Here is a 144,179-nt window from a genome sequence, read left to right on the forward strand (position 1 = left end):
TGTAAAGTTTCTTACATCTTTAATATGTGGATATTAAAAAAATTGTATTGGATGAATGACGTTTAATTCCTTATGAACAGAAACAGAAACATACCACATGTCATCTAGCCACATTGCAATGGTACTGTAACTGTAATTAATAATAGATCTAAAATATCAAATTTACATTGACAGAATTACTTTTTAGCACACAAAATACATTACATTGAAAACAGCTTTGCAAATTCTTCCGAAAACAGTATTGTTTAGAAATTAACATTGACACAAAAAAATTGGCCACTAAAATCAGCTCTTCATTTGATACCCAAATTTCAGACAAGGTATTCTGCACCCAATTCTGTATTCACGTTTTCTTTAATTTTTTCTTTAAAATGTTTGGATACTTCACCTTTCAAACCCACAGGGCAACTGCAGAAACACTCTGCTGGGCAGGTTCTATAGAAAAGTGACGAGTCTTGTTCGGATGGCACATTATACACATATATTTCTGATGATTCTCTTGTAATGTGGTCAATCCAGCCTTTTTCTATCATTCTAGTTGCTTTAAATGTTTCCTCCAACTCCATGGCAACACAGTTTGCCATTCTTCCTGCTGATTGCAAGTGTTTTATCACCTGAAAGTATGTCTCTGTCTTGCAAAGAAGGACGTCAAGCAAGTCATCCAAACGCCGATTTCTTATCCCAGATAAGAATTGGTATTTCAGTCGATGGAAGAACCTGAATAAAGGAAAAACAATTTATAGTGCCAAAACAAGTTCATTATATGTGGAAAAGTTGCAACGACAGTCAATTATTTCTGCTTTACAGCCTTTAATACCAATTTAAATTCACTAGGGTCTTATTTTACTTTTCTATCAAATTGTTGGTCTCTGAATTCCCATGGTTATAACAACGTCCATAATCCGCCCATCTATGACTTATTGGTTCCCAGTACCTCTGGAAGTAATTGCAAAGCTCTTCGTAGTGAGAAAATTCCTTTAGGAATTTTTTAGACACTCTGTCAAAGTCAGCCTTCTGCAATTAACAAAAATAGGTATTGTGAGTCTGCAAGCAAAAAAAGGTAACAACATAAAAGCTTAGTAATATCCATGATTAAATATTGTATAATACCTATAGTATTTTGTAATTTGGAAAGTGAATGGAAAAGTACACAATATATATAATGAAAAAAGCCTCATGGTCAAAAATGTTAAGGTGCAAATGGTAATACAATTCAAACATTTCTGACTTAAAGGGATAATTCACCGAAAAATGAAAATGATGACATCATTTACTCACCCTCATGTTGTTCCAAACCTGTATGAGTTTCTTTCTTCTGTTGAACACAAAATAAAATATTTTGAAGAATGTTGGTAACCAGACAGTTGACGGCACCCATTGACTTTGGCATTTTCTTTTTTTCTACTATGGAAGTCAATATGGTCCATCAATTGTTTAATTACCAACATTCTTCAAGATATCTTTTTTTGTGTTCAACAGAAGAAAGAAACTCAAACAGGTTTGGAACAACATGAGGATTGATCATGAGAAGAAGAATGTCAGTTCTCGCGCATGCGTCCTGGAAATCTCTGGAACTCTCGTCTCAGGCCCAAAAGGAAGCAATGGAATAGTCGAATAAAGTCGTTATTTTTGTTTGTTTTTTCCGCACAAAAAGTATTCTCGTCGCTTGATAAACTTATAGTGGAGCCACTGTAGGCACATGAAATATTTAAACATTTTCTTTAATGACTTTCTGGGCCGTCAAGTGTCATTCCCTTAGGCAGCCTATGTAGCAGTGATCCACCTCTCAGATTTAATAAAAAATATCTTCATTTGTGTTCCGAAGATGAACGAAGGTCTTACGGGGTTGGTACAGCGTGGGGGTGAGTAATTAATCACTTAATTTTCATTTTTGGGTGAACTAACCCTTTAAAACATACTGCCTTACGGGTTAAATACTGAATAAGTCACCTACTGACTTTATGTAAGGGGGGGATGTTGTGTTCTGTGTAATTGCACTAGAGGGCACTAGTGAGTTCAAGTGAACAAGAAGAAAAAGAAAGAAGGAGGAGAATTGCAAATAGTCATGGTTGATATGAGTTCGTGAAATAAAGAAGTTAAATCATTCTACTTACCTCCTCACTAGGTAAGTAGATGTCCTAGAGTTAACTGCTTACTTACATATTACTACCAAAATACAACAACACTGATCTTAAAACCAGGACCAATGAATTTGAAATCCAAACAATGATGTCAAGTCAAGTCATCTTCATTTATATAGCGCTTTTAACAATGTAGATTGTTCCAAAGCGGCTTTACAGTGATAATAGGTAAATAATAAATTAAAGTAACAGATTGTTTTGGCTTTATGGCAGCTCTAAAATAAAGTTATTTTCCAGCCAAAGTCAGTTTTGATTGATTCTCTTCCATCGCAACGATCATTAGTTATTAACTTAGGGGCCGCTAACACGACACCGTTTTAACAGAAAACTCTTAAGTTCTCTCTATGCAAACTTTAAAAACGCGAACCTGTTGCACCCCTTAGAAAAAAGTTAATTGTACAATTATGGTATAACAAGGTACTGTACTGAATATACTATACTGAACTATATTCTAATATGGGGTTTACGTTTGAATTACTTGCATATGCCTAACTGAGTGATAGCTCTAAATATGAAGTCCTTATGTTAGTAATAAACTGAATTAAGTAATCATAGGAAAAATTTGGCCAACATTTACTAGATGTAGCCTAATATCTAGGTAACACCCAAGATGTATTCATTTTAAATGCCTCTTTGTCTATTAATGCTCTTGAGTGCATTACTCTAACCGTACCAGTGTCATTTGTGATAGAGGGTCACTCACCGAGCAGCAGCAGCAGCAGCCCCATATCTTTTATCATGATCCCACCTAAATTAAAACTGTATATGGTAATCAAATTGCACTTGCAAAAGTCATACATTTGTAAAAAATAAAATAAAAAAATATACACATTTCTTTTAAGTATAATAAATAAAACATAAAAAGCAAAGATCAGAACATTTAATGAACAAAACCGGCTTCTGTACATGGCTGACAGGGGAGCGTCGAAAGCCCGTTGATAAAGGTCAGTAACCGGAATGAGTCCAGGAAACATCAACAAATCCAGAGGAGCAAAGAAACGAATGAGACTAAACGGAGACAAATCAAATGAAAAACTAAACAGTGCGAGCGAGGCTACATTAGTCAAATTAGAAAATTAAGTTTTAGGTTGTGTTTAAATATTTACGTATCTTATTTAGCTGAGGTAAATAAAACACAATACTCACGTACCCTTGCTTGCTGAAGAATAAGACAACACAATGAGCCCAACGGGCGGTTGAAATTTAAAAGGCTGATTTTCGTGCTTTAGGGCAGTGACGAGTAGGCTACATGTCGTCCAGTGGTTGTCCAGACACCCCACGTACAACCTTAAGCAATGGCCCTGAACGGTGGTTTAATGTCAACATTGTGTCAACGCTGTAACAACCTTCACCACACAACGTAGTTATAGCAACCTTTTGGCCATGTTGTTTAAACGTTGTTAGAAGGTTGGGTACTTTGTGCCAACGTTCTGTGTTTGCTGGGAACTGACGCAAACCAAGAAGAGGAGAGACAGAGCTTGCTCGCAAAAAAAAAAGAAGAAGATGTTTAACAGAAAGCATTAGACATTTAGAAGGGCATTGATAGATGTCGGGACGGCATCTTATCCTGTAGGGTAGAGTGTAATAGTGAGTACAAGCCGTTTATGTTTGTACAATTTCTTCAATTCCATTATAATATTAGCCTGACGTCGTCATACTCAGATTCTAGTCAACTTCCCATCCTCAAATGTTGTGGGCGGGCTAAGGGTTCGGCTGGCATCCAGGCTATTGTAATATAGTATTTTTCTAATACTTTTAAATACTGTTCAATTTGTTATTTCTGCTTTATGTAAAAAAAAAAGTGTTATGTCCATTTAGTTTCGCGATTAGCACGATAGCCCGCTATTTATTATAAATGGTCATTATGCCGATGTTATTTGAGTGTATAAGAGTAGGCCTACATGATGTTGTTTCAGAGTTCACTGCTTGTTTTTATTTCTATTTTAATCATCTTTTTCCATACTTCTTTTCAGGATTACTACACATGCACTGTTAACTGTGGGACCTTATATAGACAGGTGTGTGCCTTTCCAAATCATGTCCAATCAACTGAATTTATCACAGGTGGACTCCAATCAAGTTGTAGAAACATCTCAAGGATGATCAGTGGAAAATAAATTTGCAAATATTTCAAACAAACTTCTTTCACCTTGTCATTATGGGGTATTGTTTGTAGAATTTTGAGGACAATAATGAATTTAATCCATTTTGGAATACGGCTGTAACATAACGAAATGTGGAAAAAGTGAAGCGCTGTGAATACTTTCTGGATGCATATATATTTTAAAGCCACAAATAGATAGGCCTACAATAGAATATTATGAAATAAATTTTATGTTAAATAAAATAAAAATAAAAGTATTTATCGCGAAAACACTTGAACGAGTTGTTTTCAACCAGATCTCTTCCTTTCTTACACAAAACAACCTCTTGGACAACAATCAGTCTGGTTTCAAAAGCGGACACTCAACTGAGACTGCCCTGCTCTCAGTAATTGAAGCTCTGAGACTGGCAAGAGCAGCTTCCAAATCCTCAGTTCTCATCCTGCTGGATCTGTCTGCTGCCTTTGACACAGTTAACCACCAGATCCTCCTGTCAATCCTAAAGATGAAGGGCATCTCGGGATCTGCACTCCAATGGTTCAAGTCTTACCTCTCAGATAGGTCCTTTAGGGTGTCGTGGAGGGGTGTGGTGTCTAAGACCCAACATCTAGCTACTGGGGTGCCTCAGGGACACACAACTCTACCTCTCATTCCAGCTCCACGGTAGCTGGTCGTATCTCAGCCTGTCTGACAGACATCTCTGGCAGGATGAAGGACCACCACCTTCAACTAAACCTTGCGAAGACAGAGCTACTTGTGGTCCCGCCCAACCCAACACTTCATCACAACTTCTCCATTCAGCTAGGCTCAACATCCGTAACTCCATCAAGGTCAGCCAGGAATCTTGGGGTTGTAATTGATGATCATTTGAACTTCACAGACCACATTGCTAGAACTGCCCGGTCATGTAGATTTGCCTTGTACAACATCAGGAAGATCAGGCCCTTCCTAACAGAGCATGCTACACAACTCCTTGTTCAAGCGCTTGTTCTATCCTGGACTACTGTAATGCTCTCCTGGCTGGTCTTCCAGCTTGCTCTGTCAAACATCTGCAACTGATCCAGAATGCTGCTGCCAGAGTGGTCTTTAATGAGCCAAAGAGAGCACACGTCACTCCTCTCCTCACAAAACTGCACTGGTTGCCAGTTGCCGCTCGCATTAAATTCAAGTCACTGACGTTGGCCTACAGAACAACCACTGGCACTGCTCCCTTTTACCTAAACTCATTACTTCAGACTTATGTGCCATCCAGAAACTTGCGCTCTGCAAGCGAATGTCGTCTTGTGGTACCATCTCAAAGAGGCACAAAATCTCTTTCTCGGACCTTTACCATGTCTGTTCCCTGCTGGTGGAATGATCTGCCCAACTCAACCAGAGCTGCGGAGTCAGTAGCCACTTTCAAGAAACAGCTGAAGACGCTTCTTTTTCGACAGCACTTGATCCTGTAACACTAACACTTTCTCTTCTATTCTATAAAAAAAAATATATATATAAAAAAAAAAAACTCATGGACTGTGTTGGATGAAATTGAGAGGGGTCATAGCACTTGCATATTGTTGTCCTACTGTTAGTTTAACTGCTTCTATTGTTCTCATTTGTAAGTCGCTTTGGATAAAAGTGTCTGCTAAATGAATAAATGTAAATGTAAATATAATAAAATAATAAAATGTTAAATAACGTTTAATAAAAGAAAATCAAAGGATATTCCTTTTCAGGAAATTTACTTTCTTTGGCATTTGCATTCTGTATTTAAATTTTTATATTTCTTTTTCATTTTATATTTTTTCCTTCATTTATGACCATGGGTCAAAAGTACAAGTTCAACATGACTTGACAGACCAGCTCATAGCTCTGAATGACTTATCACTGGATGCATTTAACCAATAAAATCTTCACAACACCACAGAAGATCACCTCAACAAAGAGTCTAATCAATAATGTGCAATAACTGTGGGTAACAAAAACTGATAGGTGAAGATTGTGGCTTAACTTTATTTAAAGGGTCCACTGATAAGAAAATGTCTGCTCAGTGAGTTTTACATGCTGTTGTGTAACGTCAAGTGAATGCACCTGTTCCAACATCAAGGCAGACATAAAGGTTAATATTCTTTGATCAAACTTCCACCAGAGTATGTTAGCTGAGTGGAGCGGCAACAATTTCCCCTCGGCGCAGTATTCAATAATCACGTACTCCTCTCCGGGTTCACCATTTCCCGCTCCTCGCTCAGAAACACCGCTCCGTCTTCGCTACCTGAGGAAATTTGCAGCTAAAGTATTTAACTATACTTTGAAATATCACAAAAGTTCTGTTCATAACATACATTAAATGAAAAAAAAAAAAATAATTCGCTCCATTCAAAATCACGCCGCTGCACTCTGCTCACATACTATGACTGACTGACACAGAGTTATGGCTTTTTTTTTAGTTGCAGCACCCCTTGTTGGCAGAATTAGACTAAAATTTGTGTGAATTTTATCTTGTCTATGGCTATAAAGTTTTACTAAATTTGGACTGGATTTGGACGGCAGATAAATTATCGAACAGCAATCAATTAATCGTAATAGACAACGCCTCAAAGTACATCGCTTTGACGAACAAAAATTCTTGACAACCTTTTGACAACCTCAGCAATCCCCGTGCAAACAACTAAGAACAATTATTTAAAAATAATTTCACAAAATTTCTAGAAACTGAAAAATAAAGACAGGTAGAGATGTGCCTGCCAACAACCCCCATCCCCATCCCCATCCCTATCCCCATCTCTATCCCTATCCCTATCCCTATCCCCATCCCCATCCCCATCCCCATCCCCATCCCTTACCGACAGAGATTACAGAGAAACAAAACTTGACCCGGACACATGACAAACATAAGGGCTTAAATACACAGACAAATACACAAGACATGGGACACCTGTGAACAATGAACAGACGATTCCCTGTTTGTCATGAGATCCTGCCTTGTGTCTTGTCATTGGTGGTGGTATTTCAAGCATTGAGTGTGGTTTGCCACTTATAACCGCTTACACCTCACTGGGTGGGTGTGTGTGTGCGTGTGCGTGTGGCGTTTGGATTAGATGCCTAGCTAGCCTACCCCGCTACGGGTAAGCCTCAGCCATCTTAATTAAAGTTATGTTATTGTGTGTGTTGATGGACAGTGCTTAGTCATTTGAGTGACATTCTGCCTTGCAGTAATCGGAAAGTTTTATCTATTGATGTGAACTTAATAAACAAACTTTTGTACTGATATCCACGTCTCTTTGCCCTCCATGGTAACGAACCTGTGTGCCCCACTTCCAGTTATTTCCCCATTTCTTTGAAAAAGGGGTGGCGTAGTCAGCTTGTCATATTTAATTACCACCATACGATTTGGTATTTGTCAACCGTTTACCTCCACCGCAACGCTACATTATGTATTGTTGTTTTGTATTGTTTCAATAAACCTGTTTTTGAAGCATATTGCACGTTGTGTTCGCTGTTTTGCTTCTTTTGTCTAATTGTTACAACTTAACCCAGCATTTGTTACATCCTATCCCGGTTTTGAGGTAGATTATAACAAAGGCACACTATGTATTTTACATTAACTCATAAGGTCTGTGATATTCTTACAGAGGTATGAATTGGTGCCTTTTGTTGTAAACAAATGTGGGTAGTTCGTATAAAAGTTTGAGAACTAGCTAAAAAATTCTGTGAGTTACAGATGCTGAAGCAAAAAGTGTTACAACCAGGACTTACATCCACTTCTCCCAAAATACATAAATGTAAGTGGCTGGTGAACTGGGAGAAGATTAGAATAATATTATAGTTACACAATGTGTATATGATATGAATAAAACGTGAATGTTGAACGTTGTCAAATAATTGAAAGTACCGGTATATTGAAAGATAGTAGATTTTTATTGCTGCTTCCATAGACATCGGTGTGTATTTTAACCCTTTACGTACAAAGATTGCCGACGGCCCCAGATTATTGTTGTTCTACTTTCACTTCCTGTTAAAACATCACACTCTTACTCTTAATTTTTTATATTTTGTATAGAATACGACACGAATATGAATTCTATCAAGTCTGCTGCGGTTTGTTATGTTCACATACATTCACAGAACAGTGTCCGTTAGGGAGAAATATTTGGAGAAATATTGATTTATTATCACATGTTTGCAAAATATTTCGTCATACAGACTACCTTTTCGATTTATTATTCGATCTGAAGAGCTAAATATATTCATATTAATATGAATAAAGAATGTTTACATTATACATACTAAGCAGGTGTCAGAAATAAATATAACATATTTCAACCTTATTATATGACTAAAATCCACATTAGATCGCGATCGGAAGTTAACAAGTTAAAGGGATAGTTCTCTTTGAAATTAATTTTTGGTATGTTTTAGCTTACCTCAAGGGCATCCAAGATGTAGGTGTCTTTGTTTCCGCAGTAGTTTCAATTTTGATATTTTTAGGTCAAACCGTTCTTGTCTGTCAGTCATATAATGCAGGTCTATGGTCACCACCTCAAAGAGCATGCACAGAGAAGTCCAAATTAAACATGATTTAATGACTCGTAAATGTAAGTACACATTGATGGCCTAAGACACAAAACGAGTGGTTTGTGTGAGAAACCGAACAGTATTTATATCGTTTTTACCTCTTGTAACCACGGCCACGTCCAAGTGATCTGAGGGCGCGGGCGCTTCGGTCTGCGCAAGCGCCGGAAGTGATCTCTCGCGCGTGTACGTCACTCATTGTTTACACAGAGATTTTGGAAGTGTTACGTTTCACTGTGAAGATCTAAACATATTTAGATATACAGGAAATCACAATGGAAGACGATTTCGATATATCAACAGACAGCGTTGAATTATTATTTTTTTTTTTTGGAGGAGATCACTTCCGGCACTTTCCGGCGCTTGCGCAGACCGAAGCGCCCGCGCCCTCAGATCACCCTAGATGCCCTGGATGCCCTTGAGGTAAGCTAAAACATACCAAAAAATTATTTCAAATTGAACTATCCCTTTAATAAACATTCGATGGTGGTTTAAAGTGAGTTTTGAGTAAAAGTGTAACATTAATCTTTTAAATTGTGTTATATAGCTTGATGCTAATTGTAGCTCTAATGCACCTGTGGCGCCAGGAACTATTCTATTCCATAATCTAATTTGTTTTTAAAAATCCACATACGGTTCACAGAATACTTTTTTTGCTTGTTTTCTAGAAAGACTTCAGATAATAGGTGGATTCATGTATAGTGGGATGAAAGTGATGTTGATGGGCAAGCCATATAATTCCAGAATAAAGGTTAATAATGGCTGAATACAAACAAAAGAACATGTCACATGTCTGTCCTGTCTTTGTGATGCACATGAGTGTTTTGTTATGTTGGGCCATGTGCTCTTGTCATTGTCTAGTCCCTCCCCCTTGTTATCTGATTATTGGTTTATTTGTCCCACCTGTTATCCTCGTTACCCTCCTTATTTGCCTTCCTATTTAATCTACCTGTGTTTGCTGTCCTGTGCTCGTACGTTGTTTATTGTTTCGGTGTTAGTCGGGTGGAGTTCTGTACCGGTCCTGTTTTGCCATGTCTGTGTTGGATTTAGTTCTGAAATCATTGGATTCTTTTGTTGGTTTGTTTATTTTATGTTTTCTTTATTAAACTTCATCAATTCACTCCGCACTTGAATCCTTTCTTCCATTCTCCACAACCCACCGTGACAGAACATCGATAAAAGAATAATGAAGATTAAGTCTCATACCTGGCAGAGGTGCGGAAGGTTCATTGAGTGAGAACAATAGAACATTAATTAAGCAGTTCTCCTTGCCAGAAATTAGACAATAGACTACAAATGGGTGTTTAAAGGGAAATAAAATATTGTATTAGCATCTTATCAGCCTTCTCTAAAAACTTACATGAACATGGTCTTAGGAAATGCTTCATAAAATGCATAATTGTAGAGATATCATCCTCAGATTTGAAATTAAGCATGACCACACTTGTGGCATCAGTTTAAGTATGGTAATAAGTTGCTATACCACATACACATTTTTATACATTTGAAAATATATTCTTAATATTTTTTATTTTTGTTTTTATGTTTGAGCTTATATATCTCCATATTAATAACAGTCTGAGTAATTCTGAGTCTTGAACTGTAAACTCTCAAGTGTTGGCTTTCTAAATATATGTTGGTTATGTGACTATTCAGAATAACTTATAAGCAACCTTTTAATTTGGGTATGCCATTTATGCCACACTTACCTAAATGGGAGTGTCTAGTAAGGGGTTAACAAACTATAATTGTTTTTTGTTTTTGCTAGTACTTATTGTCAGTGTCACGATTATGTTCTGTTTGGTTCCTGTCATGTCTGTTATATGAGTTATTGTTAGTTTTCATGGCTATAGATTAGTTAATCTTCGTCCAGCTGTTCCTGTTTAGTTACATCATTTGCTATGTGTATTTATACTCCCCACTCTGTTCAGTCCTTTGTCGGTTGTTTCGTGTAATATGTTATACTGAATGTCCAGTAAAGTCTATTTTGAAGTGTTACCCATTATTTCGACAATACGTTACAGACAGGAGAGACACAAAATTCAGTTGCAGTTTTTTTTTTGCTCTCAATGAGCACAGAAGAAAATGGCAGGAACACAAAATGAAGAGAGAGAGAGTCCAAATCAACATACACTGGGCCAGGAGAGCACAACACAGCAAAGACGGTACAATGAGTCCAAGCGTCTCCAGTGACACAACGCAACATGCAATAATGAAAGTAGGTCACAAGCGATAGCGCTGCACATACATATATCAACGGTCTGACAAAAGACTGAACATGAGAGGATCTAAAATAGGGGAGACAATGGGGAACTAACTAGCAACAGGTGTGACTGTGAATACAATTGGGAATAAAGGATAACAAGTGGGAGGGGAAACACCACAAAGACAGCAGAGCACATGGCGAGCTGTCAAAACAAAGACCATGTGCTCAAAGACAATAAAGCATTGCAGACACGGAGACAAGGACAACAAAACACGGCAGATGAGACTGAAGTTATGACACTTATGTGTATTTAAATGTCTGAAAACACTGAATAGTTGTGATATGAAAAGCTCTAAGCGTGTCCGTTTCTGGCTCAGCGCCAGAATTTAGCAGTTGTTCAATTGACCGTCACTAACGCATACACTTATTGACACACCGAATGTTCTAATCACACCGGGGTGGAGAGGGCAGGTTACGAATTGAAACCAAGGGGGTACAAATCACATCTGAGGGGGCAATGCCCCTTGCCCCCTCGTGACGCTGGGCCTGGTGACTTAAGCCCAATTGGCTTTATGCCACAGCTTCACTACTTCCTGAACTTCAGCCAGCCCTTTGTTTCCTGTCTGTCATTATTGGACAAACTGATTAATCCAGGTGTGCCTGGCCTCAGTAACAATAATCAGGCACACCTGGATTAATCAGTTTGTCCAATAATGACAGACAGGAAACAAAGGGCTGGCTGAAGTTCAGGAAGTAGTGAAGCTGTGCATAAAGCCTATTTATACTTCTGAGTCGAATTTACGCCGTAGGCTGTGTGTAGCATGCGTAGCCTACGGCGTTCCCTGACGTGCACCTCTCCAAAAATGTAACAACGTGTCAATTCTACGTGGACCACAAGCATTGTGATTGGTCTTCTAGAACCCCTCCCTTGGGTTACACATGCTCCCTCTGCATGTGTAATTGGCGGACAACGACGCAGACAGCCCATTCTCATCCCAAGGCGTCATCTAACTGACGCTTTTGACCATGCGTCAACATGCCGACGCACATGGTACCCCTTAAGCGTCAATATGAGACGCGCCTCCTAGTGGTCTAACCCTAACCCTACCCCAGACCTAAACCTACCCATAACGGAAGCGTCATCTAACTGACGCTAAAGGGTGCCATGTGCGTCGGATTTAGACGCATGGTCAAAAGCGTCAGTTAGATGACGCCGAGGATGAGCGTCTCATATTGACGCTTAAGGGGTACCATGTGCGTCGGCATGTTGACGCATGGTCAAAAGTGTCAGTTAGATGACGCCTTGGGATGAGAATGTGTTGACGCAGAAGTATAAATGAAAACCGACGTGTAGCCCAGAGAGGCTTAGACGTAGGTCCCATGCAGAAGTATAAATGAGAAGTATTTCTTCTCCAGCCTTTTGGAGATGAAATACTTAATGGAATTTATAATGGAAAAATGGAAAAATTGTAGACTGAAATGCTAAACAGGGCTTGATCTAAGATTCAGAAGCAAAGGAATTTTGATTCTAGCTCAAATGGCTGTGAAGATGTGATTAAAAGCGTAAATGATTTTATTAGTGTCACCTAGTGTTAGATCATAAATCATTTAAGTTTTTCATCACATCATCACAGCCATATGGGCTAGAATCAAAATTATTTTTCTACTGAATCCTAGATCAATCCCCATTTATAATTTCTGTCTGTCTATGTGCGCCAGAGTAGTGGTGCACTTTTGGGACCAACCTGTCAAGTTTTAGGGTATCTACTACAGTTTTCTTTAGGCCCATACACTTTTATGGATACAAAATAAAGAATAATATGAAGAAAATAACAAATGCAATAGGGTTCCAGCATCTAATAAAGTAGTATATTTATGCTATGTAATACTGTAGGTTTTATGCGCCTTAGTTAAAAGATATATAGACGAGCAGGCTTCTCAATACTCAAATTGATGCTTCCCTGTTTCCTCGCTCCTCCGTCCTTCAGCCTGTTACCCAGAAACTGATCAAAGTTAGGCATCTTGAAGGACATCTCAATTCTCTAATTGCACCGCGAGGAACGTGGAGTGAGTAAGCTTCCAGAGGAGCTAAGAGCGAGGATGCAAGGAGTGTTTCTCGTTTCTTATTTGTGCATCCCCGTTTCCTTTCCTTGTGCCTCAGCCCCATTGGTATATTCTTGATCAATCAAGCGTCACTTCAAAGCATTATCAGCATGCGCTCAAGGGATCTGCTCTTATGTTGTTAAGGTTTGGTTAAGAATTTCATAATAAATAATAATAAAGCAAGATTCCCTGTTGAAATATGTGAGATATATGGTTTATTTATACTGCAAAGGTAAAACATAAATTTAAATGATTGTGAGAATTTATACGTACGTCAGGTTTTTCGACAAGCATCCTTCCCTCGCATCTATGAAGGTGCTGATGAAGGAAATGAGGATGCACAATTAAGAAATGAAAAGCACCCACTGACATCCAATACTCCTGACATCACCTATCTGTATCGTTGTAACCTCCTATGTACACTAGATGGCAGCAGTTCAATCAAATGAGTATTAAAGGGAGGGGCACAAAAAAGGGAACAAAATGAGGGAGAGTAGCCTATTATGATGACAGAATTTCAATTTTTGGGTGGACTATCCTTTAAAAGAAAGTGAAGAAATAATCAAGGATGTGAAACCGTTTTTTTTATGTTAACATAAACTGGTATATCTAGGTCTAACATTTATTGATAAAGTGTGTAGGCCTATATTTACTTGTTAAAGATTTATTCTCAGTGCCTAAAAGTTTTTTTCTTCATAAAACACACCAACAAATAGGCCTACATTAATCATGACTTATTACAAATAGCAATGGCTGGTGAAAGACTTTTGCCTTTGTGTGCTGCATCCACTCCACTAGGTGTAGGCTGATGTTCTGCAGAAATTGTTTTAAAATCTAATTCATTGAATTACGCCAAATTTCCAGAGGCATGCACGTCACTGTCAAACACTGGCCTTTGGAAGGCTGACTTTCTATTTGTGTTTCAGACTATACAAACATGAATTGCCCTATTCTCAGTACTTGGGGCACTGCAGGGGTATTTAACTGTGTAGATCTGAACCGCATCTGCGAGAATTTACTTGGTTTTACATATGCAAAAGTAAGTATTTATAAGTATGTATCCCACTATCACACAGTTGGGTTTCATAGGAATAGTTGAAATTGTTTTATTTCATTAAATGTATCACATTACAGCGTTAACTAAAGCTTGGAAATTCTTTGGCAGGTGACTGGGTTCTTTTCTGAACCCCATGTGGGCCCTCGCAGGGTTGCCTTGGTTCAGACTGTGAACCCGTCGTCTGATAGTCCATGCTATCGTAACAGCCAAGACGTGAGCCCCTATTGGTCATCCTCACTTCCGTTACTCTTTTGGCATCACCGCGCCACTTCGCGTCACTATCCAGCGCTTTCGGTATCGGACGCGCATTCGTTCGTTTTTAATTCATTCATTCATTCCACAGCAGAGGAGCAGGCGACCCCGATCGGTCTACACTTTCCAGCTGTCCCGTATTGTTTAACGGAACTAGTAGATATGGTAAGGACCACCATGTTCACTTGTAGTACATGTTTTTGCCAGTTTTCTCATTGATGAGAACATTAATCCCGGTGGATGCTGAATGATGAATATATTTTCTACTAGTAGTTACTTTAGTAATACTTTATCTCTCTACGTTTATTATGCACGGTTTTATACATTTATCTTTTACAACTTTTGCAACTAAATAGAAACTATCTATTTAAGACTAAACTTTATTCAAATGATGAATAAAGTTCAACTGTAAAAACACTCTGTAAAAAGTTTTGTCAGGTTAACTAACAAATGTACTTCATGTTAATTTATTCTACCATTAACATCTAAATTGATTGGTTTTATTCAAGTTTAAGAAAAAACACCAATACAAGAATACAACATTTTTCAGTGCAGTGTTATTTTTAATGCACTTTCTAGAAACTCTTTCTATATCAGAAACTCCTTAGTACTCTTACCATTGCTCATGCTGTGGCATTTCAGTTTAATTCTTAAACACTGTAACCACTCACTCTCTGCCGAGGAAGCCATGCTACAAAGGTTTGATGTCAGGGTAACCTGGGACCAATCCAAATGACCTGAAAAACTTCACATGCTATCCATATATTACTGTGACAGAGCCTGATAACTCTAATTAGCTGTATGTGAAGTGCTTCTTGACCATTCATTTAAGGCCATAAATGTAATATATTCTAAATACGTACATAGTGTCACTTCATGAAAATAGTACTGTGTATAACCACGTAATAATTAAATGTATTAAAACATAATTTACATAGCAATCATATTGCATACAACATGGTGCAGACTGCTTGACATTTCCACAGTATCAGTGCAGTTAAAAAATATATACTAAATGTTATAATAATTGCATCATGTTGGAAAACATTTTTTTATATTTTTAAAGATAGCTTAATAAACTTTCACAAGTCAAACTAAATTTGACTGTTAATATTTTAGTGTGTGTGTTTGTGTGTGTACTGCATGGTTTGACTATATCATGAGGACTCATAATATAGTATGTATACAGGTTTCAGGTCTCTGCCTCTACATTATGAGGACATCCAGCTGTGCCTGTAATACAAATGGCTAAATAATGTTTTATTAAAAATGTAAAAATGCTGAAAGAAAAATTGTTTTATTAGGGTGTGAAGCTAATCTCTGCAGGAAAGTGGATCTCGTGGGCCAGATTTGCCCACCCCTGGGTTAGAGAATAGAAAATATGTTTAGCTCAGTATAAAAATCAGTACGTCTATGGAAAGCACATACTTTTGGTTATGTAGCAGAAGAGTTGACAAGTTTTGGGACATATTAACACATCATAAAATGTGCATTCTGTCACCATAAACTGGTCTGCCAATCATCTTGTCACAGTTAACATCCTCATAGGGGTGAGTGGGGCACAGTTGTAACACACATAGTTTAAACATTTCCACACATACTAGCATAACGAAACTCAGTGTATTTATTAGTTGCCATATCAATATATATATAGAGAAAAAATGCACCAAAATTAAAAAAAAATCTTTGTAAGATATTGCCAAATATGTAACCATAACAAAAACAAATTTCTTACTGAAGTTAATTTTTCATCTCAGTTTATATTGTTTATTTAAAACAAGACAAATCTGCTATTATTTTATTCTTTAATCTGTTATTTAGCAGTTTAGATATTTCTTTAATGCTTACTAACAAGACACTAGCCAGATTTAAATCCCAGTTGCACAGGTGGGGCACATTGTACTGAAGTGTGCCTCGCTGAACTACAGTAGGAACTATGGCGTTAGCAATGTAATTCACATTAATTACTTTTATGAATTTTATTGAGAAACCACGAGAAACAGGTGAATAAAAACTGTGATTCAATGTTCAACATTAAAGGGATAGTTTAAAATTAGCCCATGATTTACTCACCCTGAAGCCGTATATGACATTCTTTTTTCAGACGAATACAATTGGAGTTATATTAAAACTGTCCTGGCTCTTCCAAGCCTTATAATGGGAGTCAATGGGTATTTGATTTTGGAAGTCCATCAGAGCCTATCCATCCGTGATAAAAGTGCTCGAAACGGTAAAAGTGCCTTCCTAATAAAGGCCTTCTGAAGCGAAGCGTTCGTGTAAGAAAAATATCCATATTTAAAACTTTATCGACTAAAATATCTTGCTTCCAGCAGACGGCCGTACGCGTCGACTTACGCTAAAAGAGTCACCCTTGAACTTGACCCACAACGTAATGACAAACGCGGTTGCCCAGCCCTGTTTGAACCGCGAGAGGCGTCAAAGCTTACGCTACTTCTACGTCATACATTGTCAAGTGTTACTCTTTTGGCGTAGGTCGACTTGGGTATGGCCATCTGCCTGGAAGCTAGTTATTTTAGTCTATAAAGTTTTAAATATATTTTTCTTACACTAACGCATTGCTTCGCTTCAGAAGGCTGTTAGGTTGTGCTCTCCCCTCCCCTCCCCTCCCCTCCCCTCGAGTCCCGCGGATATAAAGGAATAAGGACATTTCTATCGAACTACCCTCAAGTGCTGAATTACTACTCACACAGGTCAGTTTATTTGACGAATCAAACTTGTGAGGTAACACAGCGCTGTTTCATTTGGTCTAACGTTAGTCTAACGTTGGAGTGAGTTGAAAGTTACGTTATTCTGTGTGTTAGTTTGTCCACACTACAGAGTGTTGGAGTAACACTGAAGCAGTGTTTAAAGCTGCAGTCCGGCGTTTTTCCTCTTTGTCGCCTTCTCTGTTCGAAATCTGCAATTGCAGTCATTCGCGGAATTATCATCTTAACGTGAGTTGTAGTTCAACACCCTCGATACCTCACAGCGCGGAGGAACACAATGTTTGAGGAGACTGTGAGGCTGTCAGTCACCGCGCCGGTGTGGATCATAAACTGTGTGGATACTGTCATTCAGAATCACAGATTATTCTTTTTGGAAGTATGACCAACATAAAAATTTTCACCGGAAAATGTCATCTGAACTAGTAAGAAACATCCACCTTTGTTCTGGTTCTGACATTGCAGTAAATCGCGCTGATTAAATCTAACAATCGCTTATAAGTTATCATATCACGCAAAACCGTGCAAATTATACTTTGTTCTCAAATTTTTAATGTTAACAACGTCAGCATTGCGTGACTACATGTAATGTCCTTCCGATATGTATCCTTGTTTTCGCATGGGGCCGGTTGCAGTCTCTTTTCTTCTGTAAGTTAGCCACACCCATTCAAGTCCGAACGAAATCTTTTGCATTTTACAGCGGGTGAATCTGTTGTCACTGGTGATTGTCGTTTGAACCTTTCTGGATCCGCCATCAAATTGATAAGTTTAATTATATCAAGTGCTGTGAGAAAAGGCTATAAATCTCCACCTCCAGCATCCTCACACGCAATATAGCCTACTAGCCGAGACTCCTTCTTTATGTGTACAGATGTGACGTAATGACGCAAAGACATGCTCGAATCTCCCGCGGAAATCCACCAGTACCACTGGAATTAAAAACATTATTACAAGCTTACCGCTTTGAATCGAGCTAAGGCAAGCATGAGTTGGCTGAGAGGACGCTGGCGCTGGCTGTTCGCCGCTTCTCTGCAAACTCTCTGCAAACTCGTGCAAATTTCGCCCTACTGTACTATTCTTACTGTAGTACTGAAATCGCTACAGAAATAGAAAGCTGAAACCGGCAAAGTCTGAGTGTATTCTCCACTCTTTGACTTCAAATTCCTGAGCCCTGGAACCAACTTTGGGTTCTGTATTGCCTCTGCCTTCAAGCGGATGTCTGCACATGGAATACTATCCCTGTGGAAGCTGTGGATTACCTTGGCTTGTGTCGCTGTCTTTCACCGGTACTCGCCTGGATATCGGCTAGCCGCTAACACCTCACGCATCATGTTGTGGCCCGACGCCTCGATGCAACATCTCCGAGCTCTCAATGGCAGGGGCCGAGCTCCCCTGCAGCAACTGGATCTTCCGTACCGACCTCGATATATCCATAGGGGATCGAGGCGCCGGGTTGTTCTGTCTAAATCCGATGACCATAGCTCCATTCCATCCCTCTGGTCGGCATCGCGTCCCGCTTCGAAATTGACACGTCACCGTTTGCGTCATCAGAGTACCGCCACTCCTAGCATAGATAGTGCTGGGTGTAAACGGTGCACTGTAAAACCAGGAGTGGATCACAGGGTTCTCCGCCCTATCAATAAACTGGATTTTAGAGCTCAAATGACATTTGAACTGCTGAATGTGCAGTCCCTGTCAAACAAATCAGGACTTATATACGACCACATTCTGGATAAGGGGATAGACATTCTCTGTCTTACAGAGACATGGCAGCAGCCTGGAATATACTCATCCCTAAATGAGGCCTGCCCACCCGGGTACAAATATCTCGATAAGGCTCGTACAACTGGCCGTGGTGGGGGCCTAGCTGTTTTACATCGCAGCAACATTGAAGTATCCCTCGTGTCTGTGCCCAGCACTGGCTCATTTGAAAGTCTGGTTTTCAGCTGCAAAAAAGCTTTATCAGCAACAATAGCCCTCGTCTATCGCCCTCCCAAATCACAACCAACTTTCATCTCTGACATTCATGATTTTCTAATCTCCCTCTGCACAGCGCACTCAAATATTCTGGTTATTGGTGATTTCAACATACACATGGACTCCCATAACTGTAAACTGGCCTCAGATTTCAAGCAAACCCTGGATTGTCTTAACCTTCAACAGTTTGTGGATGCCCCCACACACAATAGGGGGCATACACTCGACCTTGTCATTACAGACTCCCTCTCAGTTTCAGGCCTTCAAGTGTATGACGTGGGTGTCTCTGATCACCTTGCGGTTACATTTGAAGTCCCAATATTAGTTCCTCTCACCAAACCAAAACGCCATATGACCTTCAGGAACATCAAGAACTTAGACGCCACCTCCCTCAGTCAACATCTCCAGCATCTCTTCCCCCCTCCTAACTCATCAGTTGATGGCTTAATGGACTACTACAACACCAGCCTCACCTCTATTCTGGATTGTATTGCTCCATTGAAAACCCGGACAGTCATGTTTACCCGCTCTGCCCCCTGGTTTACAAACGAGCTGAGAGGGATGAAGAGGTCTGGCCGTGTCCTGGAGCGTGCCTGTAAAACATCTGACCTGACGGTGCATAAGTTGGCCTACCGGGAGCATCGTAGGGCTTATGCCAAAGCACTCTCCAAGGCTAGGTCAGAACACTATTCAACACTTATAAACAACGACCCAGGTAACTCCAAAAAACTGTTCTCCACTATAAATCACATCATCAAACCACAGATCTCCTCATTCTATAGTCCAACCGATATAAATTGCAACCGGTGCACTGGTTACCCATTCAGTCTCGCATAAAATATAAGGTCCTCCTTCACACCCATCACTGTCTGCACGGTGTGGCCCCCACTTATCTCACTGAGTTGCTCACACCAAATTCATCTACCAGAACCCGGTCAGGCCAACAGCACCGTTTGGTCATGCCCAGGACACGGCTCAAAACAATGGGCGACAGGGCCTTTCAAGTCGCCGCTCCTTGCCTGTGGAATGCGCTCCCAGACCACCTTAGGGCCCCACAAACAGTTGACAATTTTAAAAAAGGACTAAAAACTCATCTTTTTACACAGGCTTATTTTAATAACTAACGTTTGTTTTTAGTCCCGCCGTTTGACATGTTGTGTTTTTAGTCTTTATTGTATTGTTTACTTTAATTTTTTTATTATGTTTTATTGTAGCACTTTGAGATTTGGGTCAAATGTAAAGTGCTTTACAAATAAAATTTATTATTATTATTATTATAAGCAGAGAGTTTTGAACACTGGCTGGTTATGTATTTTCTCAAATATGTATTTTGGATCATTTTTAACCCCAAAAAAGCTACGGACTGCAGCTTTAAGTTAATGATGTAATTCAGTGATTAATTAACTGATGATTGAGCATTAGTGATGAACACCTGATATTAAGAAGCAGAATCACCGAAGGACAACAAGAACAGAAAAAAATCGAACCACAAAAACTACATCTGACTTCAGCCACAGAAGACATTACATCTCTGAAGATATCAGCAGAGGAGGATTAAGCAACTCCAAAAAAATAGCATTACCAGCCTCACTTATTACTAACCAGATTGACTTTTTTTTTTCATACGTGTACAGAAATTCCTATTGAGAATTAACAGAGGTTTAGATGTTGTTTTGCTTCATTTGACGTTACCATTATGGAGATCAGTGTTTGCTTTAGTTGGGCTCTTGACCCTTGAATTGAACAATAGTTTTTCTTTGGCTGCTGTAACTGTGTGTTTTTAAGACATTTGTTGTGGCGGAAACAAAGCCAACAAAAATGAGATCAGCTGTTGCTGATTATGATATCATCACATAATGTTTGCATCACCGATCTCATTCCGTGTCTGAGCCCTTATCAAAAATGTGTTGTTTTAATACAGCTTATATTTCATATTACTACACTGCAAAACTACAGCAAAAGATCAAGCAGTGATACGCAATCAGGTATTAAAGTTTTTTTTTTTAATTATCATTCACTAAATTTTTTTGAACTATAGCTTCAGTTAGACACAGAGACATCAAGAATCAGCCAATGCATCTCAACAATGGTGACAATCAATAAAAAAGATAACATCAAATCCGAACATCACAAAACAAGCTACTATAAGTCAACAAAAAACCAACAGCAAAAATAAAAGCAAAAAGTTAAAATTAAAGATAACAACCAGACAATTCAGCTGCATAATTTATACCCAGCATGCATTGCAGCATGAAACTTTTGATTGTCACCATTGTTGAGATTCATACGGCGATTCTTGATGTCTGTGTGTGTCTGGCTGATCTAGAAGTCCAAAATGTTCTGAGTTTAAACTTTTTAAAATCCTTCATATTTTCTGGTTGTCAAAACTACAATAGATCTCGATCTGTAAAATCACAGTGATACCATAATCAAAAATACAAAACATCCGCCATATAAATACATTAGACAATAAAAGAGATCAGTAAATTGGGCCACTAGATGATGATTGTGACCATTAAAAACAGCCATTGTCATCTGATTGTGTTTTCTTTCAGCTTTTTTTGCCAAAGCAAATGTATTTTAAAGACACAGCTGCAGCAGCCAAAGAAAAACTAATGTTCAAAAGTCAAGGGTCAATAGCCCAACTAAAACAAACACTGATCACCATCATGGTAACATCAAAATAAAATAAAATGACATCTAAACCTCTGTCACTTTTTTTATAAGAACTTCTGTAGACGTCTGACAGAAATAAAGTCGATCTGGTTAATAGTAAGTGAGGCTGGTAAATGCTGTTTGTGGAGTTGTTTAATCCTCCTCTGCTAGGATCTTCAGAGATTTTATGTATTTTATCTTCAGTTGATTTCATCTTTTTTTCTGTTATTCTTGTTCCTCTTTCCTTCAGTGATTCAGGCTTGTTAACAGCAGGTGTTCATCAGTGTCTGAATTAACTTTGAAACTGAACTGAATTAACTATGAAATTATTCACTCAGTCAAGTTGACTATATTAGTGAACTAATGTAGGGAATATTGAATGAGGGTACAGGGTGTGATTTGGAACACAGCCACTGAGTGTCGACTGAGCGCTGTTAATTCACAGTATTTTCCTGTAGGCTACTTTCTCGAAAACGGCAAATATCACCCAGAATGCAATTTTTTTTCTACGGTATATTGCTGTTTTAATGGAAAACAACATGTTACTGTCAAAATGTGGCCGTTTTTTTACAGCAATTTTTTTTTACAGTGTGTTAAGTATATATAATTCTCAGATAGAAGTTGTTACGGCTTTAATGAGGTTTGTGCAGGAAACTGGTCTTAGTAGAAAAATTTAAGAAAGGATCAATGAAGCCATGATTTTGCACACTCCAATATAGTAGGTGGCAGTATGCACCTTTTACGCTAGTCTGTAATCCGCCATAAAACTAAAAGAAGAGTAAGAGAGAGGACACCATGGTGTGCTTTGTGTTCCTACTCTACCCTGAGAGACCATCCTTATTGAGAAACTTTGGTTTGCTGCTCAATTGTAAGTAATGTTTTTTTGTAACCACTAATAGTCTACTCTAACAACTTTGACTGTTGGTTGTATATGTAAAGTATATGAGGCTATGGTTATTATATAGTGGTGGCGAGATGAAGCCTCATGAAGCATTGAAGCTTTTCAGCCGAGTGGTTCACAAAAGGGTTAATTTCTGGAGGCTTAATTTGCTCACAATACCACCTGGTGGTCAAATAGTGTAAAACAAGCAGATACATTACAAATGACCTAGGGCCTCATTTATCACCATTGCGTACGCACAAAACAGGCCCTGAAAGAGGAGGCGTACACCACTTCTGACGCATAAGTTGTGATTTATAAAAACAAACTTGACGGGAAAATTTGCGCAGCTGCACGCAAACTCTGATCCATGCGTATGAAGGTTTTGGAGATGGGGCAGTTTAGCGACACCGATGGTGAGCTGAAGTTACAGTTTTTTTCAATTGCTTAAGCACAATTTTGAAGACAGGGCCCGGTTTGTCAAAACACTACACAATTAGCACAACCCTACATCAAAATAGCACAACACTTCAGATCATTTGCTAAATGGAACACTTTTGTCAAAACTATACACGACTTCATAAAAACAATATTTTGTTACCATACGAAACACACACATTTCATATGACAGTCATATTTTGACTTCAATCTTTTTGAACCAGTTACACACTGCTGTTGCTAACCTAAAACACTTTTAGCAAGTCTAATTCTCAGTGATTAGAGTATTGTAAATGAAGTACACAGAGAAAGTGCAACTATATAGTTCACCAAACACTACACAAGACCAATGCTGCAGACTGAGGAAAATATCATTGATTTCTCTCCATATACCCAAATCAGTCAACATGTCAACATGGAGAATCACAACAAAACATGTCCCAGTTGTCATGCTACTAAAGTAGTGGGCATTAGAGGTCTTCTCGGGTCCTAAAAACTGTACCCGACCCGAATCGACCCGAATCACTACTTACCCGAACCCGACGTGCATAAATTTTTTTTTTTAAAGAAAAACCCGACCCGAGACAGACCCAAAAAAATTAGACCCGAGTCCGACCCGACCTGACGCCATTTCCTTTAGAACCCGACTGGACCCGAACGTAAACGGCATTTACATTGTGCACAGCCTGCAGCCCTGCGTTTCTCAAAAATGCACTTAACATAGACGCGCAATTAAGTGTAAGCGTGCTGAAGTGCTAAAATGTCAATCACATCACTGTAACCCATTACGTCCTATAAAATTTGGCATAATGTTATTTACCGGACCATACGATGATTAGAACCACCATTCATTTTCCCTGACATTTTTCGCAATTTCTGTTATCGCCTCCATGCTTTTCTGACAGTGTCGCGTATTTTTAAAATTGATTGACAGGCCTGGCTAAACGACAATTCAAATACTTGCATTTAGTCAAACATCCATCCACATGATGGCGCACTAGTTCTTCTTGGCAAAGGGAGGGGTTGGTTTGTGTGGAGCGAGCAACAGAGTAAATAAATGCGGAGGCAACCGTGCTTTATGCTTATAGCCCATTTGCACGTAGAAGCGCGGATTCGCTCTCTCACTTAGAAAAAGTGAGAGAACGGTGTCATAGAGTTGTTTTAAATACTGCAATTTTCTTAAATGCCCAACATAGTTTAAAAGAATTCGGGTCTTCTCGGGTCCATTTGGAAAAGGCATATTTATTTTAAATTACCCGAGACCCGAGGCCACTAATACCGAACCCGACCCGTGTCTGAGACACTCGTCGGAGTTTTGGACCCGAACCCGCTCGGGTCTCGGGTCGGACCTCGGGTTTTCGGATCCAAGTGGACCCGTGAAGACCTCTAGTGGGCATAACATTGTTAGCTCAGCAAACAACAGACAGACGTAAAATACTGTATCCAGTACAGGTTACAATTACAGTAAATAACAACAAACATAAAAACTAATCTGAAAAAGGGCAGGTGAACCTACCTGCTACATTTTTATAGTGCTTAAACCTGATTGGTGTGACTAAAATTTAGCAATCATGTGTTTGTGCACCTGATGGCTGTGTTTAACAGATTGGCTCATAGGTGTGGTAATTTGACAGTCAGTGCTTTGGAATTGCAAGGAAGTGACATCATGATATACTTCTGTGTCTGAAGTGTGTTTAGTGTTTTACAAATCACTGTGTGTAATGTTTTGCAAATAGTATGAAGGTGACAATGTGCTTACAGTTGTGCAAATCTAGCCTTGTGTTTTGCTCCTTGAGTGTAAGGTTTTGCTAATTGTGGGAAAAGTTTAATTTTAGTGTGTAAGCAATCGTAAAAAACTGTAAATGTCTTTTTGGTCACTTTTAGACAGAAAATGTAAAGAAAATTATACATATACAGAAAGATAATACAAATATAATTTCACTCACCAAGCCTATCACTCAGTCACGAGTCGCGCCACGAGCGCGTTGGGCCGTTTAGTGAAACTGATGCATATGTAGCCTATCTAACGGCAGATGAAGTAAAACCGTAAATCTTCATTATGAGTCCTTATCATAAATACAGTGCATGTTCACAATAACAGTTTAAATTAAAAAAAAGAATGATTTAAACAATTTTTTACTTCTGATATAAACATTTAGATTAAATATGCCATTCTCATTAATGGAGCTCTCATTAAACACTTAAAGTCCCCATGAATTCAAAATTGACCATACTTACTTTGTTTGCCTAAATTGATCGTTTTGTGGTGACATCCATGTAAGTCAATCCACACAAAAAAATTTTTTTGGCTTCGTAATCTTTAATCAAAATCTGAAATTTCCCCTCCCCTCTGCATTGGAGGACCTTCCCTGATGACGTAGGTTTGACGGTTTGGGTGTCTGCTTAACATCCGTAACCACGCCCCTCCAACTGACAGTAGACAGGCTGAATGAAAACACCTACTTTTCTAGATCCAATCAGGTGCTAGTTGGGAAAAAAAAGCCACGGCCACTATTTTGCCTCATTTAGTATTCCGTTTCTCTCGGAAATACGTCACAACACTGGAGAAAAGTCGTTTGCAACTTCCGGTTCACGGGGACTTTAAGCTACATGAAATCATTACTGAGAAGTTACAACATTTTTTATATTCAATAAAAAGAAATATTTGTTGTGAATGCAATACTGTTGAACACTTTTCCTCTGGCATGCTGTGTTTTAATGTTTTAACTACAGAGATAATTGCTTATGATAATAGCAGATTGTCTGAGAAAATAGTTTTGTGCAAATAATGCACAACAAGGTCTATCTGTTTACATTAAAAATATAAATCAATTAAAATTACTATTTGGGCAGTGGAAAAGATTGAGAAAAAATTTCTCTGAAATGTATTTTACACTATTTTATTTATTTATTCAAAAACAAGGCAAGGATAGGCAACTAAATGATTTTTATTAATGTAATGTGACGGCACATCCGTATTTCATATTTTCCTAATGTCTTGTACCGTTTAACATGTTATCACGAGGATGAATAATCACATGTAAATGATATGCAGATGACATGAGGATATGCATAGTAAAACTAGGCGTTGTAAGCTCCATATATGGTTATTTCGGGGAAGAGACGCACGCATGTGCGCACAATCTTCTGCTGACTGGGATTTCTAAAGTGAATTCTGCGCAGGTTCTGGCGTACGCACAGTTTTTATAAATGAGACCCCTGATGTGATCTGTGATACACTGTATTTTGCACCAGTTAAGGCTTAGAAATAAATAAGGTGAAGAAAAAAATAATAATTTCCACATAGACTAATCTATTTATATGAATATAATGTTTATTTTCTGGTGGTATATACTGATTTTTTAACATACCTGTGTAATAAACGTATTGGCTTGAAATAAATGGGGCTATCAAATGTTTATAAATCAATTATTTGGTCATAATAGGCAGGAGGGGCAATATTATTATTCTAAAACTGGAAAGTGGCTGGGTTTAAACCATGGGTTTATATATCTGTCAAAATGTCGCGCCAAGATTCGAAGCGCTTCCTGAATCAGTCAGGTGGAAGCGAGGCTTCGGACATCATCAATAACGTCATTGGTCTAAAGCGATACAAGCCTCGATACACGTTTCACTGAAAGCTCCGGGAATTTCTTGACACATGCTCCGAAGCCTCAGCACACAACGTAACATCACTACTATTATACTTTAAGGTTGTCATTCACATAATTACTTATGAGGTTTTTTTTTTTTCTGAATGTATTGTATTTTCTTTTGTAGAAGGATTTGCCTTATCCATCTGCTCATGCAATGGGAATATTGTGTATGTGCTAAGAAGAGACCGATGTGCCAGGGCATATGGGACATTTCCTACATTGTGTGTCCTGACTATACCACACGTACAAACATTATTTCTCTTGAGAAGACTTTCTCTGATTGATTTCATTTATAGTTGATCCCTCCTTCATATATTCGTATAACTGTTTTTTTTTTTTTGAGAGACAGAAAATCAGTTATAGATGGTGCCAGAACAGGGACATATCTGTATTTATTCTTAACTACTTTTATGTGCAAAATAAGAAATGGAAGACTTAAAGCTACACTGTGTGATTTTTACCCCCATCTAGCGGTGAAAAGGTATATGACCATCCAGTGAATATTAGTTTCTGTTCCTCTCAATTCCGATTTCGTTTTAACTCCTACAGTGGCCAATGTAGTCCAAGATTAACATGGCTTCCAGTTCGACCTCGTCCATGAGTGTTTCTTAACGGGTATGTCCCTCTTTGGCTAATGTACTTTCAAGATGGAGGGGCAACATGGCGACCGACATTAGAACCCCTTACCCGTATGTATTTTCAATGGCATATTATACACTCACGAGAAGTGAGCACGCCACAATTGACATGAGCTTATATAAAGCTGTAGCGTTTACTTGAACGAAGTAAATATACATTAACCCTCTGGGGTCTGAGGTGTTTTCGGGGTCCTTGAGATGTTTTGGCATGCTCTGACATTTGTGCTTTTTTCAGTTGCTTATAAACATATTAATGGCACAGGTGAAATTACACTCTATATAGCACACACAGGGCTACCATAATATGTGAGCAACATGTATGTACATGTTTGTATTTTTGAGAGAATATTGTTTATGCGTGGTTATTGAAAAAACTAAAAAATAAAGTTTCTAATATAAGGCCACAAATAACATACTAAATATCTGTCCACAAGACTTTTGACTAGTGGATGTTGTCGCCTAGAGTATTTGCTTCAAATTGATCTGAAAATCATTCTGCCTAATCATTCACATAAAACAATAGATTGTTTTAAATTGTGAAAAACATTTTTTTGTTTGCAAAGGCAATATGCGGATGGGCGGAACGGCCCAACCCCCTCATGAATAATTAGGCAGTTCTCACCTGAGCAGACTGCATACTAATGAGCCTTTCATTCAGGGGTGTCACACAAGAAAGAATGCAAGGACAATATATATATAAATAAATAAATATTTATACACACACACACACACACACACACACACATATATATATATATATATATATATATATACAAACAATCAAAATATAAATGAAAGCCAAAAGCACATTTTTTTGTCACACCTTTTAGCCATCCACATACCATTTTTAGCCATCCACCGCGGAAAAATAAACCAGTCGCATTTCAAAGTCGTACGCGAAATGACCGCCAGGTGGCGCAAAGGGATATTTAGCAAAACGTAAGTGGGGCTAATGTCTATTAACAGTAGCCTAAGGATGAAATACTACAAGTTATGGTAATTTCCAAATAAGCCTACAACAAATTGTTGGTCATACAGATAAGATATAATCTTTTAAAACTGTAAAAGGCTAAAGTAGGCCTACACTCACAGGCTAAAGACAAAACGTTTTCTCGCTCATGTGAGCACCAAACGTTTGGGTATTTCTCAGTAAGAAAATTCATAGCCGAGCGGTAGAACTTACAGTTCATCATCAAGATGACACGGGTTCAAATCCCGCACAAACATGGTCTGCTGTAAATTTTATATTTATTATTGCAGAGAGATTTGTCTAGCTCTAAAACTCTGTTACACCATACAGTTTTTTTTTTTTTGCTTATATTTATAAAATACAATTATCATGCATTTCCATTTTACACTAAGGAACAAAATAGTATCCAACAGAACGACTTTGCATCTGTATAATAATAGGCTACCAATCGTAATTTCAAAAGCAGTTCTGTAAAAAAATAAATTATATATAGCCTATATATATATATAGGCTATATATATATATTTTTTATTTATTCCAGGCTCTCACGCCACACCCCCGATTTCTCACGCTGAAGTGTCAACCCGGTCGGTCACATTCCTGAAAGATATAGTTTATCTATAGATCTACCTGTTGAGCCACTCGTGATCGACTAGTTATACCGCAAATTAGTTAAAATATTCCGTAATCTATCTAGAGCGAGCGTGCATGCGAGACAGATATTGTGCTCCAAACCGTGCGCGCGCATGGCAGAGAGGTCTGTTCCCTACAACCTAGAGTTTTTAAAAACATGGTTTTAAGTAAAGTGTGATTTGCCAGGGGGGACTGGGATTTCCTTCTGGTCTAAACATCCCTGCTTCTGCTGAATTATTTTAATCCCCACACCCCTCCCTCCACAGCTAATCAATGCTATAGGCTGCTTCACCAATATCAAATATATAAAATAGAGATATGCAACAGGCACGTTTAAACAACAAACAATAAAATCAAAACCAGCGTTTCAGTTGTTCATTAGTTCCAGTGGCCTTAATGCATGCACGGCTTTTCAAAATTTCACAAAACGAAAGATTATTTTGAATGAAATATTGAAGTTTATAATTAAGTGTTTTGGCACACCACGCCGAGTGGCCTTATGCATTTTTCTAAAGTCGGGTTTTATTCTGGCATGGTGAGATAGTGTTCGACAAACGCGGCGGCGCGTTCATTTAGATTAATTTATTTATCTCATTATTACAGCTAAAATAACTTATTAGGCGACTCCGTAATTTTTTGGTCATACAGATAAGAGTAGAGTAGCTTACGTCGTTCAAAACTGTAAACTTGTATTCATATTAGGCTAACGACAAAAACAGCATATCTGTCGTCTCTGTCTCCGGGAACTGCGCGTCACAAAAATGAACCGAAAGCCACTTCAGCTCAGTCACGATAAGAAATCGGCTATGTCTAAAGCCTTTAAATGTCTAAATATTTAGGCTAATAAATGTTATCTGATTATGTAGGCTAATCCATATGAAAACGAGAGGTACAGAGGATCTACTCAAACATGTAATGTAAGCGCTTCCCAATGAGAAAATGACAAGACAAGGGTGAAAATCTCGCTCTAATTAAATGTAGGCTAAATCGCCCTGAATTAAAATGTAAAAACAGATCAAATAATGTATTTGTCGAAATGTTGCGATATTGTTTCATTTAAGTTCATAATTATTCTATAAATGTTATTTAATTTAGCAGCATTACCACGAAGCACCGTGTTTCGATATTTATTTGAATAATACAAAATAAAATAAAAACTTAATTCACAAATTGCATGCCTGGTTGTAAGGATCCAAAGATCCCTGTAGACTTTAATATTGAGTTGAACATTTTGTTCATGACAACAAATTAACAAGCGTTTTTTTCAGATTATATTTAGTTTTGCTTGGAAAAAGCTGCCCCAAACCAGTTTTATTTCATCAATTATTGAAATAATGAAATATTTAGTAATAAACTTTTATGACAGAAATATCACTAGGCTACATGTAACTTAAATCATTTAATTCCTTCATTATCAACACTGTCTAGAATAGCGATTTAAGTGTGAATTGCGACTTCTCTTTGTGTTAAGTCAGCCTCAGACTCCGATAGCCCGTGGGGGGTTGGAGGGACAGTTGCTGGACAAAGGTGTTAATGTTCCTCTTTCATATGGAGAGTGTCGGATAGCCAGCCATATCTTATTAAATTATAAATATTGTAGTTTATTTATTGTAGCCTATTTAAAAAAAAATTTTCACACAAAATTTCAATTGAAGTTATTGTAAGGTAAATTCAACAAGGCATGCTGTGTCTTTGAAGCAACAATTAAAGGCTAAATAATTTGTTCGTGATTTGTATGGCTGACACGCAGCGACATATACAGTATTATCAGCTGTATGATGTGTTTTTACCCTGAAATGTTTAATTTCGAGAGAGACCCGGCGCGCGCAGCGAGGGAGACTAAATAAACTTGTTAAAAAGAGATCCAGCTCGAGAGAGGCAAAGAAAAACGCATGTTTTTAATTTAATTATGTTTCTTTGGACAATTTTCGTTTTGTACGGTTTTAATTGTTTAATTTAGCTGTAATTTCTTTGGCAATACAAATTTAAAATTTCGCAAGAATAAGATTAGCCTAGTGTTTCTTATTTTGCATCGCAAAAGATCATGCAACCCATGTTTTAAATTTAAAAAAACTGTCCCGACACTTTATTTAAACCTTGAAATGTCCGAAATTGGTTTCAAACTTAAGTCATTTTAGTGTTCTTTTACATTACACAATAATTTAGCAGACTAAAGACAAGCTTCTTCATTTTCATTTTCTGATGCAATCGGCTGACAATCTTCCTTCATCAGTTTTTGTCGTTTGTGCAGCGGCTGCGGTTCTATAGGAATGTAGCAAATTTATGTTGTAATGATAATCAAACAAAACTCTTGACTTTAAATAAGTAAACAGTTATAAACAGTTACCTATTTAAGCATCAAGGTGGGAAAATATAAACGCTGTAGGACAACATCGGTTAACAACATGTAGGCCTATGCGAGATTCGATCTCGGGTCGATTGAAGCTCCTCGAAGCTCGTGTTGTTGAGTTGATCACTGAGCTACCGTCTGTACACTGTTAAAGTTGTAAAGCCTCTTTGATGTAGCCTAAATGTTTTTATTGGAATGTTTTATGTTGAAATGCTTTCATTATTTATTCAATTACATTTCAGTAGCCTAATTTCAGTATTGTGATTATGAATTATTTTAACTACATTTCACTTGTTGAATTCATCTGCTACCAGCTTTCAATCGCTCTGAATCAGCCAGCAGATCTGCGGCAGCAGATTACGCATTAGAGAGAATAAACCGGAATAAACGAACACTTTTCAGAGTCTATGATTGTAGCGCCTCTTAGCGGTAAAAGGCAGCAAATACACCACACATTTTACCACCGCGGTGGAACGGCTGATGTGGGCATTGTCATGGCTTGCCTGGACATTTGCGTTTGAATAGCGCGCGTCCTCCGTGGGCGTGTCAGATTAACGCGTAATGAAGTGTAATGAGCTGGGAAAAAAAATACAGACAGCACTCTCTTTTCATACAGATTGCATAAGCTGAGAATATTTGTTTTTTATATAAATTACTTCATTTAAAAGAAGAGAATTCAAGCTTCATAAAGAAAAATCTCTCGTGCCTGTGTGACAAGTAATCGCGGAGTTACAGTTAATCTTAGGACGCGTTTCAGAATGGACTTCACTGACAGAGAAAACACAGAACTCGCATCATGTTTGTTTTTCTTTATTTGGTGAAAAGCACAACACTTTGTTTTTATTGTGAGTATCCACAAAAAAAATAGAAACTTAACAGGATCTAATGATGTATAACACTTAAATGTAAGATCAAAATCAACCGAGTATTTTGAGTCTCTTTTGCACTGATAAGAAAAAAAGCGAGCAGATCACGCCGGCGTGATTGCCGACCCCAGAGGGTTAATGAGCACATATATTTTTGAAAGAACTAAGTGTTTTTAGCTAAGAATAAACTAAAAAAGTTACACAGTGTAGCTTTAAGTCCGGATGAGAGCATGCCTAATCCTGATTTTACAGCTGGTCCGTTTGTGACTCGTAGAAAACCTGTTAGAGAGCTCATACATACATTGAGTGAACTGTATGTTAATTCTGAAGAGGATGATTCCATTGCAGATGCAGACCAACAACCTCGCTCTTATAATAAGTTTAGGCAGCAATAGAGGAATTAAAAGGATGAGTTGTCATCCTTGAGAAATGCAGCACAGACTTTATTCAGAAGGTTAGCCAGTGCTGTTTGCAAGCAGATCTTGATGTTCAGTGTGGATCCCTGGTGAAGCTGGCTTATCACATCGAGAGGGAGTGTGACCGAGTTAAAATAATCTTAGAACTGAGTATACAAGATTTAGGGAAGTATGTGGTTGACTGTTTTAAAAGAAGAGATATACAGATTATTAACAAGATAAGTACCTGGGTACCAGTAACCTCAACTCCAGTATCTACACCCGCTCCTGAACAGTTCACAACCACGACACAACAAAGTGTGAGGAAGACACATGTCATTCCATCATCTCAGCATTTTTTACTCGGCACTGAAACTGTACCTACACCCATGTATCTGTCCCCTGTAAAAGTAGAGTTTCCCCATTTTGGAAGTGAAGGAGAGAGTGATCCTGTGTCTTTTATTGAACGATGTGAAGAATACTTGGCCATTTGACCCCTGAGTGACTCTGAAATTCTCGCTTCTCTTACTTGAGTATTGAAGGGCACAGCAAAAGATGGTGGTTAGCAGAAAGGAGAATGGTACTGACGTGGAAACCGTTTTAAAGAAATCTTTCTCCGTTCATTTTTAAATGACGGTTATGAAGCTGAAGCTAATAGAGAAGGCTGCTGGAGAGGAAACTAGGTGCTACGGAAAGTATACGTGACTTTGCATTCCATTATAGAGCATTGTGCCCAAGACGGAAGCAGGATATGCCTGAGAGAGAGAGATGGTGCAAGCCATATTAAGAAACTCTAATCCTCGTCTTGCAAGCCTGTTACGGGGGACAGTGAGAGACGTCAGTGAATTGGTAAGTTTTGGGACCCATGTCGAGAGAGATTTTGAAGAATCCAAGCGATTTTGGAGCCATGCCAATTCTGAGATGCAGAAGAAAAGATCTCCTAATGACAGAGACACCATAAATAAACTCATGCTAACACTTGAGCAGTTCAATCCATTTCAAGTCCCAGCCAGTCTGAATTGAAAATGGTGACGTTAACCTTATTAGTATTAGGAGGTCAGTACTTTCAGGCTATGGTGGACACGGGGAGCACCTTGTCTCTAATTCAAGAGTCCTGCTGCAATCAGTTGAAAGGACAAGAGCAGTGGATCCCAAGCCAAGGGCAGACATTCATGTTAGCCAATGGTCAAATTCATTCTTCCATAGGCATGTCTGACTGGGATCCTGAGCTGCAAGGACGGAAACTCAAATCAACATTGTATGTGTTGTATTTAGACTTCCTTGGACTGAACACATAAACTTACTTGGATGCTTATCCCTTGCCCCAAAACCAAGATTTTTTTGGGAGCTTTACATGGACCAAGAATGTTCAGTACTTTAGGTCTCAAAAGTGGATACTGGCAGGTGGAGTTGGAGCAAGAAAGCCTACCTAAAACTGGTTTTGTGACATCTTCAGGGTTATTTGAGTTTTTACATCTACTTTTCGGCCTCAAAAATGCTGGAGCCTCATTTCAACGTGTAATGGAAAGTGTACTGATAGAAGTTAAGGGAAAGTGCTGTTTTGAGTATGATATCGTGGTATACTTAAAGGATGAGACTGAACACCTGCTGCACCTCAGTCAAGTTTTCCGCTGTCTATATCAAGCTGGGCTGACCTTGAACCTTAAAAAGTGCAACATAATTCTTTTCTGGGCCATGTGATCACGATGGAAGGCATTAAAACGGATCCCGCTAGCATTTGCTAGGATCAAGAAGCATTTGAAACGATCAAGAATGACCTAACTAAAACCCCTGTCTTGATTTCACCAGACTTTACCAAAACGTTTAAGGTGCAAACCGATGCCAGTGGGAAAGGACTGGGGGCCGTTTTGACTCAATACATAGGAGAAGAGCATGTTATAGCTTATGCTTCATGCTTTCTTCTGGGAGCTAAAAAAGCCTACTCAAAGCCTACTCTGTGTCTGAGAAAGAGTGCTGTGCTGTTCTGTGGGCTGTGGAGAAGTGGTGGCCCTACTTAGAGGGTAGACCCTGTGAAGTTATAACTGAACATGCAGCATTGACTTGGGTTTTTAATCACCCCAAACCCTCATCAAGATTGACATGGTGGGCTATAAGGCTGCAGGAGTTTGATTTTACGGTTAAATATAGAAATGGGTAATGCAATGTCGTCCTGGATACATTGTCCCGAAGTCTGGAAAACACTATGACTGTGAACATGGTGAGGCAAGTGAAGTCTGCAAGTTCCTTAATTACACCCTCAAGCCTACCAGTGGATTGGGATGAAATTGCCAAAGCTCAGCAAGAGGATGCTGAAAAATAAAGGAGCTGGTCAGTAAGGCCCTTGCTCAAACAGATATTGATCCCTCAAGAATCCATTATGTTGTAAAGAATGGCTTTTTATTTCGCAGTGTGCCAGATGGACAGAAGGGGCAGAAATTTCAGTTGATGGTACCTGAATACTTGTGCAGAGAATTCTTGAAATATGTCCATGACAATCCTTTGAGTGGTCACTTTGGTCGGCTTAAAACATTTCTGTTCTGAGATTGGTGGATATGGTTTACTGGCCCAGTTTACACCAGACATTTGGAAGCACTGTAAAGAGTGTCAAGTGTGCCAGGTGTACAAACCCTCTATCCAAGTTGGCTGGTTACTTGCAGAATATCCCAGTGGTGGAACCAGGATATGTGTTAGGAGTGGACCTGATGGGACCTCTTCCTAAAAGTCCAAGGCAAAATGAGTATCTTTTGGTGATAATAGATTACTGCTGAAAATGGGTTGAGTTCTTCCCTCTACATTTAGCCAAAACGCAACAAATAGCTCATATTCTGGTAGATGAAATTTTCACTCGATGGGATACTCCAATCTACCTGGTATATGAAAGAGGAGCACATTTTATCTCGCACCTCTTGAATTTAGTGTGCAACCAATGGGGGGGGGGGGGGGGGTAACCTAATAACGTTCCACAGCCAGTCATCCTCAAACAAATCTCATACCATATTAACCATATGCTCAAAACTATGATAGCCTCCTACGTGAACAAACATCATCGGCATTGGGATCGCTGGCTTGCAGAATTCAGGCTTGCCATTAATACAGCCTGGCAGGAAAGCACTAGATTCACGCCTGCCAAAATCGCTTTAGGAAAAGGGCCAGTCGAGCTAGCCCTGTCAAGCCCACCTGAACCCAGTAATCCTGCTTATGCTGTGCTGGAACGATACGAGAACCTACTGCAGGCGGTGAGCAAGAATGTGGAGCAAGCTCAAAGTAAGCAAATGTGCTACTATAACCTTTGAAGAAAACATACTCCGTATCAGATTGAGGATTTGGTATGGTTGTGCTCTCATCCTTTGTCACGGGCCAGTGAAGGTTTCATGTCTAAACTAGCTGCCAAGTGGAAAAGTCCAGCCAAAATTCTAAAGTGTTTGGGTCCAGTTTATTGTTCTGTTGCATTCTTAAGTCAAGTCAAGTCATCTTCATTTAGGGCTTTTAACAATGTAGATTGTTCCAAAGCGGCTTTACAGTGATAATAGGAAATTACAGTAACAGAGATTGTTTTGGCTTTATGGCAGCTCTAGAATAAAGTTATTTTCCAGCTAAAGTTAGTTTTGATTGATTCACTTCTGTCTCAGCGATCATTAGTTAATAACTTAGGGGCCACAAACACCACCGTTTTAACAGAAAACTCTTAAGTTCTCTCTACGCAAACTTTAAAAACGCGAACCTGTGAGAATGCTGATGGCGTGCACATGCGTATTAAGAGTTCATTCTATAGGTATGTGCGTTTGAATATATTAATATTATGCGCAGGCATGTAGTCCTTCCCTAAAAAACCAACCCTCAACAAACCACCTGTCTGGCCTTAAAATTTATAATACAGAATTTTATCGCTTCGGCGTAGCCATGTGAACCGAAATTATCCCAACAACGATTATCTGTAAAGGTAAAGGGAAGGAGGCCTTCACAGGGAGGGACTAGTTTACACTTCAGGACTGCGTTGTCGTCGCGTGCAGACGCAGGTCCTTCATCAGATCTGGATACGGCCTGGATCCGGCGGACTGCGGTAAACCTCGGGATAAACAGAGAGACTAATATTAACGTAGATGCCATTCTTCTTATGATGTAACGAGTACATCAGGATTTATGGGAAGTGTTCCCAGTTCCAGCTGACCTAATCTATGCACCCTAACATTGAATTATAGTGTTTATTTTGAATAAACTGCACTTGGGTTCTCTTGCTGCAACTTGCCTCCAGTGGATCCTTACAGATCTGTAACACATAACAAGATCAAAACATAAAACAAAGCATGACGTGGCATGAAACAAAAACCGTTGACATAGACTTACTCAACAGTGGTCACAGGAAACAATACTTGACAAAGACACATGTCAAACATGAGGGCTTAAATACACAGACTAATGACAGGACAAGGGACACCTGTGAACAATGAACAGACGATTAACCAAAGACAAGACACATGGCAGGATCACATGACAAACAGGGAATCACATGACAGACATGGAACATGACATGAACAAACCAAAACGTGACAGAGACAAGACCAAATCGTGACACTCTTGTTGTGCTCAGTCAATAAATATAACAGTGTTTTGTAAGTAAGACGGAAAATCATCAAGGTGTTGTAAATGGTTTCTCTAAACAAATTCTAAACAGAGAGAGACAGTGAAAGGCAGAGAGAGAAGCAATGACCTGTAAAATGAGAGGACGCTGTTGTTGAGAGTTTGCATTTCATCTCAGCTCTTTCTGCTTTTCAGCTTTTTCTGCTGATTAAAGAGAAATACAAGCCATTTCAGAGGATGCATTCAAACCCATATTTTTTTATTAGAGGAAAACCCTTTTGTTTAGGCTTTTGGTTTGAAGAATGGGGGTCAAAATCCAAACAAGGTTTCAGACTTTTGAAATCTGTATAGGCTACATTCATAACTCTACATTCATAACATTCATGTATGAGTGTAAAATCTATAGTTCCATTGTACATCACATTATCATCTGAGCAGTTGACTTATGGTTTTATAATGTTTATTGATCTGTCTACATGCCTTGCCTATGGGATCATTTTCCCCAAAGCAAGCATACTATGTTATCTGATTGTGTATGTATTGCTATGTCGGGCACATAGGTCAGTGGGGAATGGGAGACCTGAGACCGGTCACTGAGACCTGAGCAGACACAAGCCTGCATTATCAATACATCTTCAAGAGAAAATCTAATTTTTTGTTTTTATGCTCTTTTCTTGTGTTACAGAACCACTTTGAAATGTTTGACAGGCTGTTGAATTCTATAGTGGACAGCCTATTTGGAGAAAGAGGTTTGTACTTTTAACCCTTTTCTATGTTGATGTTATCAATTGTGCCATTTTGAACCATGTAGTTAAGTGCAATGCAGTTATCTCAAGTTTGCTTTCATTTAGTGAAATAATACACAACCTGCATCTGGAGACAAATGGTGTGAAGCAGAGTAAATAGATATATTCATGTTCATGAATATATCTATATATTCATGAACATGAGACCTGACGTCTGTTATTTTATGTATCGATTCAGATGGGACCAACAGCTCTGTGTTTATTCAACACGTTCTCATGAAATGCACTCTCGCTCAAATGCACACACGCGCACATTCAGATGGAATTAGATTTCTCAGATGACCATTGAGTTAGCCGAGAAATTTACCATTACAATGGGAAGAGGTCCCAAGAGCTGAGCATACCTAGTTGTTAACATTGTGAAGAGTTCTCCTTCTTTAGTGAGAAAGGAAAACTTCGGAGACTTTGGAAATCCTATGGTGGTGGATAAGGGTGGTCCAGGGTTTACCACTACCCAAATAGTGCACGTTATCGAATCAGAGAGGGGATGCTCAATGCCAGCTCTACACCTTACCAGTCATTTGAATTCATCTGTTGGTACCCATGATTTGAGATGAAACACACGTCCTCCGCGCTGAAGTAATGAGCTTACTGGCAAAGGGAGCTGTGGAAACAGTTCCTCCGCCCCACAGCGAGCCAGGCTTCTACAGTCGCTTCTTCCTCGTTCCCAAAAAGGATTGTGGCCTCAGGCCCATCCTAGACCTCAGACATATGAACCGTGCCCTCACAAGACGGCCATTCAAGATGCAAACTTTGAAACAAATCCTCTTGCAAGTGTGCCCAGGGGATTGGTTTTTCTCAGTTGATATTGAGTGTAGCGTCAGTTCTGGGTGGTCACGTTAGTCAAGCTCGCATCAGCTGACTCTCAGCTGATCCACGTCTACCTAAAGGAATACGACGCCTATCACTGTATTAATATATAAGCTCCTTCAGTATTATCAACAGCTATCGTTTTTCTCAGGAGCCAATTCCCTTCTCCATCCCCAGCTCCTCCCCTTGTCAGTCAGGATCTGGCATTCTGATTCTCTAATTCTCTAATTATGTTGTACATTAAAATTAATTAAAGATATCTGCAATACATTCATGTTGGTTCTGTTCTGTTTACCTTAAGGGGGGTTATTGCTGCTCTCCCTGCTCTTATCCATGCTAGGTTGCATGGATGCGCAGGGAGTTCTTGCCCAGAACAGAACCATACATCCAATCCAAACTGTATGCTAACTGTCAATCTTTCATATCCAGATAGCCCCCCATCACAGACCGTTCTTGAGGTTCACGTTCGAAGGGGTGGCCTACCACTATACGGTCTTGCCGTTCGGACTGTCCTTGGCCCCATGCACTTTTATGAAGTTCATGGATGCAGTACTTTCCCCCCTGAGACTGAAGGGGATGTGCATCCTGAATTACCTCAACGACTGGCTCATCTTGGCCCACTCGGAGGATCTATTTCTACCAGATCTGTGCTCCTCAGCCATTTGAAATGCCTAGGACTCAGACTCAATTCAGCCAAGAGCTCACTGTCTCCCACCCAGAAAATCTCTTTCCTGGGAGCGGTTCTAGACCCACGAGCACGCTCAGACAGTTCAGCGGCTCGCTTTTTTGTTCAGAGCAGAGGGCCTTTCCCCTCTCAGAACCTTTCAAAGGATGCTCTGTATCTCCAGTACTTCTGCTGGGCCTGTTGCACATGCGCCCCATGCAGTACTGGCTGAAACTCCAGGTCCCAGCTCACGCATGGCGATCAGGTCGCCTCCGCTTCAAGGTGGACCATGGCTGCATCAGAGCCCTGGCCCCTTGGAAGGACCCTAATCGTTATCAGATTGGAGAAAGCATGGGGTTTGTCTCGAGAAGGAATATCTGGAGCATCTTCGGCAAGGCAGAGGTCAACCTCTTCACCTCCGAAGGCAACTCTCACTGCCCAATATTCTTTACAAAGAACATGGATGCACTGGCTAACGAATGGCCCAGCCCTCCCCTTTATGTCTGTCCCCCGGTCACGCTGCTCCTCCAGGTCATCAAACGAATCAGGGTTGATAGGGATATTCACGCTCTTTTCTGCAGTAAAGCACATTTCACAAACAATGCAGTCCTACTGTACGATTACTAGCGGTATAACAACAAAATATAGAACATTATTCACTAGATTAATGCGCTATTCCACAAGAAACAGATTAATGTAAACTGTCACTGACTGTCATAAAACTTTGAACCACGGCGGGCACTGATGTCACTGCCATTACACGATAGGCTGAGGTGCCTCACTTGATCCAAGTTAGCCATTATGCTTTCTCCAATGGCAAGATATATAGACCTTCTCATCTCCCTATAATAAGACAATATCTGGATAGAAGATTTCTTATGGGAATGTAAAATAACTTGATCATCAAACATTAAATAGCATATAAGTTCAAGACTGCCTAACGCTAGCGAATGAAATTTGGTCGACCCAGGAAGGGTTAAGGAGTGTGAAGCTTTGGGGGTGTTGATGGACTCGATCTACTCCATTTATGTTTTGATCATCGTTCTGAATCCGACCAAGACATAGGGCCCTATCTTGCACTCGGCGCAAATGACTTTGTACACTGACGCATGTATCATTCCTATTTTGCACCCGCGCAAAGCAGACTTTTCCCTCCACAGACACACGTCGGTTAACTAAGAAATACACTTGCGCTCCCCGGGGCGGTTCAGCGCAAAGAGGAGGCGTGTTCCGACGCAAACTTTCCCTCATGCTATTTTGCTGTTCTATAAAACAATTGCGCCACTGACCAGAAAAAACCTAGTCTAAAGTCAGTGGCGCGTTGCGCGTTGTTCATTATGCTATTTTAAGGGCGCATGCTTGGCCATAATCAATGTAGCGTGTGCACAACGCGCATACACTTTGATTCTCTCATTTAAGCAGCAGTTTTCATTTTTGCAAATCATACATTATTACGATAGATAGATAGATAGATAGATAGACAATTTATTATAAAAGCATATGTAGCTTACACATTTACCCAAATTATCATACGCCTGTTTAACAGAAGTTAATTTGGGTGGGTTTCTCCATCCCCAATGTCACTTCTCTGTGTTTTACGGCCCTGACGAGAACGTTGCTCTCCTCGGCTGTGAACCGCTCCTGGCGCGCGCCTGGCAAATCCGCCGTTATAATAGGAATCCGCTTTAGAACAAGCGCGCCTGCTCTTAAAGGGAATGTGATATGACGCTCTGATTGGTTTATTTCACGTTACGCCCAAACCACACCTATGAATAATGAAGCTACTTCAGACCAACCCCGTTTAGATTTGCGCCAGGCGCAAGAGGCATTTATCCCGCCGGGAAAATAGCAACAGCGCCGGGATCCGCCCACAAAGTTACTTGCGATTTGCGCTTTGACACTTGCGTTTCAGATCGTTAAAATAGGGCCCATAGTCTTTGACCAAAATGCGTTTTTCTCAGCTTTTTGTTTAAAACGTTGCTTTTTTAATGAAACTTACCCACATTCAAGTGTTGGGGAAAAAGGATGCATTAAGCTAGAATAAAATGTCTTTAAAATGGAAATAAAAAATTGTACTTAGGGCCAGATTTAACAGCTTGTGCTAACACAAACCCTCTTTTGGTGTTAAAAAATGACTGTCAGGATTTACTCTTTACTAAAGACACGCAGTGAATAATTAGCGCTGAAAAGGCGTAGACACAGTTAGTTTTGCAGCTGACCTTATTGCAGACATTTGTAGGAGTTTCCCTTTCAGAAGAAAAATGTATGGGAGGAGAGTATTTAAATTAATCATTTAAATGAATTGCGTCCTCACGGTAATTTGCCTTGTTTTGTAAATCTGGCCCATAAAGTGCAAAAATAATACAGTAAACTATAAATATGATGATATGTTGTCCTCTTCGGTCAAAAATGACCGAAAACTTTTACATTTTGAATTATTGATTTTTTTTTGGTTTATTGGCAGGGGCGTCACTAGGATTTTCATTTTAGGGGGGCTAAGCCCCCAATGAGGGTATGATTTTTTTTTTAATTATAAAAAAAGGTAACACTTTAGTTAAGGATCTAATGCTCACTATTAACCAGTTTCATTACCATGCAAAGGCAGGGTTTTATCATCACTGTGGTCCCAAATGTGAGGTAGGGCAGATAGGGGGGTTCTGGGTTTCCCGAGAAAATTTTGATATTTTGATTTCTCTGATCTACATATTTTAAGATGTTTTGAAGGCCAAAAAATTTGGATAACAGCTTTAAAACCATGTCAGTGGGCAGCTGATTATTTTTCTCTCCTCATCAGCATCACACTCTTTTTCTCTTTGTTTTTATCTTGCCCTGTCTCTTCCCCTCCTAAAGCTGAGCTTTGACTGATATAGGCTTTTCATTTTTGTCTGTCAGTGAAGAAAGTAAACATAATGATAGGTTGATTTTGCCTATGAATCGTTTTCTCAGGCGTGTTTATTTACTGAAAGCTACTAAAGCTAGGTAATTAAGTTTATTAAATGCGTTCACAATATGTAGGCTACACATTCATTATTGATCTTATGCCTAATACAGGGCCGTAGACAGGGCTTTATAATCAAACAGGTCCTAAATTTGAGGTTGGTAGGGGGTTCAAATTTTTTATTTCTCTGATATGTGCATTTCAAGACGTTTTTAAGACCAAAAAAAGGATAAGAAATAGCTTTAAAACCATGTCAGTGGGCAGTAGATTATTTGTCAATACCTGCTCTCTCCTCATCTCCATCACTCTTTCTTTTTTTCTAAGTCTCTTCATCCCTTTCTCTTCCCCTCCTAAAGCTGAGCTTTTTTAATTTACTAAAGGCTACAATTTGTATTATATTCTCAATATGTACACATTCATTATTAATCTTGTGCCTAACATGATGAAAACGGCTTTGTTAATGTTTCTTGTCCCCTCACAATGACAGTAAACTAATTATTACATTACATAGGCCTCACGTTACATAGGCCTATTTTCAGTTCTAAATGGCGAAATTAGACAAAACTATATTAGTTTGCCTGATTATTTTTTGTCATTCGTTTAACATTTATGACCTAAAAAAATGTAAAATATGAAATGTTAAGTTTAGCTACTTACATCTTATCTCGCACTTGACCGTACGCGTCGACTCGCACTGTTAAAATTCGCGCTCAGCAGCGTCTGTGAACATAAAGCCCGCCTACTTTGATTTGATTGGTCATCTCAAATATTCTGACATTGACGAGCAGTGACAGACCAATGAGGCTCAGATGAACACACACACACCCTGTCCTCTGTTTCTGACGTGCTCTCTGCTCGGCGCCGCTGCGGATTGAAGATGAAGAACGCGCTGAATCTGATTATAACAAGACTGAAGCGAACACGAATTTGTGTAGCCTACATTAATCACACATTTTTAGGGGGGCTAGGCAGAAGTTTAGGGGCTGAAGCCCCCCTAAAAAGGGCCTAACGACACCCCTGTTTATCGGAATGGGATGACACTTGCTGACTTTTGTTGTATTAGCTATGTGAACACAAAAAAAATCATGGACATGATTTGGATATGTTAAAGGGTCGTAAAAAAAATTAGCGCACTTGGCTCCTTCGCGGTCAAAAATGACCGCCATAGGAAATTAATGGGAAATACTAAAAAATACCCCAAAAAACTCAGAAAAACTTTTGGTGGTACGAACACGCGCGCACACACACACACACAAATTAACTGGTAAGACTGCAACAGCAAATTTTGAGAATATGCTAAATAAATACAATAAATTAAAAAAAATGCAAAAGAGACTCTCTCGCTCAAATGCACACACACACACACACAGTGTAAAGGACTCTATTTTGTTAAGTTAGGTGGAAGGCTAGTCCACTACGGAACTCCGGCAAGAAGTGTGACAGGAGAAAGAAGATAATTTAACTGTTTATCTCTTCAGATGTGTCGATATACTTATCCAGCATTAGGCTATACAGCATTAGTCAGAATTGAGGTGGTAAAATGTGGTTTAGTCTGAAATAAACAAATAAATATATCAGAATATGTCTGAATACAGTAAACATAAAGATTCACCTCAGTATACATCATCTATATGTTTATATTGTCCACAGCGCGGTAAATGGCGCTAAACATATGCGCGGGAATTACACTAGCATCACTCGCCTCTAAACACATTCATCACGATATGAACAGAATAACAACAATCGGAAATACAGCTGCGACATGAAAGTGTTAATATATCACAATATAACAGCTAAATATAAGGATAAATGAACTTACATTCATGCACGCACATTTACCACTCGTAGAAGATGGCGGCAGAGACGAAACTGAAAGTAAACTAAAACTCTGGCGGAATGCGCGTGAGCGCGCTGTACGTGCACAACAGCATAATACACATTAAAGGGCTACCCATACCATATCAGTATAAGGAATTTAGTACAGCCGCCCCCAGATTAGCATAGCTAAAATGTAGAAGATGTAAATTCCTTAGTTCTTAACGTCGGTTTCATCATCATCCGGGAATGCTGGGAGTTGAACTAGCTTAGCCACTGGTCGAAGATACAGGCGATCCTTTATTCTGACCTTTGCTGACCTAATATGGCCGTCTTCGCTGGGAACCAGACTCTCAACCTTACCAATGGGCCAGTGAGCACGAGGCAGTTGTGGGTCCACCACCATTACCACCGTACCCTGAGTCAGATCCTGAGTCTCACGCTGCCACTTAAGACGAGGCTGGAGGTTAGGTAAGTAATGCCGGGTATAGTGCGCCCAAAAGGGATCAACTATAGTCTGGGCATGGCGCCATTGACGCTTAGACAGAGGTTCTGGAGTGTAGACCACTTGGGGTAGTGAAGAGTCCTGCCGCCCCATGAGGAGGAAGTTATGCGTGACTGGATCTACATCTGCAATGTCAGACGAGACATAACCCAGTGGCTTACTATTCAGGATACCCTCTATCTCCACTAACACAGTGTGCAAGACATCTTCAGGCAGGGATTGACTTCCTACAACGACCTGCAGGGCTGACTTCACAGATTTGATCTCGCGCTCCCATGTGCCGCCAAAATCGATGCCGCAGGAGGATTCATCTTGAAAGTGATCTGATGGTCTGCCAGCCGTTCCTGCAGTTGAGGTTCCATTCTCCTGAAGGCTTCTCTCAGTTCTGTTCGGCACCTCTGAAATTAGTCCCTTGGTCAGAGAGAATTTCCGAAGGAGTACCCCGCCGTGCTATGAAACGTCTCAGGGAAAGTAAGAAAGCATCGGCATCCAGGCTATTGAGGAGATCGAGGTGTATGCAGCGGGTAGTCAGACATTTAAAGATCACACCCCATCTTTTTTCTGAGAGGCGGCCTATTTTAACAGTGAAGGGCCCGAAACAGTCAACACCAGTCGAGAAGAATGGTGGTTGATGAAGTCGTTGCCGAGCCAAGGGTAGATCAGCCATTATGGGTACTGTTGGCTTAGCCCTCCACCACTGGCATTGAACGCACCCCCTCTGGTGTTGCTTCACTGCTTGCCTGCCTCTCAGAACCCAGTAGTAACGACGGAGCTCAGCAAAAATTCTGTCAGGACCGGGATGAAATAAGCGTTCATCAAAGTCTTGGATCAGGAGCTTGGTAACAGAATGATGGGAGTCTAAAATTACTGGATGAGTCTCGGTTGGACTCAGGCCTTCCAATCTCCGGAGCCGTCCTCCAACTCGAATTAGACCTAATGCCTGATCAAACTCCGGTGCCAGTGTTTTCAGACAACTAGAAGAGCCCACTGGTTTGCCTGCCTTCAAGGCTTTGAATTCTAGAGGAAAGGACTCAGCCTGAGACCGACTTAACAAAAACGCTTCAGCGCTCCTATAATCAGGACTCGGAGTTCCAGCATCTGAGTTGGTCGCCCCGTAAAGGGACTGGTATGTTGCCTTAACCAAAGCTTTCCAGGAGGTGAATTGAGCTGCATCAGGCATTTGCGGACTCTCGTCATCTACAGTTAATCCACAGAATACAGTCTTTCTGGTTTCTGAGGAATCATCTCGAATCTCCATAGGGGGTATAGCTGGCCACTGTTCTGGTGATTCACGGAGGAAATGAGGTCCCTGATTCCACCGACTGGGATTTGCCAGCTCTACCAGTGTCTTCCCCCGGGTGATGTCGTCGGCCGGGTTATTTGCTGAGTCCACATATCTCCATGAATGCAGATCAGTCAATTCCTGGATTTCGGCCACTCTTGTGCCGACAAAAACTTTATACCGGCAGGACTCAGACTGTATCCAGGTCAAGACGGTAGTAGAGTCAGTCCAGAGTGTCGTCGTCTCAATTTGAATGGTCAGCTCTTGCAATAGAAGCTTAGGTGAAACAACGGGGAAACACAACCATAGCAAGGTTCGGTAACTCGTGTTCCCACGCTCTCCAGCTTTCAAGCAGATCTGTGGGAAGGTTTGGGTCATCCCAACTTCTCGGTTTAGCCCAGAGCTTTTGGACTAAAACTTTAGCCCTGGTGGTGAAGGGGTTGACGAACCCTAAAGGGTCATATTGGGATGCCAGGACTTTGTAGATGTGTCTCATTGTCGGGAGACACTCTGTCGTCGGGCGGTGTCTGTAACCCAGACAATCATTGAGACAGTGCCACATCAGACCTAGAGCTGGCTCCTGAGGGTCAGAATGATTCTTCTGCAGCCATAGCTCTATACTCTGATTTAGCATCCGCTGGTAAGTGGTCGACCACTGAGGGGACATTGCTGGCCCACTGCCGTATTTCGAACCCCCCAGAGGCAAGAAAGGATCTCATCTTGTTGACTAACTGCCTAGCTTGTTCCACAGTGGGGAGACTCTGTAGACAGTTGTCCACATAGAAGCTCTGTTCTATGGACTGTCTCACTGCTTCGTCGCCTGCCTGGTGGTCTCTGACATGCTTCTGCAGTGCGAAGGTCGCACAGCATGGGCTGCAGGTTGTTCCGAAAGGCAAGACTTCCCACTGGTAGATATCAGGCTGATCTCCTTTCCGCATGTTTCGCCAGATGAACCTCAGAAGAGGTTTGTCCTCCGGCAGGAGCCTTACTTGATGAAACATAGTGCGTATGTCTCCGCTGATAGCAACTGGATGCTGTCGGAACCGAATAAGGACTCCCAATAATGAAGCACCAAGGCATGGGCCAGGAAGGAGCTGCTGGTTGAGGGAGAGGCCTTGATGAATGAAGGAGCAGTTGAAAACTAATCTGTCCTTGCCATTGTGGTGGACAAGATGATGTGGGATGAACCACGATTCCTTATCCATATGTAGAAGTTCTGGCGGGATCTTGACAACATATCCTGCATCCAAGAGCTTCTGGATCTCTGCCTCATAAACCTTAGCCTTCCCTGGATCCCTGCCCAAGCATTTCTCCGTACCCCTAAGATTGGGTAGAACAGACTCCCTGGTAGCCTTCAATGGTGGTGCATTTGGAGTGCGTACGAGGGGGGTAGCATAACGCCAGATTCCATCCACTTCCACACGCTGAGTTCTGCTCTCCAAAAGTTCCAAGGCTACTTGGTCCTGTCGTGACCGCGTTACTAGCTTCTCGTTGCGGTAAGGAAGAATGTCCAACTGCCACAGCCGTTCGACCTCTTGGAGTATCGGATCTCGCACAGATGTAAGGGAAGTGAGCAAACACTGTTGAGATGGTATTTGGTGCGGGAGAAGCCCGTCTGGTCCCTGGAGAACCCAACCGAGCTGCGTATGTACAGCTGCTGGTCCGCCATCTGGGCCTAATCTGGTGGGCTCTTTTGCACTGATTAGACCTGGGTAATCAGATCCAATTAAGAGAAGGGGCTGAATTTTGTTGAATGATGGAAGAGGAATACCCTTTAGGTGGCAGTAGCTCCTCTGAAGTCTCTTGCTAGGGTATGTCTGCTCAGTCAAGGTCAGGAGAGGTGCAGAGAATACACTAGCGAGGTTGTACCTCTCTTTCGGCCTGGACTGGGGTGAGAGCTGAAAGTGGACTGACTGTCCCTCCAGCTGGGTAATATCATGACGAATGGTACGAAGGGCCATAACTTCCTTCTTTCCTTGTAGTCCTAGCTCTTGTACCACTGTGGGAAGAATAATGCTGCGCTGCGCACCATCATCAAGGATTGCGTAGGTTTGTATAGACTTCTCGGCTTTCCACAGCAACACGGGGGTGACCTTTAGGAAGACCCGACCTGTATGGCTAGGTGGTGTCACATAGATGCGGTCACTTGAGGTTGTAACTAGCATGATGTTTGGCCCTTGCTGTGCTATGCGGTGAAGAACTCTAAGATGCATCTCCCCACATTCCCCGCATGGTTTTCTCAATGTGCACTCATTACAATTGTGGTTGGTGCGTCCGCATTTCCAGCATCTCTTAGCTTCTTTTATCCACTTGATAAGTCGCTCAGGTGGGCATTCCGCGATCTCATTGCACTGAGAGAGGTAGTGTTCTTCACTGTAGAATAAACACAGGCGCTTTGTTCTCTGGACTAGTTGCTGGTTGGGAAGAGCCTCTGTTCGGACATGCTTTACTTCTTTAACCTCCTTGGGCTGATTACTACCATGATAAACGGAGATGGCCCGGGTCTGTGGCTTAATAATAGCTGGACGCTCTCTACGTGGAGCTGGAGCCTTCTCAGTGTGGTAGCGTTGAGCCATCTTTGATGAAAGCCGTTGGGCTTCGGCCTTGACCTTCAACCACTCTGCAAGATCGTGTAAATTATATGGATTAAGACTGTCTGTATTCAGTCTTCCCCTTAGTTGTAAGTGCTCTATGAAACCATCCCTATAGTGTTTAGGGAGTTTACTAAGCAACCTGTCAACATGACCGGTACAGGTAAGCTCTCTTCCTTGTGGTCCCTCTAGAGACATAAGCATACCCACCAGAAGATCAATGTTAAGAGCAAAGTTCTGGAATGCTTTTGAATCTCCAGCCTTGATATCTGGTAAGTTCATTAGAGCCGCAACCTCACTTTGTGCAAGCTGGTGGGGTTGGCCGTATTGGCGCTGCAGGGCTGCCATGGCTGCTGTGTAAGGTGCAGGGTGATGACGGCCCGCTTGGGCTATCAGCTTTGCTTCGTCAAGGACCAACTGCTCCATCAGCACACGATATTTGTAATGTTCTGTGAGCTCAGTGTGGGGGTTCAGCAGATTGTCGAGGGCTATTTTCAGATCTGTGAACTCTCTTTCACAAGCTTTGGTAGCGATGGGACTGGGACTGGTTGGAGCGGAGGTGCAGCAGGTACTGGCTGATATACTGGACGTGCGTGTGTGGCCAGATATGGCACAGTAGATGCCACTGGAGGAGGATGCCAGTTCTGTACTGATGACTGAATGGAGGGCTGCGGTGTGTAATATCCTGCGACCATGGGTGATGGCTGATACGGGTGTGGCACGTGTGTTGGTTGGCTATGTGCAGGGATCTGTAATTGGTGAACTGGTGGCGCCAGAGTGTTGTGCACTGTCGTGACTGTAGGCAGCTTCAATGACGTAATGGTTTGCGGCAAAGATGATATAATATTATAGGAAGCAGGGGAGGACATTGCACTGCATGCCACAGCTGTCTGCCTCGCATACATTGCTGCTGGCAGCTGAATAAATGGTTGTGGTGTGGGTGTACTGTACACCATATGAGCTGTAGTTGGAGACGTCTGCCACCGTATAGATTGATGGGAGGTGTCCCTGGGCGCCCCAAGGCATGGAATGAGCGTCTCTGTATTCAGTAATGGGATGGCTGGAACTGCAGTAGCCTTTGGCCTTACAATGGGTGGTGAGTAAGCTTGAGCTTGTTCCATTCGCTCGAAGAACGGGGAAACAGTGCCATCACTTAACAACTCACACTCTAACTGGCTGTTATCTCGGTGCTGTGGTACTGGAGATGTGTAATTAGAGGAAGGAGATCTACCAACATCTAACTGCTCCACGATGCTGCTGAGCCCCATGTCTCTACGGCCCCCACTGACTATGGCAGGACCTTGTCCATACTGCAGAGATGATAACTCGTGCCTGGTCGGCTGAACCCCAGTCGAGGCGGGCTCGGCCTGCCCACTGAAGGTCAACGGTGACGCTGCATTATCCATCTTCAGCTCCTGATATGTCTCGTGAGGCCCAGTAACTGGTAGAAGGGATTTAGGCAAGGCTATTGGTAAGCTTGCAAATATGAAGGGATCTGACGTGCTCTGACTTGCATTAGAGCAGTATGCGTGATATCTGGAGAACAACATGGTGTCTGTGGCTCCATGTCACCGTAGTGGCTATAGCTATCCGGCTCGAAGGACCAAATGTAAAGGACTCTATTTTGTTAAGTTAGGTGGAAGGCTAGTCCACTACGGAACTCCGGCAAGAAGTGTGACAGGAGACAGAAGATAATTTAACTGTTTATCTCTTCAGATGTGTCGATATACATATCCAGCATTAGGCTATACAGCATTAGTCAGAATTGAGGTGGTAAAATGTGGTTTAGTCTGAAATAAACAAATAAATATATCAGAATATGTCTGAATACAGTAAAAATAAAGATTCACCTCAGTATACATCATCTATATGTTTATATTGTCCACATCGCGGTAAATGGCGCTAAACATATGCGCGGGAATTACACTAGCATCACTCGCCTCTAAACACATTCATCACGATATGAACAGAATAACAACAATCGGATATACAGCTACATGAAAGTGTTAATATATCACAATATAACAGCTAAATATAAGGATAAATGAACTTACATTCATGCACGCACATTTACCACTCGTAGAAGATGGCGACAGAGACGAAACTGAAAGTAAACTAAAACTCTGGCGGAATGCGCGTGAGCGCGCTGTACGTGCACAACAGCATAATACACATTAAAGGTGCTCTAAGCGATGTCATGCGTTTTTTAGGCCAAAACATTTTTTGTCACATACAGCAAACATCTCCTCACTAACCGCTGGCTGCCTGTCCCCTGAACACACTGTAAAGAAACGCGATCTCTGTAGACAGCCCAGGCTCCACAAACAGCAACAAAAACAAACTGGGCTAACCCGCTCCACGAAACATGACAAACAGTTCCAGCCAATCACCGACAAGAAGGACTTGGGGGCGGGGTTTGGGGGGTTAGTGCACGGATGAGGAGGAGGGAGGGTCTAGCTAGCCTCCGTTTTGTTTGACAATACTTTAAACGTCAACAAGAAGTGACGTCACCCGACATCGCTTAGAGAACCTTTAAAGGGCTACCCATACCATATCAGTATAAGGAATTTAGAACACACACACACAAACAAATAATTATTGTGTTTGCTTTTATTTTACCCTAATAGGTGTTCCTGATATCTGTTGCATATGCAACAATACATATAATAATTAGTTTGTATGTATATAGTTAAAATAATATTTATTATTATTATTACATTTTTATTCCTCTTTTTTAACCTACAGTTTGATAATGATTGTTTTCTGTTATGTTATTTTATTATGTTTTTGCTGTTCCCTTCTGAAGTTTATTTACCATTTATAGAATTAAACTGAATAAAATAAAAAATGAGTTGCAAAATGTGTGTATAAAGTGTTTTGAATCATCACTATCCATCCCTTATTTTATTAGATTTTTTAATGATCAAATACTTAGTAACAAAAATGCTTGCATTGTGTTCCCTTTCTAACCAAATGTTATTGTTTGATTGTAATCATAATGCAAAACCTGATACTTATTTAACAAAAATATAAAAAAAATATAAAAAAGTAGTCTTTTAGAATGTCTAAATATATATCTAAATAAAAAAACGAATAAAATGGAGAAATCATGTCTTAAAAAAACAATGGGAATCAAAATGCCTCTCTTTGTATTTATATAGGGAGCTATAGTATAGCCTACAGGCGGTTACACGTCATTACACACATTTATATTTTTTAACGCCACTGGATGGCGCTTTTCTCACTTCAAAATTTTTATTTTAAAGGCCTGCACTCTATTTTAATGTGAAATGTTGCATTTATAAAAAAAAAAAAAAAAAAAAAAATATATATATATATATATATATATATATTAATTCTAATGGAAAAAAAATAGCTCATAAAAATTGTATAATTATTGCATAGTAACATAGAAACTTTTAAAAATTCTAAATAATAATCAAAAAATATTATTGAACAAAAATATATTACATTGGTTTTCCTGAAGAAAAAAAAAAGAAGTTACATTTTAAGGCTTCGGTCACTTTTGACCGGGAAGAAGTCAAGTGTGATACCTAAACGAAGAGGACCAGAGGGTTAAAGAACTTACAGGTATACCTGCAGTATAAAACTACTAAACTAGTAGTTTACTGAGAGTATACTTCATAGTGTATTTTCATAAACTAAACATTGTGCAACAAGTATTTGACTAGTAAACTATCCGTATACAAGTTCACTTGTTGTTGTAGTTCAAAAAAAAAAGAAAAACTTGGTTGTAAACTAGTTGTGTACTCATATACTCATATACTAAAAAGTATACTTTTATACACTAAAAAGTGTGCCAATTTACTCCCAAGAAGTAAGGAAACAGTACACTTACAAGAATACTTCTAGTACATTTATATAAGTATACTTAAGTATACCACATAAAGTATACTTAAAATACACTTGAACTTTACTTAAGTATACTTAATAAACCTTATACTTATTTTTTGTAAGGGTCTGCCATACTATGTAGACCCAGCTTACTGTTTTTACACTGTGTCTGCTGATAAAGACATATTGTACAGTATATTACGATGTATTGTACAGTATATTGCAATGTGTTTACTTTACTTCCAGCTCAGATCATCCTGGCATTTGCAAAACTATTTAGTAAATGAGGTTCTTGATGTCCACGTTGGTGTGTTTAAGTCTGTCTCAATTTGTACTGTTTGTGCTCAGTTTCTGATCAGTTCTAGTCTCCTCGAATACCTGCTTTAATCAAATAGGCGCTTTAAATTTATGACCAATGTGATGATTCAGTGCTCCTGAAACATTGATAAGTCAGACAGATGTTACGAACAATTATGCAACCCTAATGATAAAAAGCAATTAGCATAATAAAATACGATTCAAAGTCTGATGTATTAAGTTGGAAATAGAAAGAGCATTGCTTCACTTTATGGACTCATTACTGATAACTATTTAGCTGTGAGCAAAATTGCATATATCTGACACAATAAAGCCACTACCCCTTATCTCTTGCTGCAAATTAAAGCACAGAAAATTTATATTTTAAGTTCTGTCATTAAACTCTAGATGGCGCAGGCTGATGGGTCCTTAATGCAGCCTGCTGACAAACACATCATTAAACTACACGGCACAAGCTGATTGCTTCCTGTTGCAACTGTAGCCAATGAGCTTGCTGCTCAACATTTAAATAGTTGGTCACTGTTTGCAGCTCGCTTTCCATTTGCTTTCAGGTTTTGCTTATACATATAAACTCCTTCAGTATTATTAGCAGCTATCGTGTTTCTCAGGAGCTAATTACCCTCCTCCATCCCCGCAGCTCCTCCTCTCATCAGTCAGGATTTGGCAAATTCTCAAATTATGTTGTACTTTAAAATCTTGAATGAATGATATCTGCAATACATTCATGTTGGTTCTGTTCTGTTTACCCTAAGGGGGGGTTATTGCTGCTCTCATGCTCTTATCCATGCTAGGCTGCCAATCCAAACTGTTTGCTAATTTTCAATCGTATTTGATGAGTCGAAACACTAATTACAAGCATAGATAAATTCAATATAACAAAGTTACAAATAAAGTAAGGTCTAACTGTAGTATTTTGGTACAGAAATGTAATAATTAGGCCTAAGTGTAGTGTTCACTGTATAAATTAAATATAGATTAATCTTTGTTAACGCTGTGTTTTGTTGTTTGATTAACATTAATGACATAGACAGTAGCAGATATTTATAGGCTTCAGTCATTTTAAGACCTAATGCACGGCCCCAATATGATACACATCCGATTTCTTTCTGAACTGTTTACGTTCATAACCGCAGTTGACTGTGGTTATGAGAATACTTGCTGAGACGGGTAATTTGACAATTTTGTGTTTATGTGTCTGTTCAGGCGCAGGGAGATTCAAAGGAGGAATCAAGGAGGGATTCGCTCGCTGTCTGAAACGCGCCTTTCTGTGTGCGCGGGCTTTGGGTGTGCGGATGTGCACACAGATAACAGCACGCGAGTACCGAATTGAGTTCTCTTTTGTCTCGTCTTGCGCTGGAATGGTTTTAAATTGCTTGAATGTGTAAATTGGCAAGACAAAAAACATGCAAATGATAAACTTTCCCTCGATGATGTTTAAAGTTTCCAATTAATTTGCGAATCACATGCATGCCGAACCATATGGCCTGGTTTGTAAGGATTACGAATCAACTATGATCTTTTTAACCCCCGGCTTTTATCATATTAATATGCAAACGAAATGTATTCGCCTTATTTGTAATACGGAAGTACGCGAGCTGCTGCATTTTCAGCCGAACTAAAAACATCGACATAACGCACTACGATTAAGAAATAAATATTTGTTGCCGTTTGATCCATCAGTTTTCAAATCATCATTTGAATATCACAATATCGATGTCTGTCAAAAAATAATGTGCACAATACATGGCAGTATTTACGAGAAGCAGAGGTCCAGTGAGGACACTAATTTCCTGGAAAACCCACACAACCGGATGTTTTGAATGTATCGTCGCTTTTCCGGGAATGGCAGAAAATGGCGACCTGAGCGGCTTCAGCATGCTGTCTGTCAGAGACAATAACGTGCATAATACATAACGCACGCAAATCTAAATTTGGTTAACCTCCTGGCTCCTTTGAGAAAACGAATGGCCGGCACGTACACTTTGAGCGTGGATGGGGGGCGACCCACATCCAAAAGCTCTTGTAGGAAGGAGAGCACCACTGACACTTCGCATGAGTGGGGCTCGAAGTTTCTGGCTGAACACCAGCCACCGAATACTGACCACTTCAGAGCATAGAGCCGTCTAGTAGACGGTGCTCTAGCCTCAGCGATTGTATTTATGACCTTTTCTGGGAGGTCCCCGGATACCCGTTCAGGGGTCATACATGGAGGGCCCATAAGTCGGGGTGAGGGTGCCAGATCGTCCCGTTCGCCTGTGTGAGGAGGTCCTTCCTCATTGGCACTGGCCAGGGAACAGTGTCCGTCATCTGAGCCAGCTCTGGAAACCACGCTTGGGTTTTCCAGAGGGGGGCTACTAGGAGGACTGAGCATCCGCTCTTCTTGATCCGTCTGTTGACCTGATGGATCATAGAGACCTGTGGGAACGCATACAGCAGTAGACTGGGCCATGGGTGGGCCAGCGCGTCCTTGTTCTTCGAAAAGATCGTTGCGCAGTGAGTGTTGTTCTTGGAGGCGAAGAGGTCGACCTCTGCTCTGCCGAACACACTCCATATCAGACAAACCGTCTGTGTGTTGAGATACCACTCGCCTGGGGGAGTGTTGTCTCAAGACAGCATGTCCGCACCCACATTTTGGACTCCTGGGACATGCGCAGCTCTCAGGAAGTGCAGGTTGGCATGCAACCAAAGGAGGAGCTTTCTGGCCATGACATACAGGCTGCCTGATCTGAGGCCGCCCTGGCGATTTATATAGGATACCACCGACATGTTGTCCGTGTGGACCAAGACGTGGTGTCCCCTGAGGTCTGGCAGAAATGCCTTCAGGGCTAACCAAACTGCTCTCATTTCCAGGCAGTTGATATGTAAGCTCTTCTCCAGGCTCGACTAGAGGCCATAGACAGGCTTGCCTCGTGCAGCGCTCCCCAACCTTGGTTGGAGGCGTCTGTGAAAATCACTTTTCTCCTGGTGGCCACTAGTGTTGTCACGATACCAAAATTATTGTTTCGATACCGATACCAAGTCAAGAATTGCGATTTCGATACTTTTTCGATACTTTTCCTGAAAAGGGAGAAACACTCTCAAATATCATTGCTGTGCTTTATTTTAAAACTGGGACAACATTCCAATCATAACACACTAATAAATGAACATTTGAACAGCAGATAGGCTATAATAACCATTTGAACAAAATATGAAATATGAAAAATATAAAAAATAAATTAGAGCAATGACATTCAAGGTAAAAAAATAAATAAATTTAGCAGCATTATCTCAGTTATCATAAGAAACATAAGATTTTATCAATATCAATGCCACTGACGATTCTGCTTATCGATCCGATTCTTTAACGATTCTCTTATCGATTCATGATAGCATTGTGTGGAAAAAAGTAGTCATATGCTTTTTCGGGGGGAAAAAACAAGTGTTTTTATTTGTTTTATGTAATTTATGTAATTTATGTAATAAATGAAACCTTATTACAAAGTGTTAACGATTAGTTATACACCGATTCAGACAGATCAGTTGTTTTAACCATTCATTAAAACGAATCGGTTCAAATGAGTCATTAGTTCGCGAATTGGACGTGTCATTATCTATGGAACGCGATCGGGGCCAATAGTCTTTTTACAAAACGCGTGAAATTTGACCGCGTCAACACGCACTGTTTGTCCGCGTTGACGCGCCAATTTTGTACGTGTTTCTTTTGAACGCGTAGACACGCACATTCTGGTCGTGTTAAGGCGTCAGTTTTCGTCGCGTTACTTTAGTGCGTGTAAAGACGCACAGTTTTACCGTGTGGAGACGACCAATTTGAACGTGTTTCTTAACGCGCACATTCTGTACGTATTGAAGTGTAATATTTTTAAAAAGCAGACTTACATTTAGATGTACCTATAATCCTTTAGTTTATTGTAGCTTGCTTCATGACTACTGTGCTAGAATAAAGTAATGTTACAATGTATATTAAGTGCTAATTATCCATATTATACAGTTATTATAATTTATCTATATGGGTTATTATTTGTTATAGTTATAACCTCCAAAAGTATTATTAGGCTAACTTACACAGCACATTTTTGTAACTAAATACACAAACACTCACACACACGTACATGCATAACTTTATTCACTTTCACATAATGTTTTGTAATTTGGTGTTTGGTTGTATAGTTTGTTTCTGCTGTTCTGTCTGTATTGAACATCATCTTGGCTGCTGCAGGCTGATGAGTGCTATAATAAAATTACTACATTGTTAAATGTGTTTTGATATTCATTATATTTTTATTGTTAATATTTTATTTACCCATAAACTTAAGTTATAGTGGCAAGAATAACTTTGTTAAACCTTTAGGAGCGGTTTCCCAGACAGGGTTTATATGAAGACAGGAGTAGGCCTTAATCTACATAATCATGTTTTAAAAAAAGATTAAGTGCATTACTAACAAACAGATTTCCAGATTTATTTTCTTTTATTTCAAAGCTGATGTGTGCAATAGGCCTATACATATATTTGCTTGCATTAAAATAATTCTCTTGTTTTTTTTTTTTATTGCAGTCTTTTTTGTTGCTTCCATTCATGCTTCTCAGTTCCATGCAACTTTAAGATGTTCTTGGTTCATTCCATAGGCGACCTCTGTCACAGTTTGTTTTAAAGTTTTTTCAAATTTCTAAGACACTAAAAGTGGAATTTGAGGCTCACTCTGTGAAACCATTCAAACTTTTTGCAAAACTCTAAACACATTTCTTACACACATAATTCTAAATTAACAGCTCTTGTGTTTAATTTGGGAAACTGCCATTTAAATGCAACATTAATTTCAGTTCGTGTCAATTTAAATAAGATTACTAAAGCAAATAATCTTGCTTTCTTCTCACATCATATGCTCCAGTGACCATGTGTCAGAAAAGAACATCCCACCTTCAAATGGTGCTTGATAGTGACTCAAACCTTATTGGACTTTTTCAAACATTCTAATTGGTTGCAATCATTTAAAGAAAAATGTACTGAACATGGGCCAAGGGCTGTGCTGTAGAGGGTTAATATTTAACCTTTAAACACTTCCCGTTTTCCCCCCAGAACTCTTATATCAGTTAATTATGTTTAAAATATAGATATCATTACATTAATCCAGTTTATTTACCTAAGTTCCTGGATTTAATCAATCATTTTAATAGTAAATAAACATATTTTTCATATTATTTCACTTAAATGCAAAAAACAGTTACATGCATGCAATGGCCAGTTAAAACATATATTAGATCACGCATTAAGTGTCTCCTTTTGTGGGGAAAAATAACATAAAATGGCATTTAATGATTATTGCCGCTAGATGAACCTAAAAAAGACTGAAAAGGCCATGACAAATCATGACATAAGGCTGACATCACACACTACGTACCCATGCATTATCCCTCGTGAACAATTACAACGTCTGATGTTTGCATACGTGCAGACCAGTATACTATTACGACATCCTTCATTAATAAACATGACTTCTGATGTTTGTATACGTATATACCAACGAGAGACATACGTTCCAGCGCGTCACATATGCAAATATAGTCTCAAATACAGCAATTTCATTGGCTACTGTGTTTTCTGCCGTGTAAACGCGAACAAACAGTGCGTGTTGATGCGGCCAAATTTCACGCGTTTCGTAAAAAGACTATTGGCCCCGATCGCGTTCCATAATTATCGGACGTGTGCGCGTTGTGTGATTATCCAGGCGGTTACATCCCACTGTCATCACAGAAAACATTTCATGACTGGATAGTTTTTTTCGTTTATTTAAAGTGTGGTTTATGTCAGCTGAATGTGCGGAACGATTCAGAGAAGATAAGGCAACGTATTTTACCACAATTTACGCCCAGCGGTAATTCAGAAAAAAAAAAAAAAAAAACTCCGAATGCTCCACATGAAACTTTAGTCTCCCGACCTTACCATCGTGTCGAATTATTTTGATTAATATGTGCGAGGGAGAGAGAGAGAGCAAGACAGCGCTTAGTTTTGAGACGGTGAAGCCTTGTTTATACTTTCGCCTGGCTCCGCAGAGAGAGAGAGAGTGCGCGCACGCGACCGGGGTTTGCTCACTCTCTCTCTCTCTCTCTCTCTCTCTCTCTGCTCGTTCAGTTCACGCGCCCTGTCACACGCGCATGAGGAGAAAAACACAGACGTCCATAGGGAGGCACTGGAAGCGTGCGTTGCACACACCAACATGCAATACTCTCTTACAAATCTGGAACGCGGTCATTCTTAGAAGTATCGATACTAATAAATTTAGGTATCGTGAAGTTTTTAATTTCCGAGTATCGCGATACTTTTGAAGTATCGGTGCACCGTGCAACACTAGTGGCCACACCCATAATTACACCCGACTGGTACCAGTTCTGGGCTTTCCACGGGACCAGAGGCTTCACACAGCACTGGTTCACCATAATGTGCAGGCAGCCTGACCGCCATGCATGGGCTGGCACACGGCGCCTTAGCCAATGCTGAAGGGGGCGCATATGCAGTAGCCCCAGTTGGAGTATTGACGATGCGGCAGCCATGAGACCAAGAAGCCTCTGAAACTTCTTGAGGGGTGCGCGCGTACCTGCTCTGAAGGAGGCTATCAGCTGATGGATAGAGAGAGCGCGCTCTGGTGTGAGCTGCGCTCTCATCGTTACAGAGTCTATAACTGTGCCCAAAAAAATTACATTCTGGCTGGGTGACAGTTTGCTCTTGGAATAATTGATTCTGAGACCCAGACATTCCAAATGGCTGAGTATCATGGATCTGTGTGTTAATAATTCGGTCCTCGACTGAGACATAACGAGCCAATCGTCGAGATAGTTCAGCACGCGCACTCCCTGTTGACTCAGGGGAGAAAGCGCTGCGTCCATGTACTTCGTAAATGTACGGGGTGCCAGGGACAGACCGAACGGCAGGACCGTGTATTGATAAGCCCACCCCTCAAGAATGGCCTGTGGCTGGGCGTTATCTGAATCTGAAAGTAAGCATCTTTCAGGTCCACCGTGAAAAACCAATCCCCGGGGCGAACCTGCGCGAGGATTTGTTTGGTAGTTATCATTCTGAACGGCCGTCTTATGAGGGCTTTGTTCAAATGTCTCAGGTCTAAAATGGGGCAGGTGCCGCCCTCTTTGCTTGGTACAAGAAAATAACGTCTGTAAAACCCTGACCGGCTCAGCGCGGAAGGGACCGGTTCGATCGCCCCTTTTGCTAGTAGGTTTTGCACTTCAGTGCGAAGCAAGTGCAAACCAACCTGACAGAGAGATTGTGACAACTGGGGGGGAGGGTCGCCTAATACATGGGGAACGGGTACCCGGGTGTTGTGTGTTTGAAACATACTCTTTTTGTGCTTTATTTGGGTCGCTGTAAAAACAGCGTTTGTTTGTAGGGGCGCGTGCAACGCAACGAGCCCATTGACTACATTGTGAAAAACTGAACAGGGAGCTGTGAGTTTCAGATGAGCTCTTGTTGAGGCCATCCGGCTAGCGCGAGACTCAGACTCTCTCTTTTTTCCCCCGCAGCTAGTAGGGCTAGTTGGGCACGCTTAACTCCATGTGCTCGGGCTGCCGTTGGCTGCGGCGCTTCTTTCTCCGCGGCTGAAGTAGCGCCGGGAAAGGAAGAGAAGAAGGAGCGGTGTCGCCATCTTGGAAAGAGCTAACCGCATCTGCAGCATTGAGATGGGCAGGCTCTCGCAGTGAGAACAGCCCGCGGCAGAGAGAGCAGCTTCAGCGTGGGCGGATCACAGGCACCTGGCGCACTCCGCGTGCCCGTCATCCTCGTGTAGACGAGCTCTGCACGAGGTGCAAGATGAACGAGGCATTTGAAACAAATGTTTAGAAATGTGCTCTTTTACAAAGCTGAGTGTTGCAGCGCGAGCACAACAGCAGCAGTAAAAGGATATATTGTAGCGTTGTCTCGCCAAATGGCCACAGGAGAGCAGCGACAGAAAAGGAGCGGCTTCCGGGTAAGTTGAAGGTGCTGTCCGCTGTTTTCAATGCTTGCTCTAGCTGATTCTGGCTTGGTTCGACGGCGAAAAGCTTCCGTGAGGACTCAGAGAGGTGAGGTGTCGCTGAAGTTGAGTAAATCTGGTATTTTGGCCGAAATTAGCGATATTTATAGGCTTAGGCCATGCCCATTTAGGCGCGCTCTGACGTATTCGGCGCCAAGTCAGTCGATTGGTCCCGCGTTCAGAGGCGCTCGGCCATTGGATGTGCAGTTGCCGCAGCACAGCCAATGAGCGAGCTAGATGCTCTGCTGCTTTTCACTGTGCAGCTGCACTGCGTTTTAAATTAAAGCTTCAATATTTAGAGGAAAAGGAGTTTCCCCACTGCGTATTAGCTATGCAATATGAAAGGGAACTGGGTGAAATACTTCACACTGCATGCTAAAGAGCAGGGGTGCCCAATGCTGCTCTTGCCGATCGACTGTCCTGCACAGTTTATCTCCAACCCTAATTAAACACACCTGAAGCAACCAATTAAGGTCTGCAGGATCAGTTGAAAATTAAAGGCAGGTGTGTTTGATTAGGGTTAGAGATGAACTGTGCAGGACAGTCTATCGGCAGGAGCAGGGTTGGGCACCCCTGCCAAAGAGAAAAAACACCAATCCAATTAAAAAAAAACTTTGCCGGGTTAGTGAACATGTGTTGGTTTTGATGGACCTTTTTTTATGCACAAATTCTTGACTGATCGTTTTTCATCATTTTGGCAAGATGAACTGATTAAATGAGTGATCCTGAGATGAGTCCCTGTGGTCGTCCAGTTTTACTCTCATACGCTAATGTAATCGATATTATAATGTTGACAGGTGATTTTTTACAAAATGTAGTTTGAATACTATCTTCTCAGTTGTTTAAAAGATTAATGTAATTATGAAAGTTTGATAAAATGTTTAATTTTCCAATAAAATATAAGTATACAGTAAAAAAAGTACTTGCAAATAATTAGCAAACTATTAGTTTCTAGTTAATTCATAGTTTATATATTGTATCTCTACATTCATATATTAATAGTATATACAAATAGTAAGTTCTTCATTCATTGTCACTGTAATTTACAAATTATTATTATTTAATTAGCTCATATGTAAAGAGATAAAAAAATTAAAAGTGTTTTTATGCTTTGTATCCTAACCTTGAAACTTGTAGATGCTACCTTCTAACTGTGATTGACTATGGAGACATATTATACATGCATGCAGCCTCCTCCATCTTAACAAGCCTTGATTCAGTGTACCATACTTCATTACGCTTTATTACAAATGCAAAATACCATACTCATCATTGCATTCTTTATGAGTTGGTGGGTTGGACATTAGAAAACACTGGTACATTTTTATAAAGCAAGGCTAAACTAGGTAAACTTCCAGCTTATCTCTGTACCCTTCTTTGTCTTAGTTCTGGCAGTTACCAGCGCTCTTCCAAGTGTTTGCTTTTAATGTATCTCAAGTTTTTTACAGAACTGGGGAAAACTGCATTTTCTTATCACACACCCTGGGCATGGAATCATTTGCAAAAATATCTAAAACTAGACAAAATTTTGTCTTTTGGTGAATTTAAAGTCATCATAAAGAGAGTGGTAATGGAAGCTTGTGATTGTTTTTGTTGAGAGGATAGCCTACTCTATGTTGTAATATTCCTGTTTTTGTCAGTCTAAGTTTGTTAATCATGTTTATTGTATGTATGTATTTCTGTTTTATTCAGTTTCATTGTCTTGTTCTAGTTGTCATTGCTCCTAGTTGGTTAATTTAGTTCTAATCTCCCTGCTGTTTAGTGTATGGTTATAGTCCTCAGTGTGTCTTGTCAATTAACTTGTTAGTCTCTGTGTAAAACTTCAGTTTCTGTCAGTCCCTTTTCTAGTGTTTGTCATGTTAAGTTGATCTGCTATTGTGTTCTCCTGTGATTACTTGCATCTCCGTTTGTGGATTAAAGTTAATCTTCCTTGGACTTGTGCCTTTGTGAGTGGCACAGCAGTACCGTGACAGTTTTATTGTGTACTTGTTGTATTTTAAAATGTTGTCTTATTGTTTGGCTGTTACCTTGGCCAGGTCTATCTTGTAAAAGATATTGTAATCTCAATGAGAGTTCCTGGTAAAATAAAGGTTAATAAATAAATCCTAAACCCTAATATATATATATATATATATATATATATATATATATATATATATATATATAAATATATATTATATGCACTCAAAAGGTAAGTATTGGTTTTATAATGATGCATTAGAACTACACTGGCAGCATGGATGTGGACTGACAGAAGACGATAACTTTTATTTGACAGGAAATCACTCAGTTGAACAACATAATCTGTGTACAAAAGATTAATACAGTAAACGGCACAAAAAGACCCTAAAATGTAAGAATCTAGCCACATTTAGATGTCAAGACCATTATCAAAATGAACTCTCAATTCCCTAAAAAGAGGCCTGTTAGTTGAGGTTTGGTAAACAACACAAAATTTATCCTGACTGCACTTTAAGTTAAAATAAATCAATTCTGAAATTCCTTGCACCATTGTATTTAAGAAAGGCTATCTAGCGTTCAAGTTGTAAATGTTCAAATTTCTGTTAGTATATTCCTAATGATATGATTCAGCACAAAACTGAACAATTTTCATAACTAAAAAGGGGCATAATAGTGAGAGGCACTATTCTTTGAAAATCATCTTAAAACTTAAATTTAAGATTGCACTGAGGAAGGCTGCCGTGTCGCGACTTCCCCACAGCATGCAACGACTTATTTTACGTTTATACTTTTTGTTTTTGTTGTGGATGTCAGTAGTATTATTATTTATGACCACCAAACCCTGTTGAACACAGGATCAAACATTGGAACTTGGGAAAGTAACTTTAAACCATCGTACAATGACCCTTTGTTCACAGATGCACTTCAGGTAAACAGTAGAGCGATCCCACTCATAGACTAGACGGATTTCAGAAAAATGGCCTTCTATAAGAAGTGAGGAGCATTTATGGGTACAAGTCGGGAACCGGCCTACTTTACATATTTCAAGGGTGCTGAGTCCCAAAAAAATGGTACCCAAGCGAAATTTTGAGTTTTTTACCTTCTAATTTGCATATCAAAATGGCCGCCAAATTGCCTATCTTGCTCAGTCGTTGGACCATTTTCCCCTAGTTTTTTTGTAAGTAGGCAATCAAGATGAGGAAATTAAGTTTCTAGATCGATAGTCAAGGGTCAGAGCAAAGATATAATGGAGGCAACTCATGATTGGCCACTCTCTAGCAACCAGACAGAGTACCCTAGCAACCATTTTGCAAAACCTATATCTCTGCATCAGAACATCGTATAGAGATGGGGGTTGGTTTATATCATTCACACTGACAAGCAGCCTTTGGAGTTTCATGATTGGCAGCTGTTAAGCCACTCCCTAGCAACCAAACAGAGTACCATAGCAACCATTTTGCAAGACCTATATCTCTGCATCAGAACATCATATAGAGATAGGGGTTGGGTTATATCATTCATACTGACAAGCAGCCTTTGGTGTTTCATGATTAGCCACTCCCTAGCAACCAAACAGAGTACCCTAGCAACCATTTTGCAAGAACTATATCTCTGCATCAGAACATCGTATAGAGTTGGGGGTTGGTTTATATCATTCACACTGACAAGCAGCCTTTGGAGATTCATCATTGGCAGCTTCCAAGCCACTCCCTAGCAACCAAACAGAGTACCCTAGCAACCATTTTGCAAGACCTATATCTCTGCATCAGAACATCATATAGAGATAGGGGTTGGTTTATATAATTCACACTGAAATGCAGCCTTTGGCATTTCATGATTATCCACTCCCTAGCAACCAAACAGAGTACCCTAGCAACCATTTTGAAAGACCTACACTCACCTAAAGGATTATTAGGAACACCATACTAATACTGTGTTTGACCCCCTTTCGCCTTCAGAACTGCCTTAATTCTACGTGGCATTGATTCAACAAGGTGCTTAAAGCATTCTTTAGAAATGTTGGCCCATATTGATAGGATAGCATCTTGCAGTTGATGGAGACTTGTGGGATGCACATCCAGGACACGAAGCTCCCGTTCCACCACATCCCAAAGATGCTCTATTGGGTTGAGATGTGGTGGGGGCCATTTTAGTACAGTGAACTCATTGTCATGTTCAAGAAACCCATTTGAAATGGTTCGAGCTTTGTGACATGGTGCATTATCCTGCTGGAAGTAGCCATCAGAGGATGGGTACATGGTGGCCATAAAGGGATGGACATGGTCAGAAACAATGCTCTGGTAGGCCGTGGCATTTAAACGATGCCCAATTGGCACTAAGGGGCCTAAAGTGTGCCAAGAAAACATCCCCCACACCATTACACCACCACCACCAGCCTGCACAGTGGTAACAAGGCATGATGGATCCATGTTCTCATTCTGTTTACGCCAAATTCTGACTCTACCATCTGAATGTCTCAACAGAAATCGAGACTCATCAGACCAGGCAACATTTTTCCAGTCTTCAACTGTCCAATTTTGGTGAGCTCTTGCAAATTGTAGCCTCTTTTTCCTATTTGTAGTGGAGATGAGTGGTACCCGGTGGGGTCTTCTGCTGTTGTAGCCCATCCGCCTCAAGGTTGTGCGTGTTGTGGCTTCACAAATGCTTTGCTGCATACCTCGGTTGTAACGAGTGGTTATTTCAGTCAAAGTTGCTCTTCTATCAGCTTGAATCAGTCGGCCCATTCTCCTCTGACCTCTAGCATCAACAAGGCATTTTCGCCCACAGGACTGCCGCATACTGGATGTTTTTCCCTTTTCACACCATTCTTTGTAAACCCTAGAAATGGTTGTGCGTGAAAATCCCAGTAACTGAGCAGATTGTGAAATACTCAGACTGGCCCGTCTGGCACCAACAACCATGCCACGCTCAAAATTGCTTAAATCACCTTTCTTTCCCATTCTGACATTCAGTTTGGAGTTCAGGAGATTGTCTTGACCAGGACCACACCCCTAAATGCATTGAAGCAACTGCCATGTGATTGGTTGATTAGATAATTGCATTAATGAGAAATTAGCCTTTCGCCGAGCCCCGACCCCCTTAGTTACTGTTGCTACGTCCGACAAACAAATGGTCAAACACGACCAGCGCGACAGATTGCCATGACGAGAAGAGGTATACCCGTGCGTGTCAGTGACCTTTTTTGGAGCAATACCTCCGCGATATCCTCCAGATCGAGGCAAAAGGGGTTACAGTATGCAGTGAAGGGATATATTCAAAATATAAAAAAAAAACAAAAGGCTATAATGCTTACTGTAACGACCTGTACCTCAAATGCAACCAGCACGGCCTTGAAGAAGATTTTATAAGCTGGTTCAGTGGCCAATTGTTTGGAGTTAGAAATATATAACTTGCGCTGCATATTTAACTTAGTAATTTTGCCTCAGATACAGGATTATACATTCGCTTTAACAAGCAGGTTGTTCATTACCACAACAACCACTTGCGTGTCATGCTGAATGTGATTTTTGTGTTTAAAAAGTAACTAACGTTATACATAAGAGACGGAAAGATGCAGATAACCATACATTATTTAAGGTTATTTCTATTTGTTACGATATTGATATATGAACTGATGTTGTCAAGTAAGCTTCATGCTTTCCCCGTTGCGAACTTGCTCTCCTCTAAACTGTAGTCTACAGGTGCTGCACTGCTAGTTGACTGCTGCTCATTTCCCCCCGAAAATATCATGTTAACAACAACCCTTTAGAAAACGTAATTCCTTCGTGGATCCTCTTGATCTGCTTTCTCCATGTTTCTTTGACTAATCTCAGTGTCTCAGTCTCACACACGCTGCACGCGAGTTAACCATGTTCGACACATTTAACTGGGAGTGGGGCCGTCCACACTGTTTTATCCATTGTCGGCTTTGGAAACGGAAAGAACACAACTCCTCCAGACAATCTCTCGGAGTACCTAGTGTCCGATTTACAAACGCCGTAGGCACACCGCTTCACCATCTTGCTTGGAGTCAATGTTTGACGGACCTGCTCACATAGTAACGGTTGCTATGATGTGTGATTGGACAATGGCCGTTTTGGGGGAGGGGCCGGCGAGAGGTCAATTGAACAGGTGTTCCTAATAATCCTTTAGGTGAGTGTATATCTCTGCATCAGAACATCATAGAGAAATGGGGGTTGGCTCTTTTGACTCATGCTAGCAAAGAGGACTTCCAACATGCTACACATGCTAGCTGTGAATAGCTACATGCTATTAGTGATTAGGTAAGTGCTAAATCATGCCTAGAACATGCTAAGAACTCTATAAAAACTCCATAGTAACCATCTGTGACAACTACCAACCACCTGGTAACACCATAGCAACCACCCATAACACCCTAGCAACCACCCAGAATACCTTAGCAACCGCCTAGCAACACCTTAGCAACTACCCAGAACACCCTGGGAACACCATATCAACCACCCAGAACACCCTAGCAACATGCTAGCAACCACCCAGAATACCCTAGCAACCACCCAGAATACCCTAGCAACTGCCTATCAACACCATAGCAACCACCTAGAACACCCTAGCAACTGCCTAGTAACGCCCTAGCAACCACCCAGAATACCCTAGAAACCGCCTAGAAACACGATAGCAACCACCCAGAACACCCTAGCAACTTCCTAGCAACCACCTGAACAACATGAATAAGCCATATCTCAGCACCAGAACATCGTACAGACATGTTTGTTGGCTCGTATGCAATTTTGCCACTGCAAGCACCACTTCACATTTTCTTCAGGAAATGTACAGTCTAGGGAATGCTTTGTTTGCATAAAAAAAAATGAAATCTCAGACAACTTGCAATGGTGTTTTTCTTAGTTATTATGGAATACATCACATATCATATATACACTGGGAACATTTAAGAGTGATATTGATTGAATATTTATGTCGGCCTTAAAAAATGACACAAATAATGCCTAATTTCACCTTAAAAGTTGGTATTTTGCATATATACTGTACATAAAAAAGACAGTGATCCTCCATTATATCTTTGCTCTGACCCTTGACTATCGATCTAGAAACTTAATTTCCTCATCTTGATTGCCTACTTACAAAAAAACTAGTGGAAAATGGTCCAACGACTGAGCAAGATAGGCAATTTGGCGGCCATTTTGATATGCAAATTAGAAGGTCAAAAACTCACAATTTCGCTTGGGTACCAGTTTTTTTGGATTCAGCACCCTTGAAATATGTAAAGTAGGCCGGTTCCCGACTTGTACCCACAAATGCTCCTCACTTTCACTTTTTGGGTACATCCCATCTAGACTATCACATGGACCGCCCGCCCACACAAGCATAGCCGGAAAAGAGGTAGGCAACCCAGCATCAGACTCAGGCTATCCAACCAGCCTCCCCTACCCAGTTTACTTCTTGCAAACGTGCAGAGTTTGGAAAACAAACTTTGTGAGCTCAGAGGGCGCACCTCATTCCAACGAAAGGTGCGCGACTGCAGCATAATTTGTCTCATTGAAACCTGGCTTTCACAAGTGATCCCCGCCATAGCCATTAAACCATCTGGCTCTTTTATTCACCGCGCGGACAGAGATAGAGACCTCACAGGGAAAAAGAAAGGTGGCAGCAGTTGTTTTATGTTTCCAATGAGGAAACAGAAAACCGCACACCCGGAGGCTGTATTTATTGTGGCCGAAGACTTTAATAAAGCATCACTGAAGGAAGTACTATCAACACATAAACTGCAACACAAGGGGAAAAAATCACATTCTCGACCACCGTTATACACTCCTTTCCAGATGCAATTGAAAACCCTCCCACGCTCCCCGTTCGGCAAATCGGATCATTGCTTCATTCTACACTTAGGCCTACCTGCCTAATGACAGAAACTGAAGCAGGAGATGCCCATCATTAGGACAATCCACCACTGGTCGGACCATTCGGATGCTGTGTTACAAGACTGGAAGAATAAAACAAGAATGATGACATGGACTGATGAGTATGCCGATGCAGTCTGCACCTTATAGGGAGAGAGACAGATTGAAGATGTCTGTGAACACTGCATGATTAAAAATTTCACCTGTTGTTCCAGTACCTAAGAACCCAAAAGTGAGATGTCTGGCGTCTGGTTGCTTTAACTCCCATAGTGAGCAAATGTTTTGTGAGTCTGGTAAAGGACATTATCTGATCCATGTTACCTGACACCATGGACCCCCTACAGTTTGCCTAGTTTATTTATTGCAAAATAAATGGTGAAATTATAACAGCATTCTTTTAAATGATGAATTAAAATAAGCATTTTCAAATAAATATTCTTTGAAAATATACCGCTCCCCACCCACTGTCCACTTGAATTATTTCAATATCTGACACCTCAGTTCAGTATATATAGAAAAACCTAAATTTTTTTTACAAATTACAACTAAAAATGCTAAACATTTACCAAAAAATTATTTTATAATGTCTAGATATCTGAATGCACACTGATGGATAACCCTAAATGGAACTGTCTTTTACACCAAGTAGAACAGTTAATTTGTTCTATATAGCAGGGTTTCTCAACCTTTTGCCTACTGCAACCCACTTTTCTTTTGTATGCCAGTCATATGACCCACTAAATAAATCAAGAATAACTGAAATGCCTCTTTAGATCTATAGGCTACAACGCAGGCCTATGCTTATTATAATTAACGATAATCACGAAAACACACAAACATTTTCAATAATTAGGCAGACTATGAGGCAAACTGATTCTTTTACTCCCGTTAATGTGATAGCCTTGAGACTGCCGCTCTGATCATATCCAGACTTGGTGGAATTTGGAAAAGTGTGACTCGAAGTGTCGCACACAAACTGTTGTCAGCCTATTCCTGCTTTTTGTTTTTGTTGAAAATCCCGACTCACAAAGATACCATAAAACTTTAAATAATAGCCCGGGCTTTTATTTTCCCAAATCGTCGAACTGCACCGGCTTGTATTTGAGACAGGCGTCTATATGAGACAGGCCTTTATAATTTAGTGTTGAGATGTTGTTCATTGAGATGTTGTTCCTAGAGTCTCTAATCTCTAAAAATCTCCAAATGCTCCACGTGAAACTGCGGTCTTCCAACCTTTTACTATCGTGTCAATTGATTTTGAATATGCGCGAGGGATAGAGAGCAAGACAGCGCTCGTGTTGTTTGAAGACGTGAGTGCGCGCGCGCGCTCTCTCTCTCTCTCTCTCTCTCTCTCTCTCTCTCTCTCTCTCTCTCTCTCTCTCTCTCTCTCTCTCTCTCTCTCTCTCTCTCTCTCTCTCTCTCTCTCTCTCTCTCTCTCTCTCTCTCTCTCTCTCTCTCTCTCTCTCTCTCTCTTCTATTTGAGACCGGCCTTTATTTACCCAAACCTGTCGCCACACCAGGCGTGTAAAAGAAACAGGCGTCTATTCGGGACTCGGCTATTATTTGAAGTTTTACGGTAGTAGTGCTAAATGGGAAGAGAAACTTCGTTGCACAATCTGCGAGTTGTGGATATTCATTTCTGGTTTGAATCTCAGCAATGAAAATAGGCAGCCTATGATTCGTCGGAGGATCGGCTACGTTTCCATGCATACCTTTTGTTTCAATCGGACTGAATTAATTCCGATTGATGAATCTGAATTTAGTGTTTACATGAACGCTAAACGTGCTGGGGTTAATGTGCGCGTTTATATGTCACAAGATTCAAATCGAATGATATGTTTTTGACATGCGCACACTGCACGAATAATATACAGAGTTTCCCGCTGTTTGCGCATACAAACTATTCTCTTACATTGGTTCTTTATTTGTTTTAAACAGCAGACTTAATATTTATCCATTGCTGGTCATAATTTGGAGACAATTGAGCATATGTAGCTACCGTTGTGCCGTGCTGCTTATTTATCACGCAGTAAAAATGCCCAGCACCCAAAACCAGTCGTCTGTGAATGAGAGTCTGAAACAAGGACTGGTGGGATGTTGTCCTGCTCCACTTCACAGACGCTGAGTGAAAGGAGAATTTTAGAATGATGGTAGGCTACTACGCTCATTTATACGACACTTTACTCAAAAGGAAGAACAGCTCGTTCGCGCGTCATACATCATTATGCTATGCGCAGTCCTTTAGTTTCGGTTTTTTAATCCGATCAAGCGTTTATGTCCTCCCAGTTGGATTAGAAAAGGAATAAACCACCCCTTTCAATAGAATTGAAATTTTATTCGGATCGAGCTCAATCGGATCGATTAAGGTGTTTACATGAAGGCTTTTTAGTCCGATTGAACCGTCAATGCGTTTACTAACGGATTATTTGGATTTGGTTGCATGTAAACGTAGCCTGTTGCAATGAGCCCTTTGTGAAGCCCACTTATTGGCTGTGCCGGTTAACACAGAGAAAGTCTCGCGACCCCCTATAGAACGAACAACGACCCACTAGTGGGTCGCGACCCACTGGTTGAGAAACACTGCTATATAGGGCTATAAGGCCATCTAGTGGCAAGAGTCATGAAATATCATGTTATATTATTATTTTCCACAAGAGGTCGGCAGAAACACTAGAGACACCCCATGTGAGATATTTTGAGCTGAATTAAAAGGGTTATGCATGAAATTAGTTATTTTGAATTTAAGTTGAAAAATATAATATATAATATATATGAAAAATATATATGAAGGATGTGCTTAATTTGTCATTTATTTATCATTTATTAATCAAATCTAGTAATTTAAAGGTAAATAAAATTAAAATAACAACAAAAAAAACCTCCACAAAAGTTAGAAAAATAGAAAAAATCTTATCAAAATGAAATAAAATAAGCTTTCTGGACAAAAAAAAGTATACGTTTAGGGCTTCAGGTCATTTGCGTGTGAGGGAAGGGAAAAAAACTGTATATAATAATACATTATTTAATATAAAGTATTTCATATTATGTATTTATAATATTACTAAAATAAAATAATATAATATAATATATGAACCTGGCAAAACAGTTTGATGAGGTAGCAGTCTTGAATTTTTTCACTCAAATTTACACATTAACTTTGTGTTCTTAAGTAAAAAGGTTACTTGGATTCAGATCTTGTGAAATATCCCATAATCAGTTTGGTTAGAATCTCTGTTGTGTCGCAATACTAGCACTCAGATAACCAGAGTACTTTGTACAGCACTGTACCAGCATGTCATATTTGGTTCAGGCAATACTATGTCCAATAAAGATTAGGAGCTGGCAATATCCAATTTTTTTGGTCCCCATGAGGAAACCAGCTAATAAATCATACTAGTCATGTTGCAGAATTAAGAGGTGCATGTGACGGTTTCGCCGTTTTTCTGCGTTTTACTGTGTGCTGCACCACTTGTAAGGGGGTGGTTATGTCGTGGCTTCTGCCGCCTCTGTGAAAAATCACTCTCAAAGTCTTGGGGTTTTGATGCCAGAAGATAGACTTTATTATCAGAGATATAATATCTCAGATATTATCAATGATATAAAGAGTTGAGAGTTGATTTGTAAAGCAACTAGTATCTGGGTTTGTACTCGCGTATATACATATGATCTACTAAGGTGTGGCTAATACATTCCATACATGTCACTTTTATTTATCATATTTTTACCATTTTGTTCCGTGACTCCAGTCTGTTGTTTAAAAGAAGTAACATTCAGTCTCTTGTACGTTATGTGTGTGAGCATGTGCAATAAGTTTTCTAAATTCTACATATAGCCCCTTTAACACCTACCTGTGAAATAGTTGTCTATGAATCATGTCGAATGAATAATGGGTCGAAAGTCTCTAAACAAATGATGCTGTATTGTAATCTGACATTTGATGGTGGTACCGTTGTGTTGTCCTCTACTATCAGTAGGGTTGGGAATCGAAAAACAATTCCAATTCTGAAATCGTATACTTGTTATAACATTTTAATTTCGATCCCTTTGTGTGTATTTTAATGTGATTTTAAACCATTCGAGAGCAAGATTTTTATTTATTACATTTAAAACCATAGGCAAAAGTTCCTTGTGTAGGTTTTCTTAAGCCTATTGATTTTTGTTGATTTTGAAGTTTGAAGTGACTTTTTTATTCTTTGGTTAAAGTAAAGTAGGGTTAGGGTTACTTAAGGTTATTTAAACTGACAGAGTGTGTCTGCTTCCCGGACAATGTGAGGAAGACTGTTCCAAAGTTTAGGTGCTAAATAGGAAAAGGATCTACCACCAGCAGTCGATTTTGATATTCTAGGTATTATCAACTGGCCGGAATTGTGAGATCGCAATAGACGTGAAGGACTATAATGCGTTAAGAGCTCGCTCAAGTATGGTGAGCTAAACCATTTAGTGCTTTGTACTGTAAGTAATCAGCAATATTTTAAAATGTATACGATGTTTAATAGGGAGCCAATGCATTGTTGACAGAACCGGGCTAATATGGTCATACTTCCTGGTTCTGGTAAGAACTCGAGCTGCTGCATTTTGGACCAGCTGTAATTTGTTTATTAAGTGTGGGCACTTAATACCATAATAGCAACCACCCATAATAGCATTACAATAATCTAGCCTTGATGTCATGAACGCATGAACTAATTGTTCTGCATTTGTCATTGAGAACATTTGACGTAATTTAGATATATTTTCAAGATGGAAGAATGCGGTTTTACAGATACTAGACACGGGACTTTCAAATGAAAGATTGGTATCAAAGACGAAGACTTGACAGAGCAGCCATCAATTGTTAGACAGTATTCTAGGTTATTACGTGAGGACGTTTTTTGTCCAATAACTAATTAGAATCTCTGTTTTTTTTCTGAATTCAGTAGTAGGAAATTACTAGTCATCCAGTTTGTTATATCAGCTATGCATTCTGTTAATTTTATGAATTGGTAAGTTTCGTCAGGGCGTGAAGAAATATAGAGCTGAGTATCGTCAGCATAACAGTGAAAACTAATGCCATGCTTCCTATAATGATATCTCCTAAGGGTAGTATGTACAGAGTGAACAGCAACGGTCCTAGTACTGAGCCTTGTGGTACGCCATACTGAACTTGTGATCGATAAGACATCTCTTCATTTACTGCTACAAACTGATAACGGTCAGATAAGTATGATTTAAACCATGCTAATGCAATTCCACTAATGCCAGCATAATTTTCGAGTCTATTTAAAAGAATATTGTGGTCAATGGTGTCAAATTAGCACTAATAGAGAGATACAACCACGATCGGATGATAAGAGCAAATCATTTGTGACTTTAATGAGAGCTGTCTCAGTGCTATGGTACAGTCTAAATCCTGACTGAAAATCCTTGCAGATACCATTTCTTTCTAGAAAGTTGTGAGGACACATAAAACACATTCAGATCCTCAGCCAGTTGTTGATTCTCCACATATTGTGTGGCTGGTATCTTGTACTTGGTGATGTTCCACAGACCTGTTCATACTGATGCCACATCGTTTACTGGAAACTGTTTTTTTTCAGCTTTTCAGAGTAGCATTTTTAGCCACTCTGATCTCTTTCATTGTGCAGTGTAGACAGCTTCATTGATTATAACAGAACTTCTTGAGATTGCGGGTAATTGCTATATTGTACAGCAGCAGCATGTTGTTTATGTATAAGCAGTAGCAAGTCCCGTACTTGTTTTGCAGCAGCAGCAATAACCAACAGCAGAAGCAATAACAGCAGCAGCAGTGTAGCAGATCTATTCCACCAAGACCAAACATATCAACATTGTCATATTCATTACTATTCCAAACACTCAGAGAGTTTTCATGACAGAACTAAGATAAGTACAGCTTTTTAGTGATTATAAAGGGACTGATCTTTGCACTTCGCGTTGAGGTACATCTGTACATCTGAGGTCGGGCTGTCACAATCCGAGCAGCAAACAGATTACCTTGTCCGGCCCGAAAGTGTCAAGTCAAGTCAAGTCATCTTCGTTTATATAGCGCTTTTAACAATGTAGATTGTTTCAAAGCAGCTTTACAGAGATAAACATACAATTTACGGTAGCAGAGATTGTTTTGGCTTTATAGCGATTTTTGAATAATGTTATTTCCAGCTAAAGTTAGTTTTGATTGATTCTCTTCCAGCAAAATTATCATTTGTTATCAAATTAGGGGCCACTAAGACGAGGGCGTTCTCTCTAAACAGACTTTAAACGCGAACCTGTGACCTGATGGCGTTCACATGCGCATTGTAAATGCGCTGACATGATGGCGTTCACATGCGCAGACGATGGCGTTCTCTCTAAACAGACTTTAAACGCGAACCTGTGACCTGATGGCGTTCACATGCGCAAGTGTCTCCAAATCAGCTGGATTGTCTGGGGTGGAGTCGCGATACTCCCGGGAGTGTGGGCTGTCGTGAGAGCTCGTTGGCTGCATGATTGAGCTCACCCGGAATGTGAACGGCGCCAAACGACCTCAGATGTACAGATGTACCTCAACGCGAGCTGCGTTGCCATGCCTATCTCAAGATTCATCCGTGAAGCCAGTGCTTAAGCGGTCTCATATGAAGCAATCCGAGTGGTGTGACTGTGGCTGCGGATGCCATATGCCCTAAGAGCCTCTGAAATAGTTTCAATGGAACGGCTCTCCTGCCCTTGAACGAATTCAGACAGTTCAGCACCAACTTTGCATGCTTGTTGGTGAGACACACTGTCAGGTTGACCGGGTCCAACTCCATACCGAGAAAATAGATCATCTGCACAGGGGAGAGTTTGCTCTGTTTTTAAATGTGCTTTATAAATTAATTTAACTTGAAACTTGATCTATATACACAGAGAAACCAAACAAGGAATAGTTGAATCAAATCAATCAAACAATAGGCTATCCATGACAACAAACGAAAACGAATCGGTTACCTAACGTAACCTCGGTTCTCTCTAGAAGAGGGAACGAGTATTGCGTAAGCTAGCTTACGCTGCGGGAAAGATTCATCTTTGCTGAGAGTTTGAAGCCAAAAAATTATTTCATAATTTGTATCCATTGACAACGCAGTTCCTCTGCGGCAGACCTAGAGCAGGCTAGCTAGCAGCTCATTGGTTCGCTCAGAGAGAACTGCTTAAGCCTATGGGAGAGCGGGGCTGAACCCGCTGCCAATGAGAAGCGCCCGCGCGCTCATTGCATCATGGCCCGCCAGAATGGGCGTGGCTATGGTGTATATAACAGTCTCTCCCAGGCTTATATGTTGATTTATTTCAGCGTGAAGCGAAACGCTAGTAGCGCAAGCACGGCCGGGAACGCAATACTCGTTCCCTCTTCTAGAGAGAACCGAGGTTACGTTAGGTAACCGATTCGTTCTCTTACGAGAGGTTCTCTCGTATTGCGTAAGCTAGCTTACGCTGCGGGAACACCTGGTCAACGCCGTGCGCGCTATGAATCCACTCATGAATCCCAGGGTGATACCGGGGGATTTTTAACGTGGAGTGAATGTAATATGAGGCCGGCAGAGCGGGCACATGAAGTGTATACATAAGCATCTAAGGAGAGCACAAGGGGCGAACCGGTTGTGTGAGGGACTCCCAGTAATGCAGCTTCTTAGGGAGCTGGTCGTTAGACAGCTAGTAATTTTGCCTGCAAGGCGGGAACTTCCAAGTTGTAAAATCTGACAAAAGTGGACGGGGAGGCCCATCCCGCGGCCACACAAATGTCATGAATGGAAATTCCACAGGACCATGCCCACGATGAGGCCATGCCTCTAGTGGAGTGCGCCCTGATGCCCAGAGGGCATGGCAGGCATTTAGATGCGTAAGCAGAGGCGATAGCGTCTACTATCCATCTAGACAGTGTCTGTTTAGAGGCGGCCAGACCTTTGGTGCGCCCCCCAAACGACACGAAAAGCTGCTCAGCGCGTCTGAACGCGGCAGCGCGCGTAGTGTACAATCTCAGAGCCCGCACCGTGCAGAGGAGATTGGCGTCGCGCTCACTATCGGATGAAGGCAGAGCCGATAGGGAAATAATCTGAGCCCTGAACGGGGTACCAATCGCTTTCGGGACATAGCCATGCCTAGGTTTGAGAATGACAACAGAATCATTCGGTCCAAACTCAAGACACGCGGCACTGGATGAGAGCGCGTGAAGATCCCCCACGCGTTTTACTGAGGACAGAGCCGTCAGAAAAACGGTTTTGAGCGAGAGGTATTTTAGGTCCACAGACTCGAGCGGTTCAAACGGGGGTGCTTTCATAGCTTCGAGAACTATAGAAAGATCCCAGATAGGAACCGAAGGGGGGCGCGGAGGGTTCATCCTCTTAGCTCCCCTGAGGAAGCGGATGACTAACTCGTCTTTGCCCAGGGACTGAGCGCGTCGGGGTTCAGAGAACGCCGCGACGGCTGCCACGTAAACCTTGAGAGTGGAGGGGGACCTGCCCTTGTCCAGCATCTCTTGAAGGAAAACAAGCAAAGACGGCACCTCGCATGACCGTGGGTCCAGATGTTTGTCGGTGCACCATCTTGAGAACACAGACCATTTAGACGCATAGAGCCTTCTCGTGGAAGGTGCTCTAGCCTGTATGATAGTGTTTCTTACTCCCTCTGGCAAATCGACGAATAGTCGTTGATCACCCATGCATGTAGCGCCCAGCGCCGTGGATGGGGGTGCCAGATCGTGCCGCGAGCTTGAGAGAGGAGATCTGCTCTGACTGGGATGGGCCACGGGGCTGTCTGTGACAGCTGAGTGAGCTCCGGAACCCAATTCTGACTCTCCCAACGCGGGGCTATGAGGAGCACCGAGTGGCATGTGTCCCTGATCCTCTGAATTACCTGTGGTAGCAGAGCGATCGGAGGGAATGCATAGAGCGGGCGACGAGGCCATTCCTGGGCTAGCGCGTCCTCGCTCCTTGAAAAAAATATTGGGCAGTGAGCGTTCTCTTCTGACGCGAAGAGGTCCACTTCTGCTCTGCCGAATAGCCGCCACAGTATTTGGACCGTTTGTGTGTTCAGGGACCATTCTCCTGAGGAGATAAGGTTCCTGGACAGTATGTCTGGACCGTCGTTCAGATGGCCCGGCACGTGCGTCGCTCTGAGCGAGAGCAGGCGGCTCTGAGACCAAACTAAAATGCGGTGTGTCAGTAGGAAGAGATTCCTGGATCTGACACCGCCCTGACGGTTGAGATAGGAGACCACAGCCATGTTGTCCGAACGGATCAGGACGTGGTGTCCCCGAATGAGCGGGAGGAAGCGCGAGAGCGCGTTCTCGACCGCAAGCATTTCCAGACAGTTTATGTGTAAGGGGCTTTCCTGTGTCGACCAATGGCCGAAGGCCGGTGAGCCCTCGCAGACTGCACCCCAACCCGTGTTGGATGCATCTGTCGAGATGACTTTTCGGCGGGAAAAGGTCCCCATCGTGACGCCCTGCCGAAACCATTCTGGTACTGTCCATGGCTGCAGCGCCGTAAGACATGTCTGCGTAACTCTGATCAGCTGGCGGCCCGTGTTCCACGCGCGGTGGGGTACACGGCTGTTTAACCAAAGCTGAAGCAGGCGCATGTGCAGAAGGCCCAGCTGAAGCACAGCGGAGGCTAAAGGCCATGTAACCCAGCATCCTCTGAAAAGTTTTCAGAGGTGTGCGGGTGCCCATCTGAAACGAGGCGGCCAGTCGCTAAACACTGCGCGCGCGCTGTGTAGACAGGCGAGCCGTCATCGTGACCGAGTTCAAATCTATTCCTAGAAAGGAAATCGATTGACTGGGTTGAAGGGAGCTCTTTGTCCAGTTGACAGAGAGGCCCAGCGTTTTCAGATGGTCGAGGAGAACTGCGCGGTGCGACAGAAGCTCCGTCTGTGATTGGGCCAAAATCAGCCAGTCGTCCAGATAATTCAATATGCGCAGCCCCTGGCTCCGCAGGGGGGCGAGCGCCGTATCCATGCACTTCGTGAATGTACGGGGCGCCAGGGATAAGCCGAACGGGAGAACGGCGTATTGATAAACATGACCCTCGAAGGCGAAACGTAAGAATGGCCTGTGACGGGGATTTATCTGGATCTGAAAATAGGCGTCTTTCAGGTCTAGAGAGATGAACCAGTCCCCCTGGCGCACCTGCGCGAGGAGTTTCCTGGTAGTGAGCATCTTGAACGGTCTCTTCATGAGCACTTTGTTCAAAAACCTGAGATCTAAAATCGGTCTGAGGCCGCCGTCTTTCTTGGGAACCAGAAAATAACGGCCGTAAAACCCCGACTCGGTCATAGATGGTGGGACTCTCTCTATGGCGCCCTTTTGCAACAGCGTCGCAATTTCTGAGCGGAGCGTGCCGGCGGCCAGCGGGCTGACAGTAGATTCGAGCCGAGCGCGCGCACGAGGCGGGCGGCGGCGAAACTGTAGCAGATAGCCGTTCTTTATAATGCTTAGCACCCACGGGGAAATGCCTGGAATGGCTTCCCACGCTTTGGAGCATGCGGCTAGTGGCCGAATGGCTATATCGCCCTGATTGCTGCACATAGCGGGCTGGACACAGTGTGTGGGCGCGCTTTGAATGTGTGTGGCAACGGGATTTGCACTCAGAGAGGAGTCTATGGGCCGTGAAACAGAGCGAGCAGAGAGGGGACACGCGCATGAGCTCGTGGGCGTGTTTATGTTCTCTGATATTAGAGCGGGCTGTGCCCGTTTCATGTGATGGGGCTCTGAGAGAGACACGGGATATGTTATGCTTGTGTGTATGGGTGAACACATGATTGTGGGCACATTTTCTACACAACTGGCATATTTTCTCTTTTTGAGATTTCTCTGGGTAGCCGTGAAAACGGCTTTTTGTCGCTCGCAAGCGGGCTGGGACACCGGCTTGTTAGTGGCGGTCAACACTACAGCAGTCGGCGAAACAACGGGGACTGGCAGAGGGCGAAGCTTTGACGGCGGTCCGGCCGCAGCGGGAGAGCACCGTCGTTTTCTTAACTTTGCTAGGCAGACTTCTGATGATCAGGCTTCAGCGTGATCTTGGGTCGCGGGCCACGTGGGGGCGGCGGTCTGCGGCGGCTGTCAGAGCGAGAGCGAGGGCGGCCGCCCTGTCTGCGCTGGGCTGTTTGAGTCTGCGTAGGGGGGCGCTGTGGTGGAGCTCTGGCAGGAGGCTCGCGAGAGCGGCCTGCGGAAGAGCTAGCGCGGCGGGGCAGAAACAAATTCATGGCCTGAGTGGCTTTCTGGACCTCGGAAAAGCGATCGACGATTCCCGTGACAGCAGATCCAAAAAGGCCGGTCGGGGAGAGGGGCGCGTTAAGAAACGCGGCGCGCTCAGAATCTCCCATGTCGGCGAGCGTGAGCCATAAGTGTCTCTCGGATACACAAAGGCTGGCCATGCATCTCCCCAGAGCTTGTGCGGCGGCTTTAGTGGCGCGAAGGGCGAGGTCCGTAGCACTTCTCAGATCCGTGACAGCGGGGGAGGGGTTTCTACCGCTCTCGGCCCACTCACGGAGAATATCGCTCTGTAACACTTGGAGGACAGACATAGAATGCAGCGCTGCGGCGGCCTGACCGGCGGCGGCGTAGGCGCGAGCATGAAAGCTCGAGGTCGCTCTGCAAGCTTTCGAAGGAAGCGTGGGGGAAGAGCGCCATCTAGCAGAGGGCGGGCAGAGGTGTGCGGCGACCAAGTCCTCAACGGGCGGCATGGCTGAGTAACCTTTTTCGGCGGCTCCATCCACCGAGCGCAGCGAGGCGGATATATCGGAGCGGTTTCTTGCCGAGAGCGGGGCATTCCAGGACTTCGTCAGCTCTGTGTGAAGTTCAGGCAGGAATGGGGCGGCCCGGTTGCACGCGGGGGTCGAGCGCCGATGAAAAAAGCTGCCGTCCATCTGGTTCGGGGCCTGCTCGGGTGGAGGAGACCACTCGAGACCGAGGCGTTCGACGGCCTGTGAGAGGAGGCGCATTAGTTCCTCCTCTATTCCAGGCGCGGATCCCCGCCGACTCTCTCGTGGATCCGAGAGATGACCATTCCTCACTGTCTGACGCGAGCAGTGAACAGGAATCCTTCTCCTCCGCGGCGTCATCGGAAGCGACAGAGCGGCCACTCGGCGGCAACTGTATGTCCGGCTGGGGCGGGGAGGGAGAGCGGGAAGCGGGCGGCGGCGGCCCGCATGGTTCCGCAGGGGGCTCTGGCGGCCTCTGGGAGCGGCGTTTCTTTTTACGCGGCGAAGAGGGAGGCGGCGCGGGAGCGGATTTTGCCGCCAGAAGTCGTGCCCGCAGGGACGACAACGGCAGGCTCTCACAGAAGTCGCATCCTCCATCCGCGAGGGCGAGTTCTGCGTGCTCGAGTCCCAGGCAGAGAGCGCAGATGACATGGCGGTCTCCGTCCTCGAGAGGAGCGCGGCAAGAGCCGCAGGAAAAACGAGACATCTTTAAAAAGACGCTCGGCTCTTTTAGATATAGAGAAAAGAAGGATACAGTCGTCGGATGGCGCTAGCTTGCAGGGCGGCTGAAGGTGGCGAAGACGGCCGGCTTCTTCAGGGTCCGGGAGCTCGCTAGAGTGATGCCTTCTCGACGGCGACGGCTTTTCTCAGGACAGCAGAAGCGTGTAGCTTGCTGAAGATGAAATGAATCAACATATAAGCCTGGGAGAGACTGTTATATACACCATAGCCACGCCCATTCTGGCGGGCCATGATGCAATGAGCGCGCGGGCGCTTCTCATTGGCAGCGGGTTCAGCCCCGCTCTCCCATAGGCTTAAGCAGTTCTCTCTGAGCGAACCAATGAGCTGCTAGCTAGCCTGCTCTAGGTCTGCCGCAGAGGAACTGCGTTGTCAATGGATACAAATTATGAAATAATTTTTTGGCTTCAAACTCTCAGCAAAGATGAATCTTTCCCGCAGCGTAAGCTAGCTTACGCAATACGAGAGAACTAAAAGTCCAGGAAAACTGAAACCAAACTGCATGTAACATAAACCTGGTGTCACACATACTCCGTTTGCAGTGCGTATGCGGTGCATATTTATTTCTGTACCCATGTTAACAGGTTAGAGCTTTCACACTGCACGCGGTTCGGCAATGCGTTTCAGGAGCGGTGCATACACAGCAGTGCAGCGATCGTTTCAGCACAGAGTCTATTTTTTGCTGTGCCGCACACACTAAATTAAAGTGACAGTGCATGGTTTGTGGTCAAAATGAACACATATTGACATTAAAATGTAGTGATCTCACCATAAATGCATTTAATTCAATTATTGCACTATTTTTCACAGTCATCTTTTTTCTTTAAGCCAGGGATAAAGCACAGAAAAGGAAAACATTTACAATGAGTAGCAAAAATAACTAATAAATGCGGTCAAAATTATATACATTTTTTATTGTGAATACACTGCACAATTTGTTATATTACATGTGGGCAAGGGCCTTTCATCTCCGCAGAAAGCGATAATCACTTGACAGGATGGTGGTCCAAGAACTACATGGAACAAGAAGGCTGCACAATGGATGACACTCGTTTAATTGTTGAAGTGGAGAAACTTAAATTTCTGTCCGACCCTCAGGACTTTTTATATAAAGATTTAAATGAATGAGAGTCGGCTGTTTTTGTCAATTGTATTGCCTTAAAATTGGAGTATTGTCCTTAATTAACGGTGTTTGTGTAATGATATTGCTGAATTCTGGACCATTTGAAGTTTGTAAAGAAGTTCCTGTGAAACACCACTGAGAAGAGAATTACAATAGTCAATACAAGATATAACTAATGCACGTACAAGGACAGCAGTACTATTAGCAGAAAGAGATGGTCGAACAATATTAATATTTCTCAGATGATAATAAGCTGTAATTTTATTTACATGCGCCTCAAAAGATAAAGTGCTCTTAAGGATGCCACCCAGACCTTTAAGCTGAAGGCAATGAGAGATAACAGAGTTGTCAATAGTAGTCAATGTAAACTTTCACAATTTTGCATTTTTTATTTAGTGCCGACTAATAAAATGTCAATCTTCTCACTGTTAACCTTAAGAAAATTACATGTAAACCATGATTTAATATTAGATAAGCAAAGCAAAAGAGAGGAAGGTGGTAACATTGAATTAGGCTTTAAAGACATAACGAGCTGCGTGTCATTAGCATAACAGGGGATGCACTCTACTAGTGACTCTGAGACTCCGTGATTTTAAATTTTTAAATTGGACAAACTGAATCTGACCCGATAAATACAATCTAAATGAATCAAGAGTAATACCAGTGATTCAATGGAAATCAACTTCTACAATAAAATACTGTGAGAAATGGTGTCAAAACCTGCTTTTAAGAAAACATTCACACATCAGTACCAAAATACTGTTAAATGTCAATCATCAGAAATGACCTTTAAACGCTGAGCCATTTTCTTCATCCGCCTGAATGATGAGAAGCGCTTTAGTTTCACTCTCTGTCCAATTTTACTATTTACTTTTTTTAAAATAATTTTTTACTTCTTAGCGGCAGGCGCAGGGGATAATCACACATAGTAGTTTTGCTCTTAAAAACATGAGATGCATAATAGTTACTGCAAATCTACTCCAAAGGGGTTACTTCCAAGGTGGCCTCAAAGATTAAAATGATTTAAAATAAGACAAAACTAGCTTTAAAATAAGCTAAAACAATTAACTAAATCAAGATATTTCTTATTTTAATGTATCCCCTTAACCACTGTTTGTATCCTTTTAAAGGGTAACATTCTTTGTGGTCTGTCTGTACAAATTTGCATTTGTGGAGCGATCTGAATCTGTGTTTTGTCTCATTTGCAACTGAATTGAAGTCAAAAAGGTTAAGAAACACTGCTCTAAATGTAATTGTTTTTAAGTAAATGGCACACCAAACAAAGAGGAATATAAAAATAAATAAATACAAGTTTTTGATTTTGCTACATTTTAAGGCAGTGATTATTGTTCATTTATACACTGCCATAATACAATGGACAAATAAAGAGTCACTCAAAATAAATGCCAGTATGACACAAGTAGGCTACTGTAATGTGATCATCTAAAAAACAACAAAATAATTTGAGTCTTTTCTATGGGGTGTGTGAAGTTATGATTTAGAAATTATAATTGTACAGATTATTTGAATGAAATGTATGTCTCCAGATGCTAGTAATTATATATATTTTGAAAGAATCTCAAAATGACCTAGATTTTATAGTTTTATTCTGTATTTGGTCCACCTTCTGGCAAATTACACCACAGACCTTCAATTCCAAGTTTTTTTTTCCCCACCTCAAGCTTACTTGTGATTTAAACGTAAATGGTAAAAATGTTAAACAACGTTAAGCCAAAGTTGTTACAAGAATTTTAAGTATGTTCTCTAATATATATTTTAAAAAGATTATACAGTATACAGAGTATACAGTATAATAGAGTATACAGTATGTGACGTGTGTGTTTGATGTCAGATACTCGCGTGAGAGGATGGCTCCTGCTGGATTCCTACACACCAACGTTCTTACTCACCATTACCTACCTCCTAACAATCTACCTGGGAACAAAATACATGAAAAACAGACCAGCATACTCACTGAAAAATGTTTTACTGCTGTACAACTTCTCTATTACTGTGTTGTCATGCTACATGCTGGTTGAGGTAAGTGAGTGTACAGTATGTTTACATGTACAGCAGCAATACAGTTGCCCATTTGCTGGTGTCCAGTGTCCTTTAAGCTGTATACCTAACTCTGTGTTTCATGTGTTTGGTAGCTGATATCAGCAGTCTGGTCTGCAGGTTACCGTCTTCAGTGTCAGGGATTGCATGAAGCTGGTGAAGCAGATATCAGGGTGAGTAAGAAAAACAGCACTATATATATATATATATATATATATATATATATATATATACAGTTGTGCTTGAATACTATTTAAGGCATACCTCAAACAACATTAAAAGGGACCTATAATGCCTCCTTTTAAAAGATGTAATATAAATTTCAGGTGTCCCTAGAATGTGTCTGTGAAGTTTCAGCTCAAAATACTCCACAGATCATTTATTATACCATGTTGTAAATGCTCATTTTTGAGTGGGAAGGAAAAACATGCTATTTTCGTGCATGTATCTCTAAATGCAAATGAGCTGCTACTCCCCACCAGAAGAGCTCCAGAAGAGGGCGGAGACTTTACAGCTTGTGCCTTTGCATAAAAAGCTTATACTTTGCTAAAGACTAACAAAACATCTGTTTGGTTTTGATGATCATCTCTATCGTGGTCACGCTCACGTGACAATGCAGTTCTCCATCATTATGAAAGTTTATTATCTCTGCTGTAGACTGCTGAGTTTATATATACACCTCTTATCATTGATTGTTGAGTGCTCTCCACTCGTGTTAATTATCTGAACGTGCTCCTCCCGAACTTTGTTAATAAAACATAATTTCACGAGTTCACACTTACATACAATTAGAGGGGGTAAAGTTGAATGCGTATTTGGCGTGCTGTCCGGGGGGAGGGCTCGGAGCTCGGAGTTCGGCCCGAACCCAGAGTACTCCCCCCAAAAGAGCAGAGGAAAGCCGCCGGACTAAAGACCCCCCAAATGAGTGCCGAGTTTGGCGGGCTGGCATCTCGAGAAAGGGTCGGGGGTCGGTAGCATGCAAGATTATGGTAGGTGGCGGTAATGCACACTTAAAAGTTGTTTGCCAACCGCCATTAAAAGAAAGAAAGAAGGAAAGGGTCTGGGTGCTTGACCAGGAGGGCCCGTGGTGGCGCGTTCGGTACGCCATGAGAGTATCGCGATACCGTGGGTGGTGTACACCCATATAAAAGTGAATTTTGCATAATAGGTCCCCTTTAAGTTTATGATCACACTCTGGCACATAAGTGCATTAACACTATTGCATTAGCTTTGTCATCTGATGTACGTAAATATTATGGTATATATAGCCTATATCACAATATTTATGCACATCAGCTGACATATTATCACATTTAACTTGCCCCAAAATTTGTTTTATATGAATAGGTAGCAAAAGTACTGTGGTGGTACTATTTCTCCAAGCTGATTGAGTTCCTGGACACCATCTTCATTGTGCTAAGGAAGAAAAACAGCCAGATCAGTTTCCTGCATGTGTATCATCATGCTTCTATGTTTAACATCTGGTGGTGTGTCCTCAACTGGATACCCTGTGGACAGAGTAAGTGAGCCTAAAGGACAAAGTTACATCAATGAAAGGTCACAGGTTTAAGAGACCGTACTGTTGTGAGGAAATGTGTCAAGGTTTTATTGTTTTAAGATGATTTTTCTCAAAATGAGGTTAGCTTTATGTTTTAACAATAGCCAGTGTATAATAATGTAGATTTTATTATTAGTGTAGATTTAGAATACTACATGCTATATTTTCAGTATTCACACACTGCTGGTCAAAAGTGTGAAATGCTTTTTGAATGTAGTCTCTTAAATCTCACCAAGGCTGCATTTTTTTTTTAATCAAAAATACAGTAAAAGCAGTAATACTGTGAAATATTATTACAATGTACAATTATTAGAATGTAAATGGTAAACTGGTTTCTGTTGTAATATATTTTAAAATGTAATTTAATCCTGTGATGGCAAAGCTGAATTTTCAGCAGTCATTATTACAGTCTTCAGTATCACATGATCTTTCAGAAATCATTCTAATATGCTGGTTTGGTGCTAAAGAACCTTTCTTTTTATTGTTAATGTTAAACACAGTTGTGCTGCTTAATATTTCTTCTGGAAACTGTTTTTTTTTTTTCACCTAGGATTCTTATTATACATTTTTAAGGCCAGACAAGTAGTTTGTTGAGGGTTGGTTAGTAGAGAAGGACTACAGGCCTGCACACTTTTTTTGTAATATTTATTAATTTCGTAAACGTCTTTCCTGTCTTTTTCTTTTGTCTTTGCTAAATAAAAGTACTAATTTCTTTTTTTCCTGTTTTTAATCTTACTTACTCCAAATTTTTAAATGGCAGTGTATCATGATTTCCCAAAAAAAGAAAAGAAGCAGGTAAAACTGTTTTCAACATTGATAATAATAAGAAATTATTTCTGAAAGATCATGTCCCAGATTTAAGCAAAAAATCCCTTCACTACACAGGGAACATACGTATAATAGTATTTCATATATATTTGACAGTATGTCAAATAAACATATATATATATATATATATATATATATATATAAAACAAATGTTTATTTGACACATAATCTTGCATGCTACCAATGCCATGATGGTGGTTCAGTTCAACCTGTATAATGTAACATCTTTGTCCAGGTTTCTTTGGGCCGATGCTAAACAGTTTCATCCATATCCTCATGTATTCTTACTATGGTCTGTCAACCATCCCATCCATGCACAAATATCTGTGGTGGAAACGATACCTCACCCAGGGTCAGCTGGTCAGTGTGCAAACTCTCTATCCAACTACCCTCTGCTCTTACATTCCCATATCCCTTCACATTTCCATGCAGTCCTTATGAGACCTTCCGTCTGCCATCACAGAATAAATGAAATGCTTATACATTACACTGATATCGTCGTTAGTACTGCTCTTCTTCTACTTCACTTTCCTCGCTTTTTAAGCTATTGCCACCTAGTAATTAGGCATACTGATCGTATTACATAGATCATCAGACGACGCAAGTCATCCTGTTTGATTTCCTCAGTTTTTTAATTATACAACTCTACAGTTAATTTTAATTTAATGGAAGGGGTAGTTTTAGGGTAAGGTTTAGGGTTTGGGGGCAGGTTATCATCTATAATTACCGTGAGTCTGTTTTAATTTGATTGTATATTTTTGTTATATTCTACTAGCTGTTATTTCATACTTCATAAGATTCAAAAGCAATATAAGTTATAGACTTACAAACCTTTCATACATAAAACAATATAATTTACTTCAAATGATTGTGTTTGTCAATGAAGCTTGTTTCTTCACGGGAGGCGTAACATGTAGTAACTTGCAGGGCCATGGTTTGTAGTACTGCAGGATGCAGACGCTAGCCAAGTATTCTTGGCATACTTAATTATACTTTTAAGTACATAAACAGTAGACTGAAAGTATACTTTCTTATCTGTAGTTTAAAAATGGCATGGACTAATTAGTTTAAAAGTTAGTTTTACTAGCACACTTGAATAAGCTTTTTTTCTGCTCTGCTCTTTTGTTGTTGTTGTATTTCATGTGTTAGAAGATGATTGTCTAATGTTCTATTCTTTGTCTCAGGTTCAGTTTGTATTGACTATAACACACACAGTAAGCGCATGGGTCGTTCCTTGTGGCTACCCTCTGGGCTGTCTGCAATTTCAGACCTTCTACATGTGCACACTTGTCATCCTGTTTGTCAACTTCTACATGCAGGTGAGAACTTCTACAAATTTAGTCAACTCTTCAAAATTGGGTCAGATGATCTTTACCCCTTACTAAAAAAAGAAAAAAAATACCAGATGGATTTTTATTTTTTGACCTCTTCTTCAGGAAATATAAACTTGAGGACAATGCCACCAAATAGAAAACCAGTGGGTGACTCTGGCACACAAGGTCAACTATCCTTCAGAGTTCCAACTCTAATCCAACACACCTTAAAAATCAAGCCAAATTCTTCACAATAACTTGAAAGTTAAGTTACAGACAGGTGTGTTTGAATAGGGCTAGAGCTAAACTCTGCAGGACAGTGGCCCTCAAGAGTCACACGCTCAGAAAATAAATGACCAAAAAAATGTCACTGGGGCAGTGCCCTTGAGCTTGAGCAACTGACCACACCTCGGGCTTGATGTCACTTTGTTTAGCATAGTATACATTTACTATATAGACAACTGTCTAAAATTAACAAATTACACATCTTTTGAAAGTTCTAAGGGTGTAGTGTTCTACGGTGTCTGTTTTATGATATAGATGCTCCAGCAGCAGTAATATTGTAATTTGTGTCTGGAGTACAAATGACAACAGGTTTTCATACATTTGTTATGAAATAGCAATCATGAGATGAATCCAAACCGTTGCACTTGGGTAAAATGTCCATGACAAGCATCCATTGAAAAACATCCAACAGCACGTTTTGTCCACAAGTGTTACATCTGTGAAATATTGATATATTGACAATTGTTTACGTCAGATTTTGCCTGAATGATCTGCTCTCCATCATCGTTCTTCAAGAAATTATCCAATTTATGCCCTGTTTATGTTGTAAAACTGTATATGATCGTATACATTAGACTCTCACAAACAAATGAGCCCGGCTCCAAAGTTTATTTTTCAAAACAGGGTGGTAGCTTTACTTATATCTAAGCAGTGCCATCGGATTTTTTGACGTCTTGAGAGGCATATTCTCCAGCCATTGTCATTGTTATAAATCTTGATGGACAAAACTGTTCCAACAACGTGTGTTGTTTATCCTCCACATGTGCACATAGAGGCGTTATTGTGATTATGTACAGCTGTCTGGACTATTCAGTAGCCAGATCTCGTCTGACAGGTGCACCTGTCACATCACTGTTATTCTTCCACATCCCAGACCGCGCAGTTTTTCCCTTCGTTTAAAAACGTTTCATTACCTTCACAAGGACGTGATAGAGAAGAAGCGAGGAGAAGAATGACTCGGAGTGTCAGCGGCAGAATCATATCGATGATCATTCTGTATGGGCTGTATGCCATTAGCTAAATGTCTATGCAAGTAGTGAGACAATCGAATGTTTTTGGAGATTAAATCACGTCTTGTGGCTGAATTATTGGCCATCGTTAATAGTTTGTTACACCCTCCAAACAATTTCTTTTGGAGTCTGATTGCTGTCTGAATTGACCATTAATATAGCAATTGTTTACGTATAGCCTAGCGATGTAGCATGTGTTTATATGCATGGACATGACTGATTGTTCAGTCCCACTTTATATTAAGTGGCTTTAAGTAGCCTACTATGTACTTACATAAAAAAATAAGTACAATGGTACAAGTACAAGTATTGTGTTCATGTTGTATTGTAAAACACATTTGCTGCTATTGAGGTGTGATACTGGTAAGGTTAGGGACAGGTGTGGTTGTATGTGTCGGTTTAAGGGTTAAGGTGTAAGGGAAGGGTCAACAGTGTAATTATAAATGTAAATTCATAAATTAATTACAGCTGTAATTACAGCTGTAATTACATGCAGGTATTTTTAAAATATAAGTACAATGTGAAAACATGTATGTACACAATAAGTCCAAGTATAAAATTATTAATTTCAAATGTTAGTACATAGCAGTTAAAGCCACTTAATATAAAGTGGGACCATTCTCCCCCCCACTCTCTGCTTAGTGGTGCATGCTCATGCTTCCATTCTTATCAATTGTTAAGCAATAAATGTCTTTTCTCTGCAGACATACAAAAAAAGAAGGCTGGAGGGTGGCAGAATGGCTAATGTTGGAGAATTTAAAAACAATCATTTGAATGGCCTTTCATCCTCTCTCAATGGAGTCTACTCCAAACCGAAGCTTCAGTAATGCCCGTGACATGACAAATAGAATGGATCGTCTCAGTCCAGTTATGCTGAATAATATTAGCTTAATAGCAGCTAATCATCTGATAATCAAACTGTGATTTTTAAAATTTAGAATAGAACTTAACCATTTTGTATGTTTGTTTTACAAATGTTCCTCTCAAGTCTCATAACTGAGCGATGTAAATGCTGTACAATAATTGAGGGACAAATATTTGTCCAATTCAAAATAAATGCCTTTGTTATGGAGTACAGTATCTACTTTATCACACATCTTTGCTAGTTTATCTATGACTGCAAGGAAATGGTCTGCAATTTTCTCTAAATCTCTACACTATAAATGTATTGTTCAACGAAATATGCCATAGGCTACAATCCTTTATCTGATATGCTAAAATGACAGTTTAGTGTAATTGAATAAATGAAGGATCTTATATTATACAGTAGCACTAAGACACCTTTCAAAATCTTCATTATCAGACAGACAGGGATTGTTGTGTACAGATATCAAGTTTCATGATAAATGCTATATATTTTTTTTTTTTGACTGTGTTAAAGACCCCATGAAATTGTTTGACAAATGCAGTTTTGTATTTCCTATTGCAAAATGATGTTGAGGATATCAAAGGGTAAGTCCCCTTGTTTATACCGTGAATAACCTCTATATTAATGGCACAGCCATGAGCCATGTTCTGCTACATCTTGCTGATCTTGGCAGGTGCTACAAGCAACAGACACTCATGAGTGCAGGTTGAGTCATCAGTATTTTTTTGTCTATTTTACCAGAAGATAAAGATTTTACATTTTAACTGTGTATATCTGCTAAATGTTAATTGTCAAATTTCAAAGTGGATTAGCATGTATAGATGACCCAAAGACACAAACTTTTTGTCTTTGGTGCAAACCTGTATTCCCCCCCCCCAACCCCCAACCCCCAACCCCCAACCCCCAACCCCCAACCCCCTTTTTTGTATAAATAGAGCCCATATGAAAACTTAATGATTCTCTTCATACTAACACACTAAATAAAACACTTGAAGTATCAAATGCTGTGTGATGTTTAATATTATTTATTTAACTTAATACAATTCAATTGTTTTAATTAAGTAGACAATCCAGACAAAAAAGGCATATAAAAAAAAACCATTAGTCCTATGAGGGATCTGCAGTGGTGATCTCTGATAGGGCAACAGGGGATGATTGTCCTCGAGGAGAGGTTGGCTGGAGAAGATGAAAATTCAAATGACTTATGGTGTCGGAGTAGTAGTTAATTGCATGCTAATTTATTAATTGTACATGCTAATATTATAAATATATGGTAGATATTCTTGCCCTGTAAAAAGTCTATACATATTGCTGGCAAACAAAAGCTATAATACCACTTACCACAGTAATTTTGGCCTCTCTTCTCGCTGATTGACTTAACGAGGCTTCAGAACCCACATGAGGGATTAGGAGAGTATCCAACCTGTCACGGGGGGATCAGAAGGTCTTTTAAGATCTTGTATTGGGGGGTTTACAGACAAAAACAGCATGATCGTCGTGCCAAGCACACATAATAAACCAGGCGTATACTTTTCTACCTCTTCTGCTGTTCATCACAGAATGCCCGAACTGTGTCAGACTCTGACTGCCAGAAATTCTAAGACATGAAAAAGAGCATATGACAGAACAGCACTTTATCAACAGACTTCTGCTATTAAATATGCTTTGTTCAGGAGACTATAAACTGAGCAAAAAAGAAACATCCCTTTTTTAGGATACTGTATTTTAAAGAATTTTGTAAAATCCAAATAAGCTTTACAGATCTTTATTGGAAAGGGTTTGAACAATGTTTTTCATGCTTGTTCAATGAAACAAACATTACCTGCATATGCACCTGTGGAACAGTCCTCAAGACTAACCGTGTACAGGCAGTAGACAATTAGAAGTTGAAGAAAGATGCCTAGGGTCCCCGTTCACCTGCGTGAAAATGCCATAGTCCTGCTGCAGGGAGGCATGAGGATGGCAGATGTGGCCAGAGTAATAAACTGCAATGTCCGCAATGTAAGACGCCCAAGTCAGTGCTAAAGGGAGACCGGAAGGACAGCTGATCATCCTTGCTGTGCCTAACTGTCACAGTGTCTGTTGTGTTTCCACTGGGTGTCCACTAGATGTCCCTTCCTTCCTGTCTCCATTCATCCTGGAACCACATTTCCCATAATCCTTGTTTGTTCCCATCACTTGTGATTGCACCCAGCTGTTCCCATTTATGTTGTTAGTGTCTGTGCACAAATACCCTGTCTGTGTTAAGTTCACGTCACGGAATCATTATTGTATGTCACTCGTTTACGCTAAGGTCTGGTTTCAAGTCTGTTCTCGTTTTTGTTCTTGCTCGTTTTGTTTATTTGTTCTCTGACTGATTAAATGGTTTTCGACACTGGCATGGATGACTACGATTCTGATTATTTGGACTTTGACTCTTGCATGGATGACGATTATTTGGATTGCCCTGATTACCATGTTGTTGCGTTTGGATCCACCCATTTCTCCGCTAGCGATTGTGACACCTAACCATATGACATGTTCGAGAACTTGCAAGTCGAGGAGTGGTGGAACTCATTCCATTTCAGTTCGTCAATTGTCTGTAAAACTCGTTTAGTTTGTCTCGGTTGTTGAATCTTTTTATGTTCATACAAATATTTACAGGTCAAGAAATTTGCTGGGAAAAAAAAAAGTTGAAACTGGGAGGATGTTTCTTTTTTTGCTGAACTTATAAACATTTCAGTTTGCCTTTGAAGACAATCTACTTAATATGAAAATGTGCCCATTGTATTGAGAAACTGAGACAGACCACAGTCTCCTTCTCGATGGTTTTGAGAGACAGACAGTCCTTCTCCAAACATTCCAACTGCTGCACCACAGAGTCCTGGAACTGTTCCAGATGCACCAGCCTACAAGCAGAGCAGCATGGTTCATTTTCTGTACCTCAGCTATAATAACCATTTAGATTCAAATTGAGCAGTGTAGCAGATATTTTTAGACTATTTTAGATTATTATACATTTACATGGTTTATGGACAGAAAAGGACAAAGAACCTACTGAATTCGAATGCTGTTTTGTGCTCTGTACCTTTGATTGTGTACAGTTCCCAAGAGAGAGGTCACATTTCTCTGACAGTCCGTTAAAGATTGCAGTGATCTGGCTTCAATCTTCTTATACCTGCTCTGGATCACAAAGAAAATAATTTTCACTGCCGACTAAAGTCAGGGTAGTTCTCCCCAAATGTCTCTCATGCTGTACATGCATATACCTGTATGGCTTATTTCATTAAACACAAAATGCATTGACAAGCTCCAAATATAAAAAAAAAAAAAAAAAAAAAAAAAAGCATAAATGTTGAAATTAAGCCATAACATGACCTTTATGAACAGACCAAAGGTCACAGTGCATTGAACATACTTACCACACTGGTTATGACTTGATTAATCACATCATAAGTTGAATATGAAGTGAACTGAAGCTATTGGGTTCATATTGCACATTGGTCACTGACTTTGTCAAAGACATTCCTGGATCAACATATTTTGTTGATCCTGGAACAACATTCCTGTCCGGAAATTTAGTCTTAACCCTATCCCTACCCCTAAACCTAGCCCTACCCATAACTTCCCTAAAATCAGAGGGAAATGATCAGTGAATTACACTTATGAGAAGCGCCACCCTGATTGTAAGCCTAAACTTGACCTAAGCTGTAAATTTGTCCCTCAAATCTGATTGGTAGATTGTAATGTTGTTCCAGGATCAACAAAGATGTTGATCCAAGAATATGTTGTGAAATCGCATCGTATTGGCCTTCTCTTATATTTTTATATATATCTTTTTTTGTGTGGTTTTGGAAATTTGACTGCACCGATTCACTTCTACTGAATGAACAGCTGCTCACTGTTCATTCAGAGGGGTAAAAATAATGCTAACAAAGTAGTTGGAAGTAAAAAGACTGGAGTTTTTGTACTTACAGAAAAGTGTGCTCTCAACTGAGTCTTAAAGCCATTAAATGCAGCTCTGACACCTGCACCCAACTCTTCCTCTGATTCATCTTCCATCAACACTTCAGTTATTCGCTCTAACACACACACAAAATAGTGTACATTTGGCATTCAGGTCACTCTCTTTGTTTGGCAGTGAGCAGCAGCACACAATGGCTGCTTTTTTCATCCTTTCAAACAGAAAAACCAGAGCCAACACTGGAGTGTAAATAAGCCAAAAAAAAACAACTAGCCACAGTATCAAAATATTTACAGATTATAAGTTAGCCATCACTAGTGATTGGAATAAACCCTGAACGCTTTAGGTTGCATTATTTTGATATAGTTAGTAGAATGGCTACTGCAACTACATGTCAACTTTCAATACAGTATTAGCAAAGTTGCTTATAGTCAGTACAATGTCTGTTAGGACTGACATCAGAAAAAAGTGTTAGCTGATTTTAAGCAAACAGTCTAATGCTCTAATGACTGGTAGTTGACATGCATTAAAAAAAGTGAACTATCAAAATAAATTGTTACCAACTTTTACAGTATGTGCATCTCATCCTGCACTGTATGTGCGACATTCCTGTAGCTCTTGGGCTAACAATGTCAATGTCATGGGTTTGAACCCCAGGGGAATGCATGCCCTGATCAAATGTATACCATGAATGCAGTGTAAGTTGATTTGGATAAATGTCTGCCAAATTCTCAAGGGTCAAGCTCAAGGGTCAAGATATGCATAATGTGGGTTCAGCATAAACCTTGTACTGTTTTTCTGTAAGACGCTCAAGACTGAAATAATTTACCTGCAGCATCCTCTAGTGGGCTAGACAGGAAAAGTCTTCTAGGTTGGAATGTTGGTTGTCTGGGCAGCTGCTTGTCCCCTTTCACATACAGCTCTGTGTGGCACATGGTTTCATCTATTACCACCAAAATTGTTACCAAATACTTCAGAAATTTTAGGGATCTTATTTTTTTATGTGTCAAAGTGTGTCTGAGTGTGGGGGTTAGGTACTCACCTGATGATTCAAGTGCTTCTGTTCTTGGGGGAAGTGGTGTTTCTTTATCCAAACAGTGCTCCTAAATCAGTATTTATATAGTCAATTAAAGATAAATCTGCATTAAAAGCTCAACATACTGAAATCAAGTTGTACCTCTTCAATAAGACTAAGTTCCTCTTCTTGTAAACTGGTTTCAGAAACAGTCTTGTTTTGAAAACCTTGAAAAGAAACCACAATGTCAGGACATTTAGATCAGAATAAGCTATCTTCTGATGCAATCATACTGACCTGAATCAGCAGTGGTCTTTTTCAGTAATGAAAATTCTTTGTTCAGTGATCTCCCTAGAGACTGCCAGTCTTTACTTGCCACTTGTCTTTGTTTGGGTGTTGAATACTATAAAGAAAGAAAGAAAAACAAAAAAAATAAAAGATCTACATTTTTATGCCTTGCATAATTGTGGCTATTTTGTTTATACCGCAAATCTTCTGAAAAATTACATTCTACCTTGAAGAACTCCTCCTCATTACTGCTGGGTGAGGAAAGAGGAAGAACTATGCAAGAGTAAAAAAAAAAAAAAAAAAAAATTAGGTTGCAGCATATCTGAAGGATTTATAATGTGATGTAGGGGAGAGCGGGGCACGGGGCTAGTAACACCCTTGTTTTAAATACTTCCACACATGCTAGCATGATGAAACTTGGTGTATTTAGTTGCCATATCTAGATATATATATAACATTCTCTCTCTTCAAATTTCTCTATATGGTATTCTCTCTCTCTCATATATATATATATATATATAGAGAGAGAGAGAGAGAGAGAATACCATATAGAGAAAATTTGGAGAGAGAATTTATATATATATATATATATATATAATTGTCTCTCTCTTCAAATTTCTCTATATGGTATTCTCTCTCTCTCTCTCTCTCTCTCTCTCATATATATATATATATATATATATATATATATATATGAGAGAGAATACCATTTAGAGAAAAAAATTGAAGAGAGAGAATTATATATATATGAAAATCACTGAACATTTATTTAACCATAGCAAAAGTAAATTTCTTGTGTTAATTTTTCATTTCTATTTTTGGTGTTGTATTTTAAATTAGACAAATCTGATATTATTTTAATCTCCAATATGTTATTTAACAGTTGATATGGTTCTTTAATGCTTCGTTAACTAGCAGAAGACACTAGCAGGGTTTAAATCCCAGTTGCGCAGGTGGGGCATGTTGTAACACTGCGTTACAATGTGTCCCTATTAGAACTATGCTATTCTATTCAATACTTTTATGAATTCTATTGAGAAAACATGAGAAAAAGGTGAATAAAGAGAGTCAATGTTCAGAAATTATTAATAATTATGTTTTGAACTATGTTGTATAGCTGTGTTTTCCGGTGTGTTCATTGTCAAACTCCAAAATTATTTTATTTTTAATTATTAAAAAAAAGCCATTTTATATGAAAAAGTTAATTGTATTTTATTGAGAAAATATCTTAGTTTGCTTGTATATTTTTTGATTAGATCAGATAGAATTTCAAGCTGTCATATGGTCATGCTACAATGTACCCCTCACATGTTACAATGTACAGTACAATGTCTATGGGGCATGTTGTCACATTTCACTTCCATTCTTTCGGGGTATATCAAGAAAAAAAAAAAGAAGTATACACTTAATAAAACAAAACCACATAATTGTACTAGACATGTGTGAAATTCATGAGGTGAAAAATAAATACTCTGAAGCCCAAGTAGATTTACACAAACTGAGAAAGTCAAAAAGCGTTAGGTTGTGCCCCGCTCTCCCCTAGTCCTGCGGGATGAGGAATGATACCTCTGAGTTTCCCCTTAGGTCTGGGCTTTCTCCTGCTGTAGTCAGCATGTGGAGTGTCCTTGCGGAGAAACCCTTCATCTGAATGCATCACCCTTATTTTCTTCTGCAATCAACCATTTTACATTTAATCCAGAGATTTTGTAGACACTTTTGTCCAAAGCTGCTTCCAACAGAGGGACATAAATGTGTCACAGAGCCAACAATATATTTAGTTTACAATGTCAGGTTTATTAGAAAGCTAGATTAGGCAAACTAGGACATTCTTAAATGCACCAATGTCTAACATGCATAAAATTACCAATTTACAAAAATAATGGTGCCTTTACACATTCTGGCTAACCTTCACAGGAGTTCTACCCAGAGTGTCAGGCAGGGACTTTGTAGACCTGATGAAAAAAGCAGCATGTTTTAGTGAGACTATGGCAAGTGTCCAACAGTACATTTTACAGAGTAACACTGCAGCACTTCATCTGTATATGGTCTGATGATGCTCGTCTAATATTGAAATCAGCAGAGATGTGACTTACCCATTAGAAGATGTTGTCTGAGAGAACAATACAGTCTTGGCACGTTCAACCTAAACAGAAAGGCCAAAATATCAACTATTCTTAAATTCTACAATTTAGAAAATTAATAGTAAATATTTTAATTTTCAACAGTCATTTGAATGGCAATTCATAGACATTAAGGCACTGGCCAGATCAAGATAAACAATAAAATGAACAAACTGACCCAGAAGCCCAAGATTTGGTCAAGAAATTAATATTAAAAGTCAAAAACTGGACAGTGGGATCTGATATGTGTGACTGCACTCCACTGACCTGGTACCTCCATAAAGCAGTCATGAACGTTATAGTCTTTGGCTTCTTGTCATGTGACTTCCCTGATCGTTCTGTGTCAAAAGTGTCACTCAGACATTGAGACACCTCAAGGATCACCTGGGGCAGTCATATACACACCTACTCATATGCCAGAAAACTACATCCATTCTTCATCACGTGGCCCTTTGACATTATTCCGGTCATTTTTATTGTCAGTTAGCATCCAAAACATACTTGAAGCTGTTCAGTGCAAAAATTACAGTTCTTGTTCTTCAGCTAATCAAAGAGCACATTGTTTATAAATAAAACATTTTTACCAAAGGATCAAATTATTGATCCCATAGCGTCACACAATTCCATAGCGGACTTCTCAGGAGGAGAAAGTCTTGGCGCTCACTGGACACTCTGGGACATCCTGATGCCTTCACTGCAATTGAACCTCTCTCCTTGAAGTTCTTGATTCGATAAATAGTTTGTTTAGGTGCAATATTCTTTGCAGCAAATTCCTTGCATGTGAGGCCATTTTGATGATGCTGCACACATTTCTTTAGAGGTAACCATTGCTAACACAAGAACACATTTTATAGCAATTGGTTTGCTCTTATAATCCAATCAGAATCGGAGTGATTTCACCTGACTAATACTTGTTCACACTTTTCCCATGTGCTGATGATATGATTAGAGAAAAGATGATAACTGGTAATGACCAGTTATCTTTTCTGAATAATGAAATGAAAGAAAACTTACTGCATTTTTAAATTTGTAATAAAAAAAAATTGTTTAGGATGTTTATTTAGCGATGTCCCCATAATGTAAATGGCGTGGCCTGAAACCTGAATACACCACAATACAAGACTTTGGGTCCTCATAATGCAGGTCAAACCAGAATACACACACACACACACACATATATATACCTCTGTATCTGAATGATCCTTAAAGTGAAAGATGTCTTGGCCTGGGGTTCCTTTGACTCTTCACTCACCAAAGAAAGAAAAGTATAAAACCACTGTTCTCTCCATCAGAGGGTGCATTTTTCCAGGAATAAACAGGCTTACTTTGATATTGAATATCTGCTTGGTCCACTCAAACGAAGGGAAAGCTATAAAAAATAAATAAAAAAAAAAGTTGGTGAAACTGGATGCCCATACAACCATTCACAAATGTGATTACCTTCATTTTAGCTGTCAGAATTACATAGTTACCTGATGGATGCCTTTAGTTTCTCCAGCTGGTGGACTAGGGAAGAAAAATATCTTCATGAGACAAACTTACTCTGAAATCAGATACTAATTTGTCTAATGAAAAATCAATTGCAGAAATCAAGATGCCTTCTGCTCTCTCAATGCAAACACGGGGCTTTACATAAATAGTTAGAAAAACATGCCTGGAAAATTTTTGCAGCTTCACTGTTTGTTCATGCTGGGGTCCTGTACAGGATGACATTTCATATTTATACATCTGGAACAATGTGAATTCTTTAACAATGCATATCTGTTGAGAGTGTGAGATGCGTTGTGCCTTCTATCGTGGTCACGGCATCCCCTGATTGCAGAGCGTCCTAAAAAATAAACATACATTTATAACAACTGCCTGTGTGAAACATTTACACATTTGACTATGATTCTTTGAAAACAGTACTGTATAATATGCCAATACCTTTGAGGCTGAGGCAGGCTGTGGCTTCTCTGCAAACACTCTTGTCAGGGCTGTTTGGATGTTGTGCTCTAAACTAAAGATGATTTTGACCATTTTGCCAGTGATCTCTCCATGAGAGATTGGGGTGCTCATGTGAACAGCCACTATCTTCTGATCATCACACTCTAAAGCAGTAAGTGAGAAAAAGTAATTTTAAGAAATAGGATTAATGATCTGAGCCCCAAATATTTGTGGGATTTAAAAGCAATTCCAACCACATTAGTCTACTTCAGGTTTGCGTTTGGTTAATAAAGAAAGCCATGATAATTTCATGAATATAAGAAAAGCTTGTGGTTATTAAACCCACCTTGAAGTTCATACATGCTGACAACATCTTTAGGCAAGTGAATTAGCTCCCACAGTGTGTTCTACCACAAATGAAAGCTCAGTTTAGTTGCACTCCTGATTTATTAAAAACCTTTTTGCACTAAAGCATATTTTGGACACACCTGTGGGTCATTTACAAAGAAACTAATAGTGGATGTGCCAATGTTGAAATCCACCCAAAACTCTTTCAGAAACTCATCTTCAGGCTTGAACAGCTAAAAAAAAAAAAAAAAGAAGCTCATTCAAATACTGGGTGGTGGGAGAAAATGTGAGATATATGTAACTTCTGAACAAAAAAAGGGAAACAATTCATGCTTACTTCAGCTGAATCAAGAAATGCCTGAATACAAGGGAATGAGAAGACTCTAAGACAGAGCAACAGGATCATGAAAACATGTCAAAACTTTACGGATACAGGTGACTGGATAAAGCCAACACAATAATTAATAATAAATAAAAAAAACCTTTCAAATATACCTTCTTGAGTTCCCAAAATAACTATTGAGTTCATTCAGAAAAGTCCTACAGTCCTTTAAATAAAAGACAAAGGAAGAACATCGATACCTGCAACACTGTGCTTAGTGATTCTAGTAGAGCAGTAAAAAAAATAAGTGCCTAAACGTACAGTTTCAAAATCTTTGTCACGAATTGAAGTAAAAGCTGAAGCAAAGCTTCTGAAACTGAACCATTTGCCAGCAAAGTCTTCTCTTAGTTTCCTTGGTGTCATCCTGCAGAGTGCTTCAGAGATGGCCACCTGCATTTCATAATCTGGTGACAACAATAGATAATGCAATGTGAACATTGATGTACAAGTGCTCAAATTCCATTTTTTTTTAACCAAATTGATGACTTACCACCAATGTCTGTCAGCGCTTTTGCCAAGTCTTCTCTGTAAGTGATGACAAGGCAAGTGTTTGCAAAGAAATTAGCTCATTTTTTGTGTTGTAGTGTAGAGCAATTTGTTGTCCACTAGAGTGCAGCCTTTCCACGTGCACATATGAGTTACATGAGCGCTCCAACGTCATTTTATTTTAAAATTATGCTATGTAGAGCTTAGAACAATAACTAGAACTATTTGTATCCTAGACCTAGAGACTGTCGCGAGTGCTCTCAATTTGCTTGTAATTGGATGGGAGCGTGGCTCGTTTGAAGTTTAGGTGAGTGTGTAACAACAAGTCTCTATTTAATGGCAATGCGTGCTGGTTGACGACTTACAAGAGCCCAGTATGGTCATCTGACTGGCAGAGTTTCTTCCTTATGTCTTTGGGACTGCTGTCCAACATAGAGTTGATGGTTCTGATGGCCTGAGTAAAAATAAATGTCAAATTATTTTACAGTAGGCTATAAATGTTTTAGCCAGTCATTATTTGCAATAGCTTCATGATAATTACCTCTAGACGCAGACAGAAAGGCACTTCATAATCCAAAACTACAGCTCCAAACCGCAGAAGAAATATATCCAGGATCTTACTGCTGCCTTCCAACAACACCGAATTAATTTAATAGCATTATTATTACAGTTAACACAACAACAAACCATAATAGGCTATTAAATATTTGAATGGGTCACCTGCAATGGTGATCTGACACAGACTCTGTAAAAAAAAAAAAAAAAAAAAAAAAAAAGTCTTTAAAATGGAGTTTTTTAGCCTGCATGATTTAAAATATATTAAATACATATATTAAATAAAATAACAAGGAGTTAGAGACAGAAAATGCATTACCATTGCAACCTCGTATAAAACTTCTATGAGTTTCATGGCGTCCCTGGGTGGTTTGTGCTGTTCTTTAATATACTCTGACGCCATCTCAAACCAATTCAACATGTAAAAAAGCGAGCAGATGATAAATTATCATGGCCTACTGACCAGTAATTTAGAGGTTTAATGTTAATCTGAATTAAATAAATGCTTATCTTCACAACCAAGCCGTGATGAACAAGTTTCTGGATGCTGTCCTTATCCTTACTGAACAGATGTTCAATTGCTTGTAATAACAATGAAACATTCTTATGTTCGTTTTTATGCAGCTCCTAAAGAAGAGTAATAATAATTTACATCGGTAAGAAATGTCCACGTTTGCAGTGGAGAATCTTACAAAAGAGCAAACCAGATTAGAAAACTCAGAAAAAGCTCATTCAAAACCTACCTTGATAACAACTTCGTCCAGTCGATCGATCAAGGATACGGACGATTTTTCTTCAATGAGTATCATAATAGCCATGCTAATGTTATTTTGGACAAAGGCATCATGGAATCTACTCGTAAACTGTACAATTCAGAGAAGCACTGGATGAATGTATGAAATAACTACAAAAAACAACAATAACTCAATAATTGGTTGTGCTTCAAATAAAAGTAAAATTAGAGGAGTGCATATATGCTATTAATAATAGGCTTACATAATCAATCGTGATTTTATTAGTATGTGCTGCTCTGAAGAGGATATAGCTTATCTTTTAAAGATAATCATGAGACTCACACTCATCATGATGCACACAGGCAGGCAGGCGAGCTCCTCGGACTGGGGTGCCCAATCCTGCTCCTGCCGATCGACTGTCCTGCACAGTTCATCTCCAATCCTAATCAAACACACCTGAAGCAACCAATTAAGGTCTTCAGGATCACTTGAAAATTAAAGGCAGGTGTGTTTGATTAGGGTTGGAGATGAACTGTGCAGGGGTGCGTTTCCCGAAAGCATCGTTAGCCAACTATGGTCGCAAGTTGGTCGCAAATCCCACGGAACTTGCGACCATAGTTGGCTAACGATGCTTTCGGGAAACGCACCCCTGGACAGTCGATCGGCAGGAGCAGGATTGGGCACCCCAAACACACGTGGCTCATAGGCTCTATGGGTGATTTATAAACTCAGCAGGCGTGAACTCTCAGTTACCAACTATTTATTTATGACAGTAAGCTATTAATTTTTACTGAAACACTCTACAGACAATGTTTGTGCATTAAAACATTGCATTAAAACATTGGAGCGTGGGAGCTGGGGGCAGTCTTTCCGACATGTCTAAAGGTTTGCCTTATGAATATTAAGTAGCACGTTGCTGGATCTGTGAAAACGTAATTATACATGTCGTTTTTACACAACGTTTGCATAATCACTAATAACTTGTAATTTACCTGTCAGCGTAATTTTAAACGTTAGATATTTAAATATTTTGTGCCAACCTGCAGAACTACACAAGTAAACTTTTGCATGTAGGCCTATTCGACTATTGAGAGTATAACATTGAATTTTGAATAATTTGTGACAGACAGCGCGGGGCGCTTCACTAACCACTGCTTGCATTTCTCTGTATGCATTAGGACACTGACAGTTTATTTATTTATTTATAATTGTATCATTAACAGCTCTGATTTGACTTAAACGAATGAAAAAAGTAAAAGGTTTTTTTTCTTTTGTTTCTTTTTTTACATACAGTGATATGATTTATTTAGGTCTAATATTAACGAATATTAGTTTTAGTGAGTTGTAGCTGACCACAACTTTACAGAAAATCATAAGCCAACTGCACGGTAACAATATTCATTTGCCAAGTCTTCACCAATGGATCCGTGAATTCCCGTCATGTGCACTTTGTATATGGACTTGTAGGCAATATATAGGCTATAACGCCGACTTGGCATCGAGTTATATCATAACATGAAATAAAGATAAAATTATGAAGCCTAAGGGTAAAATGTAACTTGTTAAAGAATTTCCAATGTTGATTTACTATACTATTTCTCTTCATATGAAAATATATGACACACACAAACACACGCACACGTTTTTACGTTTTATGGGGACTTTCCATATACATAATTATATTTGTACTGTACAAATTGTTCTACAGCCATATATTACTAACCGTAACCCTAAACACAACTCTCACAGAAAGCATTCTGCATTTTTATATTTAATAGATTGATTGATGGATGGATGGGTGGATGGATGGATGGATAGATAGATAGATAGATAGATAGATAGATAGATAGATAGATAGATAGATAGATAGATAGATAGATAGATAGATAGATAGATGATATAAGCTGTTTTAAATGTATTTATTTATTTTGCAGCCAGTGAGGACAAAATAATCAATAAAACAGCAATGCTATGATAAGCGTATGTTGCGCTGTTCTCCTACGAATGACAAAATAGTAATGCAAGACAGAATGAACAAAACAATAATAAAAGAATAAGAAAAATATAGGCTGCAATAGTTTTATAGAGATGTTTATATATATTATATTATTATACCTGCAATCACGAATGCGTAATGGGTACTTGCACGTGAGTGATGAGTTTCCCTTTCCCGTTAATATTTTGGCGAATTTGAATTTAATGTAAAACAGGCATGCCTCATTATTATTATGCATGAATTAATGACTATTATAATTACCTTAAGAAAAGCTAGACTGTGTTGGAATTAGTACAATTTGCAATAGCCCATAACTTTATTCTCTACAAAATGACGATTTCAACTGAAAAATAACATATATTGCCGGTCGTCTTTAATGTTATTAATTTATACACACTTGCACTGTTAATAAATGCTAGGCTATTTCAAAAGCACAACTATTAGGCTAAATAAGGACGGTTAGCCTACATTTGGCCCATGGAGTGGAAAAGGTTTAACTAAAATAAATACAGCCAATGGTTTCTTTCGCCCTATGCCATTATTAGCCGTCAGATGTGTTTTAGCAGAAGACTCGCTTGCTATTCAAGATGCGAGTTCAATGTGATAATATTTTACAGTTCAGTTATATATTTTGGAATATTTAAAAAGAGATTATTGATGTGCCTAGAGGAGTGACACTAGTAGATTAGGCTACTTAATTACAAGAATCATGTAATTGATTAACTAGGCTACTTTTATTATTATTCATATTACTATTATTATTATTATTATTATTATTATTTACTAACAGAAAAAAAGCAGCTGCATTCATTTAAAGTTCTTGTCCCGAGTTATGTATCACTTGAAAATCACTTATATTTCAATGACATCAGTAATCGCCAATGGATACATAGAAAAGGTGCGTGTTTATGAGCTGCGTTGTGTTTGTTGTGTTAACGACCGGTCCGTGTTGTGTCAGCAGTGCGGCTTTTCGTTTACACACAACAGCTAATGACCTGCAGTAGATCACATTACCTCACCAACTGGACCAGTCCTGTTCTGTGACCATCAGCCTCGGATCAGTCCCAGTGAACGTCGCTTGCATAAAGTTCGCTGACTACGCGTGAAATACCACACCGTCGGGTTCACGTTTAAAAGAGGCTGTCATTTTCCCCTTTAAACTGTAAACGCAGAGATAAAATCTGGGATGTGTAAGGAAAATTTATTTAACACAAGCTGTGCTATTTCTCCCCTGTAGTCAAATATTGAGCTTTCGTTGGTCTTGTTGCGAAATGACTCGTTAGTGGAGGTGAAACGCACGGATCATGTAAAGTGAAAGCACGCAGTATTTGAGGTAGTGAGTGTGTGTGTTTCTCTGTGTGTAAGCCCAGCCTCCTTCTTTACATAGACACAGCAGCATTTACCTGAGACCATTACCTATAGGTGAAGTGCACCTGGACGGACTCACATAAACGTGGATTTTACAGGAGAAAATAAAGACGCTTTCTGGAAGTAAAGGTCTAAAGGACGTGATGTATGATCCATTTTGTAAACTGATCTAAACTCCGAGCTGAATTTTGTCTTGAAGCTGGTTTTTGATCCTTATGGTTGATATGATCCGGAGTTGACTCACATCATGTCCAAATCCTCAGATCAGTTTGACAGCTCAGATTGCGTGTGTTCATTCGGGATGAAGTTGACTTGGGACATAAACGACCCCAAGCTTCCACAGGTAATTATTTTTTTTTTATTTTTTTAAACATTTTATGCATTTGTAGGCAGGGCGGAACTTTACCATTTCTTTTGGAATAGCCTACATTTTCTTTATTTATTTATTTTTATCTCAAAGTTTAAGTACAAAAGGAATAGCCTAGTTTCTGTGTCGGTCCAATAGGCCTACTCGGAAATACATTAAATGCCCTCTCGCTAACTAAATATGAATAGGCCTTTGTTAATAATGATTTATTGTTATTTTTCCAGGACACGAAGCAGTATGATGCGTTCCAGGAGTGGACTGATGGATATGTGCGTTATATCTACAGCAGTGAAGATAAGAATGCGCAAAGACACCTGAGCGGATGGGCCATGAGGAACACTAACAATCATAACTGTCAGATCCTGAAGAAGTCCTGTCTTGGTGTGGTGGTGTGTTCACGAAACTGCTCTCTCCCAGACGGGTCCAAACTTCAGCTGAGACCGGCCATATGTGACAAAGCACGGCAGAAACAGCAGAGTATGTTCATGAACTTTTGTTTCCCACAAACAAGCAGCATCTACCAAACGAGTTAATCGTGTCAGGAACGAATCTGATAAGAAAGAACAGACAAAACAGGCTTGTTGTAGCGCGTAGTTTGAAATACCTTTGAAATATCTGAACTGCAATTTATCGCATTCTTATCAAGAATCTTTTTTTTTCTTCAATTTTTTTCTGTCTTTTTTTTTCTAGGTTTTTGGTATATGGTTTTATGGAAACAGACTAACAACTGTAATTCAAAAAATATTATCTTATGGCATTAGGCTGTGAACTTTTTTAGGAACATTTATTTAGTAGTGTAGCCTTTAGCGCAGTGACCTCTGTTAATAGATCTTACTTGCACTTCATTAGACTCACATTTCATGCTGATTTACCCTGTTCTGATAGTTTAAGAGCCTGACCCTCTCACTCATCACCTTGACTCTTTGGCTGAGTCAAAGAACCTCTTGTTTACGCTGACTTATGAATCATGTCCAATAGATAAAGCTAAACATGAGAATTTCTTCAAAATAGCTCATTAAAATGGGTTGTTGGTCTTTTTGTAAAAGTCTCAGTAAAACTATGTATTCGTAATGTACCTTTGCAGAAAAGCTTTGTCTGAACTGTAACTCAGCTCTCGAGTTGATTCCGTGCCGAGGTCACAGTGGCTATCCAGTAACAAATTTTTGGAGAGTAGATGGGAAAGCCATTTTTTTCCAGGTGAGTTTGACTGTGAAGACATTTATTATTGTTATTATTATTATTATTATTGCTATTGTTATTATAGTTTAGATATTGGTTTGGTGTATTTCGGAAAAAATATGCCAGTGATAACTTTAAATGCTTAAAAGAGACAATACATTTTTTTTAAACAAAATGATTGTTAAATTTGCAAATGAAATTGTAGAAATGACATCCAATTTACGTAACTAAAAAGTCATAATATGTGTATATGACTGAATAAACTTGAAAATTTATAGTATACCAACAAAAGTTTTTGAAGAATCAAATCAGGTAGAAATAAGGTATAAGTCATTGTACTGACTCATTTTACTGTTTACAAATTATTATAAATACTTTCAAATGACAATCATCAGCTTTAATTAAATTGATTGATGTCACTGTTCAACATAATTGTGTATTGTATTTAAATATAGTTAAGTATTTAAATAGTTATGATTTATGAATATTATTGTGAGATGTTCAATTCCCTCTATGTCTGTTTTAAGGCTAAAGGAGTACATGACCACCCCAGACCAGAGAGTAAGTCGGAAACAGAGGCAAGAAGAAGTGCAGTGAAGAGAAGGATGTCTTCACCTCACTTTTCACAGAAAAGAAGACTGGTGGAGCCAGAGGTAATACGCACTTTAAAAAAAATCTGTGACACTTAAAGTTAATCCCAAATACACAAAATTCCAGTTATAGTTTAAGACTGAAAATATACTTATAGATAAACACAGTATTATTAGTTGCAGTGTAATTAGTTGTATTGCAAGATGCAATCGATTATAGTTGCCATAGTTATGCATTATTTGCCATGTAATGCATTATATGTCTCATATATTGACATTGAGATATGCAGTGCACAGTATCATACTATATCTTAGTGTTTTTTTACAGTAATGTGACAAATGCAAAATCTTGTAAACATCCAAAAGGCTTTAAAATATGGTCAGTATTTATAAGCGGACATTATCTGCTTTGAGTAACATAAGTTAAGTTTTCTTTAAACAGCCATATGATATCGTGGATGAGTTATATAACACATTTGCTTTGAACATTTTTATTGTAATATCAACAAAACCATATTGCATTGCTTCAACTGTAAGAGGGTTACCAGTGAGCTTAAACTATATAGCTTACTTATAATACATTATAGCTTAGTTATAACCACAAGAAGTTAAGTATTATAATGTATTCTAACTTTTGTTACGATTATTCATGAGATGTTACAACAACATCTCATGAATAATCGTAACAAAAGGTAACAAATAAAACTATTTTATAGTGTTTTACTTTCTGTAGTTTATAGTCTAATAAGAAGGGTTTTTATGGGGCATTATGAATGCAATAGAATACTTATTGATAGGGTTTTTTTTCTATTATAAGAATTCTATTATGTTTCTATTATAAGAATTTGAAAATATAAGAAAGAATAAAAAAGGTCAGAAGCCTCTACATTTTTGTAAACAGCTATAAATGTGCTGCTTACTAAAGAGTAATTCAGGGGACCTGTTACCACAACTTAAATAAATGCATGGTTGCAAGTTAAAATTTCTAATTTATTGTTTCAATTAAAACTTTTAAGTTGAAAACATTATTTAATTAAGTTCTGTTAATATAATAATTTAATATTGTGTATAATTTAAACTCAAATTTCTTTGTTAATTTCTTTTTCATCATTCAGTCACTACAACTTACTGAAATTGTTTTGATAACTTCAGAAATGTATTTATCCGATTTCCTGTTCCCAGCATGCTTTGCATAGGACTGGATAAGGAGAATAAATGTTGAAATTAAGTGTTATTTTATTTATTATTATTTAATTTTTTAAGTGAAAGTAAAGACCTGTTAGTGTTTAATGCTGTTATGTTTGACATTTAAAAGAGTTACTGTTACTCTTAACATTACGTACAAGGTAAACACTACATTGACTCTATAAGGAATGAATGCTAGTGACAAGTAATATTTTTCTTGCTCATTAAATATATATGTTAAGGTAACATTTAGCATGTGCTATTTTAGGTGTGGATTTGAACTTAAATAGATAAGATGAATTGGCTAAAACTCAAGTATTAGGCGCAACTTAATTTTTTTGAGTAATCAACTTTAAAACTTTTGTATTTATGCTACAAATTATTAAGTTCCTCTAACTCAATGTAGCTTGTTGGTTGAACGTAATTTCACTCTAAGTTGTCATAACTCTTTTTGAGAGATTTGATCCAAACTGTTCTGTTAATACATTCTTTTTTTAGAGTGTATATTAGAATTTTAGGGGATATGGTGCATAGAGATGTTAAACTCTTCCTGGAAGATCTCCATATGAAGGGCCAATTGCAGAAAACTTACATTTGATTTTCTGTCACCAGCCTGGACGTTACCACGACATGGCCTACCCAAATATCCACCAGCTCACCATGGAGGGTCCGGAGCGCTTCAGCATCATTGCAGAGTCCAATTTCCCAATACAGACCCAACACTATCCTTCGTTCCAGAATCCAGAGCCCTACAAGTTCCCTTATGACACAACAGCAGCCATGGCGGATGCACCGAGCTCACTGCAGAAGCCTGCCAACCACCGTCTGTATATGACTCGCCCTCCTTGTGGGTATGACTTTGCAGTCCCAGGATACCTTGGCTCAGGGCCTTATCCAACAACAATTTATAAGGATCCTTCTAGCCCACAAACTGAGACAGATCCTAATAAGTCGGGGCCTAGCCTGAGTGGGGTGTCTCATGGCACGAGTCCTTTAGGCAGCCATGAGCGAAGCTACGCAGAAACTACAGGAAAGCATCATGGCTGGAAGCAAATTCTTAGTAAAGGCGCCTATGGGGAGAGAGGAGACTACACTCAACTGCCAACCAACGCCAACCACCACTACTACAACAGTGACTACCCATGTAGGTACACAGGACCTGCTCCTGCTACCCCAGCAGCACTGCAGACCATAATAACCACAACCACAAAAGTGTCCTACCAGCCATGCCCCAAGCCATCTGTTGTCAAGTATGGAGAGAACATCTATGATGTGAAAGGCCTGTCTAACTGTAACTCAATCTTGGAAGAGTCCTCTCCCAACTCTTACTCAGATCTGAAGATTCCAGAGGATTCGGGAGTGATCAAATCTGCTCTGTCGTACCAGGACACGCTCCCATCTAAAATTGAGAGGTCTGAAAACTTTGAGGGCTATCGCTACAGTAGCTACAGCTCAAACAGTTACCCTGAACGAATGTCGCATCCTTTCAGGTACGACAGTGGGGAATACTGAAGGACTGCAGGAAAACAGACAGGGTGCACAACCCCCCAGAAAATCAGAGCAAGTATATGGAAATGTGTTGTTATTTATATTCAGTATTTGAGCTGTTTAAATGTCTTTAATTGTAAAGTGATTGTAGATAACTGGTGGATTTTTGTGTACATTTTTTACCCATATTGATTTCATACACTGACATCGGTGTTGAGTACATTTCCATATATTCAAGTAATGCGTTTTAAAGCCATGATCGGTTATTAGCCGTTGTCCTCAAAAGAAATAAAGAACCATGTGTCAAATGACAATTTAGGTAGGAATTTTTTAATTTGTTTCTTTAATGTTCATTAAAGCTGTCTCTTTAACAAAACTGAGGGCATCACAGTGTGATACTTATTCTAGAACAGACATGTTGTCATCTACAACAGGAGAAAGGCACTAATCACATCATTTTGTTATGTGGAGACTTAAAGAATCATAATAAAATCATAATACTAATTTGGGAAAATTCAGAAAAATTCGAATAGCTTTTTGGCTTTGACTCAGAGGCCTCTTCTCAAAGTTCAGCATGTCTCTATAACATGTCAAGTCCAAAACATGATGTAAAAGCATATAATCATGGGATTTGTGACTGAGATTTTAAGACATCTGAGAGAAAGAGAACACACTCTTCATAAGCCGACAGAATCCAGCGAAGAATATTCCGCTGTCAAAAAGGGATCAAGGATAATCACAAACAATTAATCGAGTGAATGAATGAGAGAGGTGCCCTGACAGGCTACAGACATCCAGCCACTCCATACTCCATTAGACAGAGAAAAAAAAGATACAATTAAAAAGACAGATAAAATATCTGACAGCACAACAGACCAGCATCAAGACAACACAGAAATATATAAAGGCAAGGAGTCTGTGAACAGGCAATACGAGCGGGTGAGAGAGGCTGTAATACCTGCTGGTGACAGCATCTCTCCTCACAGCCACTTTGTAATAGACAAACACATGAATGAACTAACGCACACTTAAGCTATGTTTTCAGATGTTCTATTTAGCCTACACAAATTTATTAGTGTAATACCAGTCATCAGTCGTGATTTGGTTTGTGAATAATTGTGTGTTTGATTAGTGTGTCTGCTTGAATGGAAAAATGAAACAAACAAAGCATTAGTCAGACATTGTTATTGTTCTTGAGAAAAAATACTAACTTTCATTTCTCATCTAGTGCACCTTGATTATTTTGCAGTTCAAGTCAAAGACTTATAAACCGTTACCTGGGTCATTCCTGTTATGCTGCAACTTTTGAAATCTGTAACTTTTTTAAATAATATTGTTGTGTTTTAAATTAGGAAGTATTTCAATACAAAGATATAGCAGACTTTGATAAATACTCGATGGGCAAGCTCAGATTATTTACACGATAATAAGAAAATGAAACTAAAATTACATGAAATTACATGAAAATTACATAAATCTACAAACTCCTTGAATAAAGTTTGAATTGACTTTTGATAGTAAAAGCTCACTCCATGTTCACTTAATGTATAGTGATTAAATATGAACTAATTTGTATTAAATATTTTATTTATATTTTATTCCTTAAATATCTAGGAAACACATTTTTTTTTATTCTCCAGAGCTCCACCAAACGGAATTGGATAATGTCTGCTTTTAAACACTTAAAAAGTAAAACTTACCATAGGGATGTGTTTGTTAACATTCGTTATCTTGAACTAACAATCAACAATAATTCTACAGCATTTATTAATCTTAGTGAATGCTAATCACTAATACATTTTTAAAATCAAACATTGTTTCTGTCAACATTAGTAAATGCACTGTGAACTAACATAAACAATGATAATTTGTATTAACTAACATTAAGAAAGGTTAAAAATGCAGTAAAAATATTGATTATTGTTAGTTCATGTTTGTTAATGCATTAATTAATGTTAACAAATGAGATCTTATTGGAAAGTGTTACCGTTAACATTAACTAATAACGAACTGCACTTCTACAGCATCTTTGTTAATGTCAATTTCAACATTTACTAATACAAGTTGTATTAGTTAACATTAGCATTGTGAACTAACATGAACAAACAAAAAACAGCTGTATTTTAAACAGCTGTAACGTTAACAAAGATTAATAAATACAGTAACAAATGTATTGCTCATGGTTAGTTCATGTTGGTAAATACATTAAATAATGTTAACTAATGAACCTTATTGTAAAGTGTTACCATGTTAACTAATGTAGTTAACTAATATTCACTAATTAACCTTATTGTAAAGTGTTCATTAGTGAATATTGTTATTAACAATAACAATATTCTACAATGTTATTAAACTCTTATAAAACATATTTTATTAAAGTTTTTTTTTTACTCATTTAAAATTCTTAATCCAAAATATGAATAATATAAGGACAGATTATTCAATTCATTTTGATAGAATTATAAATACAATTGGAATTCGTAAATCTTAAAAACAGGCTGAAATATTTTTTTTAGTCTACAGTAACTAAACAGTTCAACATTGTTTACAACATTTCAAGGAAAGAACCTGCTAATGGCTTGTATCTGAAGAGTGTAATAATTTAAAAGATTTGTAACAAAAAAGAAAAGAAAAAAAATAGTCTCTGTGTTTGTGTGACAGGAGCCATTTCACTAAAGATGATCTTGTCATATGAGGCTGAAAATGACAAAATGTTTAGCCCTCTTTGTCACAAATAGGCAAGACAATGTTTAATAAAAATAATGAAAAATCCATAGGCGCTCTATGTATGAATGTTGGTGTTACTCTACTATATAGGGGTGAATGTCACCCCTATATTTCTGCTCTAGCCATCATGATCTGCTGCTAACTTCAAGCGGTGATGTTTACAAACAGTGCATGAGAGATAGGCCAGACTCAAAGCATCTGCATGATAATCTCTGGAACCATAGAGAACTTCAAAGACACTTTACGAGTGGCACCACATCCCTGAGTGATCAGAGACAGGTTGGGTTTTGGACTTCACTGCATATGACAACCATATCTGCTTTGGTGCTTTTGAGATATACAAGGCTGCAGTAAATGTTTGAAACCAAAATGAAAGAGCCAAAATCAGTTGTTGTTGTTTATAAAAAAAAAAAAAAACTGTTCAATGTTCAATGTACAGAAGTAACTTTGATACTCATGCTTTTCTTTTAGAATTTTATGGCGTTTAGTTCTCGTTCGCATTTAAATTAAACTACGCCGATTATAAAATAAACATTTTATATTACTTTCACATCAATTGTATCAATATCTTATTAATTTAACATGAAGCCTGACAGTCACAATGGCAGTCTCTCTCTCTCTCTCTCTCTCTCTCTCTCTCTCTCTCTCTCTCTCTCTCTCTCTCTCTCTCTCTCTCTCTCTCTCTCTCTCTCTCTCTCTCTCTCTCTCTCTCTCTCTCTCTCTCATCTGTCTGTCTAAAGCATTAGCAGGAGAGAGCGCAGGTGGTATGTGCTATGACAGTCTGAGTAATGACCTCTTACTGTCTCCATTGTTCCTTTATACCAGCCATTAGGTCTTATGCTCCTCATACTCTCCACCTGCAGTCTGGTGCTCACGAACTCATGAGAGCATGCATCAACTCTTTTTGTTCTTTGTGTCTCAACCTCTCTGTCTCAATCAGGTCAGCGGCTGGAGTGCTACTATGTGCTGTAGCCCTTTGAAAGTGCACACATGCCTCTTTGACCCAGTGAAGTGAAGAGTTTTAAAACCTTTTCACAAGTTTGTAACATAAGAGTACATTTAAAAGGGAAAGCTTTTGTCTAATACTTACTATGCACATGGAAGGGTTTATTGGGAAGATCTTAAAAGTTCTTTATCGAAGCATTTCTCTAATAAATGCTAGAAAATTTTGAAAGGTGTAGTTTTGGCATTCTCTATATAATGAAAAAACGTTCCTCTCTTTAAAAAAAATAATTTTACTCTTAGTCATATTTGTATTCCAGGCATAAATAGAATGTTTGTTTTACAACTTTCACAAATGCACAGAACCTTGAGAAAACTCTTGATGCTTTGTATCCGTCATTTCGAGGATCACATGAATGGGACAAACAGGACGTGTGACATTTCTTACACCGTACATCAGATCTGACACACGAGTTTCAGAGGAAGCTGTCTCACTGATGGATACTGTTGTTTTGTCCTTAGCCATGAACCATAGAAGGAATGCTAGCAAATGGAATGCCAGCCCCAAAAAAACTGTTTAATTGCTATGAAAGGCTGCATAACAACAGGTTAGTCTTTATTCCATAGTACGAGATATTGGCTACTGATTGGTGCTGTGTGTGATTGATTGGAAGACAAGGAACGAAATCAAGTGTAACTGTCGCAAAGGTCAGAAATACCATGTCCATATGCTTGAGGCCACTGTAGCTACAAAGACACCAAAGTCACACTTTCACTCTCAGAGCTAAAAAGTAAAATTGTAAATGTGTAAATTATATAGCATTACATCTAAGCACATTATATTAGAAAAGTACATGAAACTTGATCCTAATAAAAGGGTAAAAAAAAAAAAACTGCTGTACTGGCAATAATCACATGTAGGCTATATAGCATCTTTACCTAGCAATGTCATTGCACCAGACACCATTAAAGTGCCAAAAACAATATTTTCCTTCAGTAAAAACTGAAGGACTCACTAAGCGTTCTCCCTAACGACAGGGTTTAACAATTGAGGTAAAGATATAAATGTTAAAATAATAAACCCTTTATTTTAGCATTCAAATCTGCACACATACACACCCCAACACTGATATCACAAACACATAATACTGTTAACACATCACAGTAATTCACTAATACCCATTTACATGCCATTACACACAAGCCACCCCCACCCCCTACACACGTCTGGTATACTATCTTTGTGGGGACTCTCCATTGACTAATGGTTTTACTACTGTACAAACTGCATATTCTATCCCCTTACACTAACCCTAGCCTTAAACCTACTCATCACAGAAAACTTTCTGCATTTTTACATTTTCAAAAAATAACTACACTGTAAAAAAATTGCTGTAAAAAACGGCCAAATTTTGACAGTAACATGTTGTTTTCCATTAAAACAGCAATATACCGTAGGACAAAAAATGCATTCTGGGGTGATATTTGTCGCTTTCGAGAAAGTAGCCTACAGGAAAATACTGTGAATTAACAGTGCTCAAAGTCGACACTCAGTGGCTGTGTTCCAAATCAAACCCTGTACCCTCATTCAATATTCCCCACATTAGTTCACTAATATAGTCCACTTGACCGAGAGAATAACTTCATAGTTAATTCAGTTAAATTTCAAAGTTAATTCAGACACTGATGAACACCTGCTGTTAACAAGCAGAATCACTGAAGGAAAGAGGGAAAAGAAGAACAGAAAAAATATATGAAATCAACTGAAGATAAAAGACATACAATCTCTGAAGATCTTAGCAGAGGAAGATTAAACAACTACACAAACAGCATTACCAGCTTCACTTATTATTAACCAGATTGACTTTATTTCTGTCAGACGTCTACAGAAGTTCTTATTAAAAAGTGACAGAGGTATAGATGTCATTTTATTTTCAGTTGATGTTACCATGATGATGATGAGTGTTTGCTTTAGTTGGGCTCTTGACCCTTGACTTTTAAACATTAGTTTTTCTTTGGCTGCTGCAGCTGTGTCTTTAAAATACATTTGCTATGGAAGCTGAAAGAAAACACAATCAGATGACAATGGCTGGTTGTTAATGGTCACAATCATCATCTAGTGGCCCGATTCACTGACCTCTTTTATTGTCTAATGTATTTATATGGGTGATGTTTCGTATTTTTGATTATGGTATCACTGTGATTTTACAGATTGAAATCTATTGTAGTTTTGACAAGCAGAAAATATGAAGGATTTAAAAAAGTTTATGCTCCGAACATTTTGAATTTTTAGATCAGCCAGACATACACAGACATCAAGAATCGGCATATGAATCTCAACAATGGTGACAATCAAAAGTAGCATGCTGCAATGCATGTTGGGTACCAGCATAGTACAAAAAACCCATCCATGACTCCCAGCATGCATAAATTATGCAGCTAAATTTTTTGGTTATTTTCTTAAATTTTTACTTTTTGCTTTTATTTTTGCTGTTGGTTTTGTGTTGACTTTTAGTAGCGTGTTTTGTGATGTTCAGATTTGATGTTATCTTTTTTTTTGTCACCATTGTTGAGATGCATTGGTTGATTCTTGATGTCTCTGTGTGTCTAACTGAAGCTGTAGTTCAAAATCTTTTAGTGAATGATGAGTTTAAAAAAAATCCTTTAATTATTGATTGCATATCACTGCTTGATCTTTTGCTGTAGTTTTACATGGTAGTAATATAAAACATAAGCTGTATTAAAACAACACATTTTTGATAAGGGCTCAGACACGGGATGAGATCAGTGATGCAAACATTATGTGATGACATCATAATCAGCAACACCTGATCTCATTTTTGATGGCTTTGTTTCAGCCACAACAAATGTGTCTTAAAAACACAGTTACAGGAGCCAAAAAAAAAAAGTTTAATTCAAGAGTCCAACTAAAGCAAACACTGATCTCCATAATGGTAACATCAAACGAAACAAAACAACATCTAAACCTCTGTTAATTCTCAATAGGAATTTCTGTAGACGTATGAAAAAATAAATAAAGTCAATCTGGTTAGTAATAAGTGAGGCTGGTAATGCTTTGGAGTTGTTTAATCCTCCTCTGCTAAGATCTTCAGAGTAGTAATGTCTTATGTGGCTGAAGTCAGTTGTAGTTATTGTGTTTTGATTTTGTTTCTGTTCTTGTTGTTCCTCTGTCCTTCAGTGATTCTGCTTGTTAATATCAGGTGTTCATCACTAATGCTCAATCATCAGTTAATTAATCACTGAATTACATCATTAAATTCAACACTGCTTCAGTGTTACTCCAACACTCTGTAGTGTGGACACACAAGATTTTGCAGTGGGGTTAAAAGGGTTAAATGTGTTAAATAAAAAAAAAAACAGAGTGAAGCGTAATTTAACGGTAATAAACTGTAAATTAATTTACAGCATCAAAATTTAGCAATTTACTGGCAACCACACCTGCCAGTAGATTACCGTAAAATCATACAGTATATAAGTAATATACTGTAAAATGTAACAGTCAGATTTACTAAACGAAAGAAGTTAATTTGACTGAAATATTAGTGAAAGTTCATAGAAAAAAGTTATGCGAAGTTAATAACTGATAGTAATAATAAACTGAAGTGTTTTATGTGTTTTTGCACAAGATGATATAGGAGAGATCTGTTAGTTTAATTCATTTGTTTTGTGGGTCACCATTGTGCTGGAAAGTTTAACCTGTGCTTCAGTCAAAGATGAGCAGAGTAATACTGATGTTATGCTGCCTGTTGCTTTATTTAAAAGCAGTAACTGTGTAGTTGTTGATGCAGTGACAATCTCCTTGCTAAGTACATTAGCACATACATGCGTGCTATTGTTTGCTAACTATGAATTGCAAAGATTTTAGTTAAAGTCATGTTTTTAATTAATTCACTATTACACATTAGGTGTTTGCAGTTTTATATTAAGATATATAAATTTTCAGTGGACTCAAATTAAGTAAGTTCACAGTACTATCAGTATAAATACTAGGTTTTAAACTCGAACTGTTTGAAGCAATCGGTTTCCCAAATGATATGAGTTACCTTCCATGGTATTTTTACGGTAGGCCTACTGTAAAAAAGGAGAGCTGCAAAGTAACGGTAAATGGCTGTAAATTAACAGTACATTGCTGGCAACCACAGTTGTGTGTAAATCTGTTACTGTGTTTCCTCATGGGGACCTGCACACACACACACACACACACACACACACACACACACACACACACACACACACACACACACACACACACACACACACACACACACACACACACACACACACACACACACACACACACATGCACACACACGCACACACACACGCACACACACGCACACTTCTCTCTTCACCTCCTGCTTGAAGATTAGAACCTATACACACATTGGACTCATCCATGTCACAGCTCACAACAGCAGAATCTCAGCAGGAGGGGTCTGTCTGATAGACCTGCTCAACAGGGTCTTACTTCTGAGATGTTTTCACTCGCAGCACAAAGACACAAGAGGTCACTGCTTCAATGTAACGGCAAATGATGCTTTAATGGATCTGAGACAAAAGGACCTCACACAATACGTGGTGTAGAGGATTTCATGGTTTGCTTAAATAAGAATATGAAGATAACACTATGTCCAAATAGTACTGTGAGTTGAGGATATACAGGGCTGATGAGTGACTCATGACAAAGAGATTAAAGTTATGATCCAGTCTGGTCACTATAACACTAAAAGTTCAAGAAGACAACAATTGACCTCTCCTCTCTTATATGTGCTACATTTGACATTCTATATATTTTATAAGAAATAATATAAATATAATTGTGCTTGAGGAGACAGAATGTAAATTTTAAGGATATATGCCTAATAGATAATTGTATTACATACTGTATAAACAGAAGACATGTTTTTTAAATTTGTGTAAAATTGAAAAAATCTGCTGATTCACACTCAGAATTCAGTGATTTGTTGTTGTTATTGTTGTTTTATTTTATTTGTTGTTTATTTATTTATTTTACACAAGTGGAAAAGTACAAACATTTCGGCTCAGTGTGTGAAAAAGTCCTGAAAGGCCTGAGAACAGAAATTTTTGTAGTTTTCTGCTTATGTGAAGTCAAAACAAACAAACAAAACAAAAAATATCTCGCTGAATTCTGAGTGCGAATCATAGTTGAATTTTTGAAGTAATTAAAAAGACTAATGGACCAAAACGAGTTAATATATGAGACAAGAGAGAGCACGGTGTAAACGACCTTGTTGAACTGCATTCTAAATTTGTGAACCCATGACTTAGTGCTGATATAATAAACAGATACAAAACCTGGTCTCATTATTTGATAGCTATAACTTTGTTTAGTATGTAATGCAAAATAAATCATGAAATAAATACATTTTATAAATCTTGTTGGAATTTTAGCAAATTTGCATGTCCCCATTAATCAACTATTACACTGTAATTGTCACGGTGTGGGTTCATGTCTTGTTCCTGTCTGTCTTGTTTACCCATTATTGTGTATTTGGTTTAGTCCTGTTCCAGTGTTCCCGCTCCTCGTTTGTGTTCATGTTTACCACCTGTGTTAGTTAATTTACCCAGCTGTGTCTTGTTTCACTCATCCGTTCCCCTGTATTTAAACCCTGTGTTTTAGTTCAGTCCTTGTGAGTTCTTGATGTTGTTATGGTTGCTATTCTTGTCTTCGTGTTCCTGTTCTGCGTTCCCTTGGATTTACCTGTTTGTTTTATTAAATAAGTGCTTGCGATTGGATTCACTCTCTGCTTCATTCCTGCCAGCACGTAACAGTAATGGGTTATAAAGAAAAAAAAAACCCAATCTAATACTTTTTGTGTTTCTCTTGTCTATATGTGGTTTGTTTTAGGTGGGAAAATAAAACTCAGCAGTGGTATTTTATAATTAAATGATTCTCATTAAATAACAAAGAAAAGAAACAACGAATAGCATAGAAATAGCATAATTCAAACACCTTTGAAGGGCAGGTCTTCAGCCCCCGCAAGTGTAGCCAAAGTCAGTCTAAATACTGGCTGAAGTGTAACAGGGTATGTAAACAATACCCTCAGTTCCAAATGACTAAACTAATCCCTAATCCCCACCAATGTTTCAGATTCTGTGTTTACCAAATGGACCTGACGCTGACATTCCAAAAATATATCAGCATTCATGCCTGATGTCATCTGCAGGAGTGTGCAGCATTTTAGATAACAATAGAAGAACAGACACTGTAATACCATCTACACTTTACATGTGTAACATGTGTAACATTTTTGGAGCTATGTGAAAATTAAATACATTTTTGAGCTGGGACGGCACAGCTCAAACAGATCCCAGGGTTGAGTCCGGCTGAGTCAGGAGGCCTTTCTCTGTGGAGTTTGCATGTTCTCCCAGTGTTAGTGTTAATTTCTTATATAGAGACATAAAATGGCCCATAAAGAGAACAAACCTATTTTAAAATAAAAGAATAAATACAATTTAATAGATCAAAATGCTCTTGAATGAGGACGTGATGGAATGTCTTTCCATATCTGAGCATCAGGTACAGTACACATGATCTGCTCGATTTTACATGTGTGGCAGAGAGCAGTCATCAGATGGTATCACTAGTTTCAGTATGATCTATAATTACTGTGGAAGTGAGGTATGACTCAGAGCAGCAGCCACACACAATGAAGCATATTTCACCCCATCAGCCATGCTGAAGTGACTAATTTTGAACAGGTTTTAACAGCTAAAACTGTCTTACACATCTCCTAGAAAAGTAAACTTTGTTCACATCTTTAACTGGCTATCACTGAACCAGAAACGCTTCCTCTGCTGACAATAGCTGCCGTATAGGAAAAAAACATATTGAATTTTTTATTTTATTTTTTTTACAAAATTGCACATTGGCATATTGGTGACTGTTATTCACTGAGAAATGTACTTGTTCTGCCTGCACAAATGTATTCCTGTCAACATTTTTAGTTTGATTTGCCATTTAATTTTAATACATTTTTATTCTAATAAATACCTAACAAAAATAAATTACCACCAAGCTCCTTGAGTTTTTGTCAAAAACATATCAGCTACAGTTCAGGCAGAAGGAAGTGATGAAAAAAATAACAATACATTTTTCAATCTGACCAGCTGTTTCAAGAAATGGCTAAAGACACATCTGTATACAGTATAGAGTATATACTGTGTTTATATATATATATATATATATATATATATATATATATATATACCTTGCTTTGTGTACTGTGCTAGACTTGTCACAACACTTGCATATTGTTGCCTTTTTGTTGGCTTGACTGCTTCTATTATTCTCCTTATTTGTGATGAGGAGAACAATAGAAGAGTCTGCTTAATGATTACACCCTGGACATTAACACTGTCTTGACAAAAATCTTTTAAATAATGAACACTTAATTTGCTTATATTATTTTGTTTATACAATTTTATAGCTATGCAACTAAATTTGTGTGTAAAATTACCCCCAGAATAGGCTACTAGAAGAACTTCTGTCTATATTTATTTCTGCCTAGATGTCCTTGAACCAGGTCAAACTACTGTTGAGAGCTTTTGAAATTGTGCCCTTTGATATTTATATGTTGAGTTTACAGTAGCTACAGTCATGTCACACAGGTGAATCACCCGCATAGAGTGAAGCTCAGAATTCATAACAGTTGTGTTTTGGTGCTCTGGTAACACAGCAAATGCATACAGCAATCTCCATCATACTGTCAATAAGAAGTATTAGTTTTAAGCATGATAAAGCATAATAATTTGCACGAATAAACTACATACTGTATGTTTTATTAAATGTGTGAATTCTATATGTTTATTCAACAAATAAAATTGTAATAAAAAAATTATCAAATGTTATCATGACATTAAGAGTCATATGTTAATTAAGCAGGAACTTAACTTCTGCATTACTCTATATGCAGTATACAGCATGAATTGCAGAACATTTAAACAACAAAACATATAACTGACATTCAGTTGTACTATCATGTGATCTTATACTAGCTGTCACCTAGTCTCCATCTCAGATGGCAAACTCAGACAGATTGGATTGATTGATTGCTTACACAATTTCTGAACCAATATTTATTTTTACAATATTTTTTTTTTGCATTTATTGCATTCTGTTTTATTTTTTGGATTGTTTGTTTACAATATACAGTGTCACCATTATGTTCCGTTTAGTTCAGTTCAAGGACCTTTTAGTTTGCATTTCTTCAGTTCATGTCTCCCTTTGTTCTATTTTCCCACCATGGACACTAACAGCATTCTTCACAGCTGTTCGTCATTTTAGTTCATTATCACTATGAATTTAAGTTCCTCCCTTTGTGCTGCTAATTTTGTCGGTTGTTGTTGTTTTTGTTAAGACACACTGTCTCGTATGTTGGCTTGTTATTAGTTCCTAATAAATCGTATATGTTATATCATCTTCATCTTCGTCTTCATTGGATCCAGTGTTACATTCAGGGCTGTTGCAGTGAATAAACATCTCTAGTTGCTGGTTTTAACACATGACGCTATTGTGTCATCCTTTCATTAAAGGGATAGTTCACCCCAAAATGAAAATTATGTCAGTAATTACTCACCCTCATGTTGTTCCAACCCCGTAAGACTTTTGTTCATCTTCGGAGCACAAATTAAGATATTTTTTATTAAATCTGAGAGCTGGATCACTCATCCATAGGCTTCTAAGGGATTGAAACTTGCCGGCCCAGAAAAGTTATTAAAGACATCGTTAAAATAGTCTAAGTGACTACAGTGGCTCAATCTTAAGTTTATCAATTGACGATACTACTTTTTGTGCGCAAAAAACTAACAAAAATAACGACTTTATTCAACTATTCATTTCCTTCTCTGTGGGCCTCGAGTGAGATCACGTAGTGTAACTGCGCAGTGCTTCTGTGTTGCACGTCACACGTATAGGCTCACTATTGGTCAACGCTGGTCATGTGTGTGATGCGTGTGACGTACAACCAGAAGCGCTGCGCTGAGATTGAGATTGATTTAAGATTGAGCCACTGTAGTCACTTGGACTATTTTAACGATGTCTTTAATAACTTTTCTGGGCCGGCAAGTTTCAATCCCTTAGAAGCCTATGGAGGAGTGACCCAGCTTTCAGATTTAATCAAAAAATATCTTCATTTGTATTCCGAAGATGAACAAAAGTCTTAAGGGGTTGGAACAACATGAGGGTGAGTAATTACTGACAGAATTTTCATTTTGGGGTGAACTATCCCTTTAATTTTTATATGAGCAATACACACATCCCTGTATTCCTTAAATTAGAAGGTATACCTAATTGATAATAGCAGATTTCATCATTAGTGGTATAAGTTTCGTTTGATGTTGGTGATATTTAAAAGTAGGATACAAAAAAGAGACTGAAAAAAGGCATTATTGTTATTTTTCAACATAAGGATCATCAACCTCAGAAACTTCAATAAACCTAAAAAAACAAAATAAACGAACAAAATCCTAGGTTTTAATTAAATTAAAATACACCGAATTTTAGGTAACGGTTCCCATTTTCTTAAGTAATTTATCACTGAATAGGGTCTGGCTGGTTTGTAGTTATTGGTAAAGATACATATTTCCCTTAAGTAAAAAAACAAACAAAAAACAAAAGGTTCCTGATATAGATACAGACTTTAACAACTTCCCCAATAAACACTTATATTTGTCATATTATGACTGCTGTAGTTGATCACAATTGCTCCCTGCAGAAGCTGGAATGAGTGTCTGAAGCCTGTGCAACTTTTCAGCACTTCAAGTCTCTCAGCACATACATGGTGATTACTCGTACATGACACCTGAGAGAACTGAACCTTACCGAGTCAGCAGGTTACAGACATTACTTTGGTAAAATGAGAAGCCAAGCAGGTGTGTCATGGCACCAAACACTTCCCTCACCCTTAAAGTTTAGAGTTTTTTCTGTTCTCTCTCCCTTTCTCCCCATTGCTCTTATCGTTTCTTAGGCCATATATATAGTAGCTTCCTGGTTCATAGAGAGAGCAAAGTACATCAGCCATGTTTTGTCTCTGTACTAAAACAAAGTGTTAACGGATTTTTGTAAAGCAATGACCCGTACTTTACTCACTTTTGCTTGATCTTTGGTGCGGGAAGCATGGTTGATGTGCAACGCTTCTTCCTCATGTGTAGTTGATATTTACATGAATATTGTATTTTGATACAATATTCAGTCACCCATTCCTAAGGGCAGACCAATGCAGAGAAAACAGCTGCACTTCTGTACTTTACTTGAAAGCGCCGTAAATCATATTCACACATGACACAACAGCAAGAGGCAACAGCTCATTAGAAACGTCAAGGTTTAGTAAATCGTTTATCTACCACAGATCCAACAAACAGAATGCATGAGACACCATTTGAAAGCTTGGACACACTTTACATTTCTTATCATGATGAAAAAAACTAATATAAAATGCTTGAAGTTTTTTTTTTCTTCATAGTTTTGATGACATTTTTATTATCATACTAGAAAGTGGTAAGTGGTAATAAAAACAAATAAGTAGGTGCATCCCGAGTTTTGACTTGTAGTGCACATTCTTAGCTTTGACTCTGCAATTGGAAACTAACTTCAAGTGACCCTAAAAAGAATTAAAAAAAAAAAAGATTCCATTGTACTTTTTATTATTGTAAGAAGAACATGGAAGAAATGCAATATATTTGAGCTTCAGAATCAACCATAGATCTTGGGGACATGTACACACAGGAGAAGTTGTTATGCTTCCCAGTAATGTTGAGTTTAATGCTGCGTAGGTGCTGAAAGAAGCTTTGAGTGAGGAGACTGTATGCCGCACAGACAGAGAGATAGAAAGAGCATGTGTATATGAGTGTGTGTTTGACTATGAGTCTATGAACTTTGTTGGGCGGAAGGACAATTGATGCCCCTTTAGAAGGAGGTGCCGTGCCGGCAAAGACTTGTATTAAGTGGGATATGACAACAGTACAAGGTAATCCCTATATCAGCAGCAGTCATGAGCTCATGGAGTAATACAGAAACACCATTCTTATCGCCTCAGTTTGTAGCACCCACACAGGTTAACCCATTAACTGGAATTTGTAAAACACTGGTGGTCTGTTAGGATGTATTAAAAAATCTGATCAATCCTTTGTCTTTAAGTAAGCACATTTAAATTCAGCTTACACTTAGTATTTAAATAATTAAAACAATAAAATAAAATGAACAGGTCTATAAATCCGTACTAAGGGTTGGGATGGATCTGAGGAAGGTTGTTTACCTGCACACTGCACACAAAAAGTGCTGGTTCCAGTCTTATCTGCTTGCTTTATGTGGATTCTAGGAGCGAGAACATACTGTTTTTTTAATCATACAGACTGGCACCAAAATCAAAATATCATGTTGATGCATTGAGAAAGAACTAGATTTGCATAAAAAGCATCAGATCTTTGAAATATTGTTTTGTTTGAGGCACTTAGTAGCAAGTAAACTAGATATCCATCAGCTGAACTATATTTTCTGTTATGTAATTTAAATAATCAGTTCAGTTTATTTTAAATAGAAAGTCTACAGACATTTTCCATTTTTTCAGCATTACTGTTTCAGTGGGACCCTTTCTCACTTCTGTAAAGCAGTCCATCTCAATACCAGAAAAGAGATCCTTAGCCCGTGGGCAAGTTTACTCTTTCTCAGTTGACCTGAAGACCCAACTGGCTATGGAGCACTCGAAGCGTAGGACTTTGCACTGATACTTCAAAACACAAGAACACAGACATGGCCTGTGGTGCGGAAGGATAGAGATCTGAAGTACATGTCCTTCAGGTCAAACGCTGCAGACCAACCTTGGTGACGGAGCACTCGAATATGCGTCTCTGTGTTAGCAACTTGAACGGAGGCTTAGAAAAGGCCCTTTACAAGAGTCACAGGTCCAAGATGGCCGTAACCCACCATCTTGGGTACAATGAAGTACAGGCTAAAGAAGCCGGCCTTCATATCGGCTGGGCTCCATCGCGTCCTTCGCCAGTAGGACTGCGATGTCCACACGCATGACAGTAGCACATTTGCTCAACACCGAGGTGTAGCAAATAGCACTGAACTTGGGCGGACGCCGAGCGATATTGATCGCAAAGCCGAGTCTGCAGGTACGGAGGAGCCAGCTGGACCGGTTGGGAAGCATCTTAGGCATCTACGAACCGGGCCAGCAAACCAGAGGTACCAGAGACATACCCGGAGTGGGGCAGCGAGGTGGAGGACAGGGACCCGGCTTGGAAGGCCCGTCTGAGTGTGGTGCACAACACTTACCTCCCTCCACGTGGCGGCAGGGGGTGCGTGAGAAGGCGTGACCGGGTCCTCGAACCACACCCAGTTGCCGGCTGGCGATACAAGAGGGGGCTGAGGGGTGCAAGGCTTTACAGGGTCACACACCACCCTCTTGGGACCCAGGAACAGAGGAATTTGCTCTTTCTTTTGAGTAGAAAGTACTCCACCGCGTCGCTGAACAGCCCAACCTGGGAAATTGGGGAGTCCAGGAACCAAAACTTGTCCGCATCCGCCATATCAACCAGGCTGAGCCAACGATGGCGCTCCTGGACAACTAAAGTGGACATCGCCAGCAGGGTTCTAAATTAACTTTTTTGATCACCAGCCAATGTGGCTGGTAACTTTCTAAAGTTACCAGCCAATCAGAATTTCCACTAGCCAATTTTTTTCCGGTGAAAATAAGATAAAATATATATATATATATATAAATATAGCTGCGAGCAGCGATTACGGGCCCAAGCCGGTGGCACCGCAACCCCGGTGCCTTTAGGTAACTAAAGGCACAGGGGTTGCGGTGCCACCGGCTTGGGCCCGTAAAAGTGGCGGTGCCGCCGGCTTTGGCCCTTCATCGCTGCTCGCAGCTATATTTATATATATATATATATATATATATATATATATATATATATATATATATATATATATAAAAAGCCGGTGGCACCGCCACCCTGGTGCCTTTAGGGTTATTGTGCACGACGTGACACAAAATATCTGCTCGCTATCTGCCGAACGGCTCTGGTAGTTCCGCTTCAGCACTGATGATGTTGTAGAAATAGTGCGCTCTGGTTGGTCTGGATTATTCGGGATTTTGTATTTTATACAGAAATAAGTTACTTACAATTCAGATGAGAATAAAGTTAGTGTTGATTAAAATGAAGGAAAACAAATATATTGATCTGAAATATAGCACATTCATTTTAAATTTATTTAGGTTCAATTACCAAACATACAATCTTAATTTAATTTAAACCAAACAATACATTTAAAATATATGGCTTGTATGCACATTTTTTTTAATAAAAAAAAGATATAGTATATCCAAAAAGACAAGGCCTTAAAGGGTTAAACTCTTGTCACTGTAACAGACACAATCTCTCTCTCTCTCTCACACACACACACACACACACACACACACACACACACACACACACACACACACACACACACACACACACACGCATCGGATTTTCTGCTCTGAAAATATAAATAAGCACAAAAATTGAATAAGCACTTTGAATATTCTAAACAGAATAAGCACTAGTCGCTAATGAATAAGTACTAGTACTTAATGGAATAGATACTAGTATCTAAAAAATAAGTACTAGTACCATGAAAATAGAGACTAGTAGGTTAAAATGATTAAATGTTAAAACGGCTTGCCATATTGGCTCAGAGAGAGAGAGAGAGAAAATGACCTTTTAGATACTAGTATTTATTCAATAAATACTAGTACTAAGTCATTAGATACTAGAACCTATTAAACAGATACCAGTACTTATTCATTAGCTACTAATACGTATTCAAATGAATATCTAAAGAATAAGCACTAGTATCTAAAGAATAGGCACTAGTACTAAAGAATAAGCACTAGTCGCCAATGAATAAGTACTAGTACTTAATGGAATAGATACTAGTATCTAAAAAATAAGTACTAGTAGCATGAAAATAGAGACTAGTAGGTTAAAATGATTAAATGTTAATACGGCTTGCCATATTGGCTCAGAGAGAGAGAGAGAGAGAAAATGACCATATTCAAACCAAAATATCTGACTTCCTCTTGGTCTGAGCTAATGACAGTTAATTAGAAAGTTGTCCGGCTTGATCTGAACAATATGCGTACCGAGTTTTATGATTGTAGGTAAAACTATAAAACTAACACCCCCACTTTTGTCAAAAGGTGGCGCTACTGAGCCCCTGCACCACGCCCGTTTCTGAAAGTTTGCACATGTCTACTGGCTAATAAATGTGATCTGTCTGTCGAGTTTCATGCAATTTTAAGCAATTTCAGGCATGCTAAGAGTCTCAAAAGCATCCAAAAAGAATATTAAAGTTTGATGCGTTGCCATGGCAACATTATCTTAGATATTAAACAATCCTTTCACAGGTCTACATCTGCCGTGTGTTTACATTATACAGATGAAGTTTGAAGCAAATCGGGTAAAAATAAGAGGGTGATTTCAAAGCATTTTGAAAGTGACACACTTCCTGCTGCCAGTTGGTGGCGCTATAACTTTGACTCACAATAGTCACATCCATGTGTTCGGTCTCTTACAGCGAACACACTACTGAAGTTTCATCAAGATCAGTTAATGTATGAAGAATTTATAACACACTTCCTGTTCCCATTATTCGCCATAAATTCGTTTCCTCGCCACGGCCAAATCGTTCGAGATATCAAAAATCCCCTGGCAATTTTTCATCCTCAATGTCTTGACTTCATGCACACCGAGTTTGGAGATGAACGGCGGAATTCCCTAGGAGAAATTCCCTAGGAGAAATTCCCTAGGTTTCAAATTCCTGAGCATGCGTTTCCAAACAACCCTAAATAGCCGACATCCTGTTGGGCTGGCGTAAAACTTAGAGCACGAAAGTTATTCGGCCCGAGGACATCTATATGTGTACCAAGTTTCAGATTATTACATGCAAGCGTGTTTGATATATGGACAAGTGTTCAAACCCCGTTCCAGGGGGCGCTGTCGAGCCCCCCTGCCACGCCTGGGTACCAGCTTCAGCCCGGCCCTGATGGCCGCGGGTTCTGACCCGTGTGCAAAGTTTCAAGAGTTTTCGAGCACATTAAGAGCCCCAAAAGTGCCCAAAAGGTAGTAAAATAATAATAAGTCGGAAGAATAATAATAATAAATATATATATATAAATATAGCTGCGAGCAGCGATTACGGGCCCAAGCCGGTGGCACCGCAACCCTGGTGCCTTTAGTTACCTAAAGGCACCGGAGTGGCGGTGCCGCCGGCTTTGGCCCTTCATCGCTGCTCGCAGCTATATTTATATATATATATATATATATAAACAAGCCGGTGGCACCGCCACCCCGGTGCCTTTATATATATATATATATATATATATATATATATATAAACAAGCCGGTGGCACCGCCACCCCGGTGCCTTTAGGGTTACTGTGCATGACGGGCAATATCGTAACTCCGCTTTGACCTTTGAGAAGATGTGTGCTGTAGAGCTTGCATTGGTGTGGGCTCTGCAAAAGTGTGCATTGAGGGCACATATCAACCACAAAGTATGCGTGAGCAACCTTCTGAAACCTAAAATGAAAAATGAGACACCCTACGGTCTCATGGACTTAATGGACACATGAAATAAGTACACAAGTTTGAAAGTTATATGAAGTGTGCCAAGACAGAATATTTGCCTGATCTGATTAGAAAAATAGTTGGTGTGTGTGTGTGTGTGTGTGTGTGTGTGTGTGTGTGTGAGGCGTGATTGAACAATGTAGACATAAAAACATACTCCGTCCTTTTGTTCATACAGGACATTAAAAAAATCTTTTGGACATTCATCATATTGCATTGGTTTTCATTTATTGTCCTCGAACAGAGCCCTAATCTGTTTATTTTTTCAGTTACACATTCTACATTGATTAAAAAAGAAAAATCAAATGTGTTTTTATTTTATACATAAATAAATAATCTATCATTCAAATGAGAATAAAGTTAGTGTTAGTTCAAATTTGAAGGAAAACAAATATATGATCTGAAATATAGCACATTCATTTAAAATTCATTCAGGTTCAATTACCAAACATACAAATCTCAATGTAATTTAAAGCAAACAATACATTTAAAATATATGGGTTGTATGCTATTTTTTTAATATAAAAATATATATATCCAAAAAGACAAGGCCTACACTTTAACAAGGGTTAAACAATCACTGTAACAGACACAATCACACACACACACGTCAAATCACTTACATTTTAGATGCAATATTAACTTTTTTTTCTGTTTCAGCAGCGAAAATAGTTAAACAAAGATCACAGCAGAACCATCGAGCATCTCACAGCAACGTGTTCTCATTACTGAATGATTCAGCATTTTGAACGAATCGGTTGACTCAAAGATTCAACGACCAATCCATAATCTGTCTCATTCATGAATGACTCAGCCGTTCGAACGAATCGTTTGAACGAATGAATCAATGACTCGCTCATTAAGACGGTCGCCTGGCGGCACCTAATGACGGTTTAGTGATATTAAAAGTATCATTCTTTCCAACGATTGTTAATTAACTCATATTTGAAACATAAGCTATATATATATATATATAGATTCACTGCTGAACCCTCTGGAGGTGTCGTGGGCCAGTCAGCGAAACACCAAAGAAGGAGGGCGCCCACTTGATAACCCAAAGGGTGACATCACTCATTTGACCATCCCATGGAGTCCAATCGGTGCCTCAAGTATGCATGTATTGAGGGATATCAACATCTAGTCCTATACAACAGACCTGATCATCTGGTGAACCAGTGACTGCTGTGAAAGAGCAGCTGACAACAAGGGAAAGACCTTATGACAGCATGGAAAGACAGCTGGCAGGAGGGAATAGACCCCAACGGGGCTGCCATGGGCTAGCTTCCCGTGGCGGCGGGATCCAGCACTTGCGGTGTATGGGTCCCACCCACACACAGCTACGAAAATTTCTAAGGAAAAAATACCCCCAGAGCCAGCGAGAGCGGGGGCGGAAGATGGCTCATCGGCAGATAACCCGGTAACGAACACAGGAACGGAACAGACTACGAGATTGATGATCAGCTTACCTGAGGCTCTGACAGCTAAAGCAGGACGTAAGCTCCAGCACTGCATTTGTGGATGGACAAAGGTTACTTCCACCCAAGGCCTGAAAATACACCAGGGCAAGAAAGGGTGCCTAAGGAAGGGTCAACAGGGAAGTCGCATCGACAGCTACTTTCTGAGAAGCAGGCCGAGTCAGTCGACAGAAGTTCAGCAGCAGGACACACACCACAGTCTGCAGGACATCAATATCCCTGTCCGAGAGGAGGAAGAGCAAGGCACAGGAGAGCGACCTGAACCCAAACCATCAAGACCAACAGCAGAGAAGAAGATCCAGGGGCGAAGTCCATTAGTCAAGTGGCCAAAAGCCTGCGACAGGACGCGGTGGAAGGAAGCCAACACTGATCTCTGCAACATACTGGAAGGGGTCAGAGGTACAACCATGAAGAAGCTTGATAGAATGGGTGATCTTATCTATGCCTATGGGGTGGAACGGTTCGGAGTGATCGAAGGCAAACGAACTACTCCGTTAATCCCCACCAAATCCAGAAGGCAGATAGAAATAGACCGCCTAGTCAAAGAGAGGAGGCAGCTGAAGAAGCAATGGAGGAAGGGCACAGAGGAGGAGCAGGAAGGTATAAATCTGTTACAGGACGAGATTCAGAGCAGGCTTGCAACACTAAGGAGAGCTGAAAATCTTCTGAGGAAGCGCAGAAGGAAGGTCCAAACAAGGTCACGCTTCTACAAAGATCCATTCAAATTTGTGAAGAGTCTCTTTACAAAGGAGAAGAGCGGAAGTCTCTCAGTTTCAAAGGCCGACCTGGAGGAACATCTGAAAAATTCCTGCACAGATGACCGACACCAGGAAGAAGTTGTGCTCCCTCCTGACATGCCACCAGTCAATCCACCAGAGCACGAACTGGATATCAGTCTACCCAGATGGAGTAAGGTAGAACAGACCGTGCGTAGAGCAAGGGCCGCATCATCTCCAGGTCCCAACGGAGTCCTATACAGGCTTTACAAAAACGCACCAGATGTCCTACGATTCCTCTGGAAACTGATGAGGGTTGTGTGGCAAAAGAAGGAGATACCAACGTCCTGGCGGAGAGCTGGAGGGATCCTAATCCCCAAAGAAAAGGACTCCTCAGAGATCGGGCAGTTCCGCCAGATCAGTCTTCTAAATGTCGAGGGAAAAATGTTCTTCAGTGTAGTCGCTCACAGGTTGGCAGGATACCTGCAAAGGAACAACCTGATTGACACGTCAATCCAGAAAGCAGGCATCTCAGGCTTCTCCGGTTGTGTAGAACACGCCAGTGTCATCTGGCATCAGATTCAGGTCGCCAAAAAAGAGGGAACAGATCTTCATGTGGTGTTCCTGGATCTCGCAAATGCCTTCGGCTCAGTCCCTCACAACCTCTTGTGGACAGCCTTTGACTACTTCAGGGTCCCAACAGCTCTCACAAACCTTGTCAAGGCCTACTTCAAGGATGTCCAACTCTGCTTGTCAACAGCAGAATATACAACAGCATGGCAACACCTGGAAGTGGGAATCATGGCCGGCTGCACCATCTCCCCGCTGGCCTTCACCCTGGCCATGGAGGTCATCATCCGGGCCTCTCGATGGACGGTTGGCGGACAGCGTGTAAGACCAGGGCTGAGGCTACCACCGCTTAGAGCCTACATGGACGACCTCACAACTCTCACCACGACTAAGGTTTGCACTGTGCGGCTATTAAGAAAGCTCCAGGAAAACATTGAGCGGGCTCGCATGAAGATCAAGCCGAGTAAATCCAGAAGCATCTCTATTATCAAGGGGAAGCTGTCAGACCACCGCTTTCACATTGGTGAGGAACCCATTCCAACAGTTTCCGAGAAGCCAGTGAAAAGCCTAGGTCGTTGGTATGATGCCTCCCTCAAAGACAAAGAGCAAGTAGAGCAGCTCAGGAGGGAAGTAGCCACCGGCCTGGAGAACATTGACAAAACCATGCTTCCTGGCAAGCTCAAGCTCTGGTGCATGCAGTATGGACTACTTCCACGTCTCCTGTGGCCGCTAACTCTTTATGAAGTCCCGCTCTCAAAAGTGGAGAAGCTGGAGAGACTGGTCAGCTCATACATAAGGAAGTGGCTTGGCCTTCCCAGGTGCCTCAGCACAATTGGGCTCTACGGCAAGGGGATGTTACAACTGCCCATATCCAGTCTGACAGAGGAGTACAAATGCGCCAAAGTCAGACTGGAGATGATGCTGCTGGATTCGAGTGATCCATTTGTAGCCCTAGCGGCCCCCATCCTGGCCACCGGGAGGAAGTGGACCCCATTGGCTGCTACTGAGCAGGCAAAGGCAGCACTCAGACACAAGGACATCGTGGGCCGAGTACAGGAGGGGAGGAGTGGTCTAGGCCTCGGGGTCAGTACGCCAGCGTGGAGCAAGGCCTCTACATCTCAGAGACGCAAGCTGGTGGTCCAGGAGATACGTCGGGAGGAGGAAGCAGGAAGGTGCGCCCAAGCTGTGGCGCAGGCAAAACAAGGGCAGTGGATGGCATGGAAAGGAGTGGAGAAGAGGAAAATCTCCTGGAAAGAGTTGTGGGAGATGGAGGCATTCAGGGCAAGTTTTACAATCAGGGCTGCCTACGATGTCCTGCCTTCCCCTGCAAACCTAAGTCAGTGGTATGCCGAAGACCCCACGTGCCCTCTATGTCCAAGTCTGGCAACACTGAAGCACATCTTAGTGGGTTGCAAGACCAGCCTCGCTCAAGGTCGTTTTACCTGGCGGCACAACCAGGTGCTAAAGAGTCTTGCAGCAGTGCTAGAAAGTCAACGGGCAAGTGTGAATGCCCTTCCACTCCCGTCATCCCGGGGGCAGCTGATACCATTTGTTCGAGAGGGCGAGGGTCAAGCCAGCCTTACCACCACAAGACCAGACACTGGTCAGCTGGGGAGAGCACGGGACTGGAAGCTGCTGGCAGACTTGGGCAAGAAACTCTGCTTCCCATCTGAGATCGCAGCTACAAATCAGCGACCAGACCTTGTTCTGTGGTCAGCCTCACTCAAGCTTGTTTACATCATCGAGCTCACCGTGCCCTGGGAGGGTGCAGTGGAGGAGGCTTATGAAAGGAAGAGGCTGAGGTACGCTGAACTTGCAGCCAATGCGCAACAACAAGGCTGGAAGGCAAATATACGCCCAGTGGAAGTAGGCTGCAGAGGGTTCGTAGCCACCTCAACATCCAGGCTACTCAGGGAGATGGGAGTGCGAGGGAAGGCCCATTGGCAGGCAGTCAGAGACCTCTCCAGGGCTGCTGAAAAGGGAAGCCAGTGGCTGTGGATGAAGAGAAAGGACTCCGTCTGGGTCTTCAAATGAATTGATGGCACCTAGGGAGTGAACCTAGGACGCTGGGATTCACTGCTGAACCCTCTGGAGGTGTCGTGGGCCAGTCAGCGAAACACCAAAGAAGGAGGACGCCCACTTGATAACCCAAAGGGTGACATCACTCATTTGACCATCCCATGGAGTCCAATCGGTGCCTCAAGTATGCATGTATTGAGGGATATCAAGATCTAGTCCTATACAACAGACCTATATATATATATACACACACATATATATACACAAAAATAAAATAAAAACACATTTGAAGCGTGTTTGCTTACTAAATTGTGAGCGGAACGAAAGTTGCAGCAAATATCAGCAACAGGAGTCAAATTTCATTAATCACGAGAGTGAAGAGCTGACTGAAAAGATGATGACGGAATAGGCTATTTTATGTAAAAGCCCCTATTTAAGCGAATCTATCATTGTACTTTTTTGTTGTTGTGTTTTCCGTGAAAAATAATAGACTATTGAACTCACAATTCAAGCAATCGGCCCCGTTATTGCACTAATTTTAAAGTGACACTAAAAAGTATGCGGCTGCACTGGCATTCATAACGGTGCGCGTCCATGGTGACGAGCGAGTAGAGCTGAGCGAACGTTTAGTTAATTTCTACTTCCATAGGAATTCATTCGAGCGCTCTGCAAGTGCCACCATTATCAATGTGGATGTCCGTATTTAAAAGCTGTAGGTCCTCAGTCACATACCAAATATATGTATATATATAAATATAATTTTGGACACAAGAGGGCAGTATGCCCCTATGTATGATTTTGTGGGTGCATTCTCTCTGTCAGAGAGAGACAGAGGGAGAGAAAACAACCACATTCAAACTAAAATATCTGACTTCGTGTTGGTCCAAGCTAATGACTGTAAATTAGAAAGTTGTTCGGCTTGATCCGGACAATTTACGTACCGATTTTTATGATTGTAGGTAAAACTATAAAACTAACCCCCCCACTTTTGTCAAAAGGTGGCGCTACTGAGTCCCTGCACCACGCCCGTTTCTGAAACTTTGCACATGTCTACTGGCTAATAAATGTGATCTGTCTGTCGAGTTTCATGCAATTTCAAGCAATTTCAGGCATGCTAAGAGTCTCAAAAGCATAAAAAAAGAATATTAAAGTTTGATGCATTGCCATGGCAACAGTATCTAAGATATCAAGAATCCATTCACAGGTCTACATTTGGCGTGTGTTTACATTATAGTAGTGAAGTTTGAAGCAAATCAGGTAAAAATAAGAGGGTGCTTTCAAAGCATTTTGAAAGTGACACACTTCCTGCTGCCAGTTGGTGGCGCTATAACTTTGACTCTCAATAGTCACATCCATGTGATCGGCCTCTTACAGCGAACACACTGCTGAAGTTTCATCAAGATCAGTTAATGTATGCTGAAGTTATAACACACTTCCTGTTTCCATTATTCGCCATAAATTCGTTTCCTCGCCACGGCCACACCGTTTGAGATATCAAAAATCCGTTCGCAATTTGGGATCCTCAATGTCTTGACTTCATGCACACCGAGTTTGGCGATGATTGAATGAATTCCCTAGGAGAAGTGTTTCAAATGCCAGATCATGCGTTTCCAAACAACCCTAAATAGCCGACTTCCTGTTGGGTTGGCGTAAAAAGTAAATGCACGAAGGATATATGAACCGATGAGATCTATATGTGTACCGAGTTTCAAATTATTACATGCAAGTGTGTTTGATTTATAGACCCAGTTTTCGGAGCAGTTTTCGGACTGTTCAAGGGGGCGCTGTCGAGCCCCCCTGCCACGCCCGGGTACCAGCTTCAGCCCGGCCCTGATGGCCGCGGGTTCTGACCCGTGTGCAAAGTTTCAAGAGTTTTCGAGCACGTTAAGAGCCCCAAAAGTGCCCGAAAGGTTGACAGAAAAAGAATAATAATAATAAAATATAGCTGCGAGCAGCGATTACGGGCCCAAGCCGGTGGCACCGCAACCCCGGTGCCTTTAGTTACCTAAAGGCACCAGGGTGGCGGTGCCGCCGGCTTTGGCCCTTCATCGCTGCTCGCAGCTATATTTATATATATATATATATATTTATAAATATATATATATATATATATAAAGCCGGTGGCACCGCCACCCTGGTGCCTTTAGGGTTATTGTGCACGACGTGACACAAAATATCTGCTCGCTATCTGCCGAACGGCTCTGGTAGTTTCGCTTCAGCACTGATGATGTTGTAGAAACAGTGCGCTCTGGTTGGTCTGGATTATTCGGGATTTTTTATTTTATACAGAAATAAATTCTTTATGATTCAGATGAGAATAAAGTTAGTGTTGATTTGTTACGTCCTGGACATAGGCATTTGTGTTTCACAATGTGTAAGTGTTATTTATTTGATGTATTGTTTGTGGGTTCTGCGTTGTAGTTTATGTTGTATGTTCTGTCCAATTTCCTGTGCTCCTCCCTGTCCTAATCTAGGTAATGGGACTTACCAGCTGCTACTCATCAGTGGCAAGAGGATCCAGTATTTAAGCAGAGCCGGAGAGAGAGACAAGGAGAGATTTCTTCTCCCAAGAGCCTGAGACTGATGTTGTTGTTACCAGTCCCAGAGTGTTGCTCTTGTTGGTGTGTTTTAAGCTTATGTGTGTTATGGCTGTAGTGGCAGCTTGATGTGTTAAGTAGTGATGGGCAGATCGAGGCTTCGTGAAGCAATGAAACAGTTGAAGCAAACGTGCCATATTGTTTCGAGGCTTCGAATCAATCCGACACCCGTCTCCACGGTGACACCTAGTGGTCACTTGCAGGTGTTGATCTGAAACAACTTTGATTTTTAATACAACGAGCCAATAAAAAACTGTTGTTGTTTTTTTTATTTGTATTTTTATTGTATGTTTCTAATATATGAAGCTTGTAACCTGTAGTCTCTTCACATTGCATAATGTTATTTTGGTCATGAAAAATGAATAAAAGAAATCAAGCCACAATGTCTCACTTTCTTATAGATTTTTATTCAAAAATATCAATCTCTCTGCTGTCGAAGGACTCAGCCTACTTCTTTTTTTACAGATAATTTCTCCAGCCTTTGAAAAAATCCTCTCACAAGGGACACTTGTTGTTGGCATGCAAAGATATTTTTTTAGCAAGGACATACAAATGAGGAAAGATTACTGCTCTCTCTTTCCAGTAAGTTAGGGGATCATGAGTTCTGGGCAAAAACGCATCATTGAGGTATTTTTTCACTTCCACTGTGGCATTAGCTGTAGCATTGTGTATCATCTGGGTTTCACGGATGTGATTATCAAAATGTTCCCATAAACTGTCCTGTGTTTCTACTGGTGTTGATGATGATGGGCCTGATGTTGACATTTGTGGCTCTGAATGAAAATGAAAATCTATTATATGCATCTATCTATTAATCTATGTATATATCTAATAATCTATCTGTCTATATATATTTCTATCTATGCATCTATTAATGTGTCACTATATGTACTCTGTCTCTCAGTCAATGTGTAAATTTAAATGGAAGCCTAAATATAACTAAACAAATCGCACTATAAATGTCACTATATCACCAAAAATCCGCTACCTCAAAACCAAACTCCTTTCACAAAAACCCACGATGTGAAAATGCGTTGACTTCACTTTTATACTGTGTGTGATAGTGTGATCTTTCCCGACCGACCTGTCAATCAAACCCTGACTCGGCGGAGCACTCCACCTGATGAAACACTCAGAAGCTTCATTTAGCCGTAGTCACGTGACGTGGGTGTTTTGAATCACGCTTCGGATCAGTGTTTCGAATCATCTGCGCTTCGGGATCTCGCAAAGCTTCGGAACAACTGTTTCGCGTCAGCCATCCCTAGTGTTAAGCTTAAAACAAGATCAGACTTAAATGTCTTTTAGCTGTAGTGTACAGTTTTGAGTTGTTTGCCCGCTGTTGAGTGTTGGAGCAGTAGGGAGTTGGGTGCCCTTTTCTTTTATTCTTATTTTCTCCTGTTTTTGCTAGTTAGGAAGTTAGGTAAGAGTTCTGTTGTTTATTTTGCATTTATTGTTGTAGGAATTAGATTTCCTTCAAACAGGTAGTGGTCTTTTGTTTGTTGTTTTGTCTTAACCCGCTCCTGAAAAGTATGCTTCATTTCCCTTTTCTTTTTCTGGAGTTGTTTGTTTAGTTTCCTTTTTCCATTGTATTAATGTTATCACTTATTTATTGTAAATAAATTTATAATACATCTTACTTTGTGTATTGTGTACTGGGATTCAGATAAGTTAACTTCTCTTTGTTGCTGTTAACTTTTGCTTTAAAACGTTACTTCCCTTTTGCCCCTAGAAAATTAATTGGGAACGTAACATGATTAAAATGAAGGAAAACAAATATATTGATCTGAAATATAGCACATTAATTTAAAATTTATTTAGGTTCAATTACCAAACATACAATCTTAATTTAAAGCAAACAATACATTTAAAATATATGGGTTGTATGCACATTTTTTTTAATAAAAAAAAATTATATCCAAAAAGACAAGGCCTTAAAGGGTTAAACTCTTGTCACTGTAACAGACACAATCTCTCTCTCTCTCACACACACACACACACACACGCACACACACACACACACACACACACACACACACACACACGTCAAGTCACTTAGATTTTAGATGCAATATTGAATAAGCAGAAAAATCGGATTTTCTGCTCTGAAAATATAAATAAGCATAAAAATTGAATAAGCACTTTGAATATTCTAAACAGAATAAGCACTAGTCGCTAATGAATAAGTACTAGTACTTAATGGAATAGATACTAGTATCTAAAAAATAAGTACTAGTAGCATGAAAATAGAGACTAGTAGGTTAAAATGATTACTGTATGCTGAAGTTATAACACACTTCCTGTTTCCATTATTCGCCATAAATTCGTTTCCTCGCCACGGCCAAACCGTTCGAGATATCAAAAATTCCCTGGCAATTTTTCATCCTCAATGTCTTGACTTCATGCACACCGAGTTTGGAGATGAACGGCGGAATTACCTAGGAGAAGTGTTTCAAATTCCTGAGCATGCGTTTCCAAACAACCCTAAATAGCCGACTTCCTGTTGGGCTGGGGTAAAACTTAGAGCGCGAAAGTTGTTCGGCCCGATGACATCTATATGTGTACCGAGTTTCAGATTATTACATGCAAGCGTGTTTGATATATGGACAAGTGTTCAAACCCCATTCCAGGGGGCGCTGTCGAGCCCCCCTGCCACGCCCGGGTACCAGCTTCAGCCCGGCCCTGATGGCCGCGGGTTCTGACCCGTGTGCAAAGTTTCAAGAGTTTTCGAGCACGTTAAGGGCCCCAAAAGTGCCCGAAATGTTAAAAAAATAATAATAAATATAGCTGCGAGCAGCGATTACGGGCCCAAGCCGGTGGCACCGCAACCCCGGTGCCTTTAGTTACCTAAAGGCACCGGGGTGGCGGTGCCGCCGGCTTTGGCCCTTCATCGCTGCTCGCAGCTATATTTATATATATATATATATATATATAAAAAGCCGGTGGCACCGCCACCCTGGTGCCTTTAGGGTTATTGTGCACGATGTGACACAAAATATCTGCTCGCTATCTGCCGAACGGCTCTGGTAGTTCCGTTTCAGCACTGATGATGTTGTAGAAATAGTGCGCTCTGGTTGGTCTGGATTATTCTGGATTTTTTATTTTATACAGAAATAAGTTATTTATAATTCAGATGAGAATAAAGTTAGTGTTGATTAAAATGAAGGAAAACAAATATATTGATCTGAAATATAGAACATTAATTTTAAATTTATTTAGGTTCAATTACCAAACATACAAACTTAATTTAATTTAAAGCAAACAATACATTTAAAATATATTGGTTGTATGCACTTTTTTTTTTATAAAAAAAAGATATATATCCAAAAAGACAAGGCCTTAAAGGGTTAAACTCTTGTCACTGTAACAGACACAATCTCTCTCTCTCTCTCTCTCACACACACACACACACACGTCAAGTCACTTACATTTTAGATGCAATATTGAATAAGCAGAAAAATCGGATTTTCTGCTCTGAAAATATAAATAAGCATAAAAATTGAATAAGCACTTTGAATATTCTAAACAGAATAAGCACTAGTCGCTAATGAATAAGTACTAGTACTTAATGGAATAGATGCTAGTATCTAAAAAATAAGTACTAGTAGCATGAAAATAGAGACTAGTAGGTTAAAATGATTAAATGTTAAAACGGCTTGCCATATTGGCTCAGAGAGAGACAGAGAGAGGCTCACCATATTCAAACCAAAATATCTGACTTCCTCTTGGTCTGAGCTAATTACGGTAAATTAGAAAGTTGTCCGGCTCGAAGAGTACAATATACATATCGAGTTTTGTTACTGTAGATAAAACTAACCCCCCCACTTTTTTCAAAAGCATTTAGAAAGTGACACACTTCTTGCTGCCAGTTGGTGGCGCTATAACTTTGACTCACAATAGTTACATCCATCTGATCGGCCTTCCTAAACCCATAATAGCCGTCTTCCTAATTTTAAATTTATTTAGGTTCAATTACCAAACATACAATCTTAATTTAATTTAAAGCAAACAATACATTTACAATATATGGGTTGTATGCACATTTTGTAATAAAAAAAGATATATATATTCAAAAAGACGAGGCCTTAAAGGGTTAAACTCTTGTCACTGTAACAGACACAATCTCTCTCACACACACGTCAAGTCACTTACATTTTAGATGCAATATTGACTTTTTTTCAGTTTTAGCAGCGAAAATAGTTAAATAAAGATCACAGCAGAACCATTGCGCATCTCACAGCAACGTGTTTTCTCATTACTGAATGATTCAGCATTTTGAACGAATTGGTTGACTCAAAGATTCAATGACCAATCCATAAACATCTGTCTCATTCATGAATGACTCAGTCATTCGAACGAATCGTTTGAACGAATGAATCAATGACTCGCTCATTAAGATGGTCGCCTGGCGACACCTAATGACGGTTTAGTGTTATGTTTAAAAGTATCATTCTTTCCAACGATTTTTAATTGACTTATATTTAAAACAATCTCATAACATTATTTAATGCATTGTTATTTTTCAGTGTAAACGATTTAATTTGATCAGCCCTACCTAGGGTAAAAGCCATATAGTGTCTTATCATTTTAAATAATTGAATTTATTGATCAAATTTACAAATTAAAAATGAAAGATGAAGAATACATTTAATAAGACTAGACTGGGGTGCCCTGCATATATTACAATATGCAGATTTAAATATACCATTGCCCCCCACCGTCAATTTGATGTGTGTTTGTGTGTGTGTGTGTGTTTAATAAAATCATTTAGTCACTACAATTAAAATCTGAACGTGTTTGCTTACTAAATTGTGAGCTGAACGAAAGTTGCAGCAAAGATCAGCAACCGGAGTCAAATTTCATTAATCACGAGTCGAGAGTGAGCGTCTCTCTCTGCTGTGTTATGCTACGTTCACACCGGACGCGAATAGCGCGTCAAATTCGCGTCTACCGCGTCTAGTTTGACGCTTGACCACTTTGTGTTAATTCGCGTGTCAATGGCGAAATTGACGCGCGTAAAAAAAAAAGTTTGAAGCGAAATTTACGCGCGTCAGAGGCGAAAGTTTCGAAACCCGCCGGCGGCCATCTTTTTAGATGTTTATCGAGCATTAGCATTAGCATTATTCGAGAGAGTCACCTCTCGTATATGCTCTGGAGAGCAGAAACAGCTGCGTAGGGGACATCGTCGCTGTACTCGGGTCCACCAGACCCTCCGGAGGGTTTCAGGAGTTTCATCATTTGTTCCAGGAGCTAGGTTTGGTGGACCTAACGGTGAGGACGCTGACGAGGACACCGTAGGCCGTGTAAAGCCTCGGCCTCGAGTGGTCGCTGCCTGACGAGCCCGCGCTCTACAGCCCGGCGCGAGGTTCACCCTCGCCCGCACATTTATTTGATAATAAATGGAGCCAGCCTCCAAAAGTGAAACCTGTCCTGTGATTTTTTTTATTTATTATACACTATGTGTTTGTTGTTTTTACATTAAAATAATAATGTTTCATATAATCTAAAATAGATATGGAATAAATAGCATTCAATACAACATGAGTACTATCTCTCATATATTAAAATCGAGTCTTTATGTGAAAGATTTGCTTTGTTGTGCATTAGAACCACACCAGACATTTTAGTAATATTACAAAATAATTTATTAAAATAACAAACTTTCACTTCACCACGTGACAGCAGCAAACAGGCTCCTGATTGGTTAATGCGGCGCGAATTGACGCAGAAGTTCAAATTTTTCAACTCGGGCGGCAGACGCGAATTCGCTTCAAACGCGTGAATGCACAAATAGCACTAACTAAATCATTCGCGCGTAACGCGCTTCCGCGCCAGACGCTTCAATTCGCGCCATTCGCGCGAACTTGACGCGCGAATGAGGCGTATTCGCGTCTACCGCGCCGCGCTCTACGCCTCATTCGCGCCGCAGGAATTTTTTACGCGCGTAACGCGTCTTTGCATTGACTTAACATTGAAATCACTCGCGCCTGACGCGCTATTCGCGTCCGGTGTGAACGTAGCATTACGCTGCATCACACGGGCATTCATAACGCTGCGCGTCCACGACGATGAGCGAGCAGAACAGAGTGAACGTTTTTTAGTTCATTCCTACTTCATAGGAATTCCCTCGAGCGCTCTGTACGCGCCACCATTATCAATGTCCGTGTGGACGTCCGCGATCGAACAGTGGAAACATAGGCTACTCCGTCATTTTATTCAAGAAGATCATTCAAACTGCAAAGTGTTTACTTATATTTTTGGATACTCGCAATCAAACACAACATTGTGATTTTGTAAAATACATTCAAGAAATCCGCCCCCGATATGGGGCTTCTTTTAAAATGAAACGAAAATGCTCACGGCTGCACGGGCATTCATAACGGTGCGCGTCCACGCCGAGGAACGAGCAGAACAGAGTGAATGTTGTTTAGTTCATTCCTACTTCCATAGGATTTAATTGAAAACTCTCGCTGTACTCCGCACCCTTGTTAATGTCTTGTGGGGACGTCCGTTACTTTCGCTTTCAAGTTAGCGATTTTAAAGCCCCCAGCGGTGTCACGGTGGGAAAATATTCCCATAGTAGCGTCCCTACAATTTAATACAATTTGCCTACCTGATTTTGAACACAAGAGGGCAGTAAAGCACTATGAATGATTTTTTTTTTTGGCTAAACAACCATTCTGACTGTTTTTAAACTTAAATCTTAAATTGAAAAAAAGGAATACAATGGGTTTAGTTCTAATATTAGTATAATTTTATAGAAAAATAAATGGTGTATAATTACATTTTAGAAAGATATGAGACATTTCCTGATTCTTTTTTTGACATAATCCCTCGCCATAGCAAAACCGTTTGACATATTCAATATCCGTTCACAATTTAGCATCTTTAATGTATTTTCATCAAGTTGAAAAAGTTTTGTAACTGTAGATGAAACTAACCCCCCCACTTTTGTCAAAAGGTGGCGCTACTGAGTCCCTGCACCACGCCCGTTTCTGAAACTTTGCACATGTCTACTGGCTAATAAATGTGATCTGTCTGTCGAGTTTCATGCAATTTCAAGCAATTTCAGGCGTGCTAAGAGTCTCAAAAGCATCCTAAAAGAATTTTAAAGTTTGATGCGTTGCCACGGCAACAGTATCAAAGATATCAATAATCCTTTCACAGGTCTACATCTGCCGTGTATTTACATTATACAGATGAAGTTTGAAGCAAATCGGGTTAAAATAAGAGAGTGATTTCAAAGCATTTTGAAAGTGACACACTTCCTGCTGCCAGTTGGTGGCGCTATAACTTTGACTCACAATAGTCACATCCATGTGATCGGCCTCTTACAGCGAACACACTGGTGAAGTTTCATTAAGATCAGCTAATGTATGCTGAA

General features: G+C 39.8%; 3 protein-coding genes across 4 annotated transcripts; 2 read left to right on the forward strand and 1 right to left on the reverse strand.

The window, feature by feature from the left end:
- The first annotated feature begins 14,262 nt into the window (after positions 1–14,262).
- Positions 14,263–90,323, forward strand: elovl2 (ELOVL fatty acid elongase 2). Its single transcript, XM_056234737.1, has 8 exons — positions 14,263–14,577; positions 37,857–37,920; positions 84,052–84,239; positions 84,353–84,430; positions 85,605–85,776; positions 86,879–87,003; positions 87,828–87,962; positions 89,956–90,323. Exons 1-8 carry the CDS (start codon positions 14,575–14,577, stop codon positions 90,076–90,078), a joined length of 888 nt encoding a protein of 295 aa, XP_056090712.1. The 5' UTR covers positions 14,263–14,574; the 3' UTR covers positions 90,079–90,323.
- Positions 90,324–91,180: 857 nt separating this feature from the next.
- On the reverse strand, positions 91,181–102,267 carry sycp2l (synaptonemal complex protein 2-like). The gene is made up of 34 exons (XM_056234735.1): positions 102,259–102,267; positions 101,926–102,045; positions 101,692–101,809; positions 101,502–101,611; positions 101,348–101,372; positions 101,169–101,254; positions 100,993–101,081; positions 100,632–100,666; positions 100,403–100,545; positions 100,255–100,307; positions 100,097–100,142; positions 99,900–99,992; positions 99,758–99,818; positions 99,412–99,575; positions 99,274–99,313; positions 99,140–99,182; positions 98,958–98,991; positions 98,811–98,854; positions 98,670–98,727; positions 97,753–97,869; positions 97,459–97,508; positions 97,272–97,317; positions 96,932–97,034; positions 95,592–95,638; positions 95,375–95,480; positions 95,240–95,304; positions 95,105–95,165; positions 94,892–94,984; positions 94,074–94,180; positions 93,187–93,281; positions 92,908–93,007; positions 91,658–91,716; positions 91,461–91,542; positions 91,181–91,295 (listed from the first exon to the last, which is right to left on the reverse strand). Exons 1-34 carry the CDS (start codon positions 102,265–102,267, stop codon positions 91,227–91,229), a joined length of 2,571 nt encoding a protein of 856 aa, XP_056090710.1. The 3' UTR covers positions 91,181–91,226.
- Positions 102,268–104,864: 2,597 nt separating this feature from the next.
- Positions 104,865–110,465, forward strand: gcm2 (glial cells missing transcription factor 2). Of its 2 annotated transcripts, XM_056234740.1 has the most exons (6): positions 104,865–105,425; positions 105,544–105,623; positions 105,872–106,124; positions 106,732–106,844; positions 107,354–107,479; positions 109,214–110,465. In XM_056234740.1, exons 2-6 carry the CDS (start codon positions 105,582–105,584, stop codon positions 110,111–110,113), a joined length of 1,434 nt encoding a protein of 477 aa, XP_056090715.1. In that variant the 5' UTR covers positions 104,865–105,425; positions 105,544–105,581; the 3' UTR covers positions 110,114–110,465. The 2 variants fall into 2 exon arrangements, with proteins under 2 accessions (XP_056090715.1, XP_056090714.1); XM_056234739.1 differs by having other exon boundaries at positions 104,865–105,623.
- Positions 110,466–144,179: the final 33,714 nt, after the last annotated feature.

Source organism: Rhinichthys klamathensis, unplaced genomic scaffold (genome assembly GCF_029890125.1).
Source record: "Rhinichthys klamathensis goyatoka isolate OS25496 unplaced genomic scaffold, OSU_Roscu_1.1 h1tg000404l_1, whole genome shotgun sequence".
NCBI classification, from domain to species: domain Eukaryota; kingdom Metazoa; phylum Chordata; class Actinopteri; order Cypriniformes; family Leuciscidae; genus Rhinichthys; species Rhinichthys klamathensis.

Coding starts and splice junctions, on each gene's coding strand:
- gcm2 (XM_056234739.1), top strand. CDS start 105,528: ATGTCCAAATCCTCAGATCAGTTTGACAGCTCAGATTGCGTGTGTTCA. Junction 105,624..105,871: donor ACGACCCCAAGCTTCCACAG/GTAATTATTTTT, acceptor TTATTTTTCCAG/GACACGAAGCAGTATGATGC. Junction 106,845..107,353: donor GGAAAGCCATTTTTTTCCAG/GTGAGTTTGACT, acceptor GTCTGTTTTAAG/GCTAAAGGAGTACATGACCA.
- sycp2l (XM_056234735.1), bottom strand. Junction 98,728..98,810: donor AGCAGATATTCAATATCAAA/GTAAGCCTGTTT, acceptor TGGTGAGTGAAG/AGTCAAAGGAACCCCAGGCC. Junction 97,509..97,752: donor CTGCTTTATGGAGGTACCAG/GTCAGTGGAGTG, acceptor CTTTCTGTTTAG/GTTGAACGTGCCAAGACTGT.
- elovl2 (XM_056234737.1), top strand. Junction 37,921..84,051: donor CAGCCTATTTGGAGAAAGAG/GTTTGTACTTTT, acceptor GTTTGATGTCAG/ATACTCGCGTGAGAGGATGG. Junction 85,777..86,878: donor CTGGATACCCTGTGGACAGA/GTAAGTGAGCCT, acceptor ATCTTTGTCCAG/GTTTCTTTGGGCCGATGCTA.